Source organism: Bufo gargarizans, chromosome 6, assembly GCF_014858855.1.
Source record: "Bufo gargarizans isolate SCDJY-AF-19 chromosome 6, ASM1485885v1, whole genome shotgun sequence".
NCBI classification, from domain to species: Eukaryota; Metazoa; Chordata; class Amphibia; order Anura; family Bufonidae; genus Bufo; species Bufo gargarizans.
Genome location: NC_058085.1, coordinates 54,496,289 through 54,612,385, shown reverse-complemented (window position 1 = coordinate 54,612,385; position 116,097 = coordinate 54,496,289). Strand labels below are relative to the sequence as shown.

At 47.3% G+C, this 116,097-nt stretch overlaps 1 protein-coding gene across 2 annotated transcripts; it reads left to right on the top strand.

Annotated features, from left to right (window-relative positions):
• Positions 1-15,043: 15,043 nt before the first annotated feature.
• CSNK1D (casein kinase 1 delta) lies at positions 15,044-59,635 on the top strand. 2 transcript variants are annotated; one of them, XM_044297070.1, is made up of 10 exons: positions 15,044-15,377; positions 18,561-18,671; positions 19,623-19,771; positions 22,522-22,750; positions 24,130-24,300; positions 25,104-25,252; positions 34,489-34,660; positions 37,097-37,236; positions 45,793-45,860; positions 57,811-59,635. In XM_044297070.1, exons 1-9 carry the CDS (start codon positions 15,302-15,304, stop codon positions 45,823-45,825), a joined length of 1,230 nt encoding a protein of 409 aa, XP_044153005.1. In that variant the 5' UTR covers positions 15,044-15,301; the 3' UTR covers positions 45,826-45,860; positions 57,811-59,635. The 2 variants fall into 2 exon arrangements, with proteins under 2 accessions (XP_044153005.1, XP_044153004.1); XM_044297069.1 differs by lacking the exon at positions 45,793-45,860.
• Positions 59,636-116,097: the final 56,462 nt, after the last annotated feature.

Below are 116,097 nucleotides of genomic sequence, written 5' to 3'. Positions count from 1 at the left end.
CAATGGGAAACAATAGAGTTAATTGTAATCCACACAAGGTAGTGGGTAATTGGCACAGTGGGTAGTTTTCCTCACAGGAAAGTCTGGAAATCTTCCTCCTGGATCCCATGTTTGAGGAGGCAAAAGTTCTTCTTTAACCTGGGTGCCCGCAGCAGCTGTAATGGTACGCCACTACCCTCTTGTAGTGTCTTTTGGAATTGGCTGAACAGTAAGCCTGGTGAATGCAGCTGTGATATGCTGCAAGCCGGGATCCCTAGCCAGTGCAGAGGTGGACAAAACCTTCGGCTGAAGGGGCTCTGGTAGGCAAACTGAGGGTGCCTGGGACAGCTTCCAGGGCAGAATGTAGGGTTGTACTCTGGGATTGAAAGTCAGGACAGAATAATTTATTTGCCCCACCTGTAGAGTTGGAGCCGCAGGGATTTCAGGGATCGCTATGGGGACCTCTGGGTTTAAACGTCCCACTCTGGCGGTATTGGCTCTGGGCGGCGGAGTGGAAGTTCCAGCCGCCTCCGCCGCACCAGTAGGTGTCCTTAGTGAAGCAGGCCTAGGCCTGATAGAGGTATTGGGACCCACAGGGAGCGGTGCAGGGCAGCTACGGACCAGGCCTTGGCCTCAGGGAGCGCGTCTGCTCCTACCTGATGTTGCGGCCGGTTCCGATGCCTCCTGGTGGTGCACGTCATCAGGGCCGTCTCCGAAGCTGTAGTCCGCTTGGCAGATATCGCGGCTTGCTTCTGGTCTGGGACGCCAGTTGCTGGGGCAGCCGGTAAGATGGTTGGGGCAGTCATCTCCTCCTGTGTCTTGAAGGGGTTGACATCTGCTTTCGGCGAAGGGAGCGCCATCTTCCTTGGCTCCTTTGTCGGGGTGCATTCAGGAAGTGAGGGTGGAGCCCAGAGGAGTCTTCTCTCCCTTGGCTCATATTGCAAAGTTCTTGGTGGGCAGGCTTTAGAGTTCCCACTTCTAGGGGGGGCGTATTCGTCATTTTCGCGCTCTTGAGAGGGCATTCTTGTCTTTTCCCGGCAAATTAACCCTTTGAGTGCTCGTGGGCACCGCATAGTGCTTTCTGGCACAGCAACAAAGCAATAAAGTAAATTTTTTAGGGTTTTTGCACAATCTGTAGGTCTTGCAGTACTGTGAAACATGCAACTTGATCCAGTTAAGCACACAATTAGGGTACAGTCTCAGGGCCCTTTAAGGTGTTGCAACTCACGTACCAGGTTAGGAATGCCAAAGTGGTGTATTGTCTCTGTATGGTAGCGGTAATAGTGTCAACAGTGTCTCCTACCTTGGTACGGCTGGACTCCTGGATCCTGGCTCACTTGCAATAAATTGAGTGTGTTGCTAGTAGGAGTAATTGAGGGATTTGCAGCAATGATTGAGATCCAGACTTGGAATATAATTCAAACTTGTCTTTACTATATGCAGCTTTCATCCAAATGAGATACAGCAATAGTCTGAAGTCGCAGCAGGTATTGGCAAAGTATGGCAGGAATCTATCGTCTGCTTCTATCATGGGCCTGGAGCTCTCTGCAGGATAAGTCGTCTGCTTGTGGCCCTGTAATGTGGCTGGAATTTATATCTTCTGCGCTTCTGCTGTATTGGGGACTGACTAGCTGGGGAGGAATTTGGCTTCTCCTAGTCTCTGGATGTTACTCACAGTTGGCTCACAGTGTATGCTTCTTCCTGAAGTTCTGGAGATGGCTGCTTGCTTTCCTCCAGCTGAGGCTGAAGGGCTCAGACTGGGAATGATGATCTTTTGGCTCAGCCGAGATAAGATACTGGCTTGGATCCCTAAAACTGGGAGCTCCTACAAGCACAGCCTTCCCCTAGCTGGGGTGGCTGGCACACTAACTGAACTTCCTTCCCCACCCATGAGGCAGGATGTGGGAACATTTTAAACTGGGATGTACTATTCCAGTCTAGAGATGCTAAACTTAACTACCGTATTTTTCGCCCCATAAGACGCACTTTTTCCCCCAAAAAAATCGGGGGGAAATGCCCCTGCGTCTTATGGGGCGAATGCGGACAATTTAACATCGCTGGATGCGATGTAGCGTGAGCGGGGGCCGGGGGAGGGACTGGAGGAGGAGCTGGGGGCCGGGAATAGCGGCGGGGCGGTGCAATCAATGTACTGTAGCCCCGCCCCGCCACTCCGATATACTAATATTAAATGTCTTATTCGATTAAAATATATTAGATATGCCCCCTCACTCCTAAATTGCTAATCGTACCTTAAATCCTATTCCTAGGTGCTGTAATGCAGGCCGGGCGGGCGGCAGCGTAACTCCCTGATGTCACGTGCCTGCGCCGCCTACTTTATGAATAAAGCAGGCGGCGCAGGCAAGTGACGTCAGCGAGTGAGGCGCCGGCCGCCCGGCCTGCATTACAGAAGCTAGGAATAGGAAGTAAGGTACGATTAGCAATATAGGAGTGAGGGGGCATATCTAATACATTTTAATCGAATAAGACATGTAATATTAGTATACTGGGGGCGGCAGAGGCGGGGGCGGCGGCGGGCGGGCGAGCTGAGCTGTGGATGGCACAGTTAAGGGGGGGTCTGTGGATGCCACTGTTATGGGCTGGGGGGCTGTGGATGCCACTGTTTTGGGCTGGGGGGCTGTGGATGGCACTGTTATGGGTTGGGGGGTCTGTGGATGGCACATATATAACAGTGCCATCCACAGATCCCCTCTGTAACAGTGCCATCCACAGATCCCCCCCTGTAACAGTGCTATCCACAGATCCCCCCCTGTAACAGTGCCATCCACAGATCCCCCCTGTAACAGTGCCATCCACAGATCCCCCCCCTGTAACAGTGCCATCCACAGATCCCCCCCCCCCTGTAACAGTGCCATCCACAGATCTCCCCCCCTGTAACAGTGCCATCCACAGATCCCCCCCCTCTAACAGTGCCATCCACAGATCCCCCCCCTGTAACAGTGTGTCCGTCATCCACAGATCCCCCCATAACAGTGTCCGTCATGCACAGATCCCCCCATAACAGTGTCCGTCATGCACAGATCCCCCCATAACAGTGTCTGTCATGCACAGATCCCCCCCATAACAGTGTCCGTCATCCACAGATCCCCCCCATAACAGTGTCTGTCATCCACAGATCCCCCCATAACGGTGTCCTTCACAGATCCTCAGTAATAGTGCCACCCACAGACCACCATTAGTTCCAAACCCACCAAAAGCACACCTTTTGGTTAAAAATATTTTTTTCTTATTTTCCTCCCCAAAAACCTAGGTGCGTCTTATGGGCCGGTGCGTCTTATAGGGCGAAAAATACAGTAAGTCCCTGGTAAACACATTGCTGCCACCTGCTGGTGAACATAGAAATTACAGAAAATATATTTAACAAGGGTTTCAATGCACAGTAGTGAGGATAATATGTAAAATCACACTAGATGACAGTATAAATACACTTAACAGGTTGTAGGGGGGTAAAAGAGTTTCGTAACATAACTCTGGGATGTTACACTTGCCTAGAGGTGGCAGGTCGGAGCCAATTTCGTATGGCCTCTATTTTGTTTACTTGGGGTTTGATGACTCCTCGTCCAATGACATACACAAAGCATTTAGTCTCTTCTAACCCTATCACACACTTTTTTGGGTTAGCAGTCAAGCCAGCCTTCCTTAGGGAGTCCACCACAGCCTGTACACTAGGTGAGTGACTTTTCCAGTCGGTACTGTCGATAACGATATCATCCAGGTACGCCGAAGCGTATCGGCGATGTGGACGGAGCACAATGTCCATTAGCCTTTAAAATATGGTGGTAGCGCCATGTAGACCAAAGGGTAATACCTTATACTGATACAGCCCCTCTGGTGTGATGAAAGCCATTTTCTCCTTGGCAGCCTCCGTCAAGGGTACCTGCCAGTACCCTTTGGTGAGGTCCAAAACTGGATTTGCCTCAAACTTGGAAACCTCATTAAGTTTGCGGAAGTCGATATAGGAGTGTAACATCCCACCCGGCTTAAGTATTAATACTATCAGACTGGCCTATTCACTTTTTGACTCCTCGATGACGTCTAGCCGCAGCATGAGCTGCACTTCCCCCGAGATGGCTTGTCGCCGAGCCTAGGGTACCCGGTATTGCTTTAACCAGACTTTTGCCTGAGGTGTAGTGACAATGTCATGCCAGATTGCAGAAGTGCGTTCAGGGAGGTCCGAGAACACATCCATGTTCCGACTAATCAACTCCCTGGCCTCCTGAGCCTGTTTAGAGGAGAGTCTGTCAGCAATTTTTACTGTGGCAACTGCTTCCCTTGCATCAGACAGAGGGGTTGGAACCTCTTCTGCTAGAAAACCCGGCCGTGGGCTGTCTTCAGTACAGGTCTCCCTATCTTTCCAAGGTTTTAGTAAATTAACATGGTAAACTTGCTCCGGCTCTCGCCGCCCTGGCTGGTGTACCTTGTAATTTACCTCTCCAACTTTCTCGAGTACCTTGTAGGGCCCCTGCCACCTGGCCAGGAACTTACTGTCCAGGGTCGGTACCAGAACCAAAACCCGATCACCCAGGTAAAAATTCTGAACCCGAGCCTGGCGGTTATAGACTCTACTCTGGGCTCGATGAGCTGCCTCCATATGTTCCTTAACCAGTGGCAATACTGTCTCCATCTGCTCTTACATCTGAGTGATATACTAAATCACACTTTTATGCGGTGTGGGTTGTTGTTCCCACACCTCTTTGGCTATGTCCAACAGACCACGCAGATGTCTGCCATACATCAGCTCCAAAGGCGAGACCAAAGTACAGCCCTGGGGCACCTCTCGCACTACAAACATAAGATAGGGCAGTAGAAGATCCCAGTCCCTCCCATCTTTAGACACCACCCTCTTTATCATGTTTTTCAAGGTTTGATTAAACCTCTCTACCAGGCCATCCGTTTGCGGGTGATAGACGGACTTCCATAACTGTTTTATCTGTAGTAGTTTACTGAGTTCACTCATGACTTTTGACATAAAAGGGGTCCCCTGGTCGGTCAGAATCTCCTTAGGTAGGCCCACTCGGGAAAAAATCTCCATTAACTCTTTGGCTATGAATTTGGCGGAGGTATGATTCAGCGGCACCACCTCCGGGTACCGAGTGGCATAGTCCAGGACTACCAAGATGTGTTGGTGCCCTCTAGCAGACTTCGGTACTGGGCCTATGAGATCCATAGCAGTCCGCTCGAATGGAACCTCAATAATCGGGAGAGGGACCAGGGGACTACAGAATTGTGGCTGGGGACTGGTTATCTGGCAGGTTGGGCAAGACTTGCGATACTCTTCTACCTCTTTGAACACACTGTAGAATCCGTTCCTGCGTTTTCTGCTGGTCCAGGTGTCCCACAAGAACATGTTGGTGGGCTAACTCCAACACAAGCTTGCGATACACCTTGGGCACCACCAACTGTTAAATATGCTTACCCCGTAGTTGATTTACCCGGTACAGCATCTGCTGTTGAACCACAAAACGGAAGAACATAGACTCAGCCCCCGGTCGTTGTGGCTCACCCTCAACTACTACCACATTTTCCCAGGCTCAAGATAGAGTCAGATCCTAGGGCTGTGGTAGGGCACTCTGCTAGGGTTACCCCTGTCTCATGGGTATTGGTGACTCTCGCCTCAGGTCACAGTAACGGGAAACTGGGGAAGTCTCTCCCAATTATTAGTTCATAATGTAACTTTGTGGTGACGGCCACCTCATGAGTCCACCTGCCGGCCACCATGGATAGAGTCACCAGGGCAGTGGGGTAGTCCTTTAAGTCTCCGTGGATGCACACAATGCCGATTTTTCGGCCAGTATATTCGGTGGGCTGCACCACGGCAGCTCTTACCGGTGACACCAGGCTCCCTGAGTCCAGCAGTGCCACCACCAGGGTATCTCCCTCTTGTACCTGTAACAGATGACTATTGTCTATTGTCTCAGGGGTACCAGTGGCACACAGCCTCCTGGCATACATTGAGGGGAGGTAGCCAAAGTTAGTGTACATGGGTTCCCCCCAATGGGGATAGTCAGCCCTGATGTGATCAGTCTCTTGACACTGCCAAAAGACCATCGGAGCTGGGTCTGCAGGGAGAACATCCCAGGCGGGTTTTGCTGGCACTAGCCACCTGGTCGAGGGTGGAGATTTCCGGGGTTTAACTGGCCCCCTCCCAAAATAGCCCTCCTGTAGATTTCTGGTGGTCTCATATCGCTCCACCAGGTCAACCATCTCTAGGGCATTACCAGGAGACACCTGGCCGATCCAGTGCTGGAGAGGGTACAGCAAAGCCCTCCAGAACACATCCGCCAACAGACAGTCAAGCATAGCAGTGGGACTCAGCATGTCAGGCTGCAGCCATTTTTGCAACCGGTGTAGCAGATCATAATACTGCGGTCTGGCGGGTTCAACCTGGTTAAATTCCCACTGATGCACCCCCAGTCTTGCCAGAATCTCACCCTTTACGGTCGGGTAGTCCCTGTTAGGTAAAAAACACCTGTTGGGTCTGGACGCCAGGATAGGCCTCGACATTGTCTGCAGGGGTCATCTTGGGGGTCACCACACGGACAGCCTTCCGGGCATCATGGTCGTTCTGAGACGCTCCTGCTGCTTGTAACACCATCACTTGCTATAATAGCAGCTGGTTGGTTTCCTGCTGCTGCTTGTTAGCCTCCCGCTGCTGCAAGTTAGCAACAACCACCTCCAACACAGGTTGTAACCTTGCCGGCTTGATAAAAGGACATACACCCGTGTCCGGCGAAAAAAACTAACTTTTCGGCCTTCACTCTGTTTGACCGTATCCTCCACCAATTGAGGGGATTTGCTTCAGTAGGCAGGTTAGCGGATGCAGTATAGAAGCAACCACAAAGTCTTTAACTTAAACAAAATGACAGTTTGCAGTCTTGGTGTTCATTCACACCATGGAAAGTCCACAGAACAAAAACATTCATCTTGTTAACAAGTTTTTAGCAGCGGTCCACAGCAGGCTTAGGGGCCTGTTTTCCAGCATGCGGCTCTCAGCCCTTTAGCACAGAACACACCTTCAGATCCCCAAAAACAGAGACAACTTGCTGCTGAGCCCAGCTGTCTTTTAAGGACAGCTAGGTGTTATCAAAACCCGGACCGGCACTTAAAATACAGTCCGGTGTTTGACCCCACCTGGCTGCAAATCAGCCCAGCAGCACACACTGGGAGGAAAATACCTGTCCTCCTGGACCATACCCTTCACTGTGTCACACCAGGCATTGAAATCTGTGGTCTAAATACAATAACTGTGAAGAACAAATATTTAGTCATGCCCTTCAGGGCTTAGTAACATTTAGATTTCCAAGAATTCATGAATGGCATCTTCCAGAATATTCTAGGTATTGTGTACCTAGATAACATCCTGATCTTCTCACCAGATTTGTTCTTAATCCCAAGTAGTTATCTGCTGTGTTCAACTGGCCACAAGCATCTGGATTACTTACAATACAATGCTTCCTGGGCTTTTATTCCTAACTAGAGTTGAGTGGACACCTGGGTGTTCGGGTTCAGCAGGTTCGGCCGAACTTAAAAAAAATATTTGGGTTCGGGACCCGAACTTGACCCCGAACCTGAATCCCATTGAAGTCAATGGGGACCCGAACTTTTGGCCACTAAAATGGCTCTAAAATAGCCCTGGAAACAGCTAGAGGGCTTCAAAAGGCACCAAAATGTGCTTAAGCGCATGGCAAATGCTCTGCAAACAAATGTGGATAGGGAAACGAATAAAAAACATAAAAGACCTTAAAAAAATAAAAATAAATTAGGAATGATGTAGGAGGAAGAGGTTGAGGAGGCGGTAAATGGGTGTATGTGGCCGTGTAGGCTCACGTGGCGGTCTAGGTGGAAGGGGCGGCGAAGGAGGAATAGGTAGCAAACACAGAGATGTGTTATTTTGCATTTTTACATAGGGCTATCCCCCAAAATATTGGGACATATAAAAATAAAAATAAAGTGCACTTGAGTACAAGGATGGATGGTTGAGGCTGTTAGAACTGTCTATTCTGCACAAGGTACAAACAAGTCTTGTGGGATCCAGGCCTGGTTCATTTTAATGAACATGAGCTTGTCCACTTTGGCTGTCTGTAATGACGCCTCCAGCCGTGCTAAATACACGTTCAGAGAGTACACTGGCTGCAGGGCAGGCCTGCACCTCCAAGGCATACAGGGCAAGTTCTGGCCATGTGGACAATTTGGAGACTCAGAAGTTGAATAGGGCAGAACCATCAGTCAGTACGTGTAGGTGTGTGCACAGGTACTGTTCCACCATGTTGTTCAAATGCTGCCTCCTGCTAACACGCTCCATATCAGCAGTTGGGGCCAGTTGTTGCGGCGAGGTGACAAAGCTTTTCCACATGTCGGCCATGCTAACCCTGCCTTCTGAGGTGCTGGCGCTGACACAGCTGCGTTGGCGACCTTTTGCTCCTCCGTTGCCTTCGCCTTGGGCTTCCACTTGTCCCCCAGTCGGGAATGCTCTCAGGAGCGCGTCTACCAGCATGTGCCTGTAGTCGCGCATTTTCCGATCACGGAGTGATTTGAGATGACCCCTCTTCCTCCTCCTCGTCCTGGGCCACATCCTCTTCCATCATCGCCCTAAGTGTTTTCTCAAGTAGACATAGAAGTGGTATTGTAACACTGATAACGGCGTCATCGCCACTGGCCATGTTGGTGGAGTACTCGAAACAGCGCAACAGGACACACAGGTCTCGCATGGAGGCCCAGTCATTGGTGGTGAAGTGGTGCTGTTCTGCAATGCGACTCACCCATACGTGCTGCAGCTGAAACTCCACTATGGTCTGCTGCTGCTCGCACAGTCTCTCCAGCATGTGCAAGGTGGAGTTCCACCTGGTGGGCACGTCGCATACAGGGCCGGCCTTAGGTGTTCAGATGCCCTGTGCGAGCTAACCTTGTGGCACCCCCCCCCCCCCCTCAAAAAAATAAAAAAATTAAAAAATATTGTGTGGCACAGTGTAGGCTATATGTGTATAACAAACATATTTCACATGAAAACTTACAGTTACTTGGCTTGGCCCTTGGGGATCTCGGACGCCACTTCCACACTTTGGCCGGGGGCTCGGCGGAGCTGATGTTGTGTTTTATCCTAATGAGAAAGATTTCATAATAAGTATTTGGAGAAGGGGCAGAGGGACAGCAGAGCAGTGAGAGGGGGGAGTAATAAAGCCCACCATAATCCCCCCCCCCCCAGTAGTAATAATTCTCCTTATAATGTGACAGTGCAAAAAATACCCCCTTGTAATGCCCCCATTTGAGCTAATGTCCTCATAGTGCCCCCATAATGTGCCAGTATAAAATACCTCTATATAGTGCCCCTAGTAAATGACCCCATAGTGCTTCACACCCTCCTTCCTCCTAGTGCCCCCCATAATGTACCAGTATAAAATGCTCCAGTAGATGCCCTCAGTGTCCCCCATAATTTGCAAGTATAAAATACCCCTTCTTAGTGCCCCCCGTAGATGACCCCATAGTACTCCTCTCCCCCCTTCCCCATAGTACCCACCATGTGTCCCAGTATAAAATTGTACTGTACAGAGAGCCCATATAAAATACCCCTTCTTTGTGGCCTCAGTAGATGCCCCTATAGTGCCCCCAATCATGTGCCAGTATTACCAGCCCCCCCTCTGTGCCAGTAATAATAGCCCCCTATGCCAGTAATAGCAGCCCCCCTGTGCCAGTAATAGCAGCCCCCAGTAATAACAGCCCCCCTGTGCCAGTAATAACAGCCCCAAGTAATAACAGCCCCCCTGTGCCAGTAATAACAGCTCCCAGTAATAAGAGCCCCTCTGTGTCAGTAATAGCAGCCCCCAGTAATAACAGCCCCCCTGTGCCAGTAATAACAGCCCCAAGTAATAACAGCCCCCCTGTGCCAGTAATAACAGCCCCCAGTAATAAGAGCCCCTCTGTGCCAGTAATAACAGCCCCCAGTAATTACAGCCCCTCTTTGCCAGTAATATCAGCCACCAGTAATAAGAGCCCCTCTGTGCCAGTAATAACAGCCCCCAGTAATAAGAGCCCCTCTGTGCCAGTAATAACAGCCCCCAGTAATAAGAGCCCCTCTGTGCCAGTAATAACAGCCCCCAGTAATAAGAGCCCCTCTGTGTCAGTAATAACAGCCCCTCTGTTCCAGTAATAACAGCCCCCCCATTGCCAGTAATAACAGCCCCCCCTTTGCCAGTAATAACAGCCCCCCCTTTGCCAGTAATAACAAACACCCCCCCCCCTTTGCCAGTAATAACAGCCCCCGCAAGTAAAAGTATTGTACATAATAAAAAAATAAAAAAAAAAACACATACTTACCTCCATGTCAGTGATGCGATGCAGGCCTCTTCTGGCCTGTGTCCCACTCTGTATGGCTCAGGCGGCGCGATGACGTCATTGCGCCGCCTGCGCCGGCCTCTGATAGGCTGCAGGCACTAGGCCGGCAGACTATCAGAGGAAGGGAAAGGGACACGCCTCTCCCTCCCCTACCGCAGCACAGGCAGGCATCTGTATATCGCTGTCCTGAGGACGGCGATACCTATGACTGGAGATGAGCGCTTCCACAATGGAAGCGCTCATCTCCCTGTGCCCAGCCGCCGCCGCCATTACACTGCGGGCTGTCGGCAGCCGGCGCCCCTTTTGCTATGGCGCCCTGTGCAGCCGCACAGCCCGCCCACCCGAAAGGCCGGCCCTGGTCGCATATGAGTCGGTGAGCGGGAAGGCCGAAGTTACGATGTAGAGCAGACAGCCGAGCGGCGGCAGGATAAGAACGCCGGAAGTGCGCATAGACGGCCTGCACTTTATGCAGCAGCTCTGATATTTCAGGGTAGTTGTGAATAAATTTCTGCACCACCAAATTCAGCACAAGGCAAGGGATGTGCGTCAAACCGGCTAGTCCTAGAGCTGCAACGAGATTTCGCCCATTATCGCACACCACTAGGCCGGGCTTGAGGCTCACTGGCAGCAACCACTTGTCGGTCTGTTGTTCTAAACCCCGCCAAGACTCCTGCGCGGTGTGGGGCCTGTCCCCCAAACACATCAGTTTCAGAAGGGCCTGCTGACGTTTACCCCTGGCTGTGCTGAAGTTGGTGGTGAAGGTGTGTCGCTGACCGGATGAGGAGGTGGTAGAAGAGGAGGAGGAAACCGAGTAGGAAGAGGAGGCAACAGGAGGCAAAGAATGATGCCCTGTGATCCTTGGCGGCGGAAGTACGTGCGCCAAACAGCTCTCCGCCTGGGGCCCAGCCACCACTACATTTACCCAGTGTGCAGTTAGGGAGATATAGCGCCCCTGGCAATGCTTACTGGTCCACGTATCTGTGGTTAGGTGGACCTTGCCACAGATGGCGTTGCGCAGTGCACACTTGATTTTATCCGATACTTGGTTGTGCAGTGAAGGCACGGCTCTCCTGGAGAAGTAGTGGTGGCTGGGAACGACGTACTGTCGGACAGCAAGCGACATGAGCTGTTTGAAGCTGTCCATCTCCACCAGCCTAAATGACAGCATTTCAAAGGCCAGTAGTTTAGAAATGCTGGCATTCAGGGCCAGAGATCGAGGGTGGCTAGGTGGGAATTTACGCTTTTTATCAAAGGTTCGTGAGATGGAGAGCTGAACGCTTCCGTGTGACATAGTGGAGATGCTTGGTGACGGAGGTGGTGTTGTTGGTGACACATCCTCAGTTTGCTGGGCGGCAGGTGCCAACGTTCCTCCAGAGGTGGAGGAAGAGGCCGAGGCAGCAGCAGAAGAGGGAGCAGGAGGTGCCTGAGCCCTTTCTTGGTTTTGAAGGTGCTTACTCCACTGCAGCCCATGTCATAAGGTTTGTTTATTATCTTCTAAGAACATCAGATTCAGAGTATTCTTGCCACAACCAGTGGATGTGGATCTACTCTGCCAACCAATGGATTTGGCTTAGGGCTAAACCTGGGGGGCATTTTCCTGGCGGCTCCCTGGTGTTCTTCACCTTTTAGCCCTATATTGGGATCTGGCCTTCACTGCAGGGAACACACCACGCCATCAGCTCTTCAAGTAGTGACCGTATGGTTGGCTGTTGATCCACAGAAGTCAGGAACACTGGTACAGAGCACCAATGGATCAGGCTATACTCTTAGTGAGGAAACAGGCCAAGGTCAGGGCACAAAGAGTGCAAATCTGTAATTCAGTCCAGAGGTCAGGGCAGGTGGCTCGGGATCAGCACGATAAACAGGTATGGGTCAGTCAGCAGAGAAACATAGTCCAAGAGTCAGGCAGAAGTCACTTCCTCACCACTCCTAAATAGTTTTAAAAGGGGGGCTTGCGACAATTTTTACACCTAAAACAGGAGTAAAAATATTTGTAAGGACATTATTAAAAGTTATGCTTTAAGCTATTCACCCATAACCCTAAGGGAGCATTCACACAACCGCATTTGCGGATCCGCAATACAGGGGCACCGTTCCGTGTACATTCCGCATCACGGATGCGGACCCATTCATTTCAATGGGTCCGCAAATCCGGAGATGCGGAACAGAAGCACGGAACAGAACCTTACGGAAGCACTACGGAGTGCTTTCTGAGGTTCCGTTCCATGCTTCCGCAACCGCAAAATAGAACGGAGGGATCGCGGACACATTCAAGTGAATGGGGCTGCGATCTCTATATGGCTGCCACACGGCAGGTGCCTGTGCTTAGCGGACCGCTATTTGCGGTCGTGTAAATGCTCCCTAAGGGGACTGGGTGGGATTAGGTGAGAATAGTAATGCATTCGGTGGCATTAGAGGCGTGGCTTAGCATAAAAATTCTGATATTGTCCCTTTCTGATTTACTACATTCGGGAGGTAAGTCCTGGCACAGTGAAGGGGCTTGAGGATTGGCGGTACACTGAATCCTTGCCCCGGGTGCTGGATAGCCTAGCTGCACCTCTGGAGAAGTAACCACAGATCTTCTGTGGAGGTAGGCTTGCTCCAATCCTTCTGTCTCTTCATTTAATCCCACACAGACTGGATGATGTTGAGATCAGAGCTCTGTGTGGTCAATATAATCATTTCCAGGATTCCTTGTCCATCTTTACACTGAAGATAGTTCTTAAAGGGGTATTCTCATCTTAATGATCACTGTTAAATCTGTTAATGATTTGACAGTGATCAGTTTTCTAAATACATTTTATTACCCAATTTCCACCCTTTTTTAGAAAATAAGTCCCCTCTTACCTCATGTTGTCTTTGGTCTCCTCTGGTTACGGCCACCTCTCCTGTCGAATCCCGCCGGGCCGCGCTTGCGCAGAAGACTGAAGATTCTCTCCCGGCCAGGCGCGCAATGTCCTAAACGCGCACGCCGCCGCGCATGCGCCATGATGACTTCCTCCTGGCCAGTATAGTACAGAGCCGCGAACGCGCACGCCGGCTCTGTACTATACAGGCCAGGAATAAGTCACCATGGCGCATGCGCAGCGGCGTGCGCGTTCAGAACATTGCGCAGCCCGGCCGGGAGAAAATCTTCAGTCTTCTGCGCAAGCGCGGCCCGACTAGGAGAAGAATCCAGAAAGGGAACGTCGCGCTCAAAGAAGGTAAGTATGAAAAGGGAAGATGAGAATACCCCTTTAATTACATTGAGTGCATGTTCGGGGTCGTTGTTCTGCTGAAGAATTAATTTGGAGTCAATCAGATTTCTCCCTGGTATTGCATGATGGATAAGTATCTGCTTGTATTTCTCAGCATCCTGAGGCGGATCCCTGCTAAGGTCAGTGATTGGGTGGGCAGGATATGTGTTGAGCCAAACAGGAAGTGCAGAGTAGCAGGGACCCTGTGAGTGGTGGGATGGCAGCAGGGGGGGGGGGGGTAATTGGGGCATAGATTGGTTAAGATGACTACTGATTCTTTGCTATTTTTAACAACTTCTGGCCCTATTTAGTTATGTCTAATATTGACACGGTGGGGAGTGGGGGAAACCCCCCATTGTACAATGTAGGGAATTTGGGAAAGCAACTAGGCCTGTATGCTGGGATCAGGGAGCAGGTCACCTCCTATAGCATCCCTTTTTTTTTTTCATATATATATATATATATATATATATATATATATAGCGTCCCTAATCCTTGTCCTGACCTCCTAACCACATGAGCGAACCCAGATGGTAGTAGGGCTAATGCACCGTAACCTCGGACCCTATCTGGCCCTGATGATCCCTGGGATAGAGGTCAGGAAAAGGAGACGACCAGTTCATCCAAAACACGGATGAACCAAAGTCTCCAGCAGGCCTAGGTGCAATGAGAGTAGCATACAGTAAGCAGAGGACAAACTCGACAGGTAAGTGTCCAGTGGCAGAAAGACAGACCACAGGACCACAACGTCACTTACCTGCCCACAACAACTAAAAGGAACGAGTCGTCAGCACCACAACCACTGGATCCTGTGAAAAGCACTGAAGCCCAAACACACAAATCTGGACTCAGTATCAACACCAAACACAGGAGCAGTAGTAACTGCCTGGACCACCATGCGGCAAGATGCATGGCGGACCCAGACAGCGCCATACCTGGGGATAGGCACCAAGGCCTATGACCCTTTACCTAAGGTTCTGTTCACACGCACAGAAGTTATAAAACACAGTACCATATCGCCTGTCTACAAAGCTGTTATTCTCCTTGCAAACACAATTAATGAAGCCCATGACGTGCAACTACAAGCACGTATTTCTGTAAACTCATAGACACAGGGGCGTAGCTAAAGGCTCATGGGCCCTGGTGCAAGAGTTAGACTTGGGCCCCCTTTCCCTCAGTGCTTTGTGTGTCTTCTTATGCAGCACAAGGGTATTTGGGCCCCCTCAGGCTCCTGGGCCAGGTAGCAACTGCTACCTCTGCACCCCCTATAGCTACGCCCCTGCATAGACATACATATGGCGGTACCGCTAGCTCAATCTACAGTATGACATTGCAGTACCCACAAAAGATCGCCAGATGGCAGCAGCTGAGGCCAGCGGCAGCGTACGTGATCGAAGCTTTTTTTTTTTTTTTTCGTCGTGTGATTGCGGTCACGTGACGCGGAAGCCCCGCCCAGTGTTAGCTCGTCGCTTGTTGCTAGGTGAAGTGACGTCACAAGCCCTGGGTGACAGCCTCTTGCTAGGGTTCTTTTCCGGATCGGAGCGGGGGGTCAGTGTAATCCGCCGTAATCCACCGGCACCGAGCGGAGGGGGAGGACGTGAGTGACCGGGACACTCGCCTCACCCCCTGCCCTGTCACCACATCTCGGTTTTGGTCGCCTCCGTAGCCGATGGCCCCCGTGAGCTGATGGTGAAAAGTGCTCCAGAGGTCAGAGGCTGATTGCGGGTCGGAGCGCTGTCATGGAGCTGAGAGTCGGGAACCGGTACCGGCTGGGCCGGAAGATCGGCAGCGGGTCTTTTGGAGACATTTATTTAGGTAAGAAACAAAATGGAGGAGGAAGAAGAAAAGGGAAGGGGGAGGGCAGCGGGGTTGTCGGGGCCCTGAGCAGGATAGTGGGGGCAGTTGTCGGGAGCTCTGGGGTTGTGGTGTAGGGTTTTGGGGCTCTCTAGGCCCAGGCTGTGGGGGAGGGGTCTCCACCCTTCCCTGGACTCCTGTAATGGAGGCTGTGGCCTCCTCCTCTGTCCCTGGGCTTCGCCTTTACTTCACAGGACCAATGTTCATAAACCGATGCCCCCCCAGATGAGGGGGTGATACTGGGGGGGTTCACCTGCTCCCCATCATTCCATTTATGGGTCAGGACTCGCCCACCTAGTGGGGTTCGTGTCCCCATAACTTGGGGTGCAGGATGAGGATCACCCCAAAAATGGCCGGGAGCGATCTGGGGAGACTTCCTAACCACGTCCTGTGTGAACCGCTTCCGACGCCTCATCCGGTGGCCGGCTCGGTCCTCGTGTGGTTTGTGTCCTGTAGGGCGGGGGGGTCCTGGGGATACGTGATTTGGTACAATTCCTCGATACCACTTGTGGAAGTTATGGTCAGGCTGCAATGCCCTCCTTCTGGGGCTCATCTCTCCAAGAAATTAAAGGGGTGTCCTGCAGTAATTGGCTGCAGCCGTCACGTGTTGTAGGGAGCGTCGCTCCACATAAACGATCCAAGCCCGGCGGGGGCAAGTGTTGTGACGGGATTTAGGGCTCATGTAGGTATGTCGTCTGCAGACTACAGATCCTTCTCGCAGCGCAGTTCTCACTCGTCAGCGGATTTGTGGAACTGCCTTGCGGATCCACTGACCAATCCGGATGCCGCGCATGACCCCATAGAAATGGGAGGTGTCAGCGGACCCCCTTCCGTAGTTGTCAGCACATACAGAGTTTATCTGGCGTGTACCCTGGGGATCGGCTTATCCCAGAGAACTAAAGGATCAGGTGTTGAAGTCCAGCATGCCCAATCCTGATTCCTCCCCCCCCCCCCCCCCCCCCCATCGGGAGTCGGGAGCTGATAATACTGTAATGTGTATGGGGGTCTTAGGGGTCAACCACACGGGTGGTAAGAAATCCTCCCCAGATTTTGCCACATTTTCTGCGCGGATTCTGTGTATTTTGCCTTTATGGCATTTTTTTTACGTTTTATCCACCTTCCTTAGGTCAAATGCTGTGAATTTTCTTCCCACGATTCCGCAGCGCCCCCTGTGGACACGCCCTAATGTTTGGGGTTGTGTTTTATTTCGTGGCGTTTCCTGCAGCTGCTGTCCTTTCTCAAACTCCCGGACGGCGACCCCTTTGTTTCAGAGGCACGCGAACATATCCGTTTTTCAGTCAGCAAAGTTCGCATACCAGCCGTGTGCAATCAGATTTATTAAAAAAAAAAAAAATTTATAAAAAAAATAAAAAATCCCCCCTCTGCTACAATCTGCCTATTCTTGTCCGCATATAATTTGCGGAGAAGTGATACATCGGTGGACAGCTCATCGGGGACATCTGTATTTTTAGTCGCCCCATAGGAATGTATGGGTCTGTGTGCAATCCGCCAAAAATGTGGACCCAAAGTACGGTTGTGTGCATGTAACCTTAAAGGGGTTATCCCATCTTAGACAATGGGGACATATCGCTAGGCTATGCCCCCATTGTTTGATAGGTGCGGGTCCCACCTCCTACAAGGAGAACGAAGCAGAGAAAGTTGAGGAGAGCACACCGTGGATGCGCAGCCGCCCTCCATTCATTTCCATGGAGCCGCCGAAAATAGCCGAGCACTGGCTCGGCTATTTCCGTCGGCCCCTTAGAAATAAATGGGAGCGGTGGCCGCGCATGCACGGTGCACTACTATTCACTTTAATGGGAGAGGCAGGGAGCTGCGCCTGGTGGTGGACGGACCCCGGGAAACCCGGGGTCCTCCAGCCACAACCCTCCCCGGCTCCATTCTTGTGGGACCCGCACCTATCAGACAATGGGTGCTAGCAATATGCCCCAATTGTCTGAGATAGGAATACCCCTTTAAGGGCGATTCATGCTGCAAATTGCGTGTGAAACCCATTGCCTTGAATCTGTCCACGATCCGCCATATACGTCAAAAGTGCTTCTGATCCGTGCCTCCGCAACGCCCCATGTGTTGCGGACCAATTCATGACAATGCGGTCTGCAGTATGGACATGTACCGCTATTCCAGGTACTCAACGATATTATCTGTCCACTGGACTAAATGTTCTATGGGTGTCATCTGCTCGGACCCCAACCAATCCAGACAGAGGGCAGGTTGAGCGTGCACATGCCCAGCCTGCTGCTGCATCAGGACTAGGGAATGGGACCCTCAGGATCGGTCCGTTAGGCATCTCCTGTCCCATCCAATGAATAGTAACTGGAATAACCCTTGAAGCTCCATTTTGTGTCTTCTTAGTGATGTTTTGATGGGTTGCCACTTTCCAGGAAGTTGCAGAGATATTTTGGTTTCTGCACGAGCTGGCCTTTGTATAGGGCGATCTCGAGCACTTCCTTCTGGCAGAAGCTTGTAGTGTCGCAATACTCTGCAGAAATGACTTGTGATGGCCCACTCCAAGGAGAAGACTTTCACAGAAAAGGGAAGATAGCAAGGTGTCTCGCCAGCTGTGGGTGTAGATGAGGCAACGATCCGACTGCCTGATGGTTAGACGTGTTACACGCCAACATTAGGTAGGTGAGACGTCTCACCGGGTGCAGTCGGCTTTAGAGGTTTCCTGCTTTTTTCCAGAAGTTCTCTGTTTCAAGTCAAGGCCCTTACACCTTGTAGAAGTCTGATGAAGGTGGAAGCCACCATGAGCTGCCCCCTCCTGTAGTACACAATCTGTAACCGTAATGGCTAACTTCTAAGACACTCCAGCTGTGGTGAAACTACGACTCCCAGCATGCTCCATTCATTTCTGTGGAGTTCTGAGAATAGCCGAGCAAGTGTGCATCTTGGGAGTTGTAGTTTTACCACAGCTGGAGGTTAGCCATCACAGATCTATAATGTTCTGATCTCTGGGCCTCCTGGATTAAGGGAAGTGGTAGTGAGTCATGCTCGGGGATACGAAGTGTTGTTTGTGCAGACACCATGGGGGTTGTGTGCCATACTGATGACACATGACTTTACGCACTGTTGTCTTTAGTGTAATCATATCCTGTTTGGCTGATGATGCCCTCTATGTTTCAGGCACTGACATTGCAGCGGCCGAGGAAGTCGCCATCAAATTGGAATGTGTGAAAACAAAACACCCTCAGCTCCATATCGAGAGCAAGATCTACAAGATGATGCAAGGAGGAGGTGAGTGGGTGAGAAACGTACTGGGCCAAAGCTAGCCATACTCACCAGACAGACCATCTATAGTGTCCGGTGGCTCCCCGACTCTTCCCTGTGGCCGCATGTCATCGGAGAGAAGGGTTAGGCAATTCGATATCAGTATTCCCAGTCATTTTATTCTTGGAGCTGAGCAGGCCGTACACACTAATGTCAATAAAACCGACCAGTTCCGACTGGACTAGCTGACCATCTGCCGCAGAGATGTCAAACCTGCGGCCCTTCATCCATTGCAAAACTACAACTCCCGTCAGGCCTGTACAGCCTACAGTAATCACGGCATGCTGGGGTTTGTAATTTTGCAACAGCTGGAGGGCCGCAGGTTAGGCATCCCTGAACTATGGTGTATAGTCCCTTCCCGACTCTTCCCTGTCAATGGATGTCAGGGGAGGGTTGGGCAGTTTGATTTCAACATGCCGATCGTTTTATTATTGGTGAGATAAGTCGGCACACCAACACCCATCCCTGTTGAGGGGGTGAGGAGAGACAGCTGACTGACCACTATCTATGATGTATGGGCAGCCTGAGGGGGTTTACCAGGCTAACTGTGTTGGCTCACTCTCACGCTAGGTCAGCGATATCAGGTTAGTGAGCGTTCGTCCCCCGACTCCTCCAAGATCAGCTTTTACCTGCAAGCGCTGGGACTACCACTGGGAACGGAGCCGCCATTGTGAGTGGTAGTCGTAGCGGCTGCGGGGAACAGCTGATCGGGTGGGTGTCGGATCCCCACCGATTGTTGAACAACTACCCTGAGAATAAGTCAATACAGTTATCCTGGTAAACCCCTTTAAGGTAGCAAACAAGACATGGGGTGCCTCAAGTGGGTGGCCACACTGCTGCTTTAATATGGGGGGCAGCAGTCATGCCCAGCAGCTTTGCCAATCTTTAGAGGTAGTAATCATCTCTTTTGCCTTCTAGTGGGAATCCCAACTATAAAGTGGTGCGGTGCAGAAGGCGATTACAACGTGATGGTCATGGAGTTGTTGGGACCAAGCCTTGAAGATCTCTTTAACTTTTGCTCCAGGAAATTTAGCCTGAAAACGGTGCTGCTACTCGCTGACCAGATGGTGAGTCAGGAGGAGCCAAGCTTGCCCGGCAAGATTATATTTTCCTTATATATGGGGCAGAATGGGTTTATAAAAAAAATAATCGCTGATCCCCTTTTACTTTTTGGGGCAGAATTAGTTTGCACAAAGTAAAATAAGGGGATCAATATTATTATTTTTTTAAACCTATTTTGCCCTATAGATATAAAAAAAAGTAATCCGGCTGAGCTGTGGAGGAGGAGACGTCTCCTTCTCCCTGTACGGATGCTATTGACTGGCATTCAGTGGGGCACAGTGCCCCTACGGAGCTGGGTATCTGGGGAAAAAAGAATTGTGATATCACATCTCCTAAACATGCCCTACAGTGCCAGTTATGTGTATAAAAGGGGTTTTCTGAAACCTGTCTTCAGTATCTGATCATGGAGGCCCGCCAGTCGGTTGATTCAGACAGTAGCGTATGAGCCGTATGAGGACATGTATATTGGTCATTTGGCCTGGGTGCAGCTCGGCCCCATAGAAGTGAATGGGGCTGAGCTGCGATACCAAGCACAACCACCAGAGGTCGCAATAACGCCTGTACAAGCGTCATAGACAGGTGATAAAGTACAGGGAGGATCCGTCATATTCGACTGGACTTTATCACTTCGTCATAATTGCCTCATGTTATTTAGACCAGTAATGGTTCCCTGCATGCCCACCACCACTATTTATTTCTGCCTAACTGACAGGAACAGAGCTAAACAGACTCCAGTGACTATGATGGGATCCGTTCAGTTTCTGTTTGGAATCCCTCTTTTTCCAGACCTGCATGTAAGGATTTTTTTTGTCCAGTCTTTTTAACAAAATCTGTGGCGGAGGCTCCAAACGCAGATGTGAACAAGTGTAGGCTGTGTATTATGTATTTAAAATTACTTCAACTTTCGCACTCCTCATCGGCTAAAAATACTCCTCAAAAGTGGTAAGAGGAGTATTTTTACTCTTCCGGAAAAAATGTAGCGCGACCTCTGACAACCACTATACAACAGATGGCGCTGTGCTTGGTGAGCTGAGAGAAGGCCGTGGCGCTCACAGGAGCGATGGTGCCTTATCAAATAGCTAATCGGCGGGGATCCTGGCTGTCGAACCCCCAGCAATCAGATACCGATGACCTATCCAGAGGGTAAACATTTCAGAATACCCTTTTAAGTCAACATAAGACAAGAATAGGAAATGTTCTAAAAAAAAAAAATAATTTCCGGGGCCACGGTATGGCGCAGCATCTTTGAAGTGAAATGCAGAAAGTGCGGCTCGGATATGGACCCAGACATCGTTTGTGTGCATGAGGCCTAAGAAAAGGGAATAAATAGAGAGAAGGTCTACCTGTCGGTGGCCCTCGGCTTTGTCCTGCAGGTTGTCCTTAAAGGCTTTACATTAGGCAGTGGAGTCCTGCTGACAGGATGGGAATTCATGCAGAAAGTAAATGAGCGGTCCCGGAGAACAGAAGGTATGAGGATAGATTTTCTTCCGCATGGTGCACCCAAACAGCAGGGAAACGACCCCAAAGATGAATGAGAAGGAAAAGACGTAAAGTCTGTGAGAGCCTCTATTGTAGCACTTTGCCCCCCAGCCAGAGAGGGTTTGTGTCCTGTCCATCTCTCAGACCTGTTCTTTCCATTTTTTGCCTCCAGCTTTTCTTTTCATGCAGTTATGTCTCCGCCAGCCATGGCGCCCGCTGCACGCACCAGTGGATGTGATGTTTGCACTTTGCTCGATCGCCATACATGTACGGCGCCGGGTTAGGCCTCTTTCACACTTGCGTTGTCCGGATCCGTCGTGTACTCCATTTGCCAGAATTACACGCCGGATCCGGAAAAACGCAAGTGTACTGAAAGCATTTGCAGACGGATCCGTCTTCAAAATGCTTTCAGTGTTACTATGGCACCGCAGGACGCTATTAAAGTCCTGGTTGCCATAGTAGGAGCGGGGGAGCGGTATACTTACAGTCCGCGCGGCTCCCGGGGCACTCCAGAGTGACGTCAGAGCGCCCCATGCGCATGGATGACGTGCCATGTGATCACGTCATCCATGCGTGTGGGGCGCCCTGACGTCACTCTGAAGCGCCCCGGGAGCCGCACAGACGGTAAGTATGCCGCTCCCCGCTACACTTTACCATGGCTGCCAGGACTTTAACGTCCCGGCATCCATGGTAACCACTCTAAAAAAGCTAAACGTCGTATCCGGCAATGCGCCGAAACGACGTTTAGCTTAAGGCCGGATCCGGATCAATGCCTTTCAATGGGCATTCATTCCGGATCCGGCCTTGCGGCAAGTCTTCAGGATTTTTGGCCGGAGCAAAAAGCGCAGCATGCTGCGGTATTTTCTCTGGCCAAAAAACGTTCCGTTCCGGAACTGAAGACATCCTGATGCATCCTGAACGGATTTCACTCCATTCAGAATGCATGGGGATAATCCTGATCAGGATTCTTCCGGCATAGAGCCCCGACGACGGTACTCTATGCCAGAAGACAAGAACGCAAGTGTGAAAGAGCCCTTAGAGAACTGGTTGTCTCTTCTGACATATCTGCTTGTATTTCCCATAATATAACGATTTTTGGAGAGTTTTTGTGCTGTCCCATATCTGGAGTGTTGTGAATAGCTGTAATGTCTGGTACTTCATATATCATACTATATTATTGTGTTGGGTTTTAGATGTCCACACATCCCAGTGAGAGAAAGGGTTGGCTATGGCTTGGTGTGAATTCTCACTTGTGCTCGCCATCTTGTTTTCCCAGATTAGTCGCATTGAATACATTCATTCCAAAAACTTCATCCATCGTGACGTTAAGCCTGATAATTTCCTCATGGGCCTTGGGAAGAAAGGAAACCTGGTCTACATCATTGATTTTGGACTTGCAAAGAAGTATCGAGATGCCAGAACACACCAGCATATCCCTTACCGTGAAAACAAGAACCTGACTGGCACCGCCCGATACGCCTCCATAAACACTCACCTGGGAATAGGTATGGCTTGTTGTAAAGACACCTTGTCGATCCAGTGCCCCCTGGGGCACCCGATAGTCTCTGCTTCCTGCTCCTATATAAGTGCTGCAGCCAATCACTGGCTTCAGAGTGACTGGCTGCAACAGTCACATATATTCAAGAGGGAGCAGGAAGTAGCGGCTGAACGGGATCTGTAAGACGGGTATGATTCGTTTTTGTTTTTGTTTTTTATGACATTCTAAGTCTCTAAATACTGTTATGTGACTGGGCAACCTCTTTAAAGGGGTTGTCCCACGGAACATTCTACAGTTTTCAAACCAGCACCTGGATCTGAATACTTTGGTTATCGCATGTAATTAGAAATGTGTTATAGCTACTGAGTTATTCAATTACATCTGTCCAGCGCCACCTGCTGTTTGCTCTTTTTCTAATATCTCCGTCCAGCTCACTGAGAGAGGCCACACATTCAGTGTCTCTTCATAACTTTGAGGGATCCACCACCAGCTTAGGGGTTTATTAAGACTGGAGTCTAAAACTCCGGTCTTAATAAATCTGCCCTTATGTTACTATCTCAGCTCCATCCTTCAACTGCCTCCTGAGCTGTGATAGGGAGAGGGCTGCAGCAGAAAGACACGCCTCCTGAGCTGTGATAGGGAGAGGGCTGCAGCAGAAAGGACACGCCTCCTGAGCTGTGATGGGGAGATCACAGACAGCAGCAGAAAACACTCCCCTTGAGCTGCCAGCTTGATATAAATCTAGCAGACGTTGTCATGTACTATATGATGTTTGACTTTCAATTTTTACATTTGTCATGAGAAACGTAGAACAGGATCTGTCCACTGTCCTCAGATTGCCTCGGAAACTGCACTGCCAATCGTGCAGGAGCGTCGCCACATCTGAGGTCGGATCAGGCGGATTAGTGTGATGACGGGGCGACCCTTTATGCTTTTAAAATTGCAATAGCAAATTTGCAATTTATGCCTAATATTCCTGGGTGAGGTAGCAGATGAGGAAGGTTGATTTCTCCTGCGGCAACAAGCTAATTATTTGTTCGGCTCTCTCCATTCACTTCTGTGGGGGTGATGGAAACTGATGAGCTCGCAGGCAGCCTCTCCATTCATTTTTCCATCTGGATGCAGCTGTCAGGGACTCCTGTCCTAGACCGGTGGATATGCAGTAAATAAGAGGTTTGATGGGATTACCCCTTAAAATTAAAAAGGGTAGCTAGTTAAGGTTTGAATGCCGCTCTGTAGACGTACCCTTATGAGGTATTGTATCCTCGTGACTACATGGTGATTACAAACTTTCTAGTTTTCTTTCTCCCTCCTTCATACAATGCCCGACATCCCAGTTTTCTGCATTGACGATGTAATAATATAAATCACTATCTTTCTCCACAGAACAATCTCGCCGGGATGATCTGGAGTCGTTGGGTTATGTGCTGATGTATTTCAACCTTGGTTCACTACCATGGCAAGGACTAAAAGCAGCCACCAAACGACAAAAATACGAGCGCATCAGTGAGAAAAAGATGTCTACGCCCATAGAGGTTCTGTGTAAAAGCTATCCGTGTAAGTATACAGCATTAGCACTCTGAAGAAAATATATCGGGACCAGTCCTCTCTGGCTTGGCTCTTTACACTTCAGATTGTTAGTTTCCAAATTTTACTTTTCTTTTACCTTATCCTATAAAGTGATGATTGAGGGGCATCCGCCCTCTGGGAACCCCACTGATCATGAGAATGAAGGGTCTGCAGTAGTGATTTAGTACTGCAGTACTTTAGTCTTTCTCTGCACAGCAGCCCTCACTCAATCTAGAAGAATAAGTGGCAGAACTTGTGGTACCGGAGCACCATCTTTGTGCCAGTTATTTAACAGAACGTTCACATGAAAAATGTCCAGGTTAAAAGATCTTGAAGTTTTTGGGGGGGTTTTCAATTATTATTTTTTTTTTTGTTCGGTTGAGCCTAACCTGAAGATCTCCTGTGGTTTTCCAGGACTCTAATATTGATGACCTATCTTTTACAATATGGCATCAATATCTGATCGGTGAGGGACTTGGCACCCTCCTCCCTTATCAGCTGATTGAAGGGCCCCTCCATTGTTTACCTGGTAAACAATGAAGGGGATGAAATGATTCATGGAGGTGAAGGCGTCACTGGGTTGGTTTCTTGTTCGCCCTTTCATCGTCAGAACGTTTCCCATTACTGCAGTGGTTTTCCAGCTGGCCAACCTTGCCTGCCCCGTGTCTAACCTATAGCTGCCTCCTGTAAATATCTCCAGTCAGCTGTGGAAATGTGAATAGATTCTCACCGCTGATGTCAGGACATGAGGATGTTCTTTTCAACGCTTTTCTTCTCATTTCTGTTTTTAGCGGAGTTTGCCACGTACCTGAACTTCTGTCGGTCCCTACGTTTTGATGACAAGCCAGACTATTCTTACTTAAGGCAGCTCTTCAGGAATCTCTTCCACCGTCAGGGATTCTCCTACGATTATGTGTTTGATTGGAACATGCTGAAGTTTGTGAGTATAATTCCGGGAACTGAATATAAAATACAATTCTGCTTCTCTGCCGTCCAGTATCATAAGGAGGAAGATACCTGCTAAACCAGCTTGGTTTATTTACCAGTGGACTCATCTGGATGCTCTTGCTATTCCTCAGTCATTCCTACTAGAAGTTTATGAATGAATTGCCAGTAGTTTGCAATAAAGGTCCTGCTGGGTGTTTACCAGTTGGGGGTGTCCCTGGCCCGTCGGATTGTGTCAGACCATGCAGGGACACACCTCCCTCACTGTTAACACCCAGTTGGACCTTTTATTTTTTTGCACACTGCTGGCAATTGATTCATAAACTCTTAAAGGGACTCTGTCACCACTTTCTAACCCCCCCTTTTAAAACTATTGTTCTCTCCATGCCGCCCTTGTGATTACAAAGGTGTTGTTATAACATAAATTCGCCGTCTCGTTTTGATAAAAATACCTTTTATGTAACCTGTCAATCTCTTTGGATAAGGTGCCCAGGGCGTTTCTGAGGGTCTGAAGCTGCCGCCCGCCGTTGGTGCCCAGCTCCTCCCCTGATCCTTTCAGCGCCGCCTGAAAGTAAAGAAATCCGCCTCCGGCTCTCGCTCAGTCAGTGCCCCCTCCTCCTTTTCAAAGATCGTGCACACAGGCCTGTGCCTGATGCGCCGGTGCGGACATTTAGAATCAGCCTCATTGAGCGAAGTGCGCGCGCGCTGAAAGGATCAGGGGAGGAGCTGGGCACCAACGGCGGCGGGTGGCAGCTTCAGACCCTCAGAAACGCCCTGGGCACCTTATCCAAAGAGATTGACAGGTTACATAAAAGGTATTTCTCGCTCATATCATTGGGGGACACAGGACCATGGGTATAGCTTGCTGCTGCCACTAGGAGGCGACACTAGGCTGAAAGCTGTTTGCTCCTCCCCTGCAGGCTATACCCCCTCCAGCCTGGAGAGAGCATATCAGTTTTTAGCTTAGTGTCATAAGAGGCAGACCTCCCTGCTTTGCAGGGTGGCATTTTGATTATTTTATTTTATTTTTTATTTTTTCCAGACACACCTCGCTTGCGTCCCTGCACCCCCGGGAGGCGGGCCGGTGTACCTCGTCCACCGCCTTGCCGCCCCAAGAAGAAAAAGCGGACCAGGGCAGCCTCGCTCCCCTGCTTCCCCCCAGCTACAGGACTACCCTTTCTTCAGCCCTCTTCTGCCCGGACCCCTGTTGCCTTGTGCCAGCGGTCGTAGGGTGGTCCTGCTGGTGTTTCAACTGAGGGTGAAGTCTACAGATGAAGATAGGTAAGTGACTTCCCCTAGCCTCCCCCCCACTCACAGTATAACAGCGTGCCGTACTGCACGGCACCAGTGCCCCTGAGCGCCCGCCCGTCTGCCTGCCCGCCCGCCCGCGCTCCCGCACCCGGTGAGTTCCGCCGGCACCTGTCGCGGATCTGTACGCTCCGTCTCCCTCTGTTCTTCGCCGCTGCATCGCGCACGGCAGCGTCTTCCGTGCGGTCGCAGACGGCACTGCGCAGGGCAGATGCGCTATTCGCGGCGCGCCGGGATCTTCGCGGCCGCACGGCGGTGTCGGGCTCTTCCCCTCTGCTGCAGCGAAGCGGCCCCTTCTGAGCAGCCATATTATCGGGGACTTAGGCACGCTGGCCGTGGCTGCGGTCACGTGCACAGGGGTGGGCGGCGCTTGCGGCCCTCTTCGTTATCCTGCCGCTCCCGGGCTGTCAGGGGGCGTGGCTTATTCTCCCGCCCCGCTGAAACTTCCTCTTCCTCTCAGCGCAGCGTGGTGGACACAGGACCTTGGCTCCCGCTCCACTCTGGTAGGAGATAGATACCCCGTTCAGCAGGATATCAAACCATGTCTGACCCAGCCACTGACCCCCCTCAGGCAACCTGTGTGACCACTCACTATGCCTGTTCAGTGTGTTCAGCCAAATTCCCTCGGGGCCAGTCACTCTCACTGTGCTCGGCTTGTCAGAAGCCCACGCAGAGCAATCCCCCTAGAACACTGCAGCCCACAGAAGCCTTAGATCGCCCTGTTCAGGGGGAACCAGACTGGGCAAGGTCCCTGTCTCGGGCAGTGGAGGACCTCTCTAAGGTTTCCCATTCCACCCTTTCTCTGTTGGGTCGTTTGGTAGAGAAATCGCCACCGGTGCAATCCGCGCAACCGCATTGCACGCAAACCAGAGGCAGACCTCCTAGTAAGCGCCCCAGAGCAGGTAACCGTTCCTCCTCTGACGCCTCTGCATCCCCCCCTGCTACTGGATCCCAGTCACAGGCGTCCTCCCTGCTAGGCGACGCACTGTCAGAGGGTGAGCTCGGGGATTCTGATGCGGATATGGATCTGGAGCACTCTTCTCAGATTGCTTCCATGGTGGATAGCCTGATTTCGGCAATAAGGGATACCTTCCGGGTTCAGGAGGATCTTCCCTCCACTAGCCAACAAGGGGTGTCGTTTCTGCGTTGCGAAACAGACTCCTAAGGCTTGCACGAGGATTTTTCTATTGTGGTTAAGAAGGCTTGGGACCAGCCAGGTTTGCGTTTTGTTATCCCAAAGCGCCTGGACCTTCTCTACCCCTTTCCACGCGAGACAGTGGAACTGTGGTCCTCCCCGCCGAAGGTGGATCCGCCGGTGGCTCGACTGGCAAAATCTACGACCATTCCGGTAGCGGATGGTTCGTCACTCCAGGACCCGGTGGACCGTCGCGTAGAGTCGCTCTCCAAGTCAATCTTTACGGCGAGCGGTTCGGCGCTGCGTCCGATTTTCGCATCCGCCTGGGTAGCCAAGGCGGTTTCGGAGTGGTCCGTCCGGTTAAGCCAGGACATTTTGTCCAACCTCCCGCCTGCTGAGCTCGAATTGTCTGCGCTCCAAATTTCACATGCGGGAAAATATATCTGTGAAGCGGCACTGGATGCTGGATCGATGGTCGCTCGTGCCTCAGCTCTCGCCACCTCGGTACGCAGGGAGTTATGGCTCAAGGCCTGGAAGGCTGATTCTTCCTCTAAACGCTCTCTCCTAAAGCTCCCGTTTTCTGGGGCTCGGCTTTTCGGGCCGAAACTGGATGTCATAATCTCAGAAGCTACGGGTGGCAAAAGCACCCATCTGCCCCAACCCAAAGCGAAGCGGCCTTTTCAGTCCAGGCCTGCGTCCTCACGCTTCCAGTCCTTTCGCCGTTTCTCGGGCACCCGTTCAGCCCCCACCTCCGCGGCGGGACCACCCAACCAGGATCGGCGGAAGGGCCCATCCTTTAAGCCCCAGCAGGCTTGGCGTCCACGTGCCCAGCAACCTCGCACAGCGCCAGGTAAGCAGCCTTCCGCATGAAGGTTTGTCCCCACCTTCTCAGGTGGGGGGGCGTCTTCTCCTGTTCCAGGACATTTGGCACGCCCACATTCCGGACGCATGGGCGCTCGAGGTAGTTTCCTCGGGCTACAAAATAGAATTCAGGTCCCTTCCCCCCAACCGTTTCTTCCCTTCCCAGCCTCCCAGGGATCCCGTCCGGGCCGCGGCTTTCTTGAACGCCGTCCAGTCCTTACTTCTGCGGGGGGTTATTTCTCCGGTACCTCCAGAAGAGCGTTTCACAGGTTTTTATTCCAACCTGTTTGTGGTCCCCAAGAAGGAGGGCGATGTGAGACCGGTGCTGGACCTCAAGCTTCTGAATCGCTATCTGCGGGTTCAGAGGTTCAGAATGGAATCCCTTCGTTCCGTTGTAGCCTCGTTGGTGCAGGGGGAGCACATGGCGTCTTTGGACGTACAGGATGCGTATCTCCACATACCTATTGCTACCATGCACCAACGTTTCCTCCGATTTGCCATCCAGTCGGATCACTTCCAATTCGTCGCGCTACCATTCGGTCTGGCGACGGCCCCGCGGGTGTTCACGAAGGTTCTGGCACCACTTCTGGGGATCCTGCGGTCCAGGGGCATTACCCTTCTCCCATACCTGGACGACATCTTAGTCAAAGCCCCGTCAGCGCCGCAATGCGCAGACAGCCTTCGGATTACGATGAGCACGCTCACTCGCTTCGGCTGGATTCTCAACCGAAGGAAGTCATGCCTGTTTCCGACCACTCGGATCAGGTTCCTGGGTATGACGTTGGATTCCGAGGCCGCCGTGGTCCGTCTCCCTCTGGACAAGAGATTGGGCATTCAGAATGCAGTGGTTCTGCTCAACCGGCATCGCAAGGTGTCGATTCGCAACTGCATGCGAGTTCTGGGGCTGATGGTGGCCTCATTCGAGGCGGTACCGTTCGCCCAGTTCCACACCAGGGTGTTTCAGCGGCTCATCCTGTCCTCCTGGGACAAGTCCCGGGATTCACTGGACCTCAGGATCTCGCTGCCTCAGCCCGTTCGCGAGGCTCTCGCCTGGTGGATGATTCCGGACAACCTGTCGTCAGGGAAGTCGTTCCTGCCGGTGTCATGGACGGTGATTACGACCGACGCCAGCCTCCGCGGTTGGGGAGGGGTCTTCGGTACTCGGACAGCCCAAGGTGTCTGGTCTCTGTCGGAGTCCAGACTACCCATCAATATCCTGGAGCTCCGGGCCATCTACCTCTCCCTTTGCCATTGGACCACCGATTTGCGGGGCTGTCCGGTCAGGATACAGTCGGACAACGCCACAGCGGTCGCCTACATCAATCACCAGGGGGGGACGCGCAGCGGACCGGTGATGGACGAGGCCGCGAGGATTCTGCAGTGGGCGGAAGCCCATGTCCCGATGGTCTCGGCGGTCTTCATCCCAGGTGTGGACAATTGGACGGCGGATTTCCTCAGCCGAACGACGGTGGATTCGGGGGAGTGGGCTCTCCACCCGGAGGTGTTCGAGGACCTTTGCCTCCGGTGGGGTCGCCCGGAAGTGGACCTAATGGCATCTCGGTTGAATCACAAACTCCCGTGCTTCCTGTCTCGCGCAAGGGATCCGATGGCCTACGACGTAGACGCACTCGTGGCACCGTGGGGCGACTTCAATTTTCTGTATGTATTCCCGCCACTGCCGCTCCTACCGCGGATTCTTCGCAGAATCAGGATGGAGGGTGTTCAAACGCTCCTGATTGCCCCGGACTGGCCGCGCCGAGCTTGGTACTCGGAGCTCGTTCTGCTCCTGGGGGACGCGCCGTGGCCTCTTCCACTCAGGCCCGACCTGCTCTCGCAGGGCCCAGTCTTCCACCAGGGTTTACATACGCTGCGTTTGACGGCGTGGCTATTGAAACCTTCCTGCTGAAGACCAGGGGTTTCTCGGATGCGGTCGTTCGAACGATGATTATGGCTCGGAAGCCCTCCTCGGCGAGGATCTACTATCGTACGTGGAGGTCGTTCTTGAAATTCTGTGAGGACAAGGACCTCCCCTCCAGGAGTTTTTCCCTCCCTACGGTGTTGGCCTTTCTTCAAGCAGGTTTGGAGCTGGGTCTGTCCCTAAGTTCGCTGAAGGGGCAGGTTTCGGCCCTTTCCATTTTTTTCCAGCGTACGCTGGCAGTGCTGGGGCCCGTCAAGACCTTCATGCAGGGTGTTGCGCACACCGCGGTTCCATATCGGCCGCCGTTGCATTCCTGGGACCTGAATTTGGTGCTGGTGGCACTTCAGTCCGAGCCGTTTGAACCCCTGAGGGAAGTCTCCCTCCGCATGTTGTCGTGGAAGGTGGCATTCCTGGTTGCCATTACGTCCATCCGTCGGGTGTCGGAACTGGCGGCACTGTCGTGCAAGGAGCCTTTCTTGGTGTTCCATCAGGATAAGGTGGTGCTCCGGACGGTGCCGTCGTTTCTGCCGAAGGTGGTGTCGGCGTTCCATGTCAATGAGGACATTGTCCTCCCCTCGCTTTGCCCTAAACCTTCTCATCCTAGGGAAGTGGCGCTTCATCGTCTGGATGTGGTGCGGGCCTTACGGATCTACCTGGCCGCGGTAGCCTCCTTTCGGCGAGCGGACTCTCTGTTCCTAGTTCCGGAGGGTCCTCGGAAGGGTTTGGCGGCATCCAAGGTGGCGATTGCTCGGTGGATTCGATCGGCCATTCACGAGGCCTACCGCTCCAAAGGCAGGGTTCCTCCGCCTGGCGTCACGGCTCACTCGACCAGGGCGGTCGGGGCTTCTTGGGCACACTTTCACCACGCTTCGGCGTCTCAATTGTGTAAGGCAGCGACTTGGTCTTCGTTGCACACCTTCACCAAGTTCTACAAGGTGCATTCGTTCGCATCGGCGGATGCTGCTCTTGGCCGTAGGATCTTACAGGCCGCAGTGTAGTGGCTCGACTGTGGAGGTGGAGTCAGCGGTTTTCCCACCCTGGGGACTGCTTTAGGACGTCCCATGGTCCTGTGTCCCCCAATGATATGAGCGAGAAAACGAGATTTTTGTGAACTCACCTTGTAAAATCTCTTTCTCGCTTTATTCATTGGGGGACACAGCACCCACCCATTGTTGTTGGTTTCTACTGAGACCAGTGGTCCAAGTTACCGGTTGGGACTGAGGTCAGGTTCGGTTGTTTGGTTGGACTGTGGTCTTCCTGTTTTGTTTTGTTTCGGTATGTTTCTCCTACTGCTGAAGCACAAACTGATATGCTCTCTCCAGGCTGGAGGGGGTATAGCCTGCAGGGGAGGAGCAAACAGCTTTCAGCCTAGTGTCGCCTCCTAGTGGCAGCAGCAAGCTATACCCATGGTCCTGTGTCCCCCAATGAATAAAGCGAGAAAGAGATTTTACAAGGTGAGTTCACAAAAATCTCGTTTTTTATCAAAACGAGACGGCGAATTTATGTTATAACAACACCTTTGTAATCACAAGGGCGGCATGGAGAGAACAATAGTTTTAAAAGGGGGGGTTAGAAAGTGGTGACAGAGTCCCTTTAAGGCTCTTTCACACGTGCGGATGCCGTGCGGGTAATCCGCTGCGTGAAACAGAGCCAAGCCCTGCTCCGGACAGCAGAGTCACAGAGCATTAACATGATTGATAATGCTCCGTGCCTCTCTGTGATCTTTGTACTACAAAATCACGGTGACAACTTTATCTCACTGATTTTGTAGTAAAAAGGTCACAGAGGCACGGAGCATTATCAGTCATGTTATTGCTCCGTGTCTCTGCTGTCCGGAGCAGGACTTGGCTCTCTTTAACGCAGTGGATTAGCCGCCCGGCATCCGCTCGTGTGAAAGAGCCCTTAGTAGAAATAATAGAGGATTGGCACAACATTGTCCATACTCCAGAGTGAGCTCATTATCTGGACGTGCTTCTAGTGCGGTCATAACTTTCTGAAGGACCACTGAGTAACAGTGAGTCGACATGGAAATCTTTTATTTCTTCTCCAATACCTTGCAGGCACTCTACAAGTTCTAAGGTCCTTTTCTGATGACACATTCCCTTTTAAGAACAGATGCTCTACATGGGGAATGCAAGTCGGACATGTCAGGAGAGACACAGGTCCTCTTCATTTTTAGAAGTAGCCTCATTGGGTTTCCAACTGGACAAATTTATGGGATCTCACCTTATTAAAGTGGGGATCCCTGGACATACATCCAACCCCCCTAAGGCTCTGTTCAAATATGCATCATAGTTTCTCTTATAAATGGAAACCATAATGCATTGCCCAATCCGTCACTTGATGACACCAGTGGCACCTGGCAGACATCTTGGACTTACAGTAGGTTCTAATAGTGTTCCATTGTGGTGTCCCATCATTTTGGCAAGAAGAATGGAGTTGCATGCTCCACAATTTCATATCTATGGTGGATGCTCATTAGAAGGCTCCCTCATATATTCCACATGCAGTGGTATTTTGTCTGTCAGAATAACCATAATGGAATCTTGACGTAGCCTATTATCTGCAATAGGTTCCAAAGGACTCTATTTGTGTCCATCCCAGATCCAGCACTTGAATGTTCCTGCATTGGACAAAAAAAAAGAAAAAAGAATCTGAGCCGCAGATGTGAACATAGCTTTATTCAGTCCAGAGTAGCTTGTGATTGCTGTCACCTGATTGACTGTATCCAGTAGACGTTAGGTGTGGCTGTAGTCACGTGGTGCAGCAGGGAGGCATTGCCACCTGTATAAAGGGCACATCCTGAGCAGGAGAAATGCAGGGCGAGTGGTTTCCTACAGATGCCCTTATATAAAGGAATCTGCCCTGGAGACAGGGTTTTCTTGTAAGAAACCTTTAATGCACCAACTGAAGGCATATAAGGGATAGAAAACAGAGCATAGACATAAAGATCACTCTGATCCCGGTCCTTTAAAGGGGTTGTCCGGGATCAAGATTTTTTTTTTAAAACTAGTTAAGTCACTATTAATAGCGGTTTGAAGGTCCCCCCCAGATGTTTTTAGGTATTTTCTACACTTCAGCAGGGCTCCTACAGTCCCCCACTGATTGTTTACCTTTCTGTTTGTGTGCGGTAACTTCCTGCCTCAATGCTTTCTGGGTCCCAGCGCAGCTAAACGCCTCCTTCCTTACTAAGAATGCGCCCTGCTCGGCGAGGGGTGTGGCTTAGCGCTGAGATGGGCGTGGCTTCTCGCTGCGAGGGTGCGTGGCTTAGCGCTTCTGTTGCCGCATAGTTAAATCCCCTCCATGCGCTTGGAATAATTAGAGGCTGACTGTTACGTCACCGTGCTCCTTGTGAAGCGGAAGGAGAGGCTTCGCTATGCAGAAAGGGACCCGGTACGTCACTGACTGTGATAGAAACTGCACTTCCGGCTGAAAATTTGTGAAGTGAAAAAGGGCCATCAGAAATGTCTGGTAAGGGAAGGACAGGCATGAATGTAATATTTAGGGGACCATTGTACATGTAGACCCATGTCCCCAATCCCGGACAACCCCTTTAACTCCTCACACCACAACGTCTCGGCAGTAAGAGGGAGAGGATCCCCTCTGATCAGGCACCCCCACAGTTAAATCACAGGGATTCGATCTGTAGCTGTGGTAGCCTGTGGCCTTGTAAAACAGAACTTAATAGGTAGGCAGTAAAAATCCCAATGCACTGTAATAGTTTAGTGGCTTTCCCAAAAATATTTATTGGTCGGACCCCACTGATCAGACGCTTACCCTCTGTCCTAAGGGTGGTTCATGGAGAAAGCTGTATACATGAAGTGCTTCCCAGTTCAGTTAGCAGTGTAGCCTTATAGGAATAGGAATGTGGGGACCGCTCTGGCCTCAGTCACTTCTAGATGGAGCTTAAGGGTACATTCACATGCAGCAGTTGCTAAAATTCTAAATCTTCATGATGGCTCAGTGCATTGTTTCTCAGAGGTGACTGGCTATATCTTTCCCCTTATAGGGTGCTAGTCGTGCTGCTGAAGACGCAGAACGTGAGAGAAGAGAGCGAGAAGAGCGCCTGAGACACACAAGGAATCCTGCAGTCCGGGGCTTGCCCTCTACTGCATCAGGGAGACTAAGAGGGACGCAGGAAGTCACGCCACCCACTCCACTCACACCAACCTCCCACACAGGTATGACTAGACTTTTACTGGTAACACACAAAGAATACGTACGAGAAGATTGGAGGGGTTGTGCATGTAATGCCCCTTCCCACAAGCAGATTGTCCAGGTGCTTATTGAGCATGAACGGTTTGTTCCCAATAATTGCCTGAGATCGCTTGTCCCTATAGAATCATTGTTTCTGGGCGTGAGATCCCTGTTTACACGTGACAATCTGCTCCCAAATTAAGGTTTTGCTGCCTGCATCAACAGTACCCTCACCCGATAAATGAACAAACTGGTGATCAGTGACTCCTTAACGCTCCCTTCCTAATATTTGCCCCAATCATTGACCTGTGTTTTACTAAATAAAGAATTATAAGTGTTTGGGGACGGTGACTGCCTGGTCTGAGCGTTGCATGGTTCTCCTGCAGGAGCCCGACACTCGCATGAGAGCTGGACTCCTGCTTTTACTGGTCCGGATCAACATAAGTGCCCATCTGGGCCGTTTAAACCCTTGGGTGTCGCGACCAATACCGAACGCAGCATCTACATGGTTTAGAGGGAGGGAGCTCTCGCTGTCAGGCATCGCCACCTGTGCGCATGAGATCACAGGATGCCAATGTCTTATTATGGTAGCCGTGGGCCTAATGAAGCCCCAGGCCTTCCCTCAGTGTATGCACTGCCAAAGGCGGAACCTGGCAGCATCATACTGACAGTATAAGCGCTCATGCACACGATCGTACTTTCTTTCCGTGTCCATTCCATTTTTTTTGTGGGCTGTATGCGGAACCATTCTTTTCAATGAGTTTTAAAAAAAAAAAAAAAAGTATTTCGTGCATTCCGTTTCCATATGTCTGTATTTCCATTTCACAAAAGAATAGAACATGTCCTATTGTTGTCCACATTACGGACAAGGATAGGACTGTTCTATTAGGTGCCGGCTGTTCCGTTCCACAAAATACGGAATGCATACGGAAGTCATCCGTATTTTTTGTATACTGCAAAATGCATACGGTCGTGTGCATGAGCCCTAAATCGGAGGATGGCACGTCAAAGTCCCCTTGTGGGACTAGCAAGTGGTGTAAAAAATAAATAAATAATGCACCTTATTCCATTGGAAAGATTTAGGGGAAAGAAGTTGCAAAAAAAAAAAAACACCTCCCACATATTTCATATTGCTGCATCCGTAACGACCCGCAGTACACAGTTATGTAACGCCTTTAAAAAAAATTACAAGAATTGCTGTTATTTGCCTATTCACCACCCAAATAAAACGGAATTAGCCTTATGTACACCAAAATGGTACCAATAAAAACTGTCATCCCACAAAATCGAAGCCGTCACACAACTTCGTAGAAAGAAAAATAAAGTTTTTGCAATGCAAAAACTTTTTTTTTTTAGTGTGTGTGTGTATAGGCTTTTATTCTGCAAAAGAAGAAAAACTTAATAAAAAAACCTTGCTGTAATCGTACTGACCCAGAGAATGGAGGTCCACTCCCTCCTCTGACGGGATCAGTTTGGCGCTTCGGGCCTTCAGCTTATCGTATGGGTTATTCTTCCGCTAGCCGCATTCCCTCAGATGGATCATGATTGGGGATGTAGCCAGCGGAGAGGCAGGGCTAGCAGGGAGGGAACCTATTTGATTGCCAAACAGGACAACATGCGGTCACAGAAGTGCCATGTTGATCCAGTGTTGGGGACAGAGTGGATCTCTGACAGAGATTGTAAAATGGACTCTCATGGTCGAATTAACGTAATCATAGCCAAGCATTTACAGTTCCCTTTTACTAAAGCGGTTGATTCGCTTCAGCAAATGGCAGCGCAGGTACGAGGTGGATGGGGGCCGCTGCACTTGCGTGCCTATGTGTGCTCCCATGTCCCGGGCCACCAGAGAGGCAAGCACTTTTTCCTATTGTGTGCAAGCACGACCACTGCTGCTAGTTTGCAGGGTGGTCATAACCATGGAAACAAGCAGTGCATAATGTGATGGAAAAATGGATCAAGCCTGCAAAGGAAGCAATATGGACAATCACAATACATTAGTAAGTTCTTGGTATTAACTTTTTCTATATGATAAATGCCATTTGCTGAAGTGAGACAAGTCATCCTTTCCATAGTTGCTCTTCCCCCTTCAGTCCTTGTGTATGCACTGGTCCTTGGTGGCTTTGCATCCATAGCAGCAAGGATTGTGCACCCTTTAAATGCATTTCCGTTGGCTTTCTGACATTTCTTTTTCAGTTTTATGAAAGATTGAAAGGGACCGCTTTGTGTACTACACAATGCTGGATGGAGACCTGTGTAGGAAGGCTGCACCTTTGATTTACTCATGTCCTGTCTCTGCACTTTGCTCCTGTCTCTTCTCTTGTAGTTGGGTTGTACTGAATGTTGCAGCAGCTGGAATACCCGGGAGACATATTCATTCACTACTCCAAAAAATTCCTGATATTTACTCTTGATTTTAACAGCCAACACCTCCCCCAGACCCGTGTCCGGTATGGAACGTGAACGGAAAGTGAGTATGAGGCTGCATCGTGGTGCTCCTGTTAATGTCTCTTCATCTGACCTAACTGGTCGACAAGATACCTCTCGCATGTCAACTTCACAGGTATGAGTTCAACGGCAAAGGCTCGTGGGTAGAAAGTAACACAAGTCGCTTTTGCTTCTCAGCTTGCTAGCTGGCAAGGGTGTGAGTCATACCTTCATCTCCGCAAGGCTCCCTTGCCTGAATTGCCAAGGGTCAAAGGGAAATCTACCCGGTTTGGGTGGTTCTCCTTTACTCGGGCATTGCTTGAGTTTCTTCTGCTTCCATGTCTCTGATGATGTACCTGTGGAGTCTCGAGAGCCGCTGCTGTGATTGTTTCAGTTGGAAAGCTCTCCAGAAATCCACAGCTCCATCGTTGTAGAACTGTCATTGCCCTGCATTTGTGGTTAATCAGCTTCTCATTAGACCACTGCCCCTCATTACACGCTGTGCATTATCCATCTAATTAAGTGTGAAGAAATATTTCCTCTAAAATTAAAGCACCTAATGTAGTATTACCGTAGCATAACCATTTAAGAATGTCTAGGCCGTTCTTCCTTCTGTTGATTCAGTATGACCTTTTACTCTCCTCCCCCATAGAAATTTTTTATAGATATGATTATTTGTTACGTATATTGTCATTTTAATGGCAAAGGGCTTTTCCCACAAATGGCACTGATCACAGATCACTAGGACATGGGTCCTGAGCCCCTCTTTCCGTCCTCGCTGTGTGACCGCAGTGAAGAGGAGTTTAAATGGAGTGGTGGTCGAGCACGCTGCTGCTGCTTCATTCATTGTCTATGGTACATGCATCTCTAAACTCCTCCTCGCTGCGGTCTTATGGTTGTTGGGACTCTGCATCATGGGGGAGGTCCTCCAGCAGTCAGACATTCACCTATGCCGTAATTAGGTGACTGATACGTAATGGCGGTGAGCTAGTAGTTTCATTCGCACCATTAAACTAAACCTCTAAAGGGACGATCACAGGGGCAGCACACCCTAAACGCTAACTGATCGATAGTTGCTAGTTAAAAGCTGCCCTCTTAGATTTAGAGTTTATCTTTGTGGCAAATGCCTTTTAAGTTTTCCTACTGTCGGCAGATTTGTACCTATGGCACTGGCTGACCTGTTACATGTGCGCTTGGCAGCTGAAGGCATTTTTTTATTTATATGTAAATGACCCTCTAGAAGCAATGGGGGCGTTACCGTTACACCTAAAGGTTCTGCTCTCTGCAACTGCTTCTCCCTATCAATCAAAGTGCAGAGGGGGGATTAGCAGAGCCTTTAGGTGTAATGATAACGCCCCCGACCAACACAGATGCCTTCAGCTGCCAAGTGCACTTGTAACAGGTCTGCCAGTGTCAGATACAAATCTGTTTGATGTCCTTTTAATAGTTGAACCCCATCCCCCCCCACCCCCCCTCAAACTGGGCTGATGTGTACTCTCATTAAAATTTATCCTTGTGAAGGGAACGCTAAGGGTCCTTTTACACTGGCCAAGTATGGAGCCAATTATCAGGAATGACTATACGATATACTATGTTTGTCGGCAGCACATTGCCTGTGTGAATGGGGAACAGCTCATAATAGTTTTTCCCCCTCTCGCTATGCTTTAGGGGTGTGTGAAAGGCGCTTAAGGATACTTTCACATTAGCGTTTATATTTTCCGGTATGGAGATCCGTCATAGGGTCTTAATACTGGAAAAAAAACGCTTCCGGTTTGTCCCAATTCATTGTCAATGGGGAAAAAACGTAACTGAACAGAATAGAATGCTCCAATATGCATGCCATACCGGAGAGCAGACCGCAGCATGCTGCGGTTTGCTTTCCATCCTGGGATGCAGATTTTCTCTAACACAATAGAAAACCGATCAGTCAATGGAGTTCATGACGGATCCGTCTTGGCCATGTTAAAGATAACACAAATGGATCCATTCATAACAGATGCAGATGGTTGTATTATCAGTAATGGAAGCATTGTTGCTGAACCCTGCAGGATCCAGTAAAAACGCTAGTGTGAAAGTAGCCTAACACTAATACTGATCAACAAGTATATTGTCAGTCAGTGCTGGTTATTGGCTCGGCATCAGCCCAAGTGGGTGGTGTATCCACATGTACCGGAAAGTTTCCACGCTGAGGTGCGTAAATGTCACACATTAGCAATGTAAAGGGTAAAACCCGTCACACAATCCACACGTAACGTGGATTTCTCGTGCATGGCATTGGGGGACACAGCACCATGGGTATATGTCCAACTACCACTAGGAGGCACTAGACACAAAAAGTGTTGGCTCCTCCCAGGTGGGCTATACCCTCTCCACAGGCACGAGGCTATTCAGTTTTAGTCTAGTGTCCGTAGGAGGCAGACCTGTCCTGCTTTTTTGCAGGTTCTGCTGTTTTTTATTTTTATTCTTTTCTTTTTTCTCTCTTCCGCAGGTCTCGGTGTTCTCCACCGTTATACCTGCTGCAGGCTGGGGCTCCATCGTGTTCCACTTTAGTTGCCCCCCTGCGGGCGCGTACTTCGGTACCATCGCCGGTCACCCAGTCCCCACGGACTGCATCCGCAGTGGCTTGCCGGCATTCCCACGGTTTCCGTGTTGAGTCTGCCGAAGGGGTGACCCTGCTGCGCCCGAAGACATCGGATGGTGAGTATATCTGATGGTGAGTATACTCCCCTGTGTCCCTGCCCCAGGGTTAGGTTCCCTCCTGTGGCCAGGGGGATGGGATCCACCTTAGCTGGGGGTCCTGGGGAGCCTCCATCTTCCCCCTAGCCAACCCCCCCTTTTTTCTGGGGGGGGTTATATTCTTGTTTCCCCTCCCTTCTCTTCCCCCTTGGTTGGTCTTTTCTCTCCTCCCTGGCCACACAGTCTTCTCCCTGGCTTCTCCGCTACTTTAGTCCCCGGCTTCTGCCGGGACTAGGCCTCATCTTCTGTGGCCCGTTCCCGGCTCCCAGGTGCTCCGTTTGCCCTGATCCACCTGTCCCTAGGTGTCGCTTCTCCCCCCCTACCCTCCTCACCTATTTTTATGATTCGGTGGGCCCTCTGTCGGCCGCGGTTCGCCCCGCCCCCCTCGCTCCATTCCCGGCCGCCTTAATAAATCGAGGCCCCGGCTTTTGGGCCTGCTAGGCCGCAATCTTCCCGGCCCCTCCTCCTTGCTTCCCGGGCTTTTCTGAGCCCCGCCCGGCCCTTGGGAGGGGCTATCTCTTCACCCTTTCCTGGGCTAACGTGTTTTTTCTGCTGAAGGGGGTGGTTAACCCCTTCCCTCCCCTCAATTGCTTTATGTCCCCTGCAGCCCTACTGACCACCTCTTTTGGGGGGACAAGCTGCTGCAGCGCCTCTTTGGGGGAACAGGGCGTCCGGGTCAGGATAGACAGCCTCTGCTGGCTGCTTTTTGAGCATCTCCTCTCCCAGCCTCTCCTCGGTCGCCACGTGTTTTCACGTGCGTCCGCTGTCTGCACCTCTCTGGGTCTAACAATGGCTGCCGTGCGGTCAGCCTGTCCCTGCTGGGTGCAGTACCTCTTCCCAGATCCTTTCCCCGAACAATCCCTTTGTGTCGGTCCCCCATGAATGGGCTCCCTCCGTGTCAATGCCATGGGAACCTTGACCGCCTCTCCCTGGCGGTGTCGCTGGCCGCTACCAATCCAAATTGCGGCCACCTCTGCCCTCCCAGGGTCCTCCCTGCAGATGGGGCACGCTCAGTTAGGGGTACCTGCACCCGGGTTCGGCTAGGGGTAGCTCACGGTACTCCCTCGGGTGGTCTCAACGGGGTACCACCCCTCCTCGGCATCCTCGGATCCCCCCCAGGACAGGCCTGAGGCTGGTGACGAATCCTTCCTGTCACCCCATCCGTTGCCTCTGGGGACACCTCTGCGCCGATTCCCTCGGAACAGAGCATCAGGCGGTCTTCCTCCATACAGAAGCCCTCTGGGAGGTCAAGACGAATGTGGACGGAGGAACCTTTCCTACCCAGGGTTGGTATCCCCTCTAGTGGATTTTCGGATGGTGCTCCCCTGACCACACAGGTATTCAACCGCACAGGTAAGGCAGCCGTCCCCGTGTTTAGCATACTGAGTCACCTACGCGGTGTCTCTGATACGTACGCCTTCTCCTTAACAGGGGGATGCCTGCACCACTGCCATAGGCTGTCCCTGACAAGCCTTCCTGGTTCCCCTATACCAGGGGCTATCCTCTACATATTTGAGAGTGTTTCCACAGGGTCCCCATCCTGGTGGTGGTGTTCGCCACTCTACCTCATTACAGGGGGTTCCTGTTCTGGGCAAGCGGTTAGCTCGGCTATCGCCTCCTGTAGGTTGGGGAGTTAAGAGCAATTGTACAGCTGCCTTGCCCCTTTTCATAGGTAGTGTACCTACACCTACTCCAGATGCTGAAGCCATTACTCCTGGCTGGCTCTGGGGTGTTCCATACAGCACTATTTCTCCCTTCCGGGCGAGATGTACAGGCCGCTTCGATTGCCGTTGCAATTGCACCTGTCTGTTCCCAGCCACTTTGCTCCCGTCATAGGTAGAGTATCTACGCCATCTCCTGATGCTGTAGCCAATTCCCCTGGCTGGCGCTATGGTGTTCCGTGCGGCACTATTTCTCCCTTTCTGGCGAGATTTACAGGCCGCCTTTAATTGCCGTTGAAATTGCACCTGTCTATTCCCAGCCATTTTGCTCCCTTCATAGGTAGAGTACCTACGCCATCTCCGGTGCTGTGGTCGATACCCCTGGCGGGCTCTATTGTCTTCCAGGCGGCAACATTTCTCCCTACGGGCGAGATATAGAGGCCACTTTCTATTGCCATAGAGTTGCCCCTGTCCGGTTCAGTTACACCTGTCTGTTCCCTGCCACCTTGATCCCTTAACAGGTAGAGTACCTGCACCATCTCCGGATGTGGTAGCCGTTCCTCCTGTCCGGCTTTATGGTGTACCATGTGGCATTTTCTCTCCCTTACAGGACGAGATTTTGAGGCCTCCTCCAGTTGCCGTGGCCATTGCACCTACCTCATCATAGTGTGCACCAAACAGCCATCTTACTTCCTTCATAGGTAGAGTTCCTGAACCGTCTTTGATGCTGCAGCCGTTACACCTGTCTGGCTTCTATGGTGTACTATGCGGCCCTGTTTCTGTTGCCATTGCACCTACCTGATTGTAGTGTGCACCTGTCTTGTTCTTTGTGGTACCGTGCGGCCCTATGGGTTCCATTGTTAACGCAGTTGCTGTTGCACCTCTCTGGGTCTGGGGTGCACCATGCGGCCACATTGCTTCGATCTTAAATGAAGTTCCTCTTCACAGCCATATTTCTACTTTACAGGTTGTGTACCTGTACCCTTCGAATGCTGTCGCATCCCCAGATGCTGTGGCTATGTTTCCACTCTCCTTGGTCGGCAACATGCAGCCACTTTACCTTTATTTTAGGCGTGTGTTTGTAGTACCCCAAGTGCTGGGCCCTGTGGTGCGATCTGTGGCCCAGACAGTTTCTTTCTTACTAGGTGTTTTCTGCCCACGGGTTCTAATCTGTGCTGCAGATGTTGGTTCCATCCGTTTGGTTCTTCCGTACGTCTGCCACTCCGTTACTGTCGTCCTCATTGGTCTCCTTGTGCCGCTCAAGGCACTGTCAGCACCAGGTCACCCTTGTTCAGCATGTGCATGGTTACCATATCTGGCAGGGGTGGGTCAGCCCATCCCCCACCTTATCGGTCTAGTGCTGCTTCTGGTAGCTCCAGTATATGACTGATCTGTCTGGTCCGGCGGGTGGTCCTCATTCAACCTCCTACTCCATGGCCAGGTGGTTGTTGGCCTTTGTGCTAGAGTTGCTCTTGCTTTCTCTTTAAGGTCCTACGGTATGCTGTGCTCCGCGTTACCCCATGTTATAGGGGAGTACTCACATTGTTTCCTATTGCTGAGCGGGCCATTCCTGGTGTAGTACAAGGATCTCCACTGGATCTTCTACCTTGTTTGGACATGTAGCTGGTGAGCATCGGCCGCGGCAGTGGTTTTCGGTCATCGCTGGATGTCCGCCTCACGGTATCCTTCTGGGTCCACGGCTTTTATCATTGCTGGACGTCCTCCCTGACGGGTCAAGGACAGGACCTCTGAGCGCCACACACACCTGTCTGAATTTTCAGCTGATTGCTCTGGTATCGGACAGGGCCCCGTAGTTCCTTCTGGGTCCAGGTGTTTTCGGTATTCCCTTGTATTTTCTGCTTAGTTGTGCTACATGGCGAAGGGGCAGTCCTCTTGGACCTTGCTGTCGTCTGCACCTGTCTGGTACTTTCTCCCCCCTGGAAGTTTTCTGTATGCCGGTCGCAGCTGGTTTCTACATTTCTATGTAGGCTACCCCGGTTTTTTCATGGCGACTTCTGCATTCCTTATGCATATCGATGTCTGTCGTTTTGTGGTACCTCCGAGCTGCTGTACTTGCCCTCTCTGGGACAATGTTTACGGTTTGCTGGTCAATGTTTTTGGTGCGGCTAGTTGTCCATGGCCAATGTCCCTTCCCCTATGGCGGTTTCTTTTCGCCTTTCCTGGATATGCTGGCTTGCGTTGTCTTCCGGTGGTTCAGCTCCTGGTTCCTTGTGACCCCATCTGGGTACTCCTTTCTGGAGTCCCTGTCCCTGTTCATTTGAGGTCCTCTTGGGATTTGTCTTTTTTTTCCATCCTCCCACGTAAAGTACCTGGTATTGAGTGGTTTGGTGCTACGGTTTGCAATTCCACCGTATGGTCTCCTTCGGGAGGGACCTCCTCCTGTTGTAGACCCCTTCCTCCTTAGGCTGTTTGGAGTGCTCTTCTTCTACTCCCATGTCTGTCAGTCCAGTGTGTTCCTGCCAAGGTTGCCTGGGCCTGTCTCTGGTTCCTTTTTTCCATGATACTTCACATGCCCAGAGTTTCCTCTGGTCTTGCGCTTTACAGTGCTATCTTGTTTTCGGAGGCTTGTGCCTCGTTTCCTGTTTTTGGGGACGCAGGAGCGATCGTTCTTTGTTCCTGGCTTTTACCTACAACCCCCTCCTTCTCCAAGGGTTGGCAGTTTCCTCTAGCAGCCTTGGGTTTTCGCCTTTACATGGGGCGCTTGGCTTCTTCACCTGGCCTTGCGGTGAGGGGAGTCCCTCTCCCTTCACATGTGAGCCTTGCTATGGCTTCCCTCACTCGTTTGGTTTCCAGTGCTTCCCTGTTTCTTTTCTCCCCTGGCCTTTCAGGGGATGGCCACAGGTTTATGGGTCTGAGACAATGTAGGGCGTTGGGTCGATCCAACACGCAGTGCTGTCCTAATTTTTTTCTCCAGCCCTTGGCTGCGCTTGGTGTTCCCTTTTGCCACCTTCTTGCATTTGGGATTTTCTTCCAGACATTTGTCCTGGGGTGCTGGCAGTCTTCCCTGCTTCTTCTGAGGTTTCTTCCTTGTTATGAGACCTCTTGCCCATTCCGTGTTTTTTCCTGTTGGGTCACATGGTCACATTCTCCTGCACCTGTATGCCCAGCCGGTGGCACGTCTCTTCTTTTCCCACCCTCAGGGACTGCTTTGGGACGTCCCATGGTGCTGTGTCCCCCAATGCCATGCACGAGAAAATTGGATTTTTTGTACTCACCGTAAAATCCTTTTCTCGTAGTAGGCATTGGGGGACACAGATCCCACCCTATGTTTTTACTTCCGCTTCTCCGGGCTGGTCTCTTGATCTTTCCCGGTACGGGAGTTGTTGGTTCCTTGCTTTTCTTCTCTCTCCTACTGCTTTTGGTACAAACTGAATAGCCTCGTGCCTGTGGAGAGGGTATAGCCCACCTGGGAGGAGCCAACACTTTTTGTGTCTAGTGCCTCCTAGTGGTAGTTGGACATATACCCATGGTGCTGTGTCCCCCAATGCCTACTACGAGAAAAGGATTTTACGGTGAGTACAAAAAATCCAATTTTTTGTTGCAGTTCTGTAGTAGATTTGTGGCAAAATCTGCAGCAGCTTATATTTGGACCCAGCCTAACTGGCATCAGAAAGTGGGGGGGTCAGACGTGATGTTACTTCGGCTTCTTTTACTTGTTTTCACTGCAGGTTTAACCCACTGTTTGCTCTCACACTAGATCCTGAAGCTAATGATCTAATATCATTGGTTCTGTAAATCTTTTGATTGACCATTAAACACAAGGAAAGCTTGGCTCTTGTGCATGGATATGGCGTGATCACTATGGATGCAGAAATGGCTACTGGACATGTCTAGATCTCCCACCATGTGACTTTTGGATGGTCCATGGTGCTAATTTTGGGAGATGACGTTGAGACGGAAGACTAGAAAAGGTGGCATTTATTTCCGAGGCCTGGCACCGATGTGTTTGCTTACACGCCTGCATCTCTAGTGAACGCGCATAAGCAGATTATGCAGAATGAGGGCAGATCTCCATGTGGTTGTAGGGCAGATTGTCTTTAACCTCGCATGCATAAGGGGCATTACTATGAGTTTTAAGGGTCTCGGGAGAAATTCCATTTATGACAAGTAAATGGAGTTTGCTCGGAGATGCTCACTCTCGGCCACTGCTTCACACTTCCTTCTGGCTGGCGCTTTATGGGTGTATGCTTAACACAAAGCAAATGTACATCTTGGGCACAGTAAATTGCTGGGTTGTTGGACAGTGACAAGCAGCTGTCTTTTCCCCACCTCAGAATAGCATTCCATTCGAACATCATGGCAAGTAGCTGCTCGCCCCAGTCTCGGTTGAAGGCAGCACTGGGTGAGTGTTGTTTAGCAAGCATCCCTATGAATTGCAGCCATTCCACTTTAAAAGCACATGCGTGGACACATACAGCTCGACAATTTCCCTATTGGGACCATGTGTTGTATATTTAATAGCAGAAAGTGACCTGTTGCTTAAAGGGGTTCTCCTGGAATAAGGGCATTTTAGCATGTGCCCGCAGCCTTCCTCCCTAAGCTGAAGATTCATATTTGCCTGCTCCCCGCCTCTCCGGTCCTCTGCTGTGTCCCCGTAGTGTTTACATCCGGTCCAGCATGGTCACATGGGCCACTGTAGCCAATAAATGGTTTCAGCGGTGACGTCCTGCTTGTGGCCGCTGCGACCACAACCTGGACACAGTGGAGGACTGGAGCCACGGGGAGCAGGTAAGTGTGAATCTTTTTATTTCAGGGGGCAGACCTTCTAAAATGTCCTTATTCCCAGATAACCCCTTTAACCACCTAACTGTTTTGCCCGAGTCCAGCTCGGGCAGTGGGAAAAGTAGCTAACTGGAGGGGGGAGGGCATGCATGACCAAAATGACAGCTAAAGTTGAAGCAGCAGATGAGAAATCACTGTTAGAAATCGAGTCAGAAATAATCCCATGTAAAACCTGTGTATTTACTTTCAGCTGCATTCGTAGCATCCCGATTTCTATCAGTCATATCTTCCCCTTTATTGAACAGATTGCTGTCATTCTGGAATGTCAGCTTTCAAACAAGACCAGTTGCATGTTTCTAGCTGCTACCATTCAGGAGATGGCAGCTTCTAAAGCAGCCCTCCCCCCTCCAGTTAGCCGCTTTTCCCACTGCTGGAGCTGGACTGGTTAAATGGAGTCGGTGACAGGACATTGCTTAACCAGGCGCTATGCCTTGTAGGGCTAGCTCCACTGAATGTAATGATACCTTTCACTCAGCAATCTGATGCTTCGTTCTGGAGAAATTCCTTAAGTCATTAAGCTCAGCGAGGATGGGCCCAAGCCACTCTGTGCACCCTCGCTCCTCATTTATTTTAATTTTTTTGCCAGCCCCTCCTATGCCTTGATTGGCAGGGTCAAGTTTCTGCAAAGTCATCTTCCCTGACCCTGTCAAGGCGAGGAAGAGCAGGCAGTAGGAGGAAGGGTGCACAGAGTGGCTTGGACCTCCCCTCGGTGCACTTAATGACTCAGATCACCAAGTGAAAGATTCAGCTGAACTAACCCTACACAGAACAGTGAAAGCCTATGGGTGTGTTAACAAATCCATTGTTTTAATGGACCATGAATACTGGAAGTCAAAAATATATCCTATTTTGTCCCGTTTTCACTGCACCATACAAGTCAAGGGGGCTGTCTGGACACTGTCACCTGGATTTCACTTACTGAACTATTAACACCACTACATCAGTCTCTATGATTTACATTATACATAAATATACTAGTATTACAGCCCTTTGTCTTTTCATTTGTCTAGAAAATAGCTTTTAATCATATGTCAATTACCTCGATAAGGAGCCCAAGGGGCTGTCCCTCCGGCCGTTGGAGCCCAGCACCGCCCTACTGCTAATTTATTCACTGCTCATCGCCGGCGTGATGTGTTTGTTGCGCCCGAAATCGCGCGCATGTGCCGCGGACACACATGTCAGCGCCCGCGCGGTGTCCTAGCATTGGCCTCACAGAACAAAGTGCGCATGCGCCAGCTTCGCTCGACCCGGAAATGCGCGAGACTTTGGGTGCAAGAAACGCATTACGTCTGCGATGAGCAGTGAATAAATTAGTGGGGCGGTCCTGGTCTCCGCAGTAATGGGCGCAGCTGGGCTCTAACGGCCGGAGGGACAGCCCCTTGGGCTCCTTATCGGGGTAGTTAACATATGATTAAAAGCAATTTTTTTTTTTAGACAAATGAAAATACAAAGGGCTGTAATACTAGTATATTTTAATATAAATCGTGGAGACTGATGTGGTGATAATAGCTAAGTAAGTGAAATCCAGGTGACCGTGTCCCTTTAATGGCTGGTTGAAAGAAAGGCAGCCGTGTGGATATAGCCTAATGCCTCATTCACACATCAGTGTGTGTTCAGTGATTTCAATCAGTGATTCTGAGCCAAAACCAGGTGCGGCTCTAAACACAGAACAGGTGCAGATTTTTCCCTTAGGTCCCTTGCAGATGAGTGTGTGTCACGCTGCTAGTCCGCAGCGCAGCTCCAGGCCTGACCTCCCAGCACTGATGGGGTCACATAGCATCATATTAATTTAGGATGCTATGTGACCCTTAGGCCCCTTTCACACGAGCAAGTTTTTTTCACGCATCAGTTCTGCGTTGCGTAAAAATCGCAGCATGTTCTATATTCTGCGCTTTTCACGCAGCCCTGGCCCCATAGAAGTGAATGGGGCTGTGTGAAAAACATATTGCATCCGCAAGCAAGTGCGGGTGCGATGCGTTTTTCACTGATGGTTGCTAAGAGATGTTGTTTGTAAACCTTCAGTTTTTTATCACGCGTGTGAAAAACGCATAAAAACGCATTGCCCCAGCGCGGAAAAAACTGAACGCAATCGCAGACAAAACTGACTGAACTTGCTTGTAAAATAGTGCGAGTTTCACTGAACGCATCCGGACCTAATCCGTCACGCTCGTGTGAAACGGGCCTTACAGTTCTGGAATGTATTGGATAACACTGGCAGCATTATGTCATTGTTATCTAATACATTCCAGAACTGTAAGGCTGGTTTCACACGGGCGTTGCGGATTGGGGCCGGATGCGTTCAGGGTGCGTTCAGTGAAACTCGCACTATTTTGCAAGCAAGTTCGGTCAGTTTTGTCTGCGATTTGCGTTTAGTTGTTCAGTTTTTTCCGCGCGGGTGCAATGCGTTTTTCATGCGCGTGATAAAAAAACTGAATGTTTACAAACAACATCTCTTAGCAACCATCAGTGAAAAACGCATCGCACCCGCACTTGCTTGCGGATGCAATGCGTTTTTCACGCAGCCCCATTCACTTCTATGGGGCCAGGGCTGCGTGAAAAACGCAGAATATAGAACATGCTGCGATTTTCACACAAGGCAGAACTGATGCGTGAAAAACAACGCTCATGTACACAGACCCATTGAAATGAATGGGTCAGGATTCAATGCGGGTGCTATGCGTTCACTTCACGCATTGCACCCGCGCGGAAAACTCGCTTGTGTGAAAGGGACCTAAGGGTTACATAGCATCATAAATCAATATAATGCTCTGTGACCCCGGCAGTGCTGGGAGTTCAAGGGATTCTGTCACCAGGTTTCACCCCTGTCAGCTAAACATATGCTGATGTTCAGGGCCTCATCACGATTCCTAATGTGGGCTTCTAAATGTGATCTGTATGCTAAAAAAAACTGCTTTTACTAACCTGTCATTCAAAGAAATAAGGTGCCCAAGGGGAAGTCAAGGGATCCAAGCTGCCGGCCGCACCCGCAGCCGTTTGTGCCCAGAGCTGCTTTTCCAGACTTCTGCACCGCCTCCTAATCCTCTGTGCCGCCTCTCGCTCTCCCTCCCCCTCCTCCTGCTGTAAGATCTCGCGCATACAGGGGTTGAGCAAAGCGCCGGCGCATGCGCACTTTGCTGTAAGAAGCCAAATGGAGAAGTCTGCACGGGTGCATCAGGCAGAGCCCTGTGCGCACACGCGAGATCTTACATCAGGAGGAGGGGGAGGGAGAGCGCGAGGCGGCACAAAGGATTAGGAGCCGACGCAGAAGTCTGGATGGGCGCGAACGGCGGCGGGTGCGAACGGCAGCTTGGATCCCTTGACATCCCCTTGGGCACCTTATTTCTTTGAATGACAGGTTAGTAAAAAGCAGTTTTTTTAGCAAAATAAGGCTACAGATCACATTTAGAAGAGCTGCCCTGTGGACTTGCAGCGTGACAAACGCTCGTCTGCAAGGGGCCTCATCTCTTGTCTGTGGAGGCTCCAATCCTGCTTTTGGCTCAGTCACTGATGGAAATTACTGACGTGTGAATGAGGCTTAACACTGAATTTCCTGGTGACAGACTCCCTTTAAATAAAGTTTTTGTTTACATTTATTTTTACATAATGTCCATGTCGTTAGCATTTAATTTTTTTTTATCATAATCCTGAAGTCTTGCAGTTTTTACTCTAAGCCTCATAATAGGCCGACGCTACCTGTTCTGTAGATATCACTTCTCAGCAATCTTCTTATTATCACTGGCAGGATTACAATGACAGATATCACCTACCTATACACCGGTAACATAGAATCCATCATTCACAGTAGGTGATGTCGCAGCTCACTTCCTCTCCCCCCTCCTTGCACAGGTCACAGAGCATACCCATTGGTTTTCATGTCCTTGTGGCTGCTGTAAAGAGATTATTGATCTGCTCTTTACAGAGAAGAAGCTTAGGCAAGATGACAGTCTCATAATAATGGACAGAAAATTAAAACAGAAATCGGACAAAACAGAAATCAGACATAACATATTAGAACAAATGCTTCCGTATATGGTTGTAATTGGTAAAAAAAACAAAAAAACATTGGGGCATCATGTGATTGCTTTTTTGAGGAGCTGTCACCTCTCCTGACATATCTGATTTACCAAATACTTGTATTCCCAATGAAATGACAATTCTGGAGAAGGTCTTCTTTGGATTTAGTGTTGTGCCGTTCCTCTTTTGTGCTTCCTGGAACTGTATGACTAAAGGCCCTATTACACCAATAGATGATTGCGATCAAGCTTTCGTTTGAACGCTTGTTAGGCTGCTTTCACACTAGCGTTCGGGTGTCCGCTCGTGAGCTCCGTTTGAAGGGGCTCACGAGCGGACCCGAGCGCAGCCGTCCAGCCCTGATGCAGTCTGAATGGATGCGGATCCGCTCAGACTGCATCAGTCTGGCGGCGTTCAGCCTCCGCTCCGCACGGACAGGCGGACAGCTGAACGCTGCTTGCAGCGTTCGGGTGTCCGCCTGGCCGTGCGGAGGCGTGCGGATCCGTCCAGACTTACAATGTAAGTCAATGGGGACGGATCCGTTTGAAGATGCCACCATATGGCTCAATCTTCAAGCGGATCCGTCCCCCATTGACTTTACATTGAAAGTCTGGACGGATCCGTCCGAGGCTATTTTCACACTTAGCTTTTTTTTGCCATTTTAATGCAGACGGATCCGTTCTGAACGGAGCCACCGTCTGCATTAATATGAGCGGATCCGCCCGAACGCTAGTGTGAAAGTAGCCTTAGCGATTATCTGGCTGTGTAATACTGCTGCCGATTACCCGATGAATGATTTTTAATTATTTATTTTTTTTGCACCATAAGATGCACCTAGGTTATATAAGAAAATACAAATATTTTTCATCAGAGCTCAGATAAGACCCTATTCCTCCTCAGTGTAGACCCACAAGCTCCATCATATTTCTGTATCAAAGCCCATTGTCCATCAGACCTTTGTATCAAACCCCATTCTACCTCACATCAGACCCCCATCATACCCCTATTCCTCCTCAGATCAGACCCCCAAGCTCCATCATAAAAAATAAAAAAATATATATGAACTTGCCTCTCCTGTTCTGGACTGCGCTGACACTTACCACTCCCTGGTCTTCTGGTCCCTGCCCTGCACTATGACCTGACATCGCACAGTGTCAGGTCATAGTGCACTACATCCTGATGCTACATGCAGTGTGGTGCCTGGAAGTAGACCAGGGAGCGGTGAGTACAGCCAGCAAAGCCTCCTGCATACTTATAAGCTTCCATAAGGCTCACTGCCATTTTCCTCAGCTTTTTGGGTAAAAAAGGGAGTCATACGGAGCAAAATATACCTGCCCAGCACAGATTTCTGAGATGATGTGCTCCAGAATAATGTCATGGATAATACTATTAGTATTTACTAAAACAGTGATGTCCGAAAAGGTGAGAGGTCCTCTTTGAAAAGCCTTTGTCAACCTCTGTGGGCCCTTTCTTCCAGCAACATGCCTGACTTGAAAGGGAACCTGTCACCATGAAAATGCAGTGTAATCTGCATGCACCATGTTCTAGAGCAGGAGGAGCTGAGCAGATTAATAATAGTTTTGTGGGAAAAGATTCAGTTAAACTTATATTTCATTCATGTAAGTGGTCGCTTTAATCAAGCAGCTTATCATTTATAAAACCTCTAGAGCTGATTTCTGGTTTTGCTGCATTGTGATTTTGTACATCTGTTAACTAAATGTTTGAGGTAAAGGACCTCAGCAGCACGCAACTCGAGTTCTAGCTTTGCTCTTGGCATGGAGATGTGTGGCCTGCAATGCACACGTATCGTTCCTTTGACTGCTGCAGCTGGTCACCGGCCTCAGTCACACGTGCATGAAGAGCATTTAGACATTTATGAAATGTTCTGCCTATAACAGGAGTTAAAAGGGTTTTCTGAGATTTTAATACGGATGACCACTGATCAGCTGGTTGTGAAGGCATTGGCACTACTGTGAGCGCCTCTGCCTGCTCACCAAACACAACGCTGTACATTGTATAACGGCTGTGCTTACAGTTGGGCTGAGCTGCGCCTAGGCCACGTGACCAATGAACATGTCCAGAGGGTAGGTTATCAGTATTTAAATGTCAGAAAACCCCTTTCACTCCACTCTGGGTTTGAACTGAAGTGGCGGCCAACAACCACCTCATCAGATGAGACTGGTCCAGACACCCCCATTTTGGAGATGTGCGGTCACACCTCTAAAATCCACTCCCATCAGGCATTTACCTGAGAGGGAATCATGCTGATGAAACTTTGAAAGTCTCCTTAGTAGGGTTTGTTTCGATACCCAAATTTTGAGTCTGTTTCGATACCATAAAAAGTGGACAAGGTAACTAAAAAAAATGGCGAATCATGTAGTTTATTTTTTCCTGTTACCGCGCTCACCGCATATCTATTTATCGTTTTTTATATCTATTTATCGTTTCCCAATTTTACATATAAAATATATAAAGGGGGGGATTTATACTTAATATTTTTTCAGTTCATTTAATATCCATTCCCCCCCCCCCCTCCTTAGGGGCTAGAACCTGGGATTTTTTTAATCCCTTGTCCTATTCACCCTGATAGAGCTCTATTAGGGTGAATAGGACTTCACACTCTCCCTGCTGCCCTATGCATAGTACACACAGCAGCAGGGAAATTACCATGGCAGCCAGGGCTTCAGTAGCGTCCTGACTGCCATGGTAACCGATCGGAGCCCCAGAATTACACTGCTGGGGCTTAGATCGGAACTGCCATTGCCACCAATGAGGAGGAGGGGAGGGGACCCTGTGGTCACTGCCACCAATGATTTTAAAACTGGGGGGAGGGCGCACTGCGCCACCAATGATAATATAATTAACATTTAATACAGGAGGCGGTTGCAGCTCCCCGCCAGCACCCGCCTCTGGGATTTGTATTAAAAATTTCCTTTCATTGGTGTCAGAGGGGGGAGAGACTGCTTCCTTCTCCCCTGTGCTGCTGAGGAGAACACGGAGCGTGCTGAGAGCAGTGCGCTCCTTGTTCTCTGATACTTGACTGCGCAATAGCGAAGCCTAGTATCGAAAAAAAAATTGCAAATCCTGGTATCGAGGTCGATACCATGGAAAAGTATCAATTGGGTATCGGAAATTCGATACCCGAAACAACCCTACTCCTTAGCATTGCCTTCAAACAGTGGTCCTCCAGTTGTTGTGAAACTATAACTCCTATTATGCCCACAACTGACTTTGCATGTCACAGCATACTGGGACATGGTTTTGCACGTCTGGATATGGCTGAGCTATTGGAAGAACACACAAAAGATTTTTATATAAAACATTTTTTAGTTTTAATATGATGTGCCTGCGCCATCACTTGCGGGTGCCAGCTGCATTATGCAATGTGATCGTTGGTTGCTCTGGCATTGACCTCCAGGCTGCTTTGTATGGATACTTATTCAGCCCTGCCTTTGGTAGGCCTGAAAGAGGCATTGTCTGTTTTATTACTGTAACTGGCATAATACAGTGCAGTACAGAAGTATGTGAGCAGAGGATCGCATGCATGCTCAAGTCTTGTACTAGGAAATGATGAAAAAAATTTAAAAAGTCAGAAGTATTTGGACAAATAGAAAATATTGCGTAAAAAAAAAAGTAAAGGTCTATATATTATTGGTAGCATCGTCAACATAAAGACCCATACAATAAAAATGTGCTGAAAATGTAAAAAAAAAAATTGCTTTGTAAATGCCATCCCCAAAAAAACTATGCACCCCAACTTGTCATGCCAAAAAGTTTTAACTGTATACATTTTGGCATTGGTGTAATTGTACTGACCTGCATAATAAAGTTCTATGCCTTGTACCACCATAAAAACAAAAAAAATAATCTTTTTCATGCCATCACCTCTCCTAAAATTTTTAATTTTTCATGTCAATATCTATATTTATTTAAATGTAAACCATAAAATCCTGCAGTTTTCGCTTGGGCCCCTAAGCCTAATAAAAAGCACCACTTCTTGGCCTGTATAGATCACCTTAAGGGTGTATTTACATGGGGCAATGGAACAGCCGACTGTCGGGAAGGAAGTTTTCCCGACCGTTGGCTGCTTGCTCGGTGAAGGAAACCGTTGTATTTACAGGCAGCAATCTCCTTCACTGTATGAGGATGAGGGATTGCTATAGCCCATACAGAATCACAGTTTCTAGGCAGCAGATCGCTGTTTAGACAGCACGATCTGCTGCCCAGGAACAATGATTGGAGTGGCCTGCATGAACGACAGGATCACCCGATGACCATGCGTTTCGCTCGTTCGTCAGCGGCACATTAGATGGCCAGATTATCGGGAACGGTCAATTATTGGTACATGTAAATCCACCTTTGCTGCAGTTAGCTGCTTATGTCATTCAAATCCTGCCTGTAATGATATCACCTCTGTGTATAGATAAGACTTGATCCACCATTCACAACAGATTTTTGTGAAAGCTTATTTATTATTTTCTTGTACAATGACCTCTGCACAGGTCAGAGCATGCCCAGAAAACTCTCCCATAAAAAGTCAATGAGGTCTCCTCCTGACCATTGTCTATCACCCATAGGGCTGCCGTAAAGCAGTTTTCTTAATGCTGTTAAGAACAGCTCATGCAAGATGGCTGCCCCCATAATCCTGTTCCAGTTGGAAAATAAAAAACGATTACAAAAAAAGGCTATGGGTCACTATCTGGTTTTAACTGGCAGATAAAAAAAATTGTTACACATTTCCTTTTAAGTGCCAAATTAGGCCACATGTTTTTTGGTGTTTAGTGTGCCTTTAATGCTGGTGACTTATGCATTCTTTAGGAAAGACCCTTTGCAGTGGGTTAGTAATGCCTCCTCTAGATGTCGATGCCAGTCTGTGATCTCCCATACTTTAGTAATTTTAAGGTTAAATTCCAGGAAAGACAAGGCGCTGTTATACAGAGTGCAGGGAGGCTGCAGTACTTGTAGTTCTTTGAACTCCCTCCTCAGACCGCGCACTAGGCATACGGCGGTGTATCAGCTCTTCCTAGAGCTTTCCTTAAAATTTATCTCTTCACTATGTTGCTCAGACTGGCACCATGCGTGTTCTCAATTGGGATTTTGGTCTTCCCCAAAATGCCACTTGGATTTCTGTGACCCAGGAAACGGGGGGGGGAAACCCTGCATCTATCTAGAGTTGTTGCGATACTAAATTTTAAATTCGGTTTCGATACCATAAAAATGTATTGCGATTATCATTCGATACCACGCGAAAAAATAAACCAAAAAAGCCACGTGCATTCCGCATTTTTAAAAATGGCGAATCGCGCAGTTTTTATTTTTTCTGTTCACCGCATAGATTCTTTTTTTTACATATTTTAATAGTTTGGACTTTTCTGACGTGGCGATATGTTTATTGTTTATACATTTTATATGTGAAATTGGGAAAGGGGGTAATTCATTTAAAACTTTTTTTTTTTTTTACACTTTTTATTTAATAACCATTTCCCCCCTTAGGGGCTAGAACCTGGGATTTTTTTTCATCCCTTGTCCTATTCACCCTAATGGAGCTCTATCAGGGTGAATAGAGGACTTCACACTGTCCCTGCTGCTCTGTGTTGCCATGGCAGCCAGGGATTCAGTAGCGTCCTGGCTGCCATGGTAACCAATCGTAGCCCCAGGATTGCACTGCTGGGGCTCGATCAGAAGCTGCCACTGCACCACCAAAGAGAGGGAGGGGAGGGGACCCTGTGGCCACTGCCACCAATGATTTTAATACTGGGGGGGGGCACTGTGCCACCAATGATTTTAATGGGGCGGGGGGTTGAGGGGGAGGTGCACTGCGCCACCAATGATAATTACCCCTTAATACAGGAGGCAGGTACTGGCAGATCAGCTGCAGTTAACCCCTCAGGTGCCGCACCTGAGGGGTTAACTGCCGCTGATCGCAGCTCCCTGTCAGGGGCAGGGGCTGGCAGTTCGATTCTTCTGCCGGCACCTGCCCCCTGTATTATGTGTTAGTTTGGACCCATATAAAGTAGTCTTTAAGTATTGGGCTACACAGAGCGGCGCCCAGAGATGTCCCTGCACTTATATTCTTCCTGGGCGCCTCTCCGTTCGCCCGCAGTGCCCCCTTACTGTCTCCTCTCCTGCTCCATATGCTAATTACTATTGGAGAAATGGGAAGGAGACATCAGCTTCTCTAGTGGGCGTTACTTCTCCCTGGCTGTAGCGCAGTCCAATCGCAGCGCAGGGAGAAGGAATGCCCACTAGAGAAGCTGATGTCTCCTCCCCATTGCTCCGATAGTAATTGGCATATGAAGCCAGACACAGTAATGGGGCACAGCAGGCGAACAAAGCGGCGCCCAGGAATAATAGTAAGTGCTGGGACATCTCTGGGCGCCGCTCTGTGTAGGAAAAGTCCTATCATTGGTGGCGCACTGCGCCTGCCCTTCTCACCATTCATTGGTGGCAGCGGCAGCACAGGGGGAGGGAGAGACTGCTTCCTTCTCCCCAGTGCTGCTGAGGGAACATGAGCGCGGTGAGAGCAGTACTCTCATGTTCAGAGATACTAGACTGCGTAGAATCACATCCCAGTATCGAAAAAATATGGAAATCCCAGTATCGTATTGATACCGGGACAAAAGTATTGATTGGGTATTGAAATTTCGATACCCGCAACAACCCTACATCTATCTCTGGAATGGGCCTCAAACCCACTTCCAATGCCGCCGTATCCAGGCTGCACGAGGTGGCAAAGCTCATGATGCTCTGCTGTTTTTTCCGTATCTCCCGTTCACTTCTATAGAGGTTACACAAGTGATGTAGGACATGAGTTCTGCTGTTTTTGGAAACCCAGATACCTCATGCAGCATGAATGTGGTTTTGGGAGACCCATTCTAGAGATGGAGGCAGGTCCCACCTCTGGACCCACACCTATTAAACGTACATGTCCTAACCTGTGGATATGCCATAGATGTCTGAGATGAGATTACCGATTTTAAGGGTGTGGCTACATGGTGACATTTCATATAACGTATTTCAGTGGTGTCACAATGCGACATGCAGTGCAACAGTCACTGAAAATCCAAATTGGGTATATTCGCAACTGTCACAGCTGCAGCATTTCGCATTGCGACACCATTGAAATGTATTACATAAAATGTTGCCTAAGAAGCCTAAGCCTTCTAGTATCTTGTCATAAGCCCTTCATAATTAGTGTCCTCTCCTTTTGTTCCTAGATTGCTAGTTTTGGGCCTCATGCATGCGACCGTGTCAACAATGCATAGAACATGTCCTATACTTGTCTGCAAAGTGTGGAACGCTAACCCATTGAATTAAATGGGTCCGCAAGAAAATGTGGCATGCACGCAGACAGGATCCGCATTTTGCAGACCGCTAAATAGACACTGTCTTCTGCTTGAGACCTTCCATACATACTAATGTTCTCTGCAGTATATTGACCTAACCTGGTATGTTGTACTACATTGGAAGATGGTTGTGACCTTCTCTTTCGCTTGCAGATTCCCAGCCGGGTGGCATCCAGTGGTTTCCCTTCAACTGTACACCGATGAACAAATTCCCCTGTGGAAGGGTGGTTAAGTGCATGGCTAATCTGTCAATGGTTTCACTAGCAAAAAAAAATAATAAAAATGAAAAAAATAAAAAAAGAAATATGATAAAAAGGCACAACCACAGCAACAAAACCCAGAATTAAAAGCAACCAAATCCAAATGGAGCTTTACATGCTTTTTACAAAGATGGCGATGTGAACAAAAAAACAGCTAGCGGAACTTTGGAAAAAACGATGTGATGCCCTTTGGGACGTCTGAGCACCGGTGCAGATGTAGACTTTTAAGCGCCAAATACAGAAATGCCATTTTATTTTAGGTTTGTTCTTTTTTCAGGGGCCCTTTTTATTCTTCTCTACATGGTTTTTGTACCTGTTTTTGTTAACACCTGCTCTCCATGAATAAATGTGCCAGATTTGTCTGTCTGTCTTGCTTCTACAAATGACAGGGATGTGTAGCCTGAGCAAGAGTGGAAGTTCGCTGGCCATGATTTTACCGGTAAGAAGACATACTAGTAACCTAGGGGGCTTCGTGTACAATTTTATTTTATTTTTTTTCTTCTTTTAAATAAACTTTATTTAATGCTTTTTGTTTGATTTTAGTTTTGTGCATTTTGTTCAGTTTTTATTGTGGGGGGTTTCAATAAAGCATTCCTATGCATACCTAGATAAAAGGGGATTTTGTAGACATACAGTTCTCTAAGCATTGGCGATCACTTGTATTTTGGAAACCTTTTTTCTGTGAAGTCCCTTCCAGTTCTCTGTGAGGGTTCGTTTTTTCTTTGGGGTTTTCTCCCCCTTTTTCCTCTACCCCCTTTCCCCTTCCCCTGTTAATTTTAGGACATATCACTCTGATGCCTTTGACTTCATACAAAAAAAATGGAGAAAAAGAAGAAAAATAAAAACACTGCACACACACATGTTCCATTTCCTAGCATCGCTGTACGGGGGTGCGGCACTAGAGAGTTTAGATCTTACGGTTTTCAGCCTCCAGTTGTCATTGTAGCAAGTCAAAGGTGAAAGCCAGTAAGTGTACGTAGAGGTGACTTTTTGATATTTTTGATCTTTGTCCTTCATTTAGTAGGCAGCACAGGCCCTTGTTAGAGGGGGCAATTTCGTAGGACTGACCACCCATCCTTGGGCTGTGCAATATTGACAAATGTCTAAATTTTGTGAGGGGTTGGGAGGGGGGCTATATGGGGGGAGGGGGAGTAGGGTGGGGGTTTCCAATGTTTGATGTGGTCTTCAGCTGTTTTTTTAAAAGGTTAAATTTCCTCTTCATTCAGTAGGCTTCACGTTACTTTTTATGGTACAGGATGCAGTCTTTTAGGTGGCTATTTACCATAGGTAAGGCTTTTGTGTTCTTGTCGTGAGGATGTTCATTACCGAGTATTTCTAAAGCGTGAAGAGTCGTCCTGGAAGGAGTCGTCTGTGTAAGCTAGTTTTAACATGTACTATTTCCGCATGTCCCATGTGCTCTGTACAATTCTTCACCACGTGCTTTTTTTTTTTTCTTTCCTCTGTAAATATCTGTGAATGTCCCGTCGACTAACCGACTTTTCTAACCACTGTACACAAGGTCTTTACATACTGTTTGGGAGCGTAGTATATTCCAACCGAGGGGAGCGCTCATTCCCTCACTTGCCATAATGACCGAATGTTTTCCTGGGATCGTAAGAAATCCTGTACATTGATACTTATTGCAGAGCAAACAATTTGTATCACTACTGTATTTGTGTACTTTACAAAGTGTGTAAATAATAAATTCATAACTTCTACAACGTTGTGTTCATAGTTTTTGGGAGGGATGTTAGAATGTGTTGCATCTATACACATCAGCCCAGAGCTGTACGATTTTTATAGAAATGTATTGGGTGAGGAACAATCATCTGCTATGCCTAAAGTATGCAAGACTGCAGCCAAAGACAAAAAGGATAAGGTGAGGACTGATAGTAAGCAGCTGTTGGTGGGCGATTCCCCGCTAGCAGGGACAGACGGCGTATCCTTAATATTGTTAGGCAAGCAAAGCAGGAAAGGGAGGTGGGTGTTATTGTCCATCTTGGGACAAATGATCTGGCTTGCAATGAGGTTTCAAAGGTGAAGAAAGCTTTTCACACATAGTTGCATCGACTATTTCATTCTCTGCAGTTTTGCCTGTGCATAACCTTCAGCATGACAGGCAGATGCGCATTAGGGTCCATTCACATGTCCTTAGTGTTTTGCAGATCCGCAAAACACTCACACTGGCAATATACATTCCGCAATTTGCGGACCGCACATTGCCGGCACTATAATAGAAAATGCCTAATCTTGTCTGCAATTGCGGACAAGAATAGGACATGTTCTATTTTTAGGCAGAAGTGCGGATCCGCAAATGCGGACAGCACATTTTGGCCCCATTTGAAAATGAAATGGGTCTGCACCCGTTCCGCAAAATTGCAGACCCGTTTTGCGGTCGTGTAAATAGACCCTTAAGGAATTCAATGTATGGCTTGGTGAATGGTGTCTGAACCAAGGGTTTGGCTTTGTGTCTCATGTTGGCTCTCGGAATGGGAAAAGAACTGTACAAGAAAGATGGTTTGCATCTTTCTCTCAAGGGAACGAATGTCCTCAGTAAACATTTCAAAGTATTTGCGAATGAACATTTAAACTAAGGGGGCAAAAGAGTGATAATCCAGCAGTCCGACTGCCTGCCAGAAGATGCCAGTAGCACATAGGTTAAGAAATGACTAGCTCTGTCTTGTCTAAAAATGCTTGCAGTAAGGGGAAGTTATTATGGGAGACTTTAATCTTCCTGATGTAAACTGGAAAACCAAAATAGCTAGTTCTGCCAGGAGTACAGCTGTTCTAAATTCCCTACTGGGATTATCTTGACAGCAAGTAGTTGAGGAGCCAACCCGGAAGGAGGACATTTTAGATTTAGTATTCACAAATGGTAATTTGGTATCTGATATTACTGTAGTGGAAAGCTTGGGATATAGTGGTCACCAGTCAGTGTGGTTTACTACAGTGACTGAGTCATACCACACAAAAACAAAAGTTTTAGATTTTAGAAAAACTGACTTTTCTCCTCCCCCACGACAGCACCTTAGAGAGATGGCTCCGCCCCAGGACAGGAAACCTGCAGCATAAAAAGGTGGAGCCGCTCTCCCACCTCAGTGAGGTTTCCTGTCCTGGTACGGGAGCCTGCATTGTCGTCCTGACCTGGAAGTCCCGGTAGAAGCCGGAGGGTTGGGGCGGCATACGGTACCTGCCCGATTGTTTCCCTGCAGGCGCGGGGATGAAGTTCCGGAGGCACAGGGCAGAAGGTGCTGGTCCCTCAGGCGAGGAGGACAGCACCGGCGGCTGGAAGGGGGCCAGAAGGCCTTAGTGGTTATGCAGACTCGCCGGGACGCCGCCTGATGTAGACGCGGCGTCTAGGACCGGAAGTGCCATGCGTTCCACGGCCGTGTGCTTCCGGTCAGGTGACCGGAAGTTCGGCATCCCGGCAATTTTAAACCGGCTCCAGGCAGGTATAATGAGCTGGGTTGTTCTGGACGCCGATATCCGATATTCAGAGGCCAGAAAGTGGACCAGAGGGGTTCCAGTGCTATTTTGGCGTGGTGGGTTTGCAGGAGCTGTGATCTCTCAGGTGAGAGGAACACTTGGTGGCAGTATGTAACTTAGGCATTGTTGTATCAGTGCAGGTTGTTGCCCTCACTATGGACGAAGAGAGGAGGTCTGAAAGTGCGGCTGTGGAGATCCTGCCACCGGTATTGTGAGTCCTATTCTCAGTTGTTAGAGAGGTCTGGACTGTTCCTCAGTGTTGGGTATGTTCCTTTTTTCTTAGACTGTGCCTAAGAAGGTGGCGGCAAAGAAAAAGAACAAAGAATGTCCTATATGCAAGTGCCAGTTGTCTTCTTCTTACACTAAAAAGCTCTGTCAGCAGTGCATTGAGAAGACTGTGACTGAGGAGACGCCAAGTCTTTTGAAAGACCTTAAGACGATCATGTCTGAAGTTAAAAATTCCCTGAGAAGTAGGAAGAGGAGAAGAGCAGTGAGGCAGGATTCCGACGTGGAATCAGAGGATAGCGATTCTTTCTCCGGGAATGAGGACTCTGATGATTCCCTTTCTTCTGAGGATAATATAAAAGAAGGAAAATTCCTATTTCCAGCGGAAGATACGGACAAATTGTTGAAAGTTATCCGATCTACCTTGGAGTTGGAGGATACCAGAGAGGATAGGTCGGTAGAGGATGTTGTGTTTGAGGGACTTAGGGAAAGGAAGCGTAGGTGTTTCCCTGTCCATAGGTCTATTTCAGCGGTGATAGAAAAGGAATGGAAAAAAACGCTTCATTCGAGGAAGAAGCGTCTACATCTTGGGACAAGGCCCCTAAGCTGGATGTAGCCATTTCCAAAATTTCTAACAAAAAATCCTCACTGCCCTTTTGAGGACATGGGATTCTTAAAAGACCCCTTAGATAAAAGAATTGACTCTTCCCTTAAGAATGCGTGGGAGTCTTCCGCGGCTGCTTTCAGACCTAGTATAGCTGCCACTGTTGTTGCAAGGTCTATGTCACTGTGGTTGGAGAGGCTAGAGGGGCAGATTAGGGAAAAATGCCCTAGGGAGCAGTGTGACGCGATGTCATGTCCCCGTCCGGATCTTATTAAAAAAATGACTGTCAGTTTAGAAAAATTAACCACATTTAATCAGGAAACAGGACGTCCATATGGTCGTTCCTGTAGCCCTTTGGAGACCACAGACTCTGATCACCCCCTGCTGAGATCACGTCACACCTCGGACAACTTCTAATAACAAACCCCAGCCCATACGTCTCCTGCCCACCTTGGAACCATGAAAATTAAACACATGCTAGTTGGCCCTTCCTTGCAGCCTGCTCAATTTACACATCAGAAGCAGAGATAGCTGGGAGGGAGGAGCGCATAGGAGAGACATGTGAACCGTGCTCTGAGAGCCCCAAACAGCATATTGGGGCTATATGGAATTATGACCCAAAAATGTAGGTACCCTCAAAATGCACCTCTCACCCAGAGGAACCAGGAGAGTCCAAACATGACAGCTCTGGGGTCTTCCCAGACTGGAAAATGGGTTACTAGTCACCTGGAAGGGAGAGAGGTGGGGTGTCGCCCATAGAATCGTCCATAAATTCATGGGGGACCCAGCACAAGTGCCCGGGTTTTCATATTTATTACGCCGACAAAGTTATGGGCCATTTTTGTAAAATTAGGGAAAACTGGCCTGGCCAGCAGCAGGGAGGGGCAAACAAGCCCTCCCAAACCCTCCTTCAGGAGCACTCACCGTGCAGCCCTTGGCCAGCGATTGGCTGGGCCAAACCCCCTTACCCTCCCACAGAATGGGGCATAAAAGTCTGTGCGCAATGGGAGAGGGGAGCTTCTTGCCCTGTGGTCACATCGCCGATAGGCTGTCCGTTGGAACGTAAGTTTGTGCCTGGATTTTGCATAGGCGAAATCCAAGATAGCATTTCTCTTTTTATCCCTGTTTATTTTCCACATGCTTCCCAGCTCGCTATTGTAATCTTTTTCTGTAAATTTTTGTATGCATTGTTTGTTTCACTTCTGTGTTACTTATAGTAAAAGATATTTTCATATCTTTTAAATTGTCTCTCTCTTATTGCTCTAAGCCCCACTGCAACAAAGTACTCGTACGCCCTGAAGAGACCTACCTGTCTTATAGTCGACTGATATTCGAGACATAACTGTTTTATGATTCAATTGTGGTTAGCTTGTAGTGTGATAGTGGGGCTGATCTGTTAGTGGTCTGAACCCCTATACCTACAATTATAGAGTCGTTCACTGACGAACGTGGTGGCAGCAGAAAATAAGGGGGGTCCAGGATTGACTGTTTGGGTAATTCTGAATCTCCCCCCTGTCACTGTCCACCCGCGGTTGGGCTTTTCTCCACGCTGGGGCGTCCTGGTGGTCGGAAGTCTGATTTAAACGGGGGTGGTCGTGACAGAATTGGTGGCAGCAGTGGGATTGCAGCTTGCTTGGAGTGTCAGTGTGAGGGTTAAGCGATTAGCCTCACACTGAAAAAACCTAACCGTTTTTTAAGAAAGAGACACAGTGCATTTTTTTGTTTATACATACATAGCAGCTGGAAGTGTACCCCAACCCCTCTCTTTGTTTTTCTTTCCTTTCTTTTATTTGGCAACAATGAGTGCACCACAGGGCCCTCAAACTCGAGGTATGCTGAAGGCCCAGGAGTTATTGGATGGAGGAAACTCAGATGCCACGGAGTTGAATAACCCCTCCCAGGCTGAGGCTGACGAACTGGGAAACGGACATCCTGCTGAGCCTTGCAGTTCTCCAGCTGAGCATAGCTCTGTTTCTATGCCATCCCTAAGTGTTATGGACCAGCTACTCCACACTAACCCGGACTTGTATTTTCGGCTGCTGGAGGCGCGTCAACGTCATGAACTGGCAATGGCCCAATTACAGCTTCAAAGGCCGGACCGGGCTGCTGCTTCCACAGGACCATCCCTGGTGGTCAAGCCAAAACTGCCTGTGATGGAGTCAGAGAACTGTGACATTGACATCTTCCTGCATGCTTTTGAGACCTCATGCCATTAGTACCAAGTGCCAGAGCCACAGTGGGCGGGACACCTTATGTCTGCGCTGAAGGGAAAAGCCATAGAGGCCCTTGTTGGACTACCCTTTGCAGAGCGGGCCAGTTACAAGGCCATCAAAAATGCTATTCTAGCCAAGTACATGCTTACACCAGAGACTTACCGTTTGAAATTCCGGTCCCTGAGGAGAGGGCCCGAGGATACATTTATGGACTATCTTGGCAAATTGCAGACCATCTTCAAACAGTGGTCTGATCCCCTCACCCAGGACACCAAGCAGTCCCTGGCTGATCTGATGGTCCGGGAACAGTTTGTCGCCAATTGCCCCCCTGATGTGCAAAAGTATGTCTGTGAGCACAAGCCAAAGAGTGCGCGGGAGGCAGCCGAGTTAGCTGATGAATTCCTCGCTATGCCCAGCACTCGGGCCTCCAAGGACGCTTTGTCACATTTGGGAGGAAACCCTTCCCCTGTTTCCTCCTCACGGCCCTTCCAGCGACCCTTCCAGAGGCCTGCTCAGCGACCTGACGGAGCCAAGCCAGCCTCAGCGGAGATCCGGACCTGCTACCGGTGCCACAAGCCGGGTCACCTCAGCCGCGAGTGCCCAGAGCAGAAGGGAAGTCCACAATCATCAACTGGCAGGCCCACCAGCAACCCAACCAGCACATCTGTCCGCAAGCCGCCCGGAGTTTTCCTCGTCGGGAAGGAGATCCAGCGCCCAGCGGACAATATGCAAGTCGTTACCGTGGGTAACCGATGCACCACTGGACTGTTGGACTCGGGAGCCCAGGTAACTTTAGTCCGTCCAGAGATGGTGGACGAAAAGGACCTCATTCCAGGAAGAACCCTCTCGCTCACTGGCGTTGGAGGGCCGCTCCCCAAGGTACCCCTGGCTCGTGTTTATCTGGACTGGGGTATCGGGAGTGGAATGAGGGAGGTGGGTGTCATGGCTGACATACCCACGAATGTCCTGCTCGGAACTGATCTGGGCAGGATGCAGGCATGCTATGTGCTGCCTAGTACCACGCAGGACTCCTCTGGACTTCCGGGACATTCCAGGGTACCTACCCGAGATGTGAGTGAGGGTGAGGTATCCTGGGGGAATGTACGGGTGGAAGAGGCTGACTTGTGTGGGAGGGAATCTCTGGAGGAGGGAGATTCGGAGACATTTGCAGCAGAGGGCTCACAGGTAATCGGGAAAGTATGTATTGATTCAGGGAACCAGGACACTGAATGTGGTAATACTTGCAATGTATCTGTGGGTAATGTTGGTGAAACTAATGCAAATGTCGTGTGTAATGATGGGTCTGTTCTGGTGGTCACCCGCAGCGCATCGAAAGCGACAGCTGTCCGGCCGTCTGGGTCGGAGCAGGTAGGAGCCATTGCTCCAGCCTGTTCTGACCCCACGGACCTCGCAGCTGCAGGCCCCAGACCTCTGTCCGCGTTTGCCACGGGACAGTTGTCTGACTCCTGGGGAACCGTTTTTGAACAGGCGTTGCGGAGCGACCCCAGCCTGGTACAACTCAGAAGTGCCGCTGAGAGCCACCCTGCGGAGGGGGCTACGCACAGGGTCTTCTGGGAGAATGGTAGGTTGTACCAGGAAGCGGTACTCCCAGGTGGGGGTGGAAGTGATCCGGCCCACAGGCGGATGATTGTCCCTACCCAATACCGAGGACAATTGCTGCGTGTGGCGCATGAGATCCCTTTGGCTGGTCACCTGGGGGTTAAAAGGACCAGGTCCCGTTTGTTGTACAACTTCTACTGGCCTGGTATAAGCTCAGACGTAGCGCGGTACTGTCGGTCTTGTGACACCTGTCAGCGTGTCGGCAAGACGGGCGACGTATCCCGTGCCCCGCTAAATCCTTTGCCCATAATTGAGGAACCTTTCCGGAGAGTGGCGGTGGACATCATTGGTCCCCTCGCTATCCCGAGTAATACGGGCAAACGATTTATACTGACAGTGGTCGATTATGCCACTCGATACCCCGAGGCTGTGGCATTGTCCTCCACCCGGGCAGACAAAGTTGCGGATGCCCTATTGGGGATATTCGCACGCGTCGGCTTCCCGGCCGAGATGCTGACCGACCAAGGCCCACAGTTCATGTCTGACCTTATGCAGGGCCTTTGTAGGAAAATGCGGGTGGAGCATATTGTGTCCAGTCCATACCATCCGCAGACCAATGGCCTGTGTGAGCGATTCAACGGGACCCTGAAGCAAATGCTGCGCACATTTGTGGAGTCCCAGGGTAGAGACTGGGAACGATATCTGCCCCACCTGCTTTTTGCCTACAGGGAAGTGCCACAAGAGTCCACGGGTTTCTCACCTTTTGAACTCCTGTACGGGAGACGTGTGAGGGGCCCCCTGGACCTCATTAGGGAGTCCTGGGAAGGCCCAAGTGTCAGCCTCGACCAATCCGTGGTTGACTATGTGCTGCGATTCAGGGCCAAGATGGAGTCCCTGGTCAAACAGGTGGCAGAGAACATGGCACAGGCGCAACGTACCCAAAAACACTGGTACGATCGCCATGCCAGGGTAAGGACCTACCAGGAGGGGGACCAGGTGTACGTGCTTCTTCCCCTGAGACAAAACAAACTTCAGGCTGCATGGGAGGGCCCCTACCCCATAGTTCAGTGTAAGGACAGGATCCACTATGTGGTTGACATGAGGGAGAGGGGACACAGAACCTTCCATGTAAACATGCTAAAAAGACACCATGAGCGGCCAGCACATGTCCTGGCAGTATGTAGCATGCCTGAGGGAGAGGAGGTGGACCCTCTAAGGGACCTGCTTGAGGACACTAGGGAGGCCGGGGCTGGGTGGAGTATCAATCCTGATATTTCACCTACTCAGAGCAGCCAGCTCTGGGAGGTACTGGCGGAATACGCCAGCACCTTCTCCGGCAAGCCAGGGAAGACCCACCACGTGGACACAGGCACCCATCCCCCAATCAGACAGTGGTCTTATCGGGTCTCGGACCAGGTAAGAACTGACATGAAAAGGGAAATTGAGGAGATGCTGGGATTGGGAGTTATCCAGAAATCCTGCAGTGCCTGGGCCTCACCGGTGGTTCTGGTCCCTAAGAAAGATAAGACTACCCGATTCTGTGTGGACTACAGGAAACTCAATGCCATCACAGTCTCTGACGCGTACCCCATGCCCAGGATCGATGACTTGCTAGATAGACTGGCCAGCGCCAGCTATCTGACAATTATGGATCTTAGCCGAGGGTACTGGCAGATTCCCCTGACGCCGGAGGCTCGGGAACGTTCAGCCTTCATCACCCCGTTTGGCCTGTATGAATCCACTGTGATGCCATTTGGGATGAAGAATGCCCCTGCCACGTTTCAGAGGCTGGTGAACGGACTCCTGGAGGGACAGGAGGAGTTTGCTGTTGCCTATTTAGACGACATAGCGGTATTCAGCAACACCTGGAAGGAGCACCTAGTGCACCTGTCATGTGTGCTGAATAGCCTGCGGAGGGCTGGGCTGACTGTTAAACCAAGCAAGTGTCAGCTGGGAATGACAGAAGTCCAGTACCTGGGACATAGGGTGGAAAGCGGGAAGCGGGAAGTTGAGTCCTGACACGGGTAAGATAGAAGCCATCACCCACTGGCCCACCCCCCAAACCAAGAAGCAGGTGCAATCTTTTCTGGGCACGGCAGGTTATTACCGGAAGTTTGTCCAGGGTTACAGCACCCTCGCCAAACCTCTGACTGACCTTACCAAAAAGAAATTGCCGAAGTTGGTGGCTTGGACACCAGACTGTGAGCAGGCCTTCCAGGCTCTGAAAAATGCCCTAAGTAGTGCCCCTGTATTGCAGGCCCCTGACTTCAAGCGCAGTTTCGTGGTCCAGACCGACGCCTCGGACTTTGGCCTAGGTGCCGTTCTGAGCCAAGTAGATCAGGCCGGGGAGGAGCATCCTGTCCTATACCTGAGCAGGAAGTTACTACCCCGAGAGGTGGCCTACGCCACCATCGAAAAAGAGTGCCTAGCCATAGTTTGGGCCTTGGGGAAACTCCAGCCGTACCTGTACGGCCGGAAGTTCACAGTGATCACGGATCACAATCCCTTGCACTGGTTGAATCGTGTCTCTGGGGAGAATGGCAAACTGCTGCGTTGGAGTCTAGCTCTCCAGCAACACGATTTCACCATACAGCATCGGAAAGGCTCCTTGCACGCGAACGCGGATGGGTTGTCTCGGCAAGGAGGTGAACCACTCGCCTTAGAGGAGGTGGGCGTGGCCACGACGGGCAGGATCGATTGATCCCGCCCTTGCTGCCATCTAAAAGGGGGAGGTGTGACGCGATGTCATGTCCCCGTCCGGATCTTATTAAAAAAATGACTGTCAGTTTAGAAAAATTAACCACATTTAATCAGGAAACAGGACGTCCATATGGTCGTTCCTGTAGCCCTTTGGAGACCACAGACTCTGATCACCCCCTGCTGAGATCACGTCACACCTCGGACAACTTCTAATAACAAACCCCAGCCCATACGTCTCCTGCCCACCTTGGAACCATGAAAATTAAACACATGCTAGTTGGCCCTTCCTTGCAGCCTGCTCAATTTACACATCAGAAGCAGAGATAGCTGGGAGGGAGGAGCGCATAGGAGAGACATGTGAACCGTGCTCTGAGAGCCCCAAAAAGCATATTGGGGCTATATGGAATTATGACCCAAAAATGTAGGTACCCTCAAAATGCACCTCTCACCCAGAGGAACCAGGAGAGTCCAAACATGACAGCTCTGGGGTCTTCCCAGACTGGGAAATGGGTTACTAGTCACCTGGAAGGGAGAGAGGTGGGGTGTCACCCATAGAATCGTCCATAAATTCATGGGGGACCCAGCACAAGTGCCCGGGTTTTCGTATTTATTACGCCGACAAAGTTATGGGCCATTTTTGTAAAATTAGGGAAAACTGGCCTGGCCAGCAGCAGGGAGGGGCAAACAAGCCCTCCCAAACCCTCCTTCAGGAGCACTCACCGTGCAGCCCTTGGCCAGCGATTGGCTGGGCCAAACCCCCTTACCCTCCCACAGAATGGGGCATAAAAGTCTGTGCGCAATGGGAGAGGGGAGCTTCTTGCCCTGTGGTCACATCGCCGATAGGCTGTCCGTTGGAACGTAAGTTTGTGCCTGGATTTTGCATAGGCGAAATCCAAGATAGTATTTCTCTTTTTATCCCTGTTTATTTTCCACATGCTTCCCAGCTCGCTATTGTAATCTTTTTCTGTAAATTTTTGTATGCATTGTTTGTTTCACTTCTGTGTTACTTATAGTAAAAGATATTTTCATATCTTTTAAATTGTCTCTCTCTTATTGCTCTAAGCCCCACTGCAACAAAGTACTCGTACGCCCTGAAGAGACCTACCTGTCTTATAGTCGACTGATATTCGAGACATAACTGTTTTATGATTCAATTGTGGTTAGCTTGTAGTGTGATAGTGGGGCTGATCTGTTAGTGGTCTGAACCCCTATACCTACAATTATAGAGTCGTTCACTGACGAACATGGTGGCAGCAGAAAATAAGGGGGGTCCAGGATTGACTGTTTGGGTAATTCTGAATCTCCCCCCTGTCACTGTCCACCCGCGGTTGGGCTTTTCTCCACGCTGGGGCGTCCTGGTGGTCGGAAGTCTGATTTAAACGGGGGTGGTCGTGACAAGCAGTTATTGGCTTCTATACCGACCTTCCAGAAAGCCGCGGATTTTATTGCAGATGCCGCGGTGGACTCGGTGAGGCTGGAAGCAAGAACCGCTTCCCTTTCTAATTCTGTGCGACGTGCTTTGTGGCTTAAGAATTGGAAAGGGGGAGATCTGCCATCCAAGCTAAGGCTTTGTAGCATTCCCTGTGATGGCCAGTTTCTTTTCGGGTCAGAGCTTGACTCTTTACTTGAGAAAGCGGCAGATAGGAAGAAGTTGTTTCCCCAGGAATCCTTTACGCAGTTTAGGCAATATAAACGGCCCTTTCGGAACCCGACAAGGTTCCAGAATAAGAGGCAGACGGGGGACAAAGAACAGGGAGCTAGGCCTAGATCAGGAAGTAAGGGTTTTTTGTTTGGATCAGCCACAGCCCGTACGTCAAAACAAGGTAAACAATGACGCCATGATCCCAGTAGGAGGAAGATTAAAGTTCTTTCTTCCTGCTTGGGAAAAGATGGCAGGGAAATGGTTAGTATGTCTTCTGCGGGAGGGTCTAAGATTGGAGTTCTTGAGTTGCCCCGCAGAAAGATTTGTGGTTTCGAGGTCTTCTCTCATCATGCTGCAAGAAATAAAAAAACTGATAAGCAAGAAGGTGTTGATTCCTGTCCCAGAGTCAGAGCTAGGGAAGGGGTTTTATTCCACCCTGTTTTTAGTGAAGAAACCGGATGGGTCGTACCGGACCATTATAAATCTCGGATATCTGAACAAATTCCTGAAGGCCAGAAAATTCAAGATGGAGACCATCAGGTCAGCAATATATCTTTTGTCTCCAGGGTGTCGTATGGCGGTTCTGGATTTAAAAGATGCTTACCATCATATTCCGATCCATCCAGATCACCAGAGATTCCTCCGGGTGGCGGTGAGAACCGAGGTGGGACTTCTTCACTATCAGTTCCAGGCTCTTCCCTTTGGCCTCTCCATGGCACCTCGGATCTTAACCAAGGTAGTGGCGGAGATGGCTTCCTTCATCAGAAGGGAGGACATCACGTTTTTACCTTACCTGGACGACTTTCTGGTGGTGGCCCAGTCCCAGAAGGAGTGTGCCAAGTCTCTGGATCGGGTTATGGAGGTTCTTCGGTCTTTGGGTTGGCTGTTGAATATCCAAAAGTCCAGGTTGGAGCCGTCAACGAGCCAGGTTTTTCTGGGTCTGGTTTTAAATTCCAGGCTGGAAAGAACTTTCCTCACAGAGGAGAAGGTAGCCGGGGTTCAGGGAATAGTTCAGAGGGTTCAGTTAGAACGGAACCTGTCTATAAGAAAGGCTATGTCTCTGTTAGGAGTTCTAACTTCCTGCATGCCAGCAGTCCAGTGGGCTCAAAGACATTCCCGCCAGTTACAGGGAGAGATCTTGGCTGCCACAAGACGGGCAGGGGCATCCCTGGAGTCAGTGATGAGCTTATCAGAGGTGACTCTTTCATCCCTAGATTGGTGGAAGGAGGTAGAAAATCCTGAATCGGGGACTTCCCTGTTCCTTACCGGAACCGGTGGTGGTTACTACGGACGCCAGCCCCTGGGGTTGGGGGGCCTCACGTGGAGGATCGGATCTTTCAGGAAGAGTGCTCCCAGGGTCAGAGACGGTTTTCGTCGAATCGAAAGGAGCTGAGGGCAGTTTTGCTGGCCTTGAGAGCAGTTCTTCCTATGATCCAGAACAGACATGTGAGAGTGATGTCCGACAATCGGACAGTGGTCTCATATCTCAATCGTCAGGGAGGGACCAGGTCAGATTCTTTACTGAGGGAGTCGAGATGGATTTTCGAGGAGATAGAAGGGAGAGTGCTTCATCTCTCGGCCATTCATATCAGAGGGGTCGAGAATTCTCGAGCGGACTTCCTGAGTCGCCACAGATTGCGTCAGGGAGAGTGGTCTCTGAATCCAATTTTTTTTTCCCAGATAGTAAGATTATGGGGTTTACCTTCGGTAGATATGTTCGTCACAAGAGAGAACAGAAAGGTACAGAATTTTTTCTCCCTCAGTCCAGAGGAGTGCCCATCTGGGGTAGACGCCTTTCTCCAGAGATGGGATTTTCCACTAGGCTATGCCTTCCCTCCACTTCAGTTGATTCCACTGGTAATAAGGAAGATCAGGTACGAAGGAGCCAGGGTTATCCTGATAGCCCCCTTCTGGCCGAAGAGGGCTTGGTTTTCCCTGTTGAGAGCAATGTCAGTCTCGGATCCATGGATCCTGCCAGAAATTCCAGACCTATTATCTCAGGGTCCTGTGTTCCATCCGGAAGTAGGGTCCCAACATCTTTCGGCATGGAATTTGAGAGGTCATTTTTAGCTAGTCAGGGATTCTCTGAGGAAGTAATTTCCACTTTGATGAAAAGTAGGAAGGAGGTGACAAATGTTATTTATGCACGAGTATGGAGAAAGTTCCTGTCCTTTATAGGCGCAGAAGGGGTTTCCTGGCCGTTAGAATTTTCTGTAGTTCAGGTGTTGGATTTCTTACAGAGAGGATTGTCCCTCGGGTTAGCAAAGAGTACACTAAAGGTGCAGGTGTCAGCCTTATCGGTTCTGGGGAGAAGAAGTTTGGCCATGGATCCTTGGATGGTTAGGTTTTTTAAGGCAGTGGATAGGATTACGCCAGTAGCAGGCCCTAGGTTTCCTCCCTGGGACCTTAACTTAGTGCTTAATGCCCTTACCAGACATCCCTTTGAACCTCTAGCATCTTGCTCGGTTAAAATACTTTCCCTTAAGCTAGTTTTGCTGGTAGCTTTAACTTCAGCCAGAAGGGTTGGGGAGATTCAGGCCCTCTCTATTAACCCCCCTTTTATGTCCATCAGAGAGGACAGAGTGGTTCTCAGACCAGATCCTGGGTTTATGCCAAAGGTTCCTTCCAGGGTTAATAGGGCTCAGGAGGTAGTTCTCCCAGCTTTCTTTTCAGAACCAAAAGATGACAGAGAGAAGGAGTTGCATTCTCTGGATGTCAGGAGGTGTATTTTGCAGTACCTGGAGGTGACTAAAGACTTGAGGAAGTCCTCTGCCTTATTTGTTCTGTTCGGTGGGGCAAGAAAAGGTAATACTGCCTCTAAGGCTTCTATTGCCCGGTGGATTAGAGAAGCTATATCCTTGGCATATTCAGTAGCCGGCGTGTCTCCCCCTATTTCGGTGAGGGCTCACTCCATGAGGGCGGTGTCCACTTCTTGGGCAGAGAGGGCCAGCGTATCTATTGAACAGATCTGTCGGGCGGCCACCTGGTCTTTTCCGTCCACTTTCTATAAGCACTATAGGCTTTAGCTTGACTCTATTTCTGACCTTCTCTTTGGCACTAAGGTTTTGAGTTCTGTCACCCACCCTGAGGATAATCTCTGAAATCTCTCTCTAAGGTGCTGTCGTGGGGGAGGGGAAAAATGATGATTACACTTACCGGTAATCGGATTTTCCTGACCCCACGACAGCACCTCTTTATTCCCTCCCTATTGGTGTAAGTCTGTGTGTTCACGGGTGTTGCAAAAAAAAAAAATATATATATATACAGTATGTAAATTAAACTAACGTAAGGGGGAGTCCCTCTCATGCTCTGGAAACTCACTGAGGTGGGAGAGCGGCTCCACCTTTTTATGCTGCAGGTTTCCTGTCCTGGGGCGGAGCCATCTCTCTAAGGTGCTGTCGTGGGGTCAGGAAAATCTGATTACCGGTAAGTGTAATCGTTTTTCTCAAATTAAATTTGATTAGAGGTATAAGAGTCCCTATCAGATTAGAACAGTTTCAATGGAGTCCAGGAGAAATGGGACTACTTTAAAAGTGGTACTATTGAAGGCAACAGATAATTGCATTAGGCTTGTCAGTAAAAGCAACAAAAAAAAAAAAAAAAGACCACTGTGGTACTCGGCAGAAGTGGCCAAAATCATTAAAAACAAAAAGATAGCATTTAGTAATTATAAAAAAATAAAAGAGGATGACAGGGAAATTTATAAGATAACCTGCTTGGCCTCTCTCTGCCTAATAAGAGCTTCTAAAGCACAGGCAGAAGAGAAACTAGCTCAGTCAGTGAAAAAAGGTGATAAGACATTCTTCATTTACATAAATGAAAAAAGGAAACTAAAACAAGGAATTACCAAATTAAAAACAAAAGAAGGAAGGTATATGGAAGAAGATAAAGAACTAGCTGACTGCCTCAATGAATACTGAATACTTCTGTTCAGTTTTTACAAAGGAAAATGAAGGAAAAGGGCCTCAGTTAGGGAGGAAGACTAATTAATCTTGTGATGCATGTGTCTTTACAGAGGAAGAGGTTCTAAGTCGGCTGTCTAAAATTAATACGAATAATACGTAGAACGGCCGTGGGTTTAGAGGTTCGCTGACCAGATCGGGCGGATCAATGGAGAGGGGAGCGGGATGGGCGGGTGGGAACCCACCTTGCAGGTTCGGGGAGGGGTTTTTTTTTTTTTTTTTTTTTTTTTTCTTCTCTTATGCACAGTGAAGGATGTCTATTCGGATTGTAACCTGGAATATCAGAGGGCTCGGTGAAAGGGTAAAAAGGCAAGCCATTATGGATGCACTTAAACGATATCTTCCAGCAATTATTTGCATGGTAGAAACCCATCTTACCAAAGAAACCGTGTCCCGCTTGACAACGGGATGGCACTTGCAGTCTTATCACTCCACTTTTAGTGGCGCCTCTAGGGGTGTGTCAGTTCTGATCCATAACTCTGTGGACTTTATCCTTATTAAATCCTATATAGATGACCAGGGTAGATTTATTTTCTTGCATGGTAAGTTGTACGGCCATAGCTATATTCTCGCTTTTTTTTATATACCTCCGCCCTTTTCAATGTACCCATTGGTCCAGCTAACACACTTTTTTGAAGGGAGATCTGAATGCCGGCTAGTTTTGATGGGGGACTTTAATGCAGTAATGGACCCCAAGAAAGACAGATTCACACTAGATGCAGAATGTGGGAGGAATCTATCTGCCTCCCCGCTGCCACAATTCTGCCGGGAAGTTGGACTGGTGGATATATGGGAACATCTCGGCGGAGGCAAGCGAGTATACTCTTGTGTCAGCAGGGGTGGTAGAGCTATGTCTAGAATTGATTTAGCATTTACCAATGAGAATAATCTCTGTAATATCCGTAGGATACGATATGGGGTAAGAACAATCTCGGATCACTCACCGGTATTGATTGAGGTTTGTGCTGGGAAGAACAAGGACAACAGGGGGCTAGGATTTAAGCTGAACCCATATTGGTTTTCTATTATGGATAATTTAAAGTCCACTAAATCATTGATATCCTTTTTTTGGGAAGTGAATCGCCCCTCTGCTAACATTAACATAGTATGGGATGCCCTGAAAGCATATCTGAGGGGGGTCTTTATAAGCGAGATTGCTGCAACAAAGAGAACATTTAAAAAAAAAGAGGAGGAATTGACCAGGGCTGTAGCAGGCGCAAGCGAGCGTTTTATCGCCCAACCCACTGAGTATAATAGGGAGGAGATGCAGAAGGCCAGCTGCTCCCTGGATAAATACATAACAGAGAAAGCAACTCATAGAGTATTTTTCAAGGGTTTAAAATATTTTTCGGAGTCTGGACGCCCCGGCAGGTTGCTGGCTAGGATAATTTCACAACAAGGCAAGAAAAATCAGTCTATTGTTTCGATCCGTAATACAGCAGGGGAAACTATAACAGATCCTGAAGGAATCAGGGACACCTTCCTACAATATTTCACCCAGATATATAGCCCCTCTCCTGGCTTGCCGCCTGACCTAGCGACGCGGTTTCTTGAGAGGATCTCACTTCCTGTATTAAATGAAGCCCAAGTAGAATATCTGGAAGAGGAGTTATCCCTTTTGGAACTTCAAGAGGCTTTGGGATCCATCACAGGGAACTCGTCGCCGGGGATGGATGGCCTTCCATATGAGGTTTACCGCAAGCATAGCGACGTGATTCTCCCTCAGCTATTAGAGGTCCTTTCTCAGGCAACACAGGGAGGAAATCTACCATGCACTATGATGGAGGCTCTGATTGTCTTAATTCCCAAAAAGGATAAGGATCCGCTAGAAATGAGCGCCTATAGACCGATCTCGTTATTAAACACAGATGCTAAGCTACTATCTAAAGTTTTAGCTAGGAGGCTTTCACAGGTTATATCAACTATTATTCACCCAGACCAAAATGGCTTCATGCCAAAAAGGGGCACTCACCACAATCTGCACAGGTTATTTATTAACATTCAGTCTCCGGGGTGTGGGGCCCGCTCCATCCTGTCGCTGGATGCCACCAAGGCCTTCGACAGGGTGGAGTGGACTTTTCTCTGGGCGGTAATGAAAAAAATGGGCTTTGGCCCTAGATTTATGGCGATGGTTCAGCTATTATATAGCTCCCCAACTGCTAGGATCAGGATTAATGATACGGTCACAGAGAGCTTTTTCCTAGGAAGAGGCACCCGTCAAGGCTGTCCTCTTTCACCTCTTCTTTTCAATATCTATATTGAACCTTTAGCAGCCAGCATAAGACAGGATTTGCAGGTGGCTGGCTTCGGTTTAATGGGGAAGCATGACCGCGTATCTCTCTACGCAGATGACATTTTGATTTTCCTTCAGCAAACAGAAACTAGTCTCCCTCGTATAATGGATTTGGTTGGCTTTTTCTCCGCTCCGTCTGGCCTAGAGATCAATTGGGAGAAGACTGCTCTCCTTCCCATAGACGAGCTGCGAGGTAACTGGGATGATCAGCTAACTGTCTCTGAATCAATAAAGTACCTGGGGATTTTAGTTTCTGCTAAACCTCTGGAATATTTACAACTTAACTTGATTCCCCTGCTGACAAAGCTGAGGGCTAAATCCAAGATATGGCAAAAAATTCTGCATACGAAAGCTGATAGAATTTCTTTAATCAAAATGGTAGTACTGCCCCAGGTTCTTTATGTCCTGCGCAACTCGCCTGTATGGATCGCAGACAAGTACTTTAGATTAATTGAGCGGATGCTTAATGATCTATTGTGGGGGAGGAAGCGCGTCAGATTGAAGGCGCTCTACTTCTCTATGCCCTATAGTCAGGGAGGCCTTAACCTCCCTTACTTTAGGGGTTACTTCATGGCCTCTCAGCTCTGCCTTTTTAGTGATTGGGAGAATAGCCATTTCTGCAATAAGGTGGTGAAAGACTCAGGCTTTACGGATTTCTTTACTGTATTGGAGTCCGACTATCTATTAAATTCACAGACCGGGTATACACTTTTTTGCAGAATGGCTACAAAGACCTGGCGGGTCATCAGGAGCTGGTGTGGAGTTGAGGCATCGCTTATTTGCACCCCACTGTGGCATAACCTAAAGCTTGTGAATATAAGGGACCTGAAGTGCTGCCAGTACTGGAGGACGAAGAAAGTTCAGTATTTACATCAGGTGGTTAGTGGTGGACAAATTTTGTCCTCAAGGGAAATAGGGGAGAGGGCAGATATGGGTGAGGTGGCTTGGTATGCATATTTCCAATTGAGGTTTGCACTCTTCAGCACTTTGAATAGTCACCTTCTTTTTATAGATTCTCCTGAATTTTTACACAATCTTATTATTAAGAAAACTGCTACAAAAATTAAAATGTCATATTGTTATAGACACTTAATGAAACACTTTTTTATGGGTCTTCTTTCTCCAGGACAGAAGTCCTGGTCTTTGCTACTTTCGGAGGTGGGTCCCCCAGATTGGGAAACTATAGGGGAAAACTTAAAATATGTTTCACACAACTTCAATCACACTGTTGTACAATTTAACATTCTGCACAAAATATATGTGACACCTATGTGGTTATATAGAAGAGGATTTAGGACCTCCTCCGATTGCCCACGCTGTGGCGACTCCGGGGCAGATCACTTACATCTGTTCTGGGATTGCCCGATGGTGGGTGGTTATTGGAGATCAGTCCAGACCACTTTGGCCTGCAAACTGAATATGCTTGTTCCTTTGTCCCCCAGGATATGGGTCCTGGGAGACCTATCGGAGGTTAACTACCAGCCTACAAATCGTCAATTATTGATTAAGGTTATGTTCCTGGCCAGGCTTATTGTTGCTAGACTGTGGCTTAGCTCCTCCATCCCAGATTGTTGTAACTGGATGGCTATGGTTGAGAAGGTGAAGAACTACGAGAAGATCTTGTACAAACAGAGAGGAGCCTACTTAAAATGGAGTGGTCTGTGGGGTGAGTGGGTTACGGCTTAATTCACTAATTTTTTCTTTTTTTTTTTTTTTTTTTTTTTTTTTTTTTTTTTTTTTTTCCCTGCAAGGTTGGGAGGGAGGGGGGTGGTTGGGGCGGGTTGGGGATGATTTCAACATTTAAGATATTATAAATGTCATGTCGATATGTATTTTTGTATCATAAATAAAATATGGAGATTGAAAAAAAAAAAATAAATAAAAAAAAATAAAAAAAAAAAAAAAAAATACGTAGGCGCCTGATGGGATACACCCCAAAGCTATTAAAAGAGCTTAGCGGTGAACTAGCAAAACCATTAACAGATTTATTTAACCAATCCAATGGTAACAGGAGTCGTCCCAGAAGATTGGAAATTAGCAAATGTGCCTATTCACAAGAAAGGTAGTAGGGAGGAATCTGACTATAGGCCAGTAAGCCTGACATCAATAAATAGTGGGGAAATTTAATGGAAACCATTCTTGAGGATGATTGTGGAACATCTAAAATCCCATGGATTGAAAGATGGAAAACAGCATGGGTTTACTTCAGGAAGATTAGTTTGTGGACTCTCACTGCAATCCTTGGTAGCTGTTTGGCGCCGGTGGTGTTGTGGAGTGGGCCTACTGTGTAACCTGCACTCCCTGAAGTGTATGGTAGCCGTCATGGCACCTAACAGGTAGTATTCAATGCAGGAACGTGGAACCTACACTCCCTGAAGTGTATGGCAGCCGTCATGGCACCTAACAGGTAGAATTTAGCGTAGGAACCCATCTAACAGAGATCGCCTTGACGCTCGGCAGACGGGCTCAAATAATTTTGTACAAAACTATTTGCCAAGTATCTCGCACTTATAGTGTAGCAATTGTTATTATTATGCAATTTTGTACTTCTATATTGCAGTTTATTGTCGCATTACATGTTTCTGTCTTTTAATGTTTTTCAGGGAGATTATGTCAAACTAATCTTATAGATTTTTTTTTTGATTGGGCGACTAAAATAATAGATGGCGGAGGTGCAGTAGACATCGCTTATCTAGACTTTAGTAAGGCTTTTGATACTGTCCCACATAGGTTTATCAATAAATTGCAGTCTTGGGGCCAGATTTATCATTAGCTCAAGTCAGAATAATGGATTGAAAAAGTCGCAAATTTTTGCGCAATCGCTTAAACTGCGCAAAAATTTGCGACTTTTTTCTGCTCTGCACTATGCTCGCCAGTTTTCTGAAAGTGGGCGTGTTTTCTTATGTAAATGAATCTCTAGAGAGATTTACTATTGGGACTATTTAAAAAGTCGCAATTTCACTCCAGTGAGGACCATGCTTATCTTATGAGACTTTTTAATAGAACATGCGACTTTTTCATAAAAACTTGCGACTTTTTCGTAAAGATGTGCGACTTTTGTAAAGCTGCTTACTGACGGATAAACTGCTACCATCAAACCACATTTATTACAGTCTTAAAGGGCCGATCATAAATCTGACTTGGCTAAAACTGACTTTAGCCATATGTGAAAGTGGAGTGAGCTGTCAGTCATGATAAACCTGGCCCTTAGTGCTTGGACTCCCATATTGTTGAATGGATTAGGCAGTGGCTGAAGGACAGACCATGGTCTTGTTACCAGTGGGGTACCTCAGGGATCTGTTCTGGGACCCATATTGTTTAATATCTTTATCAGCGAAATTGCAGAAGGCCTTGATGGTAAGGTGTGTCTTTTTTGCTGATGACACAAAGATTTGTAACAGGGTTTATGTTCCTGGAGGGATACACCAAATGGAAAAGGATTTAGGAAAACTAGAGGAATTGTCAAAAACCTGGCAACTAAAATGTAATGTGCAAGATAATGCACCTGGGGTGTAAAACCCCAAGAGCAGAATATAAAATCTGTGATACAGTCCTAACCTCAGTATCTGAGGAAAGGGATTTAGGGGTCATTATTTCAAGAGACACATTTGGAGTATTGCGCTCAGTACTGGAGACCATATCTCCAGAAGGATATTGATACTTTGGAGAGAGTTCAGAGAAGAGCTACTAAACTAGTACAGGAATTGCAGGATAAAACTTACCAGAAAAGATTAAAGGATCTTAACATGTATAGCTTGGAAGAAATACGAGGGGATATGATAGACACTTTTAAATACATAAAGGGAATCAACGAGGTAAAAGAGGAGAAAATACTTAAAAGAAGAAAAACTGCTACAAGAGGACGTAGTTTTAACTTAGAGGGGAAAAGGTTTAAAAGTAATATCAGGAAGCATTACTTTACTGAGCGAGTAGTGGATGCATGGAATAGCCTTCCTGCAGAAGTAGTAGCTGCAAATACAGTGGAGGAGTTTAATCGTGCATGGAATAGGCATAAAGCCATCCTTCATATAAGCTAGGGCCAGGGGCTATTCATAGGATTCAGTATATTGGGCAGACTAGATGGGCCAAATGGTTCTTATCTGCTGACACATTCTATTTGGGCAGATTTACTAATCCTGGCTAATATTCAGACAATGCATATACGAAAAGGGTGCAGATGTCACAGCAACACCTTTCTAAGCAGCCAGGCTTCTGGAATTCATGCAGTGACCGATAGCTCTAGATTCTGTGGTGGGTATTATTTCCTTGTTAGGTGTAAGGAGTCTTAGGCCTATAGCGAAGAGAATGGAAATGCACATGATAAAAATACTGTTGCTTAAACTTGCTGAGTATTGGAAGATGCCATAGATGCATAAAACGCACCCAAACAAAAAAAATGTCACAAACAAACATATGCTGTTACAAATTTGCCATGTACTTTCCACTGACATCTGGACACACACGTCCTCCTGACATTATAAAAAAATAAATACTTTCAGTAAAATGTATTTTTTTTAAACTGCAAAACTTTGTAAAAACACCAAAATAAATAAAAATGCATGAATCCACCCTAAGGAAAGTTGACTATTTGCTGCAGTGCAATACAATGGATAGCCAAAATATATGGGCACACCTTGTGTTTTAATATGAATTCAATTATTTGAGAATTAATACGCTTAAAGCAGGCTAAGTGTTAAAATATATTTACTGAGTCTTTTAAATATAAGTTGAGACAGAGAAAACACATACAGAATAAACATCACATGGCCTACACAATACAGTATGGGGGAGAACACCTGTCTAAGGATGAGCAAACTTTTTTTTTTTTAAGTTCGGTGTACAAGGTTCGGGTTATCTGCAAATTTCTTTATGGATTCTGCTACCACGGACTAGTAAGTTATCATCCTGGGTAGTGCAACATATAACCGAATTCTCGGATAACCTGAACCTTGTATGCCGAACTTGAAAACACAGGATCGCTCAACACTACCCTTGTCTCCATGTCGTAGCACATGGCTGAAACCCCATGGAGATACAGGAGAGTTAATGACGAACAACATCCTACCTGGATGATGTTCTCGGCGGAGTTCCAATTATTTGTCCTGTTTCTTATATAATCACTCAGGAATTCAGCCTTCTTAGCACAGCTACTGGATTACAGGGTGGTTGTAACCATGGAAGCGAGCAGTGTATAATGTGATGGAAATATGAGTTTAGCCAGCAAAGGAACCAATATGGACAAAGTAAATTAGTAAGTGTCTTGTATTAACTTTCTAAACATTATAAATGCCATTTGCTGAAGTGAGATAACCTCTTTAAGTTTGTAAAATACCCTTACAACTTACCTTGTAATCGGGTATTTGGCCCTTTCTCATCAGTGTCATTGGGGGACACAGCAAAGTACTTGGGTATAGCTGCTGCCATGTCCTACCGGCTATAAACCTCCTGTAGGCACTGAGCTCATCAGTTTTAGCTTAGTGTCTATAGGAGGCAGACATGTGCTCTGCAGGTTCTGTTTGTTTGTTTTTAAGAAGATCACGTTCTGGGTCCAGGATGGAATGGTTACCTGACTGGCATGCAGCAGGCTGCCCCCTAGCAGCCAGAAAAGGTGGCGCGGAGGACCCCCAAATACTCCAGAGCCCGACAGCCTTAGGCCTTTAATGCCCTGTCACCTGTCCTCCACCTGGAGGCTGAAGGAGCCACTACTGTTCTGGGAACTGGAGTTAGGGGAGTATATTATACCGGCCCATCCATACCTATAACTGCTGGGGTACTACTCTATCATTCCAAGGTCTCTGTGCCACCCTTTTGGGTGATGGCTCATTCCACCTGAATGGTTGGTGCCGCTTGGACGATACGGCTCAAGGCCTCCCCCTTTGCAGGTGTGCAGGGCTGCTAATTAGTCCTCCCTACACACTTTTATCAAAGTTTTCTAGGAGCATACCTTTGTATCCTCTGAAGTGGCTCTGGGTCACAGGATGGTGCAAGCAGCGATACATTGACAGCTTCCCATCCATAGGGACTGCTGTAGAATGTCAAGGTCTTTGCTGTGTCATAACCATATTTTTTGTATATTATCTGTTAGGCTACTTTCACACTAGCGTTCGGCTAGCGTTCAATCGGATCTGTTCTGAACGGATCCGATCATAATAATGCAGACGGAGGCTCCGTTCAGTACGGATCCGTCTGCATTATTTTAGCAAAAAAAAGCTAAGTGTGAAAATAGCCTAGTACGGATCCGTCCAGACTTTCAATGTAAAGTCAATGGGGGACGGATCCGCTTGAAGATTGAGCCACATTGTGGCATCTTCAAACGGATCCGTCCCCATTGACTTACATTGAAAGTCTGGACGGATCCGCACGGATCCGCACGCCTTCCGAACGGCCAGGCGGACACCCGAACGCTGCAAGCAGCGTTCAGCTGTCCGCCTGTCCGTGCGGAGGCGAGCGGAGCGGAGGCTGAACGCCGCCAGACTGATGCAGTCTGAGCGGATCCGCCTCCATTCAGACTGCATCAGGGCTGGACGGCTGCGTTCGGGTCCGCTCGTGAGCTCCTTCAAACGGAGCTCACGAACGGAAACCCGAACGCTAGTGTGAAAGTAGCCTTACCTGTGCACCTTTGTTTGTATATGTTATTGGTTGCATAGGGTATTTTCCTTTTATTACTCATGTTTTTTTCTCCTTCCATACAAACTGATTTGGTTATTGTCTGTATAGTTGGTGGGAGGAGTTAACACTTTTTGCTTAGTGTCCAGCTCCTAGTGGCAGCAGCTTATACCCAAGGTCTTTGCTGTGTCCCCCAATGAACGAGACGAGAAAGGGATTTTACGGTCACAAAAAATCAAATTTCTCGTTAATGTCATTGGGGGGACACAGCACCATGGGGATGCCCAGCTACCACTAGGAGGCGACACTAGATATAAAAAAGGTTGGCTCCACACAGGTGGGCTATACCCTCTCCACAGCCACTAGGCTAATCAGTTTTAGTCTAGTGTCTGTAGGAGGCGGACATGACCTGCTCTATTTTTTGCAGGTCTTGCTTTTCATTTTTATTTTATTTTATTTTATTCCTTTCTTATGCAGGTCTCTACTTGCTGCAGGATGGGGCTCCATCGTGGATTACCACTTCAGTTGCACCCCCAGCGGGCGCATACTTGAAGTACCTACGCCGGTCACCCAGTCCCCCATTACTGCATTTGCAGTGGCATGCCGGCAATTCCACGTAAGTGTTGAGTTTGCCAAAGGGGTGAGCCTGCGGCGCCTGAAGACGCCGGATGGTAAGTATTCTCCCCTGCGTCCCTGGCCCCAAAAGGTCCCCCGGGTTAAACCCCCCTTTCTGGCCAAGGGACTGGATTCATTTTATTTGTGGGGCCTGGTTAGGTCCCTCCTTTCCTCTTTTTCTTCCTTACCTTGGGACTAGGCCACATCTTCCCCGGCCTGTCCTCGGGCCCCTGGTGCTCCTTTTGCCCCGGTATTACTACCCTTTTTTGGTGGAGTACCTGTACCATCTCCAGATGCTGTAGCGGCTACATCTGTCTGGTTTTTAGTCTGCACTGCACAACGTATTACTCCCTTGTTAGGTAGAGTACCTGTACCATCTCCAGATGCTGTAGCCATTCCATATGGCTGGTTTTTAGTCTGCAATGTATTACTTCATGCATTCATTCTAATCCTTTATAAAGTGCAGTACATATTCCATTTCCAGATTCTGTAGCTATGTCTCCACTCTCATTATTGTGTGCACCATGCAATCAGATTACTCTCATTCAGGCGGAATATTTATAGTTTCTCCAATTGCTGTGGCCCATACTGCTCCTGCATTACTAGGTGTATTTTCCTGCTCTAATGTCTGCTAGGCAATCATGGGGCCCCTCTTCATGTTGAGTGATGGTGCCATCCCCAGACGCTGTATTCATCACCCTTTTTCTGGTTCTAGTATGCATCTGGTACCTCATTCCCGTCGTGCTCAGCGGTGTCCTTGTACTATCTCAAGGCACTGTATCCGACAGGCCAACGTGGTTGGAGTATGTTCCTGGCAACCATATGTTCCCCCCTTTTTTGGCGGAGTAGAGTTGCAATTCTTAGATCCAGTATAAGGCTGGCCTCTTCAGATCTGACACCCAGTGCAGTACCTCTAAGTCTTCTCATTACCCCTGTACTAGGCATGATTTTTACTTTATTGCTTTTCGTGCACCAGACAAACACACTCCCCTTGCATGCGCAGGTTGTTGGCTGTCATGGTAGATTTTCAACCCTATAAAGTACTACTGTATTCCGCATAATTGCATTACCCCATTTCATGATGGGGTACTCGCGTTGTTTTTACTGCTTTTCTGCTTTGTTTTGACAGAGTTACATGGTCCAGTCCTGACAGAGTTCCTGGATATCCACTGAATGCTCTATCCTGCAGGGATTTTCTGCAGTTTTCGGGTCATCGCTGGACGTCCTCGCTGATATGGCTGTGACAGGACTAGTGAGGCACCTACTTAGTGGGTGGGATTTTCCGCTGCTCGCCCTGGTATTGTTTATGGTCCCTTAGTTCTTCCATGGTCCGGGCGTTCTTGTACGGATTAGTGGTTCTACATGACAGTAGTGCCGTCCCCTTGGGCCTTGCCGTTTTCTGCACCTGTCAGTTTCTTCCCCCTTCCTTGGGGGTTTCATTGTGCTCTGCTGGTAGCAGGTTTCTACATGTCAGTGTAGTCTCTCCCGTCTCTCCCGTCTTTCCCTGGCAAATTCTGCATCCTCTTCTGACATATGGATATCTGGCCTTTCTTTTACAAAATCCAGGCTGCTGTACTTTCCCATTCCGGAGCAGTGTTATACAGTATGCTAGCCACTACACTTGGGATGGTTGGTTAACCATGGCTGATGTTTTTCTTTTCCTATTGTGGATACATTTAATTTTTCCCTTGATAATCTGGCTATTATTATCCTCATGTCATCCAGTTCTGTGAACCCTACTTGAGCCTCTGTCTGGGTAATCTTGCTTGGAATTCCATTGACCATCTAGCTGGCCGGTTCCCTCTGGGAAATCTACTTGTGGCATCTCTGACCGCACATGCTCTGTATGACGGCTGCTTCTTTGGACCCGGTTTGGTTCTTTTCCCTCCTGGGTCCCCATAGGCTCTTCCTGTCTCCCCAGGTCAAGTACCTGGTGTCTGGGAGTTTGCTACTGTTTGTAATTTGGATCGTATTGGTCACTTTCGGGAAGGAGCTTTCCCTCGTTTTGAGAACTGTTCCTCCTTAGGCTGTTTGGAGTCCTCCCCTTCTACTCCAATATTTCCTCCGCTTGTATTACCAGGGCCTGAGACTTCATGCGGCCAGAGATATCTCTGGTCTTACATTTCACAGCGATATTTTTAGTTTTTCGGAGGCTCGATCCTAGCATCTTGTGTATGGAAAGCAGGTCTTTACGTTCCCATCTCCTGGCCGTTACCTAAGACCCCCTCCACCCCCAGTGGTTGGCTGCTTTCTCTAGCAGGATGGGGTTTCCACCTTCTCATAGGGTGTTTCTCTTTGCCCACATGCCTTGCTGCGGAAGGAGGCTTGCTCCCTTTCCATGGTTCCTCTCTACCATGGCCTTTACAGAAGGTTGGCCACAGACAGGTTATGTTTTTGGTCTGCGACAAGTTAGATTTTCGGGATCTTTTGCTTCCAGGCCTTATAGAAGCGCCTTCCTTTTGCCGAGGGGCGGTCCACAGGGTCTTTTAGCTTGTTTCCAGGAAGTTTTCCTCCTTGGCTAAGGACTGTTCCGTCCTTTTTCCAGGCATTTTTTCCTTCCATATGCAGAGCACTAGGTCGTTACCAACAGACGTTGCTGTGCTACTCTCCTGTTTCTTCAGGAGGAGCCCTGGTTCTTCCAGATCCTTCCGCGGGCTCTTTAGTGCGCACTTGTTCAACTCTTGGTTCTTGCACAGGACATCTGCCTTGCTCTTTATCCCACCTCGGGAAGAACCCTGTGTTTCCCCTTGTTCCTCCTTGGGCTCTTTTCCCAGGCACTTGTCCTAGGAATCCTGACGGTCTCCTATATTTTTTCCTTTAGAACCATTTCATGCTATGGCCTCATAATTTTGCATGGGCCAAGGAGCATCTACGCTGGAAGAGGGACCAGTGGGCCTCAGTGCTGTTCACTGATGAAAGTTGATTCATGTTGAGCAGAAATAATGGTTGCCAACAATGTTGGAGACATCAAGGAGAGCGCTGTGCATCAGTCACTGTTTTCACCAGACAAGCCTTTGGTGGTGGTGTTACAGTGCGTCTAGTCAATATATAACTGCCCTACATTTTGTGAGTAATACAGTGACAAGCCCATTCTACTTGAATAACATTAATCCAGTCATTGTGCCTCTGCATGAACAACACAGGCCTTATTTAATCTTCATGAATGACAATGCGCCAGCTCATCGAGGTCGCATCATTAGGGAACGGGACCTGAATCCCATTGAAAACCTATGGGATCAGCTGAGTGACCGTGTAGAGACTCGTAGCTCTGTACCCCAGAATCTCAATGACCTGAGGGCCGCCCTTCAAGAAAAGTGGGAATCCATGCCTCAGCAGACAATAAGTTGACTTGTAAATAGCATGAGACGTCGTCAAGCTGTAATTGCCAAGTTTTAGAGACACTGACATTTTTTGTGGGGGTATACCCACCACTGGTGTTGGCTTTTGTTTCAATAAATTGTTTGAGTTGAGGAAATCACCATTGTATGCTTCTACTTAAATGCCCTACTTTCATGATATAATATCTGTCGGGGATATAAAGTGAATGCTTTATATAAAAGATATGCTTTATATAAAAGATAGGATCAAAGGAAATATTTCAAAGGGAATTGATCCTAGAGGTGGACATATGGTATAAAACACCTCAAAAAGAGATTGTTGTTAATTTAATTATGTTGTGCAATCAGTAAAATAAGGTACAAGCGTCTATGCAAAAATATAAATGATTTATTATACAATAACTCAAGATACAATCAAAGCTTAATAAATAAAAAAAATCAATAATATGCAATAATACACAGTGATATGCAGCACCCAAAATTCGCCACAAGATGGCTCTAACACGACTACCAATGTTCCATATCACTTCTCTAACATAAAAATGTAATACAACCGTCTCGAAAACAATTATGAGAAATTTATCAGATGATAATATGCAGTAAACTCAACAATGATTAGGGTAGATACGAACCCTTGTCTCGGATATCAGGAAGTATTGCTACACAAATTATAAATGATCAAGCCTGATACAGACTATGGAATTGAAATATTCCAATCGGAGAGATTCTCTTGATATCAATATTAGATCTTTTACTCAGTAATATGCATCTTTACTGACTAGTGATAATATTGATAAAGTGCATCTAACATTACATATCAGCAATAAAGCAGGGATTTTCCTAAATATCAAGCTAATTAATTCAATCAATACTACATATAATAAAATTATACGTTACCCGAGAGTGCAAATGATATGCAGAGTCTAAGGGAAGTCCGCTCTAAAGTACACTCAGATCATTGGGATTTTTCTCCCGGGGTCTCTCCTTTCTCTGTGTTCTGTCGCTCCCTGTTTGTCCATTTTTTCTTCATGTGTGTTTGGTTTATGATGACAAACTTATCAGTTAGACACACCTTCCTAACTTAGAGTTTTCCAATCATTGGCGGATAGGCGTGTACATATGATAATGCCTGTGATGTCACTATCACCCAGCATGCATTTCAGCTGTTGGTGAAATGTTATCTATACATACCTAGGTGGCACTATTGCATAAGCTACTAGCATCATCACTATTTAGGGTTAACTGTCCAGGTCTGATTTCTCTTACATTCTATACACATAATATATGGAATCCTAAATCAGAGCTAAGGGATTATTTTTGACACATAAACCAACTAAAACATAAACGTTTGGGTACCATTTGAGACATTTCTCAAGCTACTAAATTTACAGTACCGATAAGAATATAATGGACCTTGTACTCTCACAGACATTTGTGTCTTCTCTGTTACACCAACGGTTGATTGTTAGTTAAAATAACACTATCTCACTACAAAGTTTACACTTAAAATTCTTCTCATCACGCTTTAGGAGTGTATGTATTCCTAGTGGGAAATATATAAGATAATAAATGCATTGACGTCCTTCATAATATTCAATAATATAATACAATACATACAGTACAGACCAAAAGTTTGGACACACCTTCTCATTCAAAGAGTTTTCTTTATTTTCATGACTATGAAAATTGTAGATTCACACTGAAGGCATAAAAACTATGAATTAACACATGTGGAATTATATACATAAGAAAAAAGTGTGAAACAACTGAAAATATGTCATATTCTAGGTTCTTCAAAGTAGCCACCTTTTTGCTTTGATTACTGCTTTGCACACTCTTGGCATTCTCTTGATGAGCTTCAAGAGGTAGTCACCTGAAATGGTTTTCACTTCACAGGTGTGCCCTGTCAGGTTTAATAAGTGGGATTTCTTGCCTTATAAATGGGGTTGGGACCATCAGTTGCGTTGTGGAGAAGTCAGGTGGATACACAGCTGATAGTCCTACTGAATAGACTGTTAGAATTTGTATTATGGCAAGAAAAAAGCAGCTAAGTAAAGAAAAACGAGTGGCCATCATTACATTAAGAAATGAAGGTCAGTCAGTCTGAAAAATTGGGAAAACGTGGCCCCAAGTGCAGTCACAAAAACCATCAAGCGCTACAAAGAAACTGGCTCACATGCGGACCGCCCCAGGAAAGGAAGACCAAGAGTCACCTCTGCTGCGGAGGATAAGTTCATCCGAGTCACCAGCCTCAGAAATCGCAGGTTAACAGCAGCTCAGATTAGAGACCAGGTCAATGCCACACCGAGTTCTAGCAGCAGACACATCTCTTGAACAACTGTTAAGAGGAGACTGTGTGAATCAGACCTTCATGGTAGAATATCTGCTAGGAAACCACTGCTAAGGACAGGCAACAAGAGGAAGAGACTTGTTTGGGCTAAAGAACACAAGGAATGGACATTAGACCAGTGGAAATCTGTGCTTTGGTCTGATGAGTCCAAATTTGAGATCTTTGGTTCCAACCACCGTGTCTTTGTGCGACGCAGAAAAGGTGAACGGATGGACTCAAATGTATGTATACTAATGCCAGAAGCCTGACTAATAAAACTAGTGAACTGGAATTAGTGATGTGTGAGGAGGACTATGACATAGTGGGAATAACTGAGACATGGCTGGAAGATAGCTATGACTGGGCAGTTAATGTACAGGGTTACAGCCTGTTTAGAAAGGATCGTCAAAACCGGAGAGGGGGAGGGGTCTGCCTTTATGTAAAGTCCTGTCTAAAGCCCACACTCCGTGAAGATATAAGTGAGGGACATGAACATGTGGAGTCACTGTGGGTAGAGATACATGGCGATAAAAACAATAATAAATTACTAATAGGAGTTTACTATAAACCACCTAATATACCAGAGTCCACATAAAAACTACTACTAAACGAGATAGACGAGGCGGCAAATCATAATGAGGTGGTTATTATGGGGGACTTCAACTACCCAGATATAGACTGGGAAACTGAAACTTGTATATCTCATAAAGGAAACAGGTTCTTGGCAATAACCAAAGACAATTACCTCTCCCAACTGGTTCAGGACCCGACTAGAGGGATGGCCATACTGGACTTAGTATTAACCAATAGGCCTGACAGAACAACAGACGTGCAGGTCGGGGGACACCTGGGAAATAGTGACCACAAAGTAATAACCTTCCAATTATCATTCAAGAGAGCGTTTGTACAGGGAGGAATAAAAATACCAAACTTCAAAAAAGCTAAATTTAGCCAACTAAGAGAGGCCATAGACCTAACTAACTGGGATAAAGTCCTCACAAATAAAAATACAGCCACAAAATGGGATATCTTTAAAAGCATCCTAAAATCTCATTGTGAGAGGTACATACCGTATGGGAATAAAAGGTTAAGGAACAAAAAGAAACCAATGTGGATAAACAGAACTGTAAAGAAAGCAATAAATGACAAAAAGAAAGCATATAAAACACTAAAACAGGAAGGTAGCACGGAAGCATTGAAAAACTATAAGGAAAAAAATAGAACATGTAAAAAACAAATAAAAGCGGCCAAACTAGAGACTGAGAGATTAATTGCCAAAGAGAGTAAAACTAACCCTAAAATGTTCTTCAATTATATAAATGTTAAAAAGTATAAATCTGAAGGTGTCGGCCCGTTAAAGAGTAATGAGGGGGGAGTCGCAGAGAGCGACGAGGAGAAAGCAAAGCTGTTAAATATTTTTTTCTCCAATGTATTCACTGAGGAAAATAAACTGTCAGATGACATGCCGAATGTTGAAATAAATTCCCCATTAAAAGTGTCCTGTCTGACCCAGGAAGAAGTACATCAGCGACTTAAAAAGATTAAAATAGACAAATCGCCAGGACCGGATGGCATACACCCTCGTATCCTAAGGGAATTAAGTAATGTCATAGCCAGACCCTTATTTCTGATATTTGCAGATTCTATATTGACAGGGAATGTCCCACAGGATTGGTGCATGGCAAATGTGGTGCCAATATTCAAAAAGGGTCCAAAAACAGAGCCTGGAAACTATAGGCCGGTAAGTTTAACATCTGTTGTGGGTAAACTGTTTGAAGGTTTTCTGAGAGATGCTATGTTAGAGCATCTTAACGGAAATAAGCAAATAACGCCATATCAGCATGGCTTCGTGAGGGATCGGTCATGTCAAACAAATTTAATCAGTTTCTATGAGGAGGTAAGTTCTAGACTTGACAGCGGCGAATCAATGGATGTCGTGTATCTTGACTTCTCCAAAGCATTTGACACTGTACCACATAAAAGGTTAATATATAAAATGAGAATGCTCGGACTGGGAGAAAACGTCTAAGTGGGTAAGTAACTGGCTCAGTGATAGAAAACAGAGGGTGGTTATTAACGGTACACACTCAGATTCGGTCACTGTCACTAGTGGAGTACCTCAGGGGTCAGTATTGGGCCCTATTCTCTTCAATATATTAATGATCTTGTAGAAGGCTTGCATAGTAAAATATCAATTTTTGCAGATGACACTAAACTGTGTAAAGTAATTAACACTGAAGAGGACAGTATACTACTACAGCGTGATCTGGATAGATTGGAGGCTTGGGCAGATAAGTGGCAGATGAGGTTTAACACTGACAAATGTAAAGTTATGCACATGGGAAGGAATAATGCAAGTCACCCGTACTTATTAAATGGTAAAACACTCGGTAACACTGACATGGAAAAAGATCTAGGAATTTTAATAAACAGCAAACTAAGCTGCAAAAAACAGTGTCAGGCAGCTGCTGCCAAGGCAAATAAGATAATGGGTTGCATCAAAAGGGGCATAGATGCCCGTGATAAAAACATAGTCCTACCACTTTACAAATCATTAGTCAGACCACACATGGAGTACTGTGTACAGTTCTGGGCTCCAGTGAACAAAGCAGACATAGCAGAGCTGGAGAGGGTCCAGAGGAGGGCAACTAAAGTAATAACTGGAATGAGGCAACTACAGTACCCTGAAAGATTATCAAAATTAGGGTTATTCACTTTAGAAAAAAGACGACTGAGAGGAGATCTAATTAATATGTATAAATATATCAGGGGTCAGTACAGAGATCTATCCCGTCATCCATTTATTCCCTGGACGGTGACTGTGACGAGGGGACATCCTATGCGTCTGGAGGAAAGAAGGTTTGTACACAAACATAGAAGAGGATTCTTTACGGTAAGAGCAGTGAGACTCTGGAACTCTCTGCCTGAGGAGGTGGTGATGGTTAGTACAATAAAGGAATTCAAGAGGGGCCTGGATGTATTTCTGGAGCGTAATAATATTACAGGCTATAGCTACTAGAGAGATATCGTTGATCCAGGGATTTATTCTGATTGCCTGATTGGAGTCGGGAAGGAATTTTTATTCCCCTAAAGTGAGGAAAATTGGCTTCTACCTCACAGGGGTTTTTTGCCTTCCTCTGGATCAACTTGCAGGATGACAGGTCGAACTGGATGGACAAATGTCTTTTTTCGGCCTTATGTACTATGTTACTATGACTCTGCATGCCTGGTTCCCACCGTGAAGCATGGAGGAGGAGGTGTGATGGTGTGGGGGTGCTTTGCTGGTGACACTGTTGGAGATTTATCCAAAATTGAAGGCATACTGAACCAGCATGGCTACCACAGCATCTTGCAGCGGCATGCTATTCCATCCAGTTTGCGTTTAGTTGGACCATCATTTATTTTTCAACAGGACAATGACCCCAAACACACCTCCAGGCTGAGTAAGGGCTATTTGACCATGAAGGAGAGTGATGGGGTGCTGCGCCAGATGACCTGGCCTCCACAGTCACCGGACCTGAACCCAATCGAGCAGAGTGAAGGCAAAAAAGCCAACAAGTGCTAAGCATCTCTGGGAACTCCTTCAAGACTGTTGGAAGACCATTTCAGGTGACTACCTCTTGAAGCTCATCAAGAGAATGCCAAGAGTGTGCAAAGCAGTAATCAAAGCAAAAGGTGGCTACTTTGAAGAACCTAGAATATTACGTATTTTCAGTTGTTTTTCACACTTTTTTGTTATGTATATAATTCCACATGTGTTAATTCATAGTTTTGATGCCTTCAGTGTGAGTCTACAATTTTCATAGTCATGAAAATAAAGAAAACTCTTTGAGAAGGTGTGTCCAAACTTTTGGTCTGTACTGTATATATATATAAAAAAACGTTGCTATCTGTATGTTGCTGTTACTAATAAAGTAACCGTTTTTTTTCACCTGAATTGAAGAGTGCTGTGCATTTATCTATATTTTGATATAAATGTTATACACCTATGAAAAGGCACAACATATCACTGTAGCATGAACTTTTTATGTTTTCCATAAATTTCACCCGAAAGCCAAATATCCCAAACTTTTTGTAAATAGTGTATATCCTCCCCCGAATGTGTCAAAAAAGCTGATTAACCTGCTGTTTCAGTGAGAGATAAATTGCAAATCGGAATCAATCTGATTGAGGTATTTGCAGAACTGTATAAAGGAAGTACAGTTTCTATTACGTACGCAAAATATGTTGTCAATGTATCCATGCCATGTTAGGGCATGTTTTCTACAAAAAGTATCCGTGTAGACGCACCTGTACTCAATATCAGTCATAAAGCAATTTTGCAATAGGCGGTGCCAGATTAGATCCCATCGCAGCCCCCTTACGCGAAAAAATTATTTCCAAACATAAAGAAATTCTCACCTAAAGCCAACTGAAGCAGATCTAAACAGAAATCCTGTTCCTGACTTCCTAAGTCAGATGTAGTGGAAAGTAAGTGTGATACTGCCTGTAGGCCTTTCTCATGACTGATGGATGTGTAGAGGCTATTGACATCAAGGGTGGTGAGGAGACAGTCAGGAGGGATGCTACCTTGTGATCTAATCACTTCAAGAAAATCTGAAGTGTCAAGTAAGAATGATTTGGTCATACGGATAAGTGGAATAAGGAATTTATTTCAAGGAATATGGATAGTGGAGATAAGAGTCTGTAGACACAACTATAGGTCTGCCAGGTGGTTTCATCATATTTTTGTGTATTTGCAGAAGTGTGCAGACTGGTGTAATGAGATCTTTTTGGTGAATACTGTATGTTTTGTTTTTTAAATCAATGATAATAGATATTTATCTAGGGTATTGTCTATTTTGTTCTTCACTATAGAGGTAGGATTGCTATGAACGTTTCCATACGTGGAGGTAGCAGCTAATTGTGTTATGATCTCGTGGTATAATAGCTGGTATCCATAATCACCATGACTCTTCCCATATCAGCTGGTTTTATCATGATATTCTTATGCCCCTTAAGGGATTTCAGTGGTGTCATGTCATCTGATGTTATTTTGTTGGTAACGGTCTCCTGTAACTTGTGTACCAAATCAATAAAGTCCTTGGCTCCATTGTAAGTTTTGGAGGATTAAAGGTGTTAGGTAGGTACTCCCATTAGCAGAAGTGTGCCTTCAGCCTAATGGATCAAAACAAATTATGTAATTCCTGCTCAAGAACAACAAAGTCCAATGGGCAAATCAGACAAAAAGATGTAGAAGTCCTAGAGGTGTTAACAACTAGACCTGTGTCTGTCCCTTGGAAGAGGTCTGTATACCCGGTGGTCCTAGATTGTGTGCATTTCTTCTGAATCATTCTCATGGCCTATGTCCTGGAAAAATATCCAGGAGGTGACATGAAGAAGTTGAGATAACGCTGCTTGTTCCATAGTCATAGTATAAGTGGTGTACAGAGCATGAGAATGGTTAGTATCCTGCCATCGGTGGACATGTTTAAGTTGACAGTCCACTATGTCACAGATGAACTTTGGTATTCTCAGTGGATCTTCAGAATTCCAGGGCCTTCTCAGTTTTTGCTTTGAATTCAGGCCATACAGAAAATGGTAATAGGGAGGTGAGCTGTTCATCGAAGGATCATAATTTCTCTTTAGATTCTCGAATGGCTTGCTGCAAATGCTTGATAATAGTATAATAGCAAAAGAATGCTTAGTTAAAATGTTTTCAAAGTTACAGTAATATTCCCTTTTCTCTAGAAGCAGAGATGGACATAAATTCACACTCGGTCCACGTGGAAAGCATTCTGTGGTACCTTGGAACTGAACCCAAGTTCGGGAAATGTTTTTTTACAGTATAATTCAATTTCTGAAGTTATTATGCGAAGTCTCGAGAGACTTCGCAAAGTAATAACTTCGGCTCTCCAGAGCCAATACATTCTAATACTGTACGGAGCTCCGTACAGTATTAAAACAAAGTTTTATGTGAATTGACTTCGGATGTTTCATCTAAAGTCGATTTGTTCATCCCTAGTCACTAGCTTGTCTAGTTCCTACTGTGAAGGTGTTCTGTTAGTTTCTGCTTTTCTGTGTACCGGACCCTGCTTTTGGATTTAACTGATTTTGCTTGTTTGCCTCCTGGCTCTGACATTGAACTTCATTTATGGACTTTGCTTGATGCTGCCTGCCCAAAATCGCTTTTTTAATATCGCATTTTACATGAGAAGGCCTGGCATGGATTAACCCACTCTGGGAGAGGTGTGACCCAGTCGTTATGGATCTACAGGCCTTCCTACAGGCTTTCTGTAGGGTGTTTGACGAGCCAGGATGCCCCATGTCAGCAGCTTGTTCTATACTGCGGCTGTGCCAAGGAAATCAGTCCATGGACCAGTATGCAGTCCAGTTCTAGACTCTAGCCTATGAATTGAGCTAGAATAATGGATGACCTTATTTCCCTGGCCACCCGGATTGATCTGCGCTTCTAGGAACGTGCTAAGGAGGTAGCATGTGAAAGGAAACCGTATCATCCAGTGTTCTTTTCCAGCGGTCTTCAGTCTCTCAACCTTCCATTTCTGCTGCTGTGCCAGAACCCATGCAGGTTGACCTAGTTGCGCTAACTGAACAAGAACGTGATCACCATCGCACAAGGGGACATTGCTTCTACTGTGGTGGTGCTGGACATTTTCTCTGTTCCTGTCCTCTGAAGCTGGGAAACTCCCAAACCTAGGGTCTGTTGGGGAGGTGACCCTAGATGAAGACAATTCCTCTCCCCCTCTGCCAGTAACCCTGTCGTTGGGAGATGTTCAATTTAAGGAGACAGTGCTTCTGGATTCTTGAGCAACATGGAACTTCCTGCAACAAAGTAGGTCATCACATTCCTGTTTGACGCCTGCAGTGACCTCTGACGGTATCGTCCATTCATGGAAGGGTTCTATCTGGGTCCATACAGTTCATCACTGGACCTGTAAAATTACAGGTGGGAACGCTTTATACTGAAGAGATTTAGTTCCTGGTCATTTCAAGTCGCGCTCATCATCCTCCTGGGACTTATGTGGCTTCGTGTTCATGAACCTGTTCTTGACTGGAGGTCCAGAGAGGTGCTTCGTTGGGGACAGTCCTGTCTTGGGAAGTGTTTTTCTTCTGTTCAGCCGGCTCGATCACTTCAGGGGCCACCCAATCTCCAGGGTGTGCATGCAGTCTATCATGCTTATGCGGATGTCTTTGACAAGAAAGAGGCTGAGACGCTACCTCCTCACAGGCCATATGACTGCCCTAATTATTTGGTTCTGGGTTCCCTGCTTCCTCATGGGCGCATCTATGCCCTGTCACCAGCAGATGATGAAAGGAAGAAACATCCCTCAGGGAAAAGAACCAACCAGGTGTAGATGAAGAATCTTCAAACTGTTTATTGCAGAATCACTATGTGTTTCGGGGACCAATTCCCCTTCTTCAGGTGAATAATTTTGCATGTCACCAACAGAAACTCAGTCCATGTCTAAATATCAGGAGAACCTTGACAGAGGATTTATCTGCAAATCTTCCTCCCCGGCTGGTGCAGGTTTTTCTTCTTTGTGAAAATTAAAGGTGGCTCCCTACGTCCATGTATCGTATACAGGGGTCTTAACATGATCGCCGTAAAAAATAAATACCCTCTCCCACTAATTCCTGAATTGTTTGTTCGCCTCAGGGAGCTAAAGTATTCTCCAAATTAGACCTACGTGGGCCCTACAACCTGATCAGGGTTCGCCAGGGGGATGAGTGGAAGACTGCCTTCAACACCCGCGATGGTTACTACAAATACCTTTGTACTAAGCAATGCCCCTGCAATGTTCCAAGAATTTATTACCGACATCTTCAGAGACTTGCTATATTCCTGTGTTGTAGTGTATCTAGATGATATCCTTGTTTTTTCTCCAGATTTGGCTACTCACCTGTGAGAGAGAGGTTTTTATATATAATGTGAACATCCTGTAGTACACATTTTTGTCCACAAGGTGGCAGCTAACCAGTTGTGTGAGCATCTGTACATTTCTTTGTTTCTAAGGCCTCTTTCACACTTGCGTTGTCCGGATCTGGCGTGTACTCCACTCCACTCCAATTACACGCCGGATCCGGAAAAACGCAAGTGTACTGAAAGCATTTGAAGACGGATCCGTCTTCAAAATGCTTTCAGTGTTACTATGGCACCCAGGATGCTATTAAAGTCCTGGTTGCCATAGTAGGAGCGGGGGAGCGGTATACTTGCAGTCCGCGCGGCTCCCGGGGCGCTCCAGAATGACGTCAGAGCGCCCCATGCGCATGGATGACGTGCCATGCGATCACGTTATCCATGCGCCTGGGGCTCCCTGATGTCACTCTTGAGCGCCCCGGGAGCCGCACGGATGGTAAGTATGCTGCTCCCCCGCTCCCCGCTACACTTTACCATGGCTGCCGGGACTTTAGCGTCCCGGCAGCCATGGTAACCACTCTAAGAAAGCTAAACGTCGGATCCGGCAATGCGCCGAAACGACGTTTAGCTTAAGGCTGGATCCGGATCAATGCCTTTCAATGGGCATTCATTCCGGATCCGGCCTTGCAGCAAGTCTTCAGTTTTTTTGGCCGGAGCAAAAAGCGCAGCATGCTGCGCTATTTTCTCCGGCCAAAAAACGTTCCGTTCCGGAACTGAAGACATCCTGATGCATCCTGAACGGATTTCACTCCATTCAGAATGCATTAGGATAATCCTGATCAGGATTCTTCCGGCATAGAGCCCCGACGACGGAACTCTATGCAGGAAGACCATAACGCAGGTGTGAAAGAGCCCTAAGACAACTGTAGAGAGAAGGTTGAATGCTATTTGAATTTTTCAAATCTACCTATGAACTCAGAGTTGACGTTGCTGAAACCATTCCTATCAAGTTAAGGAGCCAAGAGTTTTCTTAAGGAACACCCCTTTTGTGATGTCGTGTCTGCTATTTAAGAAGATCTTTTCATGAAACCAAATTATGTGTCTGATCTCATTATAAAAGCAGTATGGCATATGCATACTTATACGTCTAATTGATTTGGCACCACACAGAGAAGATGAAAATCGCTTAAGTTGCAATAACAAATTGGCGTCCCTGGGTGGACAGACAGCTTGTGTAGCTTCCGATTCAAATGCCATGAGAGGACTTGCGCAAAACCATCAGATGAGGTCACACGCTGCAGCAAGGTAAGAAAACTTTATTTCTTAGGCTAGTTTCACACTAGCGTTCGGCTGTCCGCTCGTGAGCTCCGTTTGAAGGGGCTCACGAGCGGACCCGAACGCTTCCGTCCAGCCCTGATGCAGTCTGAATGGATGCGGATCCGCTCAGACTGCATCAGTCTGGCGGCGTTCAGCCTCCGCTCCGCTCAGCAGGCGGACACCTCAACGCTGCTTGCAGCGTTCGGGTGTCCGCCTGGCCGTGCGGAGGCGTGCGGATCCGTCCAGACTTACAATGTAAGTCAATGGGGACGGATCCGTTTGAAGATGCCACAATATGGCTCAATCTTCAAACGTATCCGTCCCCCATTGACTTTCAATGTAAAAGTCTGGACGGATCCGCTCAGGCTAATTTCACACTTAGCTTTTTTTTGCCAATATAATGCAGACGGATCCGTTCTGAACGGAGCCTCCGTCTGCATTATTATGATCGGATCCGTTCAGAACGGATCCGATCGAACGCTAGTGTGAAAGTAGCCTTACATACCTTCTCTGAGCCTTTTGCCCAAGTAGATTCTCAAGAGTTGAATTGGTGTTATCGCGATAGAAGGGTTCAAATTATAGCTGATCTGTTCTTTAGAACGAAATAACTCATTTAAATATTCCTTCTTTGTGTGGTAGTACATGCTGGAACTAAGCGGGAATTGTAGACAGCTGAGTCGGATATCCGTGACATAGAATTGGACCTAAGCCAAGCTCTGACGATAGTTTTGGAGATTCATGAGTAGTGACCAGGGGTCCTCTTGATGGGAATTGAGTAGGATTAACGCCAATTATGGGCAGTTATTAAGATTTTGTATCCCTACAGAAGTTAATTGGACCAGGGGTCTTCACCAAAGGATTTGTTGGTTTGACAGTGATTAAATATCATTTGATCTTTGTGTAACTGCTGTAAGTAGGGGTGCACCGAAATTCCGGCGGCCGAAAATGGGCCTAATCCATTTCGGCCGATATTGGTACATATCGGCAGAAAATAGCGGGGAGGGACTGGGAGGAGGAGCTGGGGCCGGTGCGTTCACTGTGCTCCGGCCCCCAGCTCCAGTAGTTATAAAATGTGTACAATTAATAAGGATTCTATTCATGAGGCCCCCTCTGCAGTAGAACATTCAATATAGCCACATCCTACTCACAGGGCTGTTATCTTAATGCTGGCCGGCCGGGCAGACGAGCGGCAGCGTCACGACTGACGTCATGTGCCCGGCCTACTTTCTGAATGAAGGAGGTGGCGCAGGCATGTGACGTCAGTCGTGACGCTGCCGCTCGTCTGCCCGGCCGGCCAGCATTAAGATAACAGCCCTGTGAGTAGGATGTGGCTATATTGAATTCTACTGCAGAGGGGGCCTCGTGAATAGAATCCTTATTAATTGTACACGATTTATAACTAGTCTGTACTGGAGCGGCAATGGGGGGGGGTCTGTGGATGGCACTGTTATGGGGTGGGTGTCTGTGGATGGCACTGTTATGAGGTGGGGAGTCTGTGGATGGCACTGTTATGGGGTGGGGGGTCTGTGGATGGCACTGTTATGGGGTGGGTGGGGGTCTGTGGATGGCACTGTTATGAGGTGGGGGGGTCTGTGGATGGCACTGTTATGAGGCGGGGGGTCTGTGGATGGCACTGTTATGGGGTGGGGGGTCTGTGGATGGCACTGTTATGGGGTGGGGGGGTCTGTGGATGGCATTGTTATGGGGTGGGGGGTCTGTGGATGGCACTGTTATGGGGTGGGTGGGGGTCTGTGGATGGCACTGTTATGAGGTGGGGGGTCTGTGGATGGCACTGTTATAAATATCATTTAAAAAAAAGTATTTTAAAAGTATTTGGGCAAAAAGGCAGTTTCGGTTTCGGGTTTCGGTCAAGGGCATCCTGAATTTTCGGTTTCGGACCAGAATTTTCATTTCGGTGCACCCCTAGCTGTAAGCTAACGTGTTCGATAGTGATTATATATCGTTTGATCTTTGTGTAACTGTTTTAAGCTAGCAGGTTTGATGGTAATCAGGAATCGTTTGATCTGTGTGTAATCACAAAAACGGGGCAATTCTAATGTTACAGGATATGAGGAGATGTTAACAGCGGCTCAGCTAATGCAAGAAAGAGAGGAAAAGTTTCAGTTAGAAAGTTGAAAGCATTTTGTGATACTGTGTAGCAGAGATATCTGGTATTATCTGGAAATACGTAGTATTGTGTAAGAGTTCCCCCTAGAGGCTGCATATCGAAACTGCATAAGGCTACTTTCACACTCATGTTTTGCGTGGATCCGTCATGGTCGGATCTGTTCAGATAATGCAACCGTCTGCATCCGTTGAGAACAGATCCGTTTGTATTATCTTTAACATAGCCAAGACGGATGGAGGACGGATCCGTTTTCTATTGTGCCAGATTGTGTCAGAGAAAACGGATCTGTCCCCATTGACTTACATTGTGTGCCAGGATGGATCCTTTTGGCTCAGTTTCATCAGCGGGCAAGCAGCGTTTTAGTCTCAGTCTCCAAAGTGGAATGGAGACTGAACTGATGCATTCTGAATGGAAAATGATCTGCTCAGAATGCATTAGAATGCAAACTGATTCGTTTTGGACCGCTTGTGAGAGCCCTGAACGGATCTCACAAACGGAAAGCCAAAATGCGAGTGTGAAAGTAGATTAAGAAGGAAAATGCAGTAGGAGGTAGATTAATTGAAAGCTGGTGCAAGCTGAGTTATGGTGAAAATTGTATATGAAAGTGATTGATAGAAGTTGAAGTAAGTTGGAGAAATGATCAGCATTTATATTGCAAGATGGAGGATTTTGAATCCTATAGAGAACAAAGAAGTTGCCATGTGGCATCCCATCCCTCTTTATCAAATCTACTGTAACCCACACTGGTTATTCTATGCCTTTTAGTTCCACAATAACGTTTCCTGTTTTTCTTTTTCCTCTGGAATGTGCTCCTCCAGAGGGAACCTCCTCCCATCGTGTATTCTGCTCCTTTCCATTCCCCTACTGTGCTCTAGTGAAGTCCGCATCCCCCCCTCCCAGGAGTCCAACCCACCTTATGGTGGGGGCTGGTAATTGGTAATGCATCTGCAGACTGTGAAGATACTAACGTGTGTTATCTATAGATCTTCCATACAAGGGCTCCATTTATGTTATAGGTCCCAGTATTGGATTAGATCCAATGATGTCTGCAAATAACCTTTCCCAATTGTTTGTTCCACTATTTTAAAATGTGCCTGCAGAGACTATTCCAATGATGACAACTGGAAATGTCCCTGACCAATCCAGTCAATCTAAGTTTGCACTCATTCTAAGTCGTTATTCAGATAAGTGGATTTCAGTCACAGGAAAATGTGAGATTTCTAGCATCATTTTATGATGTATGAAATCAGCTGTACCCAGTATCCCCAGTAGTAACATCAATTTTAACCGATGAGTAGAATTTCCAATTCAGAGGACTTACCTATACTGTTTGGTAGACAATTACTTGGGAGAAAAGGAGAGTTTTGTCATGTTTGTGAGATTTAGAAGGTTTAGTCCAATGTAGAGCTGGGGATTCTTTTTCTCAAGATTGTAGCTTCAACAGTGGGTGGAGGAGGAATCATTTAGGTGATTATCCTGTCACATTATCTGAATATGCATCAGGACAGGGCAGAGAGTGTGGAGAAAGTTTTCACTAGGCTCCAGGAAAGTTGGGTGGATTTGGGCTTTGAGCATACCTTAGATATGCATGAGAAAATCTTAAGTGCTGCCTTTGTGGATGGTCTTAAGGATCATCTGAAAAGGTCTAGTAATTAGCTAGGCCTGAGTGAAGTTCACTATAGCCCTCCATTTTGTCCCCTGATTTTGTTGAATTGTTGAATTCAGTCGGGCGTGGCTGCCTACCAGTCCTCCCCACAAGAAGGGGGAAGGAAGACTTTGTATGTACTTGCCCACTTCTTCAACCGTGAGAGGAGCTACAACTGTTCGGACCTTCAAGTGAAATTCCCTTAGGGAATTAACAATCCAGAATCAAATGCTGGACCCCTATTATCTATACAATCCTTAGGATCTGTTTTCATTGCCTAATAGCAAACATGTAAAATGATCTCTCATGGCTAAGGGTAGTATCACATGTGTAGGAGTAGATAGTAATGTAGTTCCTACTCCTCTAACCAAATGTTCACCGCCTCAAATGTGCACAAATTTAGATCCGACTACTCTGCTGCCTCTGGAGGGGGAGGGAGTAGTAGTGCCTTCCCACCTCTAAAAATTCAAATTCACATGACTGTCTCCAATTAATAACCACATTTTTGAGTTTTTGGAAGAAAATTTCAGGTTCTTGGAAGATGGATCATCTCGGACAGGATATGCTGTTCCTACTTAATCTGATGTTGTCAAGAAAGAACCACTCCCTCCAGCAATGTTAGTGCAGGAGGTAGAGCTGAAGACACTCACTGAGATTTGTAAGATGGCTGAGGGTAAGACTGCTAACATCAATATTATCACGTATGCCTTCGGTATCACTCATTATTATGGTCTAATCTGGTGAAGCAGAGATTTTGTTTGATCCATGGGTAAGCCCATAAATAATGAATGCTGAGTGTATGAAAGATGTTTGATGCTCTGATGCTGCCTGAGAGGGTAACGGCTAAACTATTACCTGAAGTCTACGCCAGTGGACTTCCAAAAGTTTTTCTTTTTCAGTTACAGGCTACAGGGTCTGAAAGAAAACATCACAAGATAAAGGTAGAAGTGATGATTGAGAAAGGACTCTGGAGGGTTGGTAAGAAGCTCTTCCTTCAGAGGGCACTCTACCTAAAGAGGATGGATTTAGAACATGGGCAAATCAAGAGAGAGAAGGTGTGATTGGGTTCTGTGGTGGATGTTTCCTGGGTTTAACAATGCTGCCACTAGTTTACTTGAAGGTGAATGCTGTAAAATGATGGGAGAACTATGGGAGTTCCAGGAAGGCATATGCCAAGGTCATCTTACCCATTTCAGAGATTGCGGATTGACATTCAGAACAAAGGTGGAACAGTGTGAATATGTCTGTCTGTATTGATCTCTTTCCAGGATATTGAGAGATTTGGCCTGGAGCAAAGGCTATAGCTAAAAGATACTGACTGAGGTGAGAGTACCTACCCCTGGGGCTTTTCTCTATCTGGTACACACCTTACCGGAAGATAGGCCTAAGTCCTTATGAAGTACTCTTTGGGAATGCCCCTAGATTAGGTCTCTATTTCCCCAACAGCTCCCGATGCAGCATAGTAGTTCTTCAAATTATGTTGTCTGTTGTACATATTGATTGTCTAATGTGTATTTCCAAGTTTAAGTTTTTCTAGAATCCAGACTGTATAGAAGCGATTCATTCTTTACAATCAGGAGATTGGGTAGTGGTGAAACGAGAGACGTGCGGAAAATCCTAGAGCTACGGTTTGAAGATCTACATCAAGTCCTGATGACCACCGCCACTGCTGTCGAATTGGAAGGCGAGACTACGTGTCGTATTGCAATCAAGTGCCAGGACTATAAGAGCCATAATGTTTTTGCATGTCATATTGTTTGTTTCATATTGTACAAGGGGGAAATCACAGTCAAATCAAATTCCAACGGTGTTATATTATCAAGATGAGTCAGGAACAACTAAGTTATCTTTTGCAGTATAGTGGACTGTAAGACAGATGACAGACAGTACACTTGGTTTTGGTTTGATAAGTACATCTGTGTGACTGGAACTGACCCAGTCTATGGTAATTGTGGATATTGGAGATTAACAGAATGGAGCACTAGTCTGAAGAGTTGGGAATATAAACCAGTGAAAACTGCCTCTAGAGTCAGTAAAGGTGAAGGTTTGTAACAAAGGATGACTGTCCTGAAGGTAACACCACCAAACAGTTGTAAACATAATGAGTGTAATCCTCTTTTCCTGTCCATTAGAAATCCTATTCAACAGGATTGGAGGATATATATTTTAGGAGCATGTGTAAGTGACAAAAATCCCCTAGGCAAATTTAGAATGTTGGGAAGGGAAAAACCTCAAAGTTCGGTTGCATCTGTGGCTCCTACATCCTTACCTATAATTGACATTTAAATATTTGGTCAATTAAAAAATATAAAGACAAACTGGCCTTAGAGACAGGATTTTATACAGGAAAGCTCTTTGGTGTTTTCCCTCCAGGATATTGTTCTTATATAATTCAGTTGAATAAGACAAGTAGTGACTGATAGTTCCTGACAGTCGGTTTATTAACAAAAATGATCAAAACGCTGATATATGGTGATTTGAAACTCCGACCCAGGATGCAGGTGGAATTAAGTGGCCAATGTACCCTGATCAAGTACTGATGCCATTTGTTCTATTCTCACCTCCTGAGTGAGATCAAATCAGTAAGCAACACAATGTCCGGTCACGACTAAGGAGGTCACTCCCTACATCCTTTGACTCACATGTATACATGGATGCCATAGGAGTCTGTAGAATAATTTTTGACGAATTTAAAGCTGCAGGATTTGAGTCATTAATTCCCACGATTAGTAGTAATAAAAATTAAAATGAAATGTAGATTAACATATCTATTGTCATCAACAGAGATTTGTGAATTACACCTGTGATGCTGCAAAGGGAATGGTGGAACAGCTGAGCTCCTTCTCTGTGATGACTCTACAGAACTGACTGGTCCTTGATAGCAGAAAAAGGAGGGATCTACAAGATGGTTGGAAGTTCCTGCTGCATCTACGTTCCGGACAACACTGCCCCTGATGGAAGGATCACCAAGGATCTGAAGAAACTGATGGACTTTATCAAATGAACTGACGGGGAAAAATTCTGAAATTAATCACATCATGGCCAGAACAATGTTTTGGGAACTGGTTCAGTGACTACAGTGTTTTTAGCATTTGGCTTTAACAGGCTGTTATATAGTTCTCCGTTTTAGAAAAAAAAATTAAAAAATGTTTAATACATCCATACCCACACTATGTATATGTGCTGTGCCTCTGTCAAAGACAAAGATTATTCCATCCTGAAGTGACCAAAAAACAACAACTTGTTGATGGTTGCGGGGTAAATAGGACAAGGTGAAGGCAAACCCGAAAGGGAGTTGAGGGGACCTGGTGAAGCAATAAGGAAAGTCTACATCTTTGCTGTTTAGGGCATTAGGAGAGTACCTCACTTTACCTGTTCACCTTTGGTCTATTTCCCGCAAAAAGAGGGATTTGTGAGAGGTAGGTTTTTTGTATATAATGTGAACATTCTGTAGTGCACATTTTTTTCCACAAGGTGGTAGTTAACCAGTTGTGTGAGCCTCTGTACATTTCTTTGTTTTTAAGACAACTGTAGAGAGAAAGTTGAATGCTATTTGAATTTTTCAAATCTACCTATGAACTCAGAGTTGACGTTGCTGAAACCACTCCTATCAAGTTAAGGAGCCAATAGTCTTTTCTTAACCTCTTCAGGACACATGATGTACCGGTACGTCATGTTGTCCTGGTACTTAAGGACACATGACATACCGGTACGTCAAGTGTTGTTCCGATCACTGCCGTCTGGCCGGCGGTGATTGGAACAAGGTGCCTGCTCAAATCATTGAGCAGGCACCTCGGCTAAATGCGCGGGGGGGTCCCGTAACCCCCCCATGTCGGCGATCGCAACAAACCGCAGGTCAATTCAGACCTGCAGTTTGCTGCGCTTTCTGCAGTTTCTGAGGGACCGCGGGGATCAGAAACTTTAATATGCCTAAAATATATGTGTTTCACCCGCCCTGCACCCCTGAATGAATTTATGGCGGCGGGAGGTGCAGGGGGGGTTGAAGGCGCGTCCGTAACGACCTGATCTATAAAACGGTCATGGTACTTTACCCGAACGGTGAACGCCATAAAAATAAAAAACTATGATGAAATGTAAATTTTGCCCACCTTACTTCCCAAAAAAGATAATAAAAGTGATCAAAAAAGTCGCATGTACGCCAAAATTGTAACAATCATACCGTCATCTCATCCCGCATACCCTAGCCAAGATAATCGCCCAAAAACTGAAAAAACTATGGCTCTTAGACTATGGAAACACTAAAACATGATTATTATTTTTTTGTTTCAAAAATGAAATCATTGTGTAAAACTTACATAAATTTAAAAAAGTATACATATTAGGTATCGCCGTGTCCGTATCGACCGGATCTATATAAATATCACATGACCTAACCCCTCAGATGACCACCCTAAAAAAAAAAAAATTTAAAACGGTGTAAAAAAAGCCATTTTGTGTCATCTTGCATCACAAAAAGTGCAATGGCAAGCGATCAAAAAGTCATATGCACCCCAAAATAGTGCCAATCAAACAGTCATCTCATCCGGCAAAAAATGAGACCCTACTTAAGATAATCGCCCAAAAACTGAAAAAACTATGGCTGTTAGACTATGGAGACACAAACATTTTTTTTATTTTAAAAATGAAATCATTGTGTAAAACTGACATAAATAAAAGATTGTATACATATTAGATATCGCCACGTCCGTGACAACCTGCTCTATAAAATTACCACATGTTCTAACCTGTCAGATGAATGTTGTAAATAACAAAAAAAATAAAAAAACGGTGCCAAAAAAAGCTATTTCTTGTTACCTTGCCGCACAAAAAGTGTAAAATAGAGCAACTAAAAATCATATGTACCCTAAACTAGTACCAATAAAACTGCCACCCTATCCCGTAGTTTCTAAAATGGGGTCACTTTTTTGGAGTTTCTACTCTAGGGGTGCATCAGGGGGGCTTCAAATGGAACATGGTGTCAAAAAAAATAGTCCAGCAAAATCTGCCTTCCAAAAACCGTATGGCATTCCTTTCCTTCTGCGCCCTGCCATGTGCCCGTACAGCAGTTTACGACCACATATGGGGTGTTTCTGTAAACTACACAATCAGGGCCATAAATAATGAGTTTTGTTTGGCTGTTAACCCTTGCTTTGTAACTGGAAAAAAAAAATATTGAAATGGAAAATCTGCCAAAAAAGTGACATTTTGAAATTGTATCTCTATTTTCCATTAAATCTTGTGCAACACCTAAAGGGTTAACAAAGTTTGTATAATCAGTTTTGAATACCTTGAGGGGTGTACTTTCTTAGATGGGGTCACTTTTATGGAGTTTCTACTCTAGGGGTGCATCAGGGGGGCTTTAAATGGGACATGGTGTAAATAAACCAGTCCAGCTAAATCTGCCCTCCAAAAACCAAACGGCACACCTTTCACTCTACGCCCTGCTGTTTTCCCGTACAGTAGTTTATGGACACACATGGGGTGTTTCTGTAAACGGCAGAGTCAGGGCAATAAAGATAGTCTTGTTTGGCTGTTAACCCTTGCTTTGTTAGTGGAAAAAAATTGGTTAAAATTGAAAATTTGGCAAAAAAATTAAATTCTCATATTTCATCCCCATTTGCCAATAACTCTGGTGCAACACCTAAAGGGTTAATGAAGTTTGTAAAATCAGTTTTGAATACCTTGAGGGGTGTAGTTTATAGAATGGGGTCATTTTTGGGTGGATTTTATTATGTAAGCCTTGCAAAGTGACTTCAGACCTGTAGTGGTCCCTAAAATTGGGTTTTTGTAAATTTCTGAAAAATTTCAAGATTTGCTTCTAAAATTCTAAGCCTTGTAACATCCCCAAAAAATAAAATATCATTCTCAAAATAATTCAAACATGAAGTAGACATATGGGGAATGTAAAGTCATCACAATTTGTGGGGGTATTACTATGTATTACAGAAGTAGAGAAACTGAAACTTGCAAATTTTTCCCAATTTTTAGTAAATTAGGTATTTTTTTATGCAAAAAAATAATTTTAAGATTTTGGATAAGTCAAAGCGTTTTAAAGTTATCAGCACTTAAAGTGACACTGGTCAAATTTGCAAAAAATTACCTGGGCCTTAAGGTGAAATAAGGCTGTGTCCCTAAGGGGTTAAGGAACACCCCTTTTGTGATGTCATGTCTGCTATTTAAGTGAATGTATCTTTAATAAAGTTCTCTTGCTTAGGGGGATGAGAAGATCTTTTCATGAAACCAAATTGTGTGTCTGGTCTCATTATGAAAGCAGTATGGGATATGCATACTTACAGTGCTGCCCATAATTATTCATACCCCAGGCAAATTTTGACTCAAAGTTACTTTTATTCAACCAGCAAGTAATTTTTTGACAGGAAATGACATAGGTGTCTCCCAAAAGATAATAAGACAATGTACAAGAGGCATTATTGTGGGGGGGAAAAAAAGAACATTTCTCAGCTTTTACTTACATTTGAGCAAAAAGTGTCCAGTCCCAAATTATTCATACCCTTCTCAATAATCAATAGAAAAGCCTTTATTGGCTATTACAGCACTCAAATGCTTCCTATAATTGCAGACCAGGTTTTTGCATGTCTCCACAGGTATTTTTGCCCATTCATCTTTAGCAATGAGCTCCAAATCTGTCAGGTTGAAGGGTCTTCTTGCCATCACCCTGATATTTTGCTCCCTCAACAGAATCTCAATTGGATTTAAGTCTGGACTCTGGCTGGACCACTCAAAAACGTTAATGTTGTTGTCTGCTAACCATTTCTTCACCACTTTTGCTGTGTGTTTTGGGTCATTGTCATGCTGAAATGTCCACTGGTGCCCAAGGCCAAGTTTCTCTACAGACTGCCTGATGTCGTTCAGAATCCTCATGTATTGCTCTTTTTTCATGGTGCCGTTTACTGTGATTAGGTTCCCTGGTCCATCGGCTGAAAAACACCCCAAATGCATTAGGTTCCCACCACCATGTTTGACAGTGGGGATGGTGTACTTTGGGTTGAAGGCTTCTCCTTTTTTACACCAAATGAAGCAAACATCATTGTGAACAAACAATTAAATTTTAGTTTCATAAGACCAGAAGGCTTCTTTGTCCAGATGAGCTTTTGCAAAGGCCAAGCGAGCTTTTGTGTGCCTTATCTGGAGAAGTATAGAATATAAACCGCGGCACTCGTATGGTTAAATAGTAAATTGTACTTCTTTATTTTTCTTCCAGGAAATTTAAATTGACACTGGCCAACGTTTCGGTCTCATCCCAAGACCTTGTTCACGGCCTAAGGCAAAGTGAAATTGTAGTACATATATAAGTGTGGTTGTACATATAATAATTCCTGGATAATAAAGACATATATCAAAATACATCAATCGAATAAGATATAAAAAGCTTGAACAAAAGGGAAATTCAAGTAATCAAAAAAAATAAGCAGAGGAGACTTTGTTGAAACTCAAGGTGAATGGTTGTCTGAAAAGGCGGGATAGATTCACACTGAAGGCATCACAACTATGAATTAACACATGTGGAATTATATACATAAGAAAAAAGTGTGAAACAACTGAAAATATGTCATATTCTAGGTTCTTCAAAGTAGCCACCTTTTTGCTTTGATTACTGCTTTGCACACTCTTGGCATTCTCTTGATGAGCTTCAAGAGGTAGTCCCCTGAAATGGTTTTCACTTCACAGGTGTGCCCTGTCAGGTTTAATAAGTGGGATTTCTTGCCTTATAAATGGGGTTGGGACCATCAGTTGCGTTGGGGAGAAGTCAGGTGGATACACAGCTGATAGTCCTACTGAATAGACTGTTAGAATTTGTATTATGGCAAGAAAAAAGAAGCTAAGTAAAGAAAAACGAGTGGCCATCATTACTTTAAGAAATTAAGGTCAGTCAGTCTGAAAAATTGGGAAAACTTTGAAAGTGGCCCCAAGTGCAGTCACAAAAACCATCAAGCGCTACAAAGAAACTGGCTCACGTGCAGACCACCCCAGGAAAGGAAGACCAAGAGTCACCTCTGCTGCGGAGGATAAGTTCATCCGAGTCACCAGCCTCAGAAATCGCAGGTTAACAGCAGCTAATATTAGAGACCAGGTCAATGCCACACAGAGTTCTAGCAGCAGACACATCTCTAGAACAACTGTTAAGAGGAGACTGTGTGAATCAGGCCTTCATGGTAGAATATCTGCTAGGAAACCACTGCTAAGGACAGGCAACAAGCAGAAGAGACTTGTTTGGGCTAAAGAACACAAGGAATGGACATTAGACCAGTGGAAATCTGTGCTTTGGTCTGATGAGTCCAAATTTGAGATCTTTGGTTCCAACCACCGTGTCTTTGTGCGACGCAGAAAAGGTGAACGGATGGACTCTGCGTGCCTGGTTCCCACCGTGAAGCATGGAGGAGGAGGTGTGATGGTGTGGGGGTGCTTTGCTGGTGACACTGTTGGGGATTTATTCAAAATTGAAGGCATACTGAACCAGCATGGCTACCACAGCATCTTGCAACGGCATGCTATTCCATCCGGTTTGCGTTTAGTTGGACCATCATTTATTTTTCAACAGGACAATGACCCCAAACACACCTCCAGGCTGTGTAAGGGCTATTTGACCATAAAGGAGAGTGATGGGGTGCTGCACCAGATGATCTGGCCTCCACAGTCAGCGGACCTGAACCCAATCGAGACATCACCGAAAGAGAAGACGTCATCAGCGCAGGCGCACTGAGGGAGTTCTGAGGAGACGAGCCTCCTCATCTCAGAGCGCCTGCGCCGAATGAACAGAGGCGCGCGATTTTGGAAATACTGACAGGGCCGGCCAGAGGAGGAGATCACGGCTGGCCCTGTCAATCAACACGACGAGGGGGCGGTTTTTTGCGACGGCTACCAGCAAGTAGACGCCCTACTTGCTGGTAGAGACCGGATTTGCATAATAAAAAACTTTGTTTTCTCAAGAAACGGCCGAATGAAAGTAAGTGACAACATTATATTCTCATATATCGCGCTATAAGGAATGTAACTAGCCCAAAAAAAAAAATTACGTTAGTGGGGTGACAGAAGCCCTTTAACCTCCTCACGACCGCCGTACGCAGGATTGCGTCTTTGCGGCGGTCGTGCTGTTCTGGGTGGACGCGCCGGTGCGTCCTCTCGCGAGACGCGAGATTTCCGGGTATGCCGGCCCGCGCATGCGCATCGCGGGCCGGCAAAATTCAAAGAAGAACTTCGTCATCAACCTGCCGGTCACGATCATTGGCTGGCAGGTTGATGATTTTCAAAAAAACGAATCAGCAGCCAGATAACCCATCATATTAGTAAATATGATGGGATTATATGGCTGCTGTGCTCCTCTGCTCCTTCTTTTGGTCGGTTGGTTCCAGGAGAGGAGCAGAGGAGCACATCATTACTGTGAGTACCCACTACAGTACACTTAGCCCCCAGATCACCTCCCAGCACCCAATTAACCCTTTGATCACCCTGTCAATCACTAGTGAAAAGGGAAAAAAGTGATCAGTGCAAACTGTCACTTTTTTTTTTTTCACTGTTATTGACCGTTAGGTTTTAGGTATAGTTTAGGTCCCTTGGTTAGGTAGTTAGCGATCAGTTAGCGCCCAGCCCACCGCACCGCAGTCCGTTATTCGCTGATTAGCGTATCGCTAATCAGCATTTGTACTTTTATAGTATCTGAAAGTGATCAAAACTGATCACGGTCAGATCTATAATAGTACTAGTCTCACTTTAGTTCGCCCTCCACCCAAAACGCAGTGTTTGCCCGATCAGGCCTGATCGGTCGCCCACACGTGCGTTTGCCCACGCCCGCCCCACCGCAGTGACAAAAAAATATTTTTTTTTGATCACTGCACATTCACTTTACACGCACTGCGGCGATAAAAAAATCAGTTTTGATATTTTTTATCAACCGCAGCGGCCTCCGGTACTTCGCTAGGCTCCCCTTTGTAAGACAGGCTTGCTTTTTTTTTCTTGGGTAGTCTCAGGGAATACCCCGAAATTTAGTTGCCCACATGTCTAACAGGGGGTATTCTTCTGAAGAGGCCTACAGGCTTCTGACCCAGTCGGATGAGGAGTGGGAACCCTCATCTGATGAATCCAGCGGGTCAGAATACGAACCTGTAGAAAGCAGTGGCTCTCTGACCCAAAGTTCGGACGAGGAGGCTGAGGTCCCTGATAGCAGCAGGCGTACCCGGCCCCGTGTCGCTAGACCGCAGGTTGCGCAGGATCCGCTTCAAGAGCAGCAGAGTGGGGCTGGTGCTGTCGGATTACGTGGTGAGGCATACACCAGCAGCCCAGCCCTTCCTGGACCTAGTACCAGCACTGCCGTACAACCTGGTGAAGTAGCGAGCACCAGAAGGGCAGTTGAAGCTGGTACGGTGGCACGTGCAGTAGTGACCCCGTCGCAGCCACCGCAAAGACGTGCCCGTAGAGCCCCTAGAATCCCAGAGGTGCTGGCAAACCCTGATTGGCAGTCCCCAACTTCCGCCGCACCCGTAGTTTTCCCTTTCACTGCCCAGTCTGGAGTTCGGGTTGAGACAGCTCAGATCGGTTCGGCCCTGGGATTTTTTGAGCTGTTCTTGACTGCGGAGCTTTTAGACTTAGTTGTGGCCGAAACAAACCGGTATGCCACACAATTTATAACCGCTAACCCGGGAAGCTCTTATGCCCAGTCTTTCCGGTGGAAACCAGTCCAAGTTTCCGAAATTAAAACTTTTCTGGGCCTCCTCCTCAACATGGGCCTGACAAAAAAACATGAATTGCGGTCATATTGGTCCACGAACCCAATTCATCACATGCCCATGTTCTCTGCTGCTATGTCCAGGACACGATTTGAGACCATCCTGCGTTTCCTGCACTTTAGCGATAACAGCACCTCCCGTCCCAGGGGCCACCCTGCTTTTGACCGGCTCCACAAAATTCGGCCCCTCATAGACCATTTCAACCTGAAATTTGCAGATATTTATACCCCAGAGCAAAACATCTGCATAGACGAGTCCCTAATACATTTTACCGGGCGCCTTGGCTTCAAACAATACATCCCAAGCAAGCGCGCCCGGTATGGGGTCAAATTGTATAAGCTCTGTGAAAGGGCCACAGGCTATACCCACAAATTTCGGGTCTATGAGGGAAAAGATCAGACCCTGGAGCCGGTCGGTTGCCCTGACTACCTGGGGAGCAGTGGGAAGACAGTTTGGGACTTGGTGTCACCCTTATTCGGCAAGGGGTACCATCTTTATGTGGACAATTTTTACACAAGTGTGGCCCTCTTTAGGCATTTGTTTCTAGAACGGATTGGCGCCTGTGGTACCACGCGAACTAGTCGCGCGGGCTTCCCCCAACGGCTCGTTACCACCCGTCTTGCAAGGGGGCAGAGGGCCGCACTGTGTAACGAAGAACTGCTCGCGGTGAAATGGAGAGACAAGCGTGACGTTTACATGCTCTCCTCCATTCACGCAGACACGACAATCCAAATTGAGCGAGCAACCCGTGTCATTGAAAAGCCCCTCTCAGTCCACGACTATAACCTCCACATGGGAGGGGTCGACTTCAATGACCAGATGTTGGCTCCGTATTTAGTTTCCCGACGCACCAGACGCTGGTATAAGAAGGTGTCTGTATATTTAATTCAATTGGCTCTGTACAATAGTTTTGTTCTCTACAGTAAGGCTGGGAGAACTGGATCCTTCCTCAAATTTCAGGAAGAGATCATCGCGAACCTCCTGTATCCAGGAGGTTCCGTGGCCCCATCCACCAGTGTAGTTAGCCGTCTACACGAGCGACACTTCCCCAGTGTCGTTGCTGGTACCTCAAACCGACCGCCACCCCGAAAAAAATGTCGTGTCTGTAGCAGGAGTGGAATAAGGCGTGACACCCGCTATTTCTGTCCTGACTGTCCCGACCACCCTGCCCTATGCTTTGGAGAGTGTTTCCGGAAGTACCACTCACAGGTACACTATTAGCATAGGGATCATCTCACCAGGATAGGCACACAGGGCTATTAGGGCCCATTCACTCACAGCTGCTGCAAACGTCTCCTTTCACATGGGACAAAGTGCATAACGCACTTCGCCACATCTTTGGGCGATTTGCGCTTTGCACATTGACCCATGGGGAAGGAGAGGTTTGTTCTATAAAGGTAAAAAAAAAAAAAAAAAAAAAAAAAAAAACAGGTAAGCAACAGGTTAATGTTTAGTTCCAAAAGTTAAAGTTACATGTTCTGTTCCAAAGTTAATAAAATTATTGCGTTGTGGCCTGGTTTTTTCTTTTTTTTTTTGTCTTTTTACCTTCCAGGTGGACCAACCGATCTACTAGCTGCAGCACCGATGTGCATTCTGACAGAAGCATTGCGCTGCTGTCAGATTACACGCAAGTCGGTGTATGCGGCGCTGCAAGACGGGATTTTCTCCTCTGCAGTGACAGATACGTTTGCCGAGGCATACGAGCTGAGGAGGAGGCGGCGTTCCTATGCTTTGGCAAGCACTTTGTGTATATATATATATATATATAAAAAAAAAAAATCCCGGCAATGATTTATTCATCCACATCGATTGATGCGAATGGAGAAATCTGGTTTGCCAGGGCATACGAGCTAAGTGGGTATGGATGTAGGGCGGAGCTCCTATGTCCTGGCAGACGCCTTTCCCCTCCATTTTTTTTTTTGGCAGAGATTTTTTCATCCACATTGATCGATGCGAATGAAGAAATCTGTGCCGTTCATTTTTTTCTTTCAGCCCAGAGGCTGAACGGAAAAAAAAATCTCATTACCTGTATGCTCAATATAAGGAGAATAGCAGAAACTCCTAATGCTGGCCATACATGTAATGATTGCGGAGACCCTCAAATGCCAGGGCAGTACAAACACCCCACAACTGACCCCATTTTGGAAAGAAGACACCCCAAGGTATTTGCTGAGGGGCATATTGAGTCCATGAAAGATTGAAATTTTTGTCCTAAGTTAGCGGAAAGTGAGACTTTGTGAGAAAAAACAAAAAAAAATCAATTTCCGCTAACTTATGCGAAAAAAAAAAAAATTCTATGAACTTGCCAGGCCCCTCATTGGATACCTTGGGGTGTCTTCTTTCCAAAGTGGGGTCACATGTGGGGTATTTATACTGCCCTGGCTTTTTAGGGGCCCTAAAGCGTGAGAAGAAGTCTGGGATCCAAATGTCTAAAAATGCCCTCCTAAAAGGAATTTGGGCACCTTTGCGCATCTAGGCTGCAAAAAAGTGTGACACATCTGGTATCGCCGTACTCAGAAGAAGTTGGGGAATGTGTTTTGGGGTGTCATTTTACATATACCCATGCTGGGTGAGAAAATATCTTGGTCAAATGCCAACTTTGTATAAAAAAATGGGAAAAGTTGTCGTTTGCCAAGATATTTCTCTCACCCAGCATGGGTATATGTAAAATGGCACCCCAAAACACATTCCCCAACTTCTCCTGAGTACGGCGATACCAGATGTGTGACACTTTTTTGATGCCAAGGTGGGCAAAGGGGCACATATTCCAAAGTGCACCTTTCGGATTTGCACCGGTCATTTTTTACAGCATTTTGATTGCAAAGTACTTCTCACACATATGGGCCCCTAAATTGCCAGGGCAGTATAACTACGCCACAAGTGACCCCATTTTGGAAAGAAGACACCCCAAGGTATT

Excerpts from the sequence above, each read along its gene's own strand:
- CSNK1D (XM_044297069.1), top strand. The coding sequence starts at position 15,302 with ATGGAGCTGAGAGTCGGGAACCGGTACCGGCTGGGCCGGAAGATCGGC. Across the intron at positions 15,378-18,560 it reads TTTTGGAGACATTTATTTAG|GCACTGACATTGCAGCGGCC; the intron begins GTAAGAAACAAA and ends TCTATGTTTCAG. Across the intron at positions 25,253-34,488 it reads ATTGGAACATGCTGAAGTTT|GGTGCTAGTCGTGCTGCTGA; the intron begins GTGAGTATAATT and ends TTCCCCTTATAG.